Here is a 133,266-nt window from a genome sequence, read left to right on the forward strand (position 1 = left end):
AAAGGGACCCCTGACCCCTGGTCCAGTTGTGACTGACTCTGGGGTTGTGGTGCTCATCTCATTTTATTGGCCGAGGGAGCCAGCGTACAGCTTCCGGGTCATGTGGCCAGCATGACTAAGCCGCTTCTGGCGAACCAGAGCAGCGCATGGAAACACCGTTTACCTTCCCGCTGGGGCGGTACCTATTTATCTACTTGCACTTTGACGTGCTTTCAAACTGCTAGGTTGGCAGGAGCAGGGACCGAGCAACGGGTGCTCACCCCGTCGTGGGGATTCAAACCGCCGACCTTCTGATCGGCAAGTCCTAGGCTCTGTGGTTTAACCCACAGCGCCACCCACGTCGCTATAATATATATATGCCTCCACAATTGCCAAGTTCCTTTCTTTTGTTAGTGATTGACAGTGCTTTGTAATTGGCTCTCTAAATGGCTAGAAAATCCATTTATTGGCTTTAGGGGGTCCTTGAGACAGGTGCAAAAAAACATTTTCCCTTGCCCCAATGCAGTAAAAAATTGTGTGTATGTGTTTATGTGCATTTGGCCAAGGGTTGGGGAGGGGGAATTTGAGGTCCATAGTTTTCATGAGTCTCAAATAGGTTTATGACCCCAAAAAGGTTAAAAGCCAGCACCCTAGACTGAAGATCTTTTGTGATAGCATTGGACATCTGCCGACTCCTGGAGTGTTTAAGTGGTGCCTCTACCTATGATCAGTCAGTATATTTATAAATAAATGCAAATATGAAGTTCTCACAGCTCGGAGAAGTGGGGTGACCGGGACAATAGCATCAGAAAGAGCCAACAAAATGATGAAGGAACCACACCTTATTTATGCCTTCAGTGTAGCGAGTTAAAAGCAGGTAGAATTACTCCATCTGTACTTGAAAAGAAGCTCACTCATTATTCAGAGCAGGAATTTCAGGCATTGGTTCAGCAGATAGTTCCATCTGTGCCGTATTATAATGGAAGGTGTGATGGTTTAAGAAAAATAACTTTGAAGTATTTATCGCACTCAGTTGTAATTTAGAATTGCCATTTTGCATTATAAAAATTCTGTGTGTAAGTAAAACGCACAATGGGCCTGATCCAAGTACACATGCTCATAATACTAAAGGTTGGGTGCTGGGGTTGCCAACACATAAAACAAGTTAATTTAATTTTGTTTGTAGTAGCACTCAGATTATCTGCAAGAACTCCAGTCTTCTGCCACGTTAGCCTCCCCTGGAGGAAATCTGTAACCAACTTACTACATCCATCTCCCACAATTTGTCCACTGTCTTACCCCAATTCAGGCAGGCAAAAACCATATAAAACTACCCATATTTATAAGCAAGACAGATCGCCGGCTAGTTTGATACAAATACTGAAGGAGGACACTCTCATTTTACCTTTTTGATATGGTTTTTTTTTGCATGGTTTTATCTGCCATTGTTGTAAGCTGTTTTATTTTATGTGATAGCAGTATATATTTTAAATAAGAAGTGACCATATGCGTCACTACTAAGAAAAAGAGAAGTCACTTCTTTAAGCAGTAAGAGCCATCTCATGGATTTGTCCACAGCCAGTCTTGGACGCTTCCCATTTTATTTGGAAAGTGGAAGAAGTTACTAGAAGAGTTGAGCCCACCATAAAAAATATCACTTTAATCAATGGAACAAGCCATCATGATATTTGACTGCAGGAAATTTTCTACACAATGAAATGTTATAAACTTCTTTTTTTTAATAGTTACTAGAAGAAAAATCTTTCCAATTTTCACTGCTGAGAATGAATCTCATAACTTAACATTTCCAAATACAGTGGTTCCATGCATTCATGCAGTTCCACATACCTTTAATGTAATGTTTGTTTGCAGGATAATCCCACTTAGCTGGTTTTCTTCAGTTTTATGTACACACATAAGCAGGCTGAATCAAATGATGTTGTGTACCTTGTATTTTGCCTATGGGGTGCTGTGGTGTATTTTTTATTGGAAACCTCTCTGGTAGTGCCCGCTACCAAGTTCCCACTTAGAAACCTCACAGGAACTTTACCAAATAACAACATAAATGCAAGGTTTGAGCCTAACAAGTTCACATACTGAGGCTGGGCAATGACATGACAATAAATCGTACGAAATAAACAGCACTGAGTCAACATGACTGTGCAATCAAATGACTGTAACGCAAAGCAGTGGCTTCCATATGTGAAACAGACATCACAAATGGACAAATATGCAGCAGAGTCTTTGAGCACTGATCGACACATTATGTGTATCTTGTGGGAACCATTGCAGGGGGCTGGACTAGATGGCACTTGGGGTCCCTTCCGACGCTACAATTCTAGTACAGTACCTTGGTACTCAAACACCTTCATTCCCAAATGCCAAAAACCTGGAAGCAATTGTTCTGGTTTGTGAACGTTTTTCGGAAGCCGAAAGTCTGATGCTTTCCTGGGCACCTGCACCAATCAGAAGCTGCACTTTGGTTTTTTAACATTTTGGAAGTCAAATGGATTTCCAGAATGGATAAAGTTTGGCGCTTTTGTTTTTGCTCTTTATTTTGCGTTTTTGTTTTTGAGGCTTTTTCGGTTCATTTGTTTTTGTGGCTGTGTGGAACCCAGTTCAGCTACTGATTGATTGTGCGACTGTGGAAATGGATAAAAGCCCCCCATCCATACAATGACTAGCATCAGTGCGGATAAGAAAAAATAATTTTTATTTTTATCATCTACAATACTGTCTTATTTATTTTATAGTACAGTACATTGATTAGTGCATTTATTTTATGGATCACTGGTCTCGTTAGATAGTAAAATTCATGTTAAATTTAGGGGTTGTACTTAAAAGTCTGGAACGGATTAATCCATTTTGCATTACTTTCTATGGGAAAGTGTGAATTGGTTTTGGAACACTTTGGTTTTGGAACGGACTTCCGGAACAGATTAAGTTTAAGAACCAAGGTACCACTGTAGTCTATGAATCTAGAAGTAGCACATTGGGGAGCACCTCAGGTGGATTACGTAAGTTCTCATCATCATGCCAACAAGGGGGCTAAGCCCTGGCATGGAGATGCCACTGCATGATGACAAAGTGTGCAGTGGAGCTTAATTGACTACTACATGTTGCAGCACCAGAGGTAGAAGCCGTTGACCCATCTCATTAAATGAGGTTGCAAAAGGGTAGTGGCAGCTATGTGTCTTCTCCTTACCCTCTAAAAATACTCCAAGCCTCCTTTGCCACAGATTTAGTGCAGGAGGTGCTTCTGTGACTAAGGGCACTGAGAGTCTTGATTCTGAGCTCTATATACAAGCTTCAGGATCCCGCACAGCACATTTTAATGGGGTGTGATTGCATCTCGCCTCATGCAGAAAAATGGCCAGGGTTCTGAAAATTAAAGTTGTTGCAGATCTTTAATGAGCTTTCTCCTCCAAAATCCAAACTTGACAGTGCTGCCACAATGAATGAAAAAACAGAAACTGACTTCCTCAGTAACTGTACTATGTACTGTCAAGTACTATGATAAGATATGAAGGGCACATGGCTATTAAGTGACAAGCAGTTGCTTTTAATGCATTTGTAAAAAAAAAAAAATCTCCCAAAAACAAGTAGTGCTGTTATCAAAATGGAGATACTGTCAATCCCCCTTCATGATATAAATACACGCACAAACACTTGAAAAATGTGAGGCATGTATCATATAATTGACTCTTTTAAAAATTATTTTTCTTAACTCTGTTTACTATATTTCTTAACTCATTCCTGGATTGCTGGGAAATTTAGGGAGGCCAATTCTCCTAGTAATGTGACAAGTCCCATGGCACCATATGTCATAGTTTCAACTAATGTTGGGCAGCACTGTATCACGGAGTTTTCCCCATCTTGTGAGTTGGTATTAATGGGTTCATTAGTGCATTCAGTTTACTTTAAACCATGGGTAGGCAAACTAAGGCCCAGGGGGCCGGATCTGGCCCAATCGCCTTCTAAATCCGGCCCGCGGACGGTCCAGGAATCAGCGTGTTTTTACATGATTAGAATGTGTCCTTTTATTTAAAATGCATCTCTGGGTTATTTGCGGGGCATATATTTAAAATGCATCTCTGGGTTATTTGTGGGGCATAGGAATTCATTCCCCCCCCCAAAAAAAATATAGTCCGGCCCCCCACAAGGTCTGAGGGACAGTGGACTGGCCCCCTGCTGAAAAAGTTTGCTGAACCCTGCTTTAAACCCTCCAGGGCACATTATGGTAATTCCACATTGAGGAGCATTGTTAAAATACAGATTCTTTTCTTGCATGACCCACCTGCATATGGTTTAACACCATAGGTATAAATTGGCAGTGCAGAGAGTTGCCCATTTCCTTGTGCCTTCAAACTGCAACATGAACCAAGCTGATCTGGAGGAAATCATAGCTTCCTTACCTTCTGTTACTCCAGTTGATTGGCAGGACACGTTAAATTTTGCTGCTTGAAGTGGACAAGATGGCACCTCTCCCCATTCCACAAACAGAAGATGACTAAATAGTCAACTGAATCTTACTCCACCAGATGTGAACCAGCAGGCTACTTTTGAGGCATATCAGCAAAGCAGAACCACTAGAATATCAGTTGATTTTATCCCTTTAATCAATCGCATTTCTTAAATGCCAGTTATTTTGAATTCTTTGTCTTGTGTCTCTGGTGCTGCAACATTCCATCCATCCATCCATCCATCCATCCATCCATCCATCCATCCACCCACCCACCCACCCACCCACCCACTCACTCACTCACTCATTCATTCATTCATTCATTCATTCATTCATTCATTTATTTATTTATTTATTTATTTATTTATTTATTTGAAGTTCCCCTAAAATCTGCCGAATTTTAGGTAACATGGAACAATTCAAGCAGCAGTGTTAATAAGTGAGTTTGATTTACGCTGCCGTCATTCATACAGAAAACAACTTCCATAATAGAATGTGGATTCCTTCCTTCCTTCCTTTCCAATACCAGTTTCGTAAAAATCAACAGGATTTAACTTTAAACAACTATTTAGGGGGGAAATTCACAGCAGAAACAACAGAATGGACTGGATTCACTGGCAGGGTTTGAATAAATGTTCACAATTTCATTTGAGTAACAGATATTTTAGAGAAATGATAAGGGATTTTATTTTTGTGTAGGAAAAGCAGGATACAATAAATAAAACTAACTAACTCAGCAGAGGGGGAGTTGAGGGAAGTCCAGAGGAGGGGAGGGAGGATTATTGTATATAACATGATGAATGAGATTTGTATCACTATTTGTTATAAAATTCAATAAATATTCATATATTTATATAGGGGGGGGGGGAATGCACCAAACCATACCGCTTCAGGTTGTTTCCTTCCATGCATGCATTTAACTTGCATTACCTGGGCTTGGAGCCAAAGATGTCCTTAAACTAGCAGAAGACCGCTGTTGGAGAAAAGTGATCCCAACCCCAGAGAGGTTTACCTGTTTGTGCAATGCTTCATGCAAGCTCTCTCTCAAGACCTTTCTAAGGCCCACTTTACAGGCCCGCAATACACTTACCTGTGAATCAGCCAATTTTACTGTGTGGGGCTTCCTTTTCCTCTCTATTCAGTATATACTATAGGCTGGCCTTAATATAGCAAAACCAGGCATTGGGCAGTTTCCCTCGCATTCTCAAAATGTGTAGGCTTGAGCATAGTTCCCTGGGCCCGCAGTGACCAAGACCACAAGAGGAGAGTCAGATCAGAGTCATCAGACTCTGTACTTCTTTTGCTGCAGGCAGAGCCTAACCGTAAAACTGCTTTTGCTGTTTCATGCTTACATTTTGTTACTGCATTATTATTTTAGCAGTGGCGTTTTATAACATAGGAACATAAGAATGATGCATGACACTGAGTCAGCGTATTGGTCCATCTGCTGGGATGCGGGTGGTGCTTGCCAATCAGAAGGTTGGCGGTTCGAATCCGCACAACGGGGTGAGCTCTTGTTGCTCTGTCCCAGCTCCTGCCTACCTAGTAGTTTGAAAGCACATCAAAGGGCAAGTAGATAAATAGGTACCGCTGCGGCAGGAAGGTAAACAGTGTTTCCGTGCACTCTGGTTTCTGTCACAGTATTCTATTGTGCCAGAAGCGGTTTAGTCATGCTGGCCACATGACCCAGAAAGCTGTCTGTGGACAAATGCCGGCTCCCACGGCCTGAAAGCAAGATGAGCGCCACACCCCATAGTAGCCTTTGACTGGACTTAACAGTCCAGGGGTCCTTTACCTTTTTTAAAAACCTTTATTGGTTCATGTAGCTCAGCATTGTCAACATTGTCTTGGGGCAGCTCTCCAGGGTTTCAGATGAAGGACCTTCTCAGTTTGACCTACCTGGAGATGTCAGGGATTGAACCTAGAACCTTCTGAACCCAAAGCAAATGCTCTACAACTCAGTTATCACCTATGCCCTAAATTATTCTTGTTATTGGAATATTTATGTTTCTGTATACTGCTTCAAGTGCATTTCATAGAGACAGAAATGATGAAAAAATAAAAGGGTTTTGACTGTGTCGTCCCACTCATTTAATGGCCCATAGGTGCCTAGTCAAAAAGTACATCAGCTTGAATGGTTCTATGAACGCTACAATCAGTTTCCAATAGTGAAGTAATGAGGTAGGTTTTCCAAAGGCAAAAATGGCCCAAACTACCCAATGCACAGACTACTTATGCCAGCAAGATAGGATTTAACCCAAGGCAGTCCCAATGACTTGTGTCATAATTGGTTTGTACCGAATAGCCACTGAGAGGCTTTACAATAAATCAAGTTGCCTTATCCTCAAGTGAAGGTGATGCAGCTGTAGTGAATGGGGGGCTTTTGCTGAAGCACCAAGGTCACCCTCCACAAAGCTGTTAAAAAGCTCAAAGGGATGCATTCAACTAATCAGAAGCCCATGGAAGAACATCCAGTAACAAAGTGGGGATTCCCTCCGCTCCTGTCCCCATAGCGCTACATTGAATTCCGTCTCAAGTGCTTGGTTTTCAACCAATTTTATTTTGATTAGATATTAGAATTACTCTATCTCAATGTTGGGGGTCATGGGAGAGAGGGAAGAAGCCCCATTGCACAAGAGTAATCCTTGCACAGGGCTTCCGCTGACGGGACTCAGAGTCCTGCCCAATGTCACTTTAAGGTTCATTAAGAAGTAGCCCATAAGGACACCAGGTGGTTTTTACAAGTTGTTGTTTTTTATAAGTCGGCATTGCAGGTCAAAGCTTTAATACTGTACTAGTCCTAAAAACACAGAAACACAGGGCAAGGAAGAAATATAGGAGGAACAGGTACTTAAAATACTACCTCCAACTTTAATTTCAGAGTGTGTATTTTATTCTATTTAACTGGTGTTGCCACGCTTCCTGTTTCATTGTCATCTGAAAACTGGCATACCTAAAAGTTGCAATCCTATGCATGCATACCCAGAAGCAAGCCCCACTGAGCACAAAACTTTATTTTGAGTAAATATGCATAGAATGGCTGCACATCACTGCTGCAACACTCCCAAGGGGCTCGGAGTTGTGCTCTGCATTGCAGAAAACTGGGAAATTACTTGAAAGCGCTGTGTATACATTAGATCTGGTGAGTCTTTGATCAGTACAGTGCTTAGGCTCCCAGGCCCAGTGTGTGGGTTAGGAGATAATTGGGGGGAGAGGGGAATCAAATTACTGAGTTCATTTTAGCAAAATCAGGAACTATATTATTGCTATATAGCCCGTAACAACTATCTAGTTTGCCTGTATTAAAGGATATTGCACATTATGAAATAGGAACAGAGTTACTTATGTGACGTACCCCTATTGTGTGAAGTTTCTTCTATGTTGTGTGAATGCCTGGATGCTTTTGAAAATTTTAAACCTGGATGATTTCCGTTGATTTTTCGTTTTCTTTTTAAAGGTTTCTAACTTTTACAATCAAACTGAAGACTGCTTCTCTTGCTATTCCATTTTAACATTTTTGTTTTCAAGCATGATACCTTTAGATAAGAGTGTTAATGTTTCACTGAAACTATTATTCATTACGTGTGAATAATATGACGTTCATAAAAGAGGTATAGTATTTGAAAATCTACGTATTTCAAATGCTTTCTTTACAGCATTGGAGGGTTTTGTTTTGTTTTAACAGCATATACATCTACAGATATATCTATATATATATAGGACAAAGTTTATTTAACATTTCTGGGATCTCCTGGGCCAATGCAACACTGGCTAATGAAAACATTTATACAAAAAAAGTGCACAAAATGTGAGTTCTGAAACCATGGGAATGAAAATGTCCATTAGTTGGAGGAGTTCCGACACCAACACAAAGATGGTTCCGGATCTTCTTCATTCTCTTGTCATTCGGAGACCACTTCTTAAAAAATAAAAATAACAGCCAAGTCAAGAGCAATGCAACCCAACGGGACCAAGGAAACAATATACCTCTAGGTCCACTGAGTCATGCTAGAGGAAAAGGTGCAATCATAAACAAGTCCATGTGCATTCATAGCCATAGCTATAGGCTGAAGAACCCTTGATCTTTGTTGCTTTGGTATTAAATAACAATTATAAAAGCTTTTTAGAAATAAAGCAATACATGGTGGGGTGGGAGGCTAGGATGCTAGCAGGCCCGGGTTCCTTGTCCATGGAAATCAGTCTCATTCCTAGTCATAAATAAATAATCTCTTTCCTGGTTTCACTTCCACGCCAGGATCAATATCTCTTAACATCTTACTTATTTTATTACTGCTCTTGGTTTTCTGGGACTGATTGAAAGTTGCTCAGAGGAAATCTTTGGTTTTGCTTAAGTGTCCGTGACATTTAATCATGACTTTCCTTGCAGTTTAATTCCAACCAGTCAATCAGTTAATCCACTTCAATTGATTCTGTGCTCTCTGTTATTGGCTTGCACTCATTGGGCATCCTCTGGTGTCGACTCAGCTGGGTGGCTTGTGTGAAGCTCCTCTCACACCTCTCGCACCTGGAGAAGGCAAGAGAGAAAATTGAGAGTGGGGAGCTGCTCTGGGGGAAGGGGGAGCAGGCGGCGGGCTTTGTCTTATCCTGCCTAATCAGAACAGACACTCAAAAGTGGCTTCAGATTTTACTGGCTCAAGAGGTTTAATTGGTGGCTACTTCCAAGGCCTTGATGCCTATGATGGGACAAGGCCTGTCTGATTCAGAACAGAGGAATCTGTCAATAGACAGGGGGAAGGTGATTTCTCCAGAGAGGCCTGTTCTGCTGCAGCTCTGATCACTGTCAGTTCAAATAGATAAAGAACAAAAAGAGATTTTTAGGAGTGAGCCATCAAAGAAGCAGCTTGTCTGCAGTTTTCTGCTCTGTAATCCCTCGGAGAAATTGATGACAAATAGAATTTCACCTCCTGCTAATTTAAAATCAGGAGTCCTACCTACTGGAGCAATTGTGAAGCCATGGAACAATGATCACTTTGTTTTGCAGCAATAGAATAAATCCCCATACTTGCCTGAGATCACTAAGCAGTTGAGTTAAGGAGGCTGTAGTTACTACTCGTAATAGTTTTAAGCATTTTTTTTTAAATGTTACCCAGGATTTGATATTGAGTAGAAATGGCTGATTGGAAAAGTCAAACACTCGCCAGTGCATTTTCATTGTCATATAAAGGCTTCTCTCTACCCCTCCTTCCCTCCATTGATTTAAATGACATGGCAAGATAATGAATGCATTAAGATGTAGGGCTTCTGCAGGGACTGACACAGGGCGTGTGTAGTTCAGAGAGTGTAATCTGCACCTATTCCAGATAAGAATGTACTCTACCAAATTCTAGTGCTTTAACAGAAGGTGACTTCTTCTTCATAATCATTTTGAACGCGTGACACTGATGCCTGACAAGTTTATAGGATATAAGTCAGCCAGGGAAGTGACAGGAAATATGCCCTGGATAGGGTCCACTGAAATGAGTAAAAGCTGAACAAGAGTACCCCACCCTCATCTTGCAAAGAAGAGTCTTGTAGGCTATGCAGAGCTTTAATGTAATGCTCATAGGAATAATCTGGATTTTAAATGGTGCTGTGTAATGCCTACTAACATCTGAGAAGATCCCTATGAAAAAAAGTATGCCTATGAAAAATAAGAAGCCCAAACCCTCTCTGTACCCCTGCTTCTTCAATTGTAATCACTGCATTGGAAAGGAACCACCTTTCACAAACATGCATACACAATTACAGAATGTTATAAAGTGCCTGTTAATTATTTTTAAAGGAAATTATGGTTTGAGGAACCTCTGACCTGAATGTTACATACTCATTCATCTCACCTCTAGTTCTTGCCTAGGATGTCAACATCTTTAAGTTGTGCTTCTTTGATCGTCTCTCTTGGAATATTTTAGCAGCCTGCTCTACTGTTAAAAACTGCACTGTGATCTTGACAAATGTAAAATGTCAGCTCTAATGTATCAGACCTATCAGCTCAATGAAAATAACTCAGAAGTATTGATCACCTAATGATTTTTGGTGTATTCATTAACGTCTATGTGCAGATCTTCCTCTCTCCAGAGTTCCTGAAATGCTGATGACACATTAGTGTATTGCTGATTGTTTATTAGAAAACTGATTAGTTACTGGATTAGTGTGTCAAAATATACTACCTTTCATTGCTTGACAAACTTGCAAATTATGATTTTTTTTTATCATGAAGGCCTTGAAATCAATTCAATTCTTGGATTAGCTTATACAATATAAGGCACTGAGCTATCCTTGGAGTTGAAATTTCCTTTCCCTACATATATAGCTAAAGATGTCCAATACATTCCATTTGTGCATCCTAAACATATATTTCAAATCCAAAAAGTACCTAACCATCACTGCCTTAACAGACAGAGTAGTATTATGACTTAATCTGTTTACATCATAGGGACCCCTGAGCCGCCAAAAAAATGGATAGTAATGAGAAAGGGCTTGTCTATGAGTTATAACAAAAGTGTTTCAAGAAGCTTCCATTAAATACTTGTAACATACAGATCAGAGTTAAGGGGATGCCCATAAAAGAGCTTCCTCTATTGCTAGTCAGACATTTCAGAACTTATTGAAGAAGTGGTACCCAGGGAAATAGGTTACAATGATACACGGACCATATAAGTGCCCATGCTGCCCTTCTGGTCTGCCCTATAGTCTTGCAATAGAAACATTCCGTTTTTCTTTCATGTGTAGGGAAACACAAATGTCACTGCATATATCTTGGGTTGGTGTCACTTTGGAGAAGGGATAGTAATGGGCTGTTGTGATTATATTGAAGCTAAGATTGGGATAAGATGAGTTGTGGAGGCCCCCACTGTGACTGCAAAAGACACCACTGGCAGAGTCCGCCCAGACAGTGACCAGAATAACCCCTGCAAACAGTATATGCTCCAATGCCAGCCCACTGCCAGGTGAGGGGCCTAATTTGGGCCCCCATGCCTCACTATTCTGAAGCTACTCAAAGTAACTGCATGCCCTTCTGTGCCCTGGCTGCCATAAGCCGCATGACTTCAAAGGTAGTGGTGACTCTGCCACTCTGATCTGCTGCTGCTCCCCAGTAGAGAGTCAGGATTGTTCTGTAACACAGTGTATGATCTTATGAAATATACACTCCTATCGATGCATGGTTCACACCTGTATTAAAACAAATCCCACATTTCTCATAAAACAAATTCACTGTTCACTGGTTTACTCGAAATCTTTGTCTCACTATTCTAAATTCCCTATTATAACTATAGTTTATATTTCAATCCTTCGCAGTTGCTTCTTACAGTGGTACCTTGGTTTAAGAACAGCTTAGTTTATGAACAACTTGCTGCAAACCCGGAAGTAGGTGCTTTGGTTTGTGAACTTTGCCTTGGAATCAGAACATGTTCCGCTTCCTGCTGAGTGTGTTCCATTTGTAAATTGAGTCCCCCGCTGCTATGGGAAAGCACGCCTTTGTTTAAGAACTCTTTGGTTTAAGAATGGACTTAAGTTTGTAAACCAAGGTACCACTGTATTTGCACAAGCTACAATACAGACATTAGGTATCGGACAATTCTATGCTATACGTAATAATCCTATATATTCAGTGAATGTGTATAGATCACACCAAAATCAATTTGATTCATATGCAGCTAACATGCCAACCATTTGATATAGCTCTATTTTCTGAATGGAATTGTGTTGAAACTACACTAGACGTTTTGGAACAAGAGAGAAAAGAAGAAAGAAAAAGAACAATACAAAAAACAGGGGGGAGTAGCAATGCCTCTAAATGGGGCAAACTGCAGCTTTATTGGAAACACGACAAAAACAGAATGTTAAGGGGGGAATGTAAGTGGAGTCAACAAGGTTACACATAAGTAACACCTTAACATTAAAAGAAATCTATTTTCCATTTTGACCCGGAAACCTCCACAATTAATTACTAAAATCTATTTACACAGCAACTACATAAAATCAATCTGATTGCTGGCACTGGTTTTGGCTCTGCTTTCCATTGGCTCTATTAATCCAACATAATGGCTCCGTGGGCACCATTAGTGGACACAGTAGAACTGTATCATTTCAGGCAGTCCCTATTTGAATTCTGACTGTGCTGGTCTTTGCAAAATTTGGGCTCTTTCTCCCCGCCTCCATGCCTTATCTTACAAGCATGGTGCCCAGACACATCTTGAATGGAGGCTATGCAACCATTGTGGTTATCTCTAGCATAAACAGCTCATTCATAAGGTCTCTGATAGTTCACAGTGACAAATATCCTCTTACATTAGCCAAATATAAAATGCCTGGTAAATAATATCAAGTTCAGTAAGAAGTTGATGATTGTTATGGAACACACCATTTTTAATGGCCTTTTCCTGTGCCCCAACCACAGCAGAGAAATAAGTACATTTTTTTAAAGCTCAAATTAGCTTTACTTAAATGAAAAACATTTTGCATAGGATTGGGGTGCATATGAAGTGTTTAAGGTTAGACTTTTATCTTTTTTAAACATGGGACAGAGTTTGACAGCTGCCAGACATTTATATTCTTATAATCTGCAACTGTTATTACTGGATTTATGGTGTTTTGTTCTTCGGGTAGTGATAAAGCGGGATATCAAATCCAAACTCTTCTTCTTCTTCTTCTTCTTCTTCTGCAACCTTGTGTGTATGTGTCTACAGGGGGTAATACCATTAGTATTTTATAGACTGGGACTTGAGCACCACAGATAATTTTTTACTCAAAGCCATACAGCATGCCCATTCTAGAAGTGGGGTCTGAAGCCAGATTCTGAACCTGACTTCTACTACAAAATAAGGGCTTTGAAGTGATCTGATGCTATTATCTAACATAAACCTGTTTAAGTGACTTCTTTGCTCTACACCCCCCCCCCCAATAGGAACAGAATATGATACTAACTTGTGGTCATGGGTTTAGAAAACTGGTGATCTTTTAAAATTACCTGATTTACATGAATTAGTTTAAAATATAGGTAACAAACTGCCTTGTTTACATCCTCATATTAGCCTGAGAAGTGCATTAAAGATTCCATCACCAAATCTTGCAAGGCAACTATAATGTTAAACCACTTATAATTTAGTATGGAATTCCACATTGCCCACTAAGACTGTGCAGTAGAAAATGGGATTTAAGGATCAAGTGTAGAGGTCTAGACTTTGAAGGTGGGATAGGTTCACTTTATTTTTTCTGTTGGTCTTGACTTCTCTGCAGAGACTTACTAATACCTGGCCATTAGTTTCTTGCCCAGGATTTATGAACAACCACAGAAGGAAGGGGCTGAACCAAAGTCCCAATGATTAAATTGAATCTTTATGTTTATTTATTTAAAACATTCACTTACTGCCCTTTGTCCTATTTAGGATTCCAGGGCAGTGTACAGCCAATTATATCACAGCACAAATACATTAATTAAAAAATAATAATTAAAATTAACTATAGATTGAAATGCCTGGGTGAATAAGAATATTTTCACCTGGTGCCTAAAGAACTGCAATGTAGGCGCTAGGAGAGCATCTTTAAGGCAGGCACTCCATAGCTATTGCCAAGAAAGCCCTTTCTTTTGCTGTTAATTAACTTGATTCTGATAGAGAAGGCATGGCCAAACTTGACCCTCCAGCTGTTTTTGGACTACAATTCCCATCACCCCTGACTACTGGTCCTGTTAGCTAGGGATGATGGGAGTTGTAGTCCCAAAACAGCTGGAGAGCCAAGTTTGGCCATGCCTGTGATGGAGGGTCACTGCAAGAAGATCTTACAGTATGGACAGATGGTTATGGGAAAGGCACTCCTTTAGGTATTTGGGTTCCAAGCCATTTAGGGTTTTAAAGGTAAATATCAGCAACTTAAATTAGGCATGGAAGCAAATAGGAAGCCATTGCAGTCCTTATAAAATTGGCAGGATGTGCCTACAACAGGCCATAATCAAGAATTCTGAGGCTGCCTTCCACATCAATTCAAACTTCTAAGTCATCTTCAAGAGCAGCAGCACATATAACACATTGCAATAATCTAATGAGGTCACCAGAGCATAGATTACCATGGCCAGACTATCCCCTTGTCCATTGGTGAATGAAGCAAAGCTGATAAAAGGCATTTCATTCCATTGAGGCCACCTGGTTTCTAGAGACAATATAAGCATCTAGAAACTGCACATGTGCTCTTTTAGAAAGAACACAACCCTGCCTAAAACATGCACTTCCTACATCCAAGAACCATCCATCCCCGGTGCCACAATCTTGTTATGATCCAATTTCAGGTCCTTATCCAGCACTCACAAATTTTGTTTATTACAACAATGTAAAATGATGGCTTTTTGCCCACGCCACATCTTCTCTATCAGAAATATTTCTCTTTGTAATCAGCACATGCACTACAATTGTTGTCTTGGCTTCTCCCTACTTTTGATGTTCAACAATCTGGACGTCCTACGCTTGAAATTTCAGATAAAGCCATCCTTTGATACTTTCAGATAAAATCACTGGAAGGGCTGCTATTGAAAACTGCTTTCCCATTAACAAGTGAACTGCTTACAGATATTTGACATACATGAGCATGATCTTATGATTTTAAGGAGACATTTACTGGGTTGGTTGCAACCAACGAAGATCTGATTCTGCACAAATGCTATTGAAACGACTTGGTCTTGCTCAAGAGCAGTGCCTGGAGGACTGTGGGGGTATTCTGAACTTCAATTCCAAACAGACCTATTCCAAGGGCTAGGATATTTACTGATTCTTGTCTAAATTCCCTTCCTGTTCCTCTGGTCCTTTGATTACTTACTTAAAGGGCTTCTCCCCTGTATGTGTCCGGATATGATTGTTGAGTGTAGTAGCACCAGCAAAGGCACGACCGCAATAGCCACACTTGAAAGGTCTGTCACTGGAATGGGTGACTACGTGGTTCCGTAGCTCTGAAGGTTGGGAGAAGGATTGGGAGCAGTGTCCACACTGATAGGGCCTGCAGAAAATAGAAACACCCAATGTGATCACTACTTATTTTTACTGAAGCAAATGGAAAATAATTTGGGTGGTGCAGCTGAGCTTTGGAATGCTAATTTTTGCAAGGGAATATAGTAGTGGGCTTTCTTAAGTCGTTTTGTTTCTCTAGTCTTTTGAAAAAAATAATAATAGTAAAAATGAACATATAAAAATGCCATACTATATTCTGTAAAGTCCCATCCTTGAAAATAAATATATCATAAAGGGCTCTTTTGGAGAACACTCCCCACTCCCTCATACACTAGCAGCTTATTAAGATAAAAGATAACAGAGTCAAATTATAACCATCTCCAAATCTCCAGCATATCCTGTTTTACAGATTACAGGTCAGCAAGACCAGTTGGGGAGGTCTTTGCTAAAATGAGCGACATGAGCATCGCTGTCTTTAATTCTTCTCAGGATGTGCAGAACAACTGCTGCATGTACCCAAAAGAATCCAAGATGGCGCACTCAGTGTTTCCTCTTTTGTTTTGAGTACCCAAGGCAGCTCATTCCAGATAAATCGGGGTTTGGGAGTAGGCCTCATTTGTGCTTTTCTGCTGAGTTTTGTCAACGCCTAAAATACAATATCCTTTCTATACTGAAAAGGAGAACTTCAGATGGAATGCAGATTTAGATTAACAGTTCTGAATTCTATTATTCACTAATTTAAGAGCACTCTTGGGATAACCTGGGGCATGTATTTAACATGTTATGAGCTGTGGTGGTTTTTTATTGTTATGTGATGTGCGTGTGAGTGCCTGCTTGAGCTCCTCTTTCAGTGATGCGTTGCCTTTCAGCATGGTAAGGACTCAGGGTCTCAGTAAGCATATTAACAAGATTTTAAGAATTAAATACCAGAGGGTGGGATAATTGCTCCCATAATTCCCAGCTACAATATATGTAACCTCCCCCCCCCCCAGCAATAGGAGCTTGTTTTCTAATGCTAATTGCTCTCTCTCTCTCTCTCTCTCTGTGTGTGTGTGTGTGATTTCAGAGAAGTTGTGGCTAGGGTATGAAGGCTTAACCCTCCCCTTCCTATGCACTGTGATCTTATAACAATCCTACACCCTTGCACGTTATTTAAAATTTAAAAACACACATTAATTTAATGTAATTAGGCCCTCAGACACACAAATGCATGGCTGATACCAAACCACACACACAAACACTGTTTTGTATGTAGTTAAAGACTGCTACTAGATAATGCTTTTATTTTTCCACCCACATCAAATAAATGCTTTCTATAACTATCAGCAAAGAAAGAGCTTGATATACAAGGTTAAGTCTAGTGAGCTTTGGCCTTCTAGCGAGCTTTTGTCTTTCATGTGATTATTGGATAATCATTTGTATGCTATGTGTCCACCAGTTCAACAGTGTCTTGCATAAACTGAGACTAGTCAAGGTCTTCAATGGTCCATTCCAGACTACAGACTCCCTAATATATGTCCTATGCTTGGCAGAACAGGAAGGTTATCTACTTATGAGGAACCCAATGTGTAGGTGTTAATATTTAAAATAAAGGGTACACATACAAAATCCAATATCACAAGACTAATATCTCAAACCAAATTCAGTCCAAATCAGGCCATAATTAAAATACGAAGACAACACAGCTATTTGCAGAAGGCCTAATCGTATCTACTTCTGAAATGTGATGTTCATCCTCTCAGTTCTCATGGAGATGTATTCTCAGTGGGACTAGTTTTTATATGAACGGAAACCAAATTCCACCTGTAACTTTCCCAAGCACTCTCAGTTAGTTTGCATAAAAAAGACACTGGTGACATAGCAAAGCCAGGACAAAAATGACCAACTCTTTGCAATATATTTTTTTGCAAAGAAGATCATTTTAAACATAAGATACTTAACTATGCTTGCTTACTTTCCATTAGTGACACTATCCCTAAGTGGTCTAATTCTAAAATCCTACACCACAGGCGCTGTGGGTTAAGACACAGAGCCTAGGACTTGTCAATCAGAAGGTCGGCGGTTCGAATCCCACGATGGGGTGAGCTCCCGTTGCTTGGTCCATGCTCCTGCCAACCTAGCAGTTCGAAAGCATGTCAAAGTGCAAGTAGATAAATAAGTACCGCTCCGGCGGGAAGGTGAATGGCGTTTACGTGCCTGCTCTGGTTCGCCAGAAGCGGCTTAGTCATGCTGGCCACATGACCTGAAGCTGTACGCCAGCTCCCTTGGCCAATAAAGCAAGATGAGCCCCGCAAACCCCAGAGTCGGTCACGACTGGACCTAATGGTCAGGGGTCCCTTTACCTTTACCTTTTACCGTTTGTTAGAAACAGCTCATAATGTTGCAAGCCCCAACAACAAATGTAATGTGTGAGCATTAAAATGAAGGGGAGGAAAACACAAAAGACACTAGGCTAATTAAATTTTGAAAAAGGGATAGAATGGAAAAGCATAAAAATGTATTCAAGAAGAGAAATCTTCTGTTTATTTTATCTATTTGTTAAGTATGGTAAGCTAATGCAAAGAGCAGGACTGTTCCCACTACCAGGCCCCCACTGTAAGCACAGTGATTACAGCTGCAAGACAGCAACTCTGTTTGGGACACCCAAATATATTGGGCTAAACTACTATGGAACGAATCAGAACATTTACTGCTGTTGCCTAAAGCTCTTGTCAGATATTATGCAAAAAAAGAAAGAAAAAGACGTTACCTCCTAGCCCTGACCCAAACATATGCTTGTCGATCACAGACTTATGCTTAGAGGTTTATGATGATAGACTTCCACCCTTGTATGTTTCAGATTTTCCGCATACAGTGTTAAGCTTTGCAGATGGCTGCAATTTTATACCCGCTTTCCTGGAAGCAACTCCTATTGAACTCAATGGGACTTATTTATGAGTAGACATGAGCAGGATTGCACTACAAATATTCTAAGGCGCTTGAGCCTCTTCACCCATCTGGCTCTTTTTAATGTAGGGAGATGCATTTTTAGTTTCCTATTAGTGTTTCAAGAAAATTAAGATTGTATCTTTAGGCATATTAATGATTTTAATAGCGAGGAGCAGCCCAAGGCACAGCTCACGTTGTCTGCATTTTTAGAGCCGATACGACAGTCATAATTGCCTTCTCCCTTTTACAAATGTGCACCTCTAAATAGCTAGAATCCAAAGCTCTAAAGGAAAGGAGACAATGGTGACCAAGCATGTACAGCAATTCAATTAAGCATAAAATAAAGTGTACTCCCTCATTCGTCAACTGAACTGCTTAATTGTGACTACTTGCATCGCTGATCACCAATACTATTATTTCACAGTGCTTCAGAGCAATGATCGTAGAATTTTTTAGCTTGACTAATGGCCTAGCGTTGGTCAATAGTTCAATATTATATTATTTTAATTACTCACATTATAAAATATTTGATGAGTGTTTCCCAACAAGTTTCAAAGAAAAAGTTCTAAAGCTGCAATATGCCACTGCAACGGAGCCCTTTATGGAGCCTTGATTAAGCCCCAGGCATTAGCCATGGACCTCGAATTTTCATAAGAACGTAAGAGCTTGCTGGATCAGGCCAATGGCCCATCTGGGCCAACATCCTATTACCACAAGATACCTGCAGGAAACACACAAGAAAGGAACTAAGCGCAACCACTCTCTCCCCTCCTGCAATTTTCAGTAACTAGTATTCAGAAGCATGCTGCAACCTACAGTGTAGGCAGAACAGAGACGACATGGTTAGTAACCATTTATAGCCTTATTCTACCTGAATTTGTCTAATCCCCCAAATTCCTAGTGAGCTCCAACCACCACCATCTGCATGTAAAATGAGAGTCACTGTGACATCCCTGAAAGGACTATGGTGAAGGTGATTGGTAAGATTATTAAGGCTGGTAAAATGGACAATTAAGCCACTGACCATCTGTGAGTTTGTTCAGTAGTGTGATATTAAAGTTTTATTGCAATCACTGGATTGCACTGTTTTAGTATTGATGACTTAGCTGCCTTAAGTATCTGAAGATGTAGATTAGACAGTTCAAAACAAATGAGTGAAAGTTCTCATCTTCCTGTAACGTAGGATTCCCCCTCTAGTTCTCCTGTGCTGACTTGCTTTCCCCCTGGCCCATGTGAATTACTGCTTACACTGGTATATGAAAAAACAAAAAAAATTCCTTCCAGTAGCACCTTAAAGACCAACTAAGTCAGTTCTTGGTATGAGCTTTCGTGTGCATGCACACTTCTTCAGATACACTGGTATATGAGTTCGTAAGACCTTGGATCTGTATTGATAACTGTGGAGTATCTATACAGATCTGAAGATCCCGAGAGCTTTGTCGTTCTCCTCCTGAGGAGGAGCATATGCTAAACTTATATCTGCAATGTACATCCATAGCATTATTTTTTTTTAAAAAAAGACTGGATTGCTTGCACAGTAGAAGTATTGTGTATATATATTTAATAATAAATAAAAACACTGTGTTCTCCATTTGATCTTTCACCCTATTCAAGCAGATGTGGGAAACCTGCCATATACAGCTGCAGACGAAGCATTGCCCTGTGAACCAAAAATATTCTACCAGACTCACAATGGGGATTCTTCATTGCACACGTAGAGCATGTTCCAAGGCCTTGAATGAATTGGGGGAACCTCAGTTTAACACAGAGCTCAAAGCATGCAGAGTTTGGGACCACATAGTTCCCATACAATGTGAGCACATGTGAAATCCTGTACCTCAAAGGCACACACTAATAATTACTCTATAACTACTGTCATTACTGTGGGACAAGAGGGATATGCTTTTCAGCTTTATTCTTTGTTCAAAGAAATTGTTCACTTAAGCAGAAATCATTCATCAAACTGACATGAAAATTCTGGCAATGATAAAACAAAGATGAATAAGGATAGTTTCTTCTCAAAATATTCTTAAGAATTAAATTATTTTAGTCAAAAACAATACACTGAGATGTGCTGTAATCATGACCAATTGATTTTCTAAGAGTGAGTGGGATCATTAACATTTATTAGCCCCTGGTTATCTATTTTAACAGCTCACACAACAAACAAATAAGACACTAAATAAAACCAATTAATCTCTTTAAAAAAAAAAAAAAGACAGGTCAACATGATTAATTTTTTATTCGGCAAAATCATGCTGTTCTTTGTTTGCAAATAGTTACCAAACTGAAATACGTGGAACAAAATACGAACAAATAATTAAAAACTACAATGAAAATGGCAAATGCAACCCTTTCCAATGCATCATTTTTAAAGTAGAAGAAATGCACAGTTGCCTTTTCCTGCAGTAGTACTTATGTTGTGGTAATAATTGTGATGATAATAATAAAAGTAGTATTTTCTTATCATTCAAACTGTAATTCGTTTTGGTAAAAATATGCATGTCATTTATAGTTTGCAGTGGTCTGCGGAATGCTGTTGCATGAATGTCATGGGCATCTACTTCCAAGAGCTTGTTACATTAGGGGTGGTGAGCATGCAGTCCCACCATCTTCAAATTGGACAAAATAAAATAGTACAGGCGGCGACCATTTTCCTTGTGTCCAATTGATGTGTGAGTCCTTTGGGGCCTGAAAGAGGGCCTGACGAAGCAGGAGTGTAACAAGGTGGGCTTATGCATGCTCTGCCGACACGCAGGGGGGTCAGGAATGGAACCCCTGTGCAAAATGTTTACTACCTGTAATTATAAAGAGTAATTTCACCTCTTCCCATTGTTAGGAACAGCCTGATTCTAGGATTTCATCTCAAAATAATGTTCAAACTTGTAGAAGCCTCCAGGACGGAGGGCGGGGGGAATGACTAACCAAGGTCCTGGATTTGTGTCCCCACATGGGGACACAAAGCGAGCAGAGGCTTTTGGAGCATGCATCATCACAACTATAGCACTTTGCAGGCTGTGCATAGGGAATGGAGCCAATAGGAGGCTGTTGTTGGTTCTCTAGGAGGTGGTGGACCAGACACATTAGAGGCTTCAGCCTGCTCCATTCCCAGGGCTTAAACATGGACTACCCCTTGACCACCTCATCTGTTCAGTGGTTTCTTCAGGCAGCTCAATGGAAGGTCTTGCCCTAACCAAACTTAAGCTCTGCAACCAAATAAAATTGCGGCCTTTGTGTAAAGCTGTATCAGACTGAGCCACTATTGCTCCTGGACCTAATGGCATCACTGCGAGTGAGCCCACAGACGCGGACATGAAGCAATCATACTTAAGGATGCAGAAATATTGCGGAATGATCTGACGTTTGAGGACAACATAGGAAATTTCTTAAAATTGGGAGAGCTTTGACCACAGTAGTTCAGGCACTGGTGACCCCAAGAATGGATTACTGCAATATATTCCAGGTGGGGCTTCCTTGCACTTGTCCCGGAAGCTGCCGTTGGGGCAGAATGATGTAGCATGGTTGCTAACAGGAGTAACACCTCTGCGCAGAGGTCTGCACTGGTTTACTACCGGGCCAAGTTCAAGTTGTTATTATTAGTATATAAATTATACTAATAATATAGTATAATCAAACAGCTTGGAACCAGTTTAGTAGCAAGACTGCATTACCCCATATGTGCCCACGCAACCGCTTCAATCTGTGGAACATGTGCCACATAACACTCATTTTGCATTTGCAAGAGATCAGTGTGGCAGTACCTACACTATGGGACTCTGCTATCGACATTAGGAAGGCACTCTTTTCAGAACCTGCATAAAACATTTCTGTTCAGGGAAGCCTATTCAGACGTAAAAGTTCCACGTGTTTTGTTTCTTTCTAGCGACACTTGATTTTAACTGTCCTTTGAATATTTTTGAGTGTTTTATCAATAATTGTAATGTTTTGTCTTGAATTTTTGTAAACCACTTAGAGGTGTGTTTTTTTTGTTTTGTTTTTTTACAAACAAGCAGTTTATACATTTTGCTCAATAAAAGTAATGAATAAATAAGTATACTTTTCTACACAGGGCTAGTAGATACAATGGGGCTAAATCTCAGGTACATGGGCATAAAACACAACAAGCTTGAAGTCTTTTCTTGGTGCCCATAAAGCATCTGAGCACTCGCCCTCCTTGGTCATGACATGGTGAGGGTAATTACCTTTTTCTCTCTAGAAAAATACATAGAGCTGAAGAAGAAAATACGAAGTGTGACACTTTCCCCCATTTTGTCTCCCACCTCTGTGTGCTTTTTCTAAGGCTCAGATCAGTTTCATGGGATGACATTTATCCAGATCTCTTGGAAAAATGAAGTTTGTGCATGTGCACTTTTTCTCTACTCCTGTTCTGTGTGTGTATCAATTGAAAGAGCTGGTGGTGCCTGCAGCATTTATTCAAAAATTCAAATTATGCTTACGAGCCTAAAGTAATTGGCAACCCCCTCCACTGATGTGTAATGATGATGCAAATTGCCTTTATGGCATCAGAAAAAGGAATGCCTGTTGCAGGTCTTTTGTGAGTTGGTACCTTATAGGGTTTATGCATGGCAGTTGTTCCCAATTAGCAGGGGTTTTTTTTATTAAAGTTTTTTTCTGTTAAAATAAAAACAGTTAAACAGGGAAAGGTACATATATCTGTTGTCTCCACTTCCAGTTCATATTCTTTTTCGGTTTGACTGCATTTAAAAAGGTAAAGGGACCCCTGTCCAGTTGTGGCCGACTCTGGGGTTGTGGCGCTCATCTCGCTTTATTGGCCGAGGGAGCCGGCGTACAGCTTCCGGGTCATGTGGCCAGCATAACTAAGGCGCTTCTGGCGAACCAGAGCAGCGCACGGAAACACCGTTTACCTTCCCGCCGGAGCGGTACCTATTTATCTACTTGCACCTGAGTGGGGTTTGTGTCAGCATCCTGTGGGTAGGTCATGTATGTATTTATTTCTTTATATTGATGAAGCGAGAGGTTAGGGGATCCTGCGCTTGGTTGGTTGCATTCTGTTGATTGCCGTGTGGCTTGTTTGTTTGGGGGGGGGTAGATTGTTGGGTCAGGTATGGGGGGATAGGTCATTGTCTTGTTGTGCTGTGTATGTGATAAAGGGGAACCGTACTGGGGTGAAGGTGTCCTCGTGCTAGTTTGAGTTTGTTGGTTAACTTCTCTAGTAGTGCGGTTTCCCATACATTTTGGTACCAGTGGTCTATGTTCATTCCTGATAGGTCCTTCCACTGTCTAGTTACGATATTTCTAGCTGCTGCAAGTAAGTGACTCATGAGTTCTTTGTCGTGTGTGTGTGTGTTTTATCCTGGAAGATATTTAATAGGGCTAGTCTGAAACCTAATTACTACAGGGAAGCTGGAGTCAAAACCAGACTGCTAGAACACAGTGAGTAGAGATTGGAGAAGAAGACACAGAACATAGCAAATGTTTCAAGAAGTGCCACTAAGCAGATGCATGAGCAAGCAAGAGGCATGTAAACATTTCTTGTAATAGCTGGAGACAATCTGAGGAAGTATATAGAGCTCAAAAATCCTAAAGTACAAGACATAGTGTTGATTCCAAGGCCTAACATGACTCACATAAAAACCGTCCCTTGTAGAAATTGTGTCAAGTGCTAAATATGTGGCAGATGTTTTCTTTCTGCTTCTGTCTGTCTTGTCTCTCACACACCCCACACCAACCATCATACAATATGCCGGGGCGGGCAGAAAATAGATGGGGATTCAGTGGTAGATCTCTGGGTGATTTGAAGTAGACGGGCAGGGATTTCTGGCTCTCAGTTTTTAAACAATGTCATCAATTATGCCACTTCATCTAAATTATACTGTTGAAATGAAGTGAGGGAGAGGGCTCCCCAGAAGTAGATTTTTGTGTGGAAGGAACGTGAACTTAATTTCGTTCTGGTACTCAGAACAAATTTCTGGGCTCAAAACTGTTTAATTCCAAGTGCATGACATCTTTTGTAACCTGAATCCAGTTGGTGGATATCCGCAAACTTGAAATCTGCCAGTTTTCACAATTATGTTGGTATAATTGCGTTGTGACAGTAAATTATTATTGGAGGCCTCATGCAACCATATGAAGAAGAACAGAGGTCGAAACACATGGGAATCAGTAACAAATATATATTGTACACCTCAGGATACCCTACTTCCTTTCCCCTGCAATTAGTGCCTTCCTACTTTTTCTTTCCTGTACAATCAGTACAATTCAGAGAAAGATAAGAGTGCCTAATGCTTTTCAATTCCTACTTAGTTAATCACTTAAATCCCATGAAGCTTGATCTTCTTTCTCTGGTTTGTGCCCAAGTGGGTTAATTTAAGGTCAACAGATGAAGGAATGGCCATGAAACAGATTTCTGTGGTGGCACATGGCGGAATTTAAGGTGTTGGACATTTAACATTAATTCATTCAGAATTGGAGCCGGTTGTCTGAAACGAGGATTGTACCGGGATGTTGGTTGAACATGTATAATAAGTACTTATATAGCACTTTTTGAATGTTCTAAATATTGGAACATTTAAAGTACATCATATATACTGGCATAGTAAGGTAACTTCATTTTATTAACCCTCTACTGCAGATGGGACCACCTAGTGAGTCCATGGCAGAGATAAGATTTAAGGCAGGGACCTTATTCACTCACAGCTACATTAGCTGTAATCTATCCTACGCTCCATTGAACCCAATGCAATTAATGCAGCCTACACATCATTTAGATATAGAACACAGATGTTGTATTTACTTAAATGATTTTGTAGGTCTCTTAAGCTTAGTCACTCATGCTAGTATCACAACAGAAATGTAAGCATCTGTAAATACTGCTAAAAGATACAAACACTGCAAAATCGCATGAGTCTTGAAGACACCATTTTAAAACTACTTGATTTATGATGAGTAGCAAATTGAACTACAAAACAATCTGCAAACTACTGAAAATTTTTATGCAATAATAATTTGTTGCATACAGCTTGCTGTTTTGATTTGGTTTCAATATTCCAGAGTTAATATATAAACAGAGAGAAACAAATCTCAATACAATACTTCCCTAAAAGCTATTTTTTGGTATGTTGTGTGATGTGAATATTTATGATTAAATGTCTGCAGGTTATAAATTAGATCGAGGAAGATTGAAGTGTTTTAAGAAAAGCAGAGATTTAAGAAAGCCAATATACCAATAAAAAGTCCCATACTACTAAATAACTGCTTAAACTGCACATCAAATCACTATTTCTACATCTATATATAGCATGGAAATAGAAAGATTAAGCACTGATTAACATATATTCTGGGTATGCTCTCATGTGCTGTGTCTACCACCTCACAACATCTTATGCACATGACTATTTATAACTAAGCTAAAAATGAAAAAAAAAAACCCTGCATATGAAACTGTCAGGGGAAATATTCATGAAACCCAAAACACATACTATTTATTAAACATTGCATACTGCACATGACATTTAAGGAAAGAAAGAAAAATAAATGTAAACAAATTGTCCTTTATGAGAATTGGCTTTGAGTTAAAAAATAATGAAATAGTTTTTTAAATGCTTCACTGTGATTGAAGGCTTCCGCTTACCCCTTTCTGGAGCCCCCCAAATGGGATTGTTGGGAATTTCTGCAGCAGAAAAACAGAAGAGAAAAGGGATTTCTGACTCCTGGATCAAGGAATAGTGGGTCAATTTGTAAATGGCTGGGCAAAAAACAAGCAAACAAAAAAAATCTTGGAACATCCTTTGGCCAATTAATTTTGGATGAGTTATAGTCATCCTTTGATTGTTTCCAGGAGGAACATGAAATGATTTAACAAACAAAAAAATCACATTGAAGGGTAAGAGGAAACGTAACCTAAATGGTCAAAAGTGTTTTTTAAAAACCCTAATTAATTTCAAATTCAAACAAAATGTGCATACAAACCTGGATGTACTCAATTCCTAATCCAGGTGGATTAATATCTAATATTAGTGTCACTGGCTGACTCTTTTATATTGTATTAAATATTACTGCCATGGCTTTAATTAAAATACTAAACATTATTACCCTGAAAAAACCTAATGCTATGCAACTCTTGGATACACTGCTGTACATATTTCAAATTATGAAATAATGAACAAGCACTTTTGACCATGCTCTGCTGTTGTATAATCACCATTTCATGCAATCAAATTTATGCAGGGACTTCACAGTTTATTGCACACAACAGATTATATGTGTTGCTTCAGCATAGTGGATTGCACTCTATGATTGTGTACAATTCTCTCCTTGGTCTTCAAAAGGCAAAGTAATCTTAGATAATTTCTTAAAAGACATTTCAAAGAAGGGGAAACCACTGGGGTGATATCAGTTAGTTATAACCACTTAAATAAAGGAACTTTATGACCAATATTGCATATCATCCTTGGGCAATAGATTAATAAGATTTATAAACAAAATAGAGGCCTTTTAGGTTAAATGGGATCCAAAATAGTTGTATAAAGTATAAGTTTTAAAAGGGGAACGGTTCTTTTTGTACGTTGCATCTATCTGTGCACTTTTGAATACAGAAAATAGGCAATAGTCAGTGGAGGATTTCTATGATTATAGATCCTTGCTTCTTGAGTGAGTGCCAAACATCTGCAAACCCAATTCCCAAAATTTTGCACTGGGTGAACTGTCTACGTACAGGGTGAGTCTTTTAAAAGAGACCCCGTGGAACATGTGTACTTTGTATCCACGGGGCCTGTATAATGTTAATACAAGCCCTGGATGCTTTCATAAAGGCACAAGTAGGAATGGGCAAATCTGTCAATTTTGGTTTCAATCAGTTTGTAATTTTTCAAATCTTTGGTTCAGTTTTCCACAATTCTGCACCAGTGTCCTTTTTTAAAAAGTCTTAATGAAAATGAATCAGTATTTTACTGATATACACATTGCTTAATACACATATTTATACAAACAATTCTCCCTAATATAATGCATATTCGTTATTTTCACTAATATGTGCCTTTATGCATACTTACCCTTAGTGTATGCATTTTTGTAAACATTATTTAGTTGAAGAATGCATCAAAAATTGGAGAAGAGTGAATTCTGAAAGATGGCTGTGTTCCTATTTGCACAGTGTTTGGGGAAATGTGAATTAGGTAGAGATGCCTTTAAAAGCTAACTAAATCAAATTTCTCTTCCATCTCCCCAAGTCACTCAAATTGATTCTTTATTCAACTCTAGATGCAGTAGTCACTTACAATATTCTTAAGTCAGTGCAACTAAGTGAATTGCATAGACAAAAGCAACCAAGGCTTGTACTAATAGGGATCAGATACCTTTGCCCATGAATCTTCACTACTGCTACCACAATAGAAGAGGAAAAGACACAACCTGTTCTTTCTCTGTAATAAGTCATGGCAGTAGTGATGCTGGTGAATAGGAATTACTGGGCACTGGGTAGGGGGTCAAGACTTTATATTGATTATAAATCTATGCTAGTGTTTAAGACTCTGCCTAAGGCTATTGATAATGGGATGCCATTTTTGTTGTCAGAGAAGTCACCAAGAGCCACATTTAACTCCCGAGTAGTAGAGATAGCAGCCATGTTTCTCTGGGCTTTGGCAACGGTCTCATAGTGCCACTGAGAGTTGATCACATCATTGGTATACACCATGTCTATATGAACATGGATCATTCCACAGGTGTTGACTCAGGCCTTGTGACCTACCATAGAGGAGAAACTGTCAAACCGCTCCAAAATCTAGTTTCAGTTCCATGGCTCCAGAAGCCCCAAATTTAGAACAGAAGCAGCAGCCCTATTAAAAATCTACTACATGTCCTTCGCCATAAGAGACTTCACATAAAAAGCAAAGATCTTCCTGGTAATTCAGGAAAGATGCTTTATTTATGTGCTCAAGACTAACTCAATCAAAAAAAAAAAAATTCCTTCCAGTAGCACCTTATAGACCAACTAAGTTAGTTCTAGGTATGAGCTTTCGTGTGCATGCACACTTCTTCAGATACCTTTCGTGCATGCACACGAAAGCTCATACCTAGAACTAACTTAGTTGGTCTATAAGGTGCTACTGGAAGGAATTTTTTTGTTTTGACTATGGCAGACCAACACGGCTACCTATCTGTAACTCAATCAAAAAATGCATACAGTACAGTGTATAGTCATGAACTTATGAACATGACATATCACGAAAGGGAGGTGGCTAAGATCCTGTTTTTTCCCCAAGCAGCATGAGAGAAAAATACTACCTATATTCCTTTTTTCTATGTAGAAGAAGTATGGGACCTATGACTCAGCTACATCCTACTTGTTCCCTTTTCCCAAGAGACCAGCATTGTGATAATTACAAAGGCAATGGTAATGAGGCACTTAGAAAGAGAGGAGTTCAAGGTTTTGTTTCCAGATACAACACAGTATGCTGTTTTACCAAGTCAGACTACTGGATTATCTAGATCAATACTATCTACACTCAGCTGTTCTCTTAATGACATCAGGTGGGCACAGCAAGAAACACACGTGCATGAGGAACACTGATCTGGAAGCACCCCCAAAAAAACATTCCTAGCACCAATATGTTGGGGGGCGGAGGCATCTAACTGAAAGAAGGCACAACCTCTCTACAACAGATAGCGTAGCCCTATTTAAGGCTAAGGGAAATTTTGCAGGGCACATCCTTCCACTTGATCACAGATGATACACACTATCATGACCCTGAAAAATGCAGAGTTGTGAGTGTGACATAACTACCTGCTGCTAATAATTCTGCTTTCTTATAATGTTCACACAATTCAGATTTTTCAGACGCTCCATTTCCCTACCTACTATATGTTCCATTTTATTTTTGGCAAATGGAAGGACTCTGAACTTTCATTTGAAACCTCGCCCACATACCTAGAGCACCAGCCAGTGCTTCAAAATGGCATCTACATTGGAGGGGTCAGAAATAGAATATAAATAGCTGTGCCAGATTGCAGCTAATGCCAGTGAACTATGAGAGTCACAGAGTTTCCTCATTCCTTCCTATGAATGAGAGCAGGAGGGTAAGATGTTCAGTATGTGTGGAGTTCCCCATGTACACAAACAAAATTGTTCCTCCACAGAAGAGGAACTTTTGTACATGTGTCACTTCAGATTATGCCCAACACAATGATTAATCTGTGCTATGTCAAGGCTAGATAATTTGGTTCGAAATGTTTTTTTTTTAATTAAGTAGATCTTTCTAATTCAGATTAAGTCAGAAAACCAAGCCTTGTTTTTCACCCTCAGGCTTTTGTTTATTGTTGCCTGAATGCCCAGGTTCATGAGTCACAGCACTAATGGGGCTCTTGTGATTAAGATCCTATAAATGTTTGGAGAACTTTGAGAGCTTGCATTTTATTGGCACATTTATCGGTGAGAATGCTGTTACAAGTTTTTGCCATGAAAAAATAGGAAGCACTTTTGTACATTTTAAATTCTAGTATGAGAGCAGTAAACAACAAAGGGACCTGCTAGCTACCAACATTAACCCCAAAGGATGAGAAATACATATGACATCATTTCATCTTTTAAAACCTTACTATCTTTCATCTTTGGAAATTTTGTGGATTCCTTTAGATGTGTTCTAGCATTTTGAATCTTTCAGTGCAGTGAGATTGCATCCAACTTGTAGTGTGCTGTCAAAGTTAATAATGCTTAGAGCCACTGAAATCAGTTGACTTAAGTTAGCCATTACTAATCTGTCACATAGATTTCAATGGGTCTACTCTGCAACCCCATTCATTTCAACTAATCTTATACAGCAGGGATGAACAAAAAGTAGTTTGGGATCTACTCGTGGATCTCTGGGTGATCTGCAAGGGTTTCTAACTCCTATCTGTAAAGCTTCTCCCCTGCCCCGTGCTAAAACAATAAGAGACTGGGGGTGGGGAGAGATGCTTGGCAGAAAAACATTTTCATGCAAAAATCTAGTCCTGGTTAAGAGCTTAGTTCTGATGCTGATTACTGATATGAATTACCAGTTCTGGTAGTGGTTACCAAACCTAGAGCCGAGCATGTGTTCAGAAGCGCCCCAGTCCTTAATTTTTAGTGTAAGTCTGCATGGCTCAACCACTATTTTCCACCAGGCCTTGGCTGAAGGAGCTCGGGGTTTTAGTAAAAAATGAAATAGACCTGCAAATCTAAAATCTGCCCCACCACTGTGATACAAGACCAACATGAAATTTGCATTGAAATGTACTGAGGATGCAGAGTGATGAAAGTGGGTTACATGTTTTCCACAGTTCCCGAAATGTTGTAGTAGAGCTCTGAGTTTATCTGTGAACATGAATGAAGAGTTTTGGCACAACTCTTATGTCTTCCAGAGCTCCATTCTAGTCCATTAATGTCCGCTTTCATCACTGAGATCCTGCAGCAGCAATACTTTGTGGATTGCAGCCTGAATGATTATTCCGGGAGTGTTAGTTGTTTTATTAAAGCATCTCTTTGCTGCTAAAGGAAAAGACAAAAACAGAAGCAGTCTTTTTATTGAATTAATCTGATTTTCGTCTTTTGTGCTGCCAGCTATCAAGATTGTCAAATAAACCAGATTTGATTTATAAATAATAGTTCCATTATCTCTACTGGGGCACTGGTCAGAGTACCTGAAATTTTAATTCACTTGTTCAGCTAAATTTCATCCTCAGTTCATGGCCATAAAATTCTGTATTGACAAACTTTCAAACCAACTTTGACTCTGAGGTATCTAGTCAACATTTTTCTTCTGTGTGGATATTAGTTTATTGAATAAGTGGCATCTGTTTTCCTCCACATCACTGGTGGGGTAGGTATTTCCTTTTGACAGCTTTGCACGATTTATGGCTTTGCATGCTCCGAAGAAAAATAGTACTAAGCAAAAAATTCCAATTCATTACCTCTTAGTACTTAATTAAGTTCATACACATTGCACACTATAGGTGAACCCTGAGATGACTATGACAGCTGCTGAGCAGCAAGTTATATTATCTTTCAGAGACAGAATGACTTTTAATTATCTTGACCTCTTTTTTCCATCTGTGATATCCATACATTTCCCTTCTACTTTGTTCCCCCTAACAGATGTACCAAGCCAAGATTATATTCTTGGTCATTTTCTCTTATCTCTGTGTTTAGGTACCCCGTGTTTTTTTCCAAATAATAAAGCCAAGCTATGTTCACCATTATCTATGTGTTTTGTACAGCAGCAGATGAATTGCATTGTGCAGGTTCCTCCTAATAATGCTCTGGTGGTGGAAAGGGTAACAGCCTGATAAAGCAAAAAGAAATGGATCTTACTATCAGAAGATAAAGAAATAAAGAGTGCCCATGTTTTACCTGTCAGGGTTCTGTGTGCACACATGCATCTGTAAGAGGATCCGTTGGGTGAAAGTCTTAAAGCATTGCCCACATTTCCAAAGATGCCAGTCACTGAACTCTGAATTTAGTTGGCTTGTTGATGTAGGGCTCGCAAGGACTCGCTGGTTTTTTACACTGATCTGGTTAAATCCTGATTCGATAGAGCCTGATTTATCCAGAAGAGAGAAATTCCTGTTACACGGAGTCTGTGGAAATACAATGGACCGCTGTGGAGTGGCAGAGGGTAGTTTGCTACTTTTGTTAAATGGCTGCACGGTATCTTGTCTTGACATGGCTTCCATTACAGTTGAAGGGACATTCACTAAGAGAAGAGGGTGGGGGAAGAGAAAGTTTTTCTTACAACAAAGTATTCAGAGATAGGGAAAAAACCAAAACAATTTGAGTTAACATTAAAGAAATATGCCATCTGCCTTCCGCCTACTGACTAGAGCAAGTGTTTATTACTAAAGATGCACATTAAATGGGCCAACCTAGTACAGTGGTACCTTGGTTCTCAAACTTAATCCGTTCCGGAAGTCTGTTCCAAAACCAAAGTGTTCCGAAACCAAGGCACGCTTTCCATAGAAAGTAATGCAAAATGGATTAATCTGTTCCAGACTTTTAAAAACAACCCCTAAAACAGCAATTTAACATGAATTTTACTATCTAACGAGACTATTGATCCATAAAATGAAAGCAATAAACAATGTACTGCAATCACACAATCAATCAAACAGTAGCTGGACTGGGTTCCACAAACAAAAAAACCACAAAAATGCAAAATAAATAGCAAAAACAGACAGACCTCAGTGTAACACTCAAAACGGAGCATGTCCGGCTTCCGAAAAACGTTCGCAAGCCAGAACACTTATTTCCAGGTTTGCAGTGTTTGGGTTCCAAGTTGTTTGAGTACCAAGGTGTTTGAGATCCAAGGTATCACTGTAATGATCTCAGGCCTGGTCTACTCATGCAGCTGAATGAGGTGACATAATTCTAAGGTGTAGAATGTGCTGTACTTCCTGACAGCAGACGGGAGATTCAATTTTGCATTGCTAGAAAAAGAAGCAAGTAGTAGGTACATGAGGGTGTTTCAGACTGGGACCACAAGCAGGGGCAAAGGGTTAAAGGTCCCTCCATTTCGTAGGAGTCCCAGTCCAGATCAGGTTATTTCATGACTGCTGTTAAAGAAATATTCACTCAGGTAACAATTGTGTAAATAATGTGATGCCCAGTTTGGCCCTAAGATCATTAAAATTTGGCTTAAAGCAAAAGTTACTTTGAAGGGGGAAACCCCCTTACATCCTTCATTATTTCTTCTTTTGCAATTTTATATTCTCTATAATTTATCCCATACAAAATGTTATTGCACTTAGTTTCACATCTGAGCAATGTACTAAATAAGGAATAGAGAACAGTGAATAGCATCAATGATTTCTCAAGAGTCAGAGATAGTCTCCAGTTTGCTGCTGTTTGCTGATGTTCTTAGAGTTGTTATTTTTTAATTGCCATATATTAGGGGTGCGCAACCACTTTTTGCTATGGTATGGTCAAATAATAATTTGGGGTAATTTTACTATTCCCTGAACCACAGTGTCAATAAATCCTGTCAAATTGGATCATAGACACCACAAAGCCTTGTGTTGCTCTGTCACTGTTTTTTCTGTGTGTCTCTATGTTTCTCTATTCCAGGCTTTGCAAGAAGTGAGGCTACTTGCAGCTCACTGAAGAGCTCTGGTTTAATAATAATAATAATAATAATAATAATAATAATAATTTGTTAGAGCAAAGCAGGGAAGGGTTTCTTTTCCAAAAATTAAAACACTTATTTGTTTTTAAAAATTGTCCACTGCTCTGCCTGGAAGTGGGGGGCGGGTGGGCGGGAATCTTCAGCACTTCTCAGGCAGCATTAAGGACAGCCTCATTTGGTCATGCCTATCTGGATGATATCACCTGCCAGCATAACAAGGCCAGTGTGAAGCTGCAAATATTTAAAGAAAATGTACAAGCAAGAACACACATTGACTATGTCTTAATTATTTTAATTATTTAGGAAAGGAAGAACAGGAGACAAAACCCCTGCTTCTCCCCTGCTTCAAAATATGAAATTAACATGGATTTTGGAGTTTTAGTTGGCCTGATGAAGGTAACAATGGATTCTGGAGGTAAATTAATTTCTTTTAGTTCCCCCACAAAACCCTGTTTGTCAACAATTTGGCAGGCTTAATCTGCTCTGTGCCTTCAAATGTAATCTGTCAAAAGGGGGGTAGTGATATAAAATCAGTTCCTGTAAAATAGTATCAATGTTCTTTTCACACTTCCTTAGCCAGAACATAGGTGGCAACCTGTCCTATATGTACATAGAGCTGTGTATACATGAAGGAGCGTCTCCACCCCCATGGTTCAGCTCCAAGGGCCTTCTGGCGGTTCTCTCCTTCTGAGAAGTGAAGTTACAGGGAACCAGGCAGAGGGCCTTCTTGGAAGTTGCACCCACACTGTGGAACACCCTCCCTTCAGATGTCAAAGAGTGAAACCATTATATGATCTTTCGTAGACAGCTGAAGCCAAGACAGTTTCAGGAAGCTTTTATTATTTGATGTTCTGTTTTGTCCCCTTATATTTTGTTGGAAGCTGCACAGAGTGGCTGGGGCAACCCAGTCATATGGGCAAGGAACAAGAAATAAGTTGTTGTTGTTGTTTTGTTATAGCTTGCCCTTCCATTAAGAATACATCGCTGCATTGCATGTTTCAGTTGCTTGTGCTCAGGCTTAGTTAAGGGCTGAGTTACAGCAGGGCATGGCTACTAATAATCTTAAGAGTTATGCATGGAAGCCTGATCCAACAGCAGGGGGCTAGCCCTGACACAGGGAGCTTAGAGCTTCAGCTCCTGGACACAAATATATTTGGATCAGGTCTTAAACTTTGAATCAATTTACAAGTCATATCCAAAACATCCATGAGCTGAATAGGAAGGCAATTTTTGGTGATTCCCCTTGCCACCTGTAGTCCTCCATTTCCCCCTTAATTCTGCTCCAGAGTGTCACCCAATCCTTCAGAGCAATTTGGGGCAGGGGAGCTATAGGAGGCAGAAGGAATAATTGAAAATTGGTATTGTCCCTGGTCTAGTTATGGATGCTATGGATGCTACTGTCAGCAGACAGACACCACCCAATATGCCACACAATGGCCACTTACCTAGTCAGAAGGTGGGCAGCAATGCCAGCCCTCCCCCCAGAGGGCAAAATGACTTCACCATGGTGGCCAGCCACAATCCCGAAGTTCAAATTTGTCCTATCAGGGGCAAGCTGAGGGGTGGAGCCTGAGAGAATCCACAGGGCATCCTTATCGCATAGGTGCAGCCACATCAGCCTTTGAATGGGGTCTCAGGCCAGAACTTACAAAGGCATTAGGCAGGTGGCACTCAGAATCATACAAAGGGTACATTTGCCCTGGATAACCCTCACTTAATCTTTCCATGTAACTCCTCTCTTTCAGGTACCCCTTCCAAGAATGCCTGGATTTGTGGGCACTGAGCAAAAGTCTACGCAAGGGCAATGACTTGGGGTGCACAGCTGGGTCTCCAGGCCAGGGCCAAGGTGACATGCGTGGGCCAGTGTGGCATGTGCTGGGATGCTCTCATCCCTAAGCTAGAGCATGAAATAGCAAGATGCAGCTCCCCTGATGTGTTGGTCCTGCAGTGGGGTAAAATGATCCGACCACCTGGAAGAGTGTCAACATTATCCTAGACTTTGACGTAAAGAGACTACACAAAAAGTCTCCAATAATCACCATCATTGTAGGTCAGAGCTCCTAAAACGTGAGCAGTGGCTATATGTGTGGAAGGACCAGCCTGCGTTAATCATGTCCTCTGGAAGATAAGCGTTGTGAAGCAATGGAACACCATGGTGACCATGTTATCCTACACCCAGCAATGAAGTTTTTGACAGTATGGACTTTTAGAGGCCTGATGTGGCAGAGGATTGGTTGCAGCTGTAGGTGTGTTTGGTGGCAAGATGGCAAAAACTGGTGAACAGATTAAGGCATTGGTTGAAATTCTTAGTCCAATTCTGGATGCGGTGAAGTGGTCTATCACCCCAGCTTCAAGCAGGTGTGTTCACAGAAGGGCTGGGCGGTACTCTGATTTATTGTCTAAAACCAGTATGGCATTCACATTGCAATACTAGTTTCATACTTTTTGAGGTAGCAGTACATCATGGCTCCTCAGCTGCCGCGATGTATCAGCAGCTCAAATTGCCTTTGCCTGAGCGGGTGGGCTGCAACTTTCCTCTTGGGGCAGTTGGTTGCTCCAGGAGGAAACACACAGCCTGCCCACCTTTGAGGTAGAGCTGGGCAATGTTGGGTTTTCAACACTGTGGTTTAGAATCATAGAATCATAGAGTTGGAAGAGACCACAAGGGCCATCGAGTCCAACCCCCTGCCAAGCAGGAAACACCATCAGAGCACTCCTGACATATGGTTGTCAAGCCTCTGCTTAAAGACCTCCAAAGAAGGAGACTCCACCACACTCCTTGGCAGCAAATTCCACTGTCAAACAGCTCTTACTGTCAGGAAGTTCTTCCTAATGTTTAGGTGGAATCTTTTTTCTTGTAGTTTGGAACCATTGCTCCGTGTCCGCTTCTCTGGAGCAGCAGAAAACAACCTTTCTCCCTCCTCTATGTGACATCCTTTTATATATTTGAACATGGCTATCATATCACCCCTTAACCTCCTCTTCTCCAGGCTAAACATGCCCAGCTCCCTTAGCCGTTCCTCATAAGGCATCGTTTCCAGGCCTTTGACCATTTTGGTTGCCCTCCTCTGGACACGTTCCAGTTTGTCAGTGTCCTTCTTGAACTGTGGTTTGGTGATAAACCATGATGTTGAAAGAACTGCATTGGCCCCAACCGGCAAGGCACAGTGAAACTGCCTCAGCTCTCATGACAGGAGCTGAGGCGCATTCACCCCAGCGCATCATGGGCTGCGGCCAATGCAGCTGCCCCCAGCCTGCTGCTCAGCTGGGGGACAGAAAGGCTCCTTCCCCCAGCTAAGCGAGTCCTAAGGTCCCTGCGGCTCACAAATTCAGGAGCCTGTGACAAGGCTATGCTGGGAGCAGGAGGGCTCTGCTCCCCCCTCCCAGCGGCGCCTGCCCTGGTGTCCTTGCCGCCGGCATGGGAGGCTGGTGAGCTACCTTACCTGCTTCCTCCCCACTCCCCAAAGATGGACCAGGCAGCAGTAGCCAAGTACACAGAGCCTCTCGGACTCCTGCATTGACTGCCTTAACCTGTGTGGGCACGTTGCAAAGCCACCCTATCTGTGCCTTGCAGAGAGGGGCTGCTGACGAGCGTTGAGTCCCAGCTGCCTTCCACCGGGAGAGTCGGCTCCTAAGCCAGCCCACCCTCCCAAACAAAGGCAGCCAGGCAGTAGCCAAGCAAGGCTGCCTTCACCGGAGCCCACGCCTCGCAGCTGGCTCATGGGAGCTCCTTTGAACTTCTCCATTGAGGGGCGTGCATCTGTGCCCCCTCAATGGAGAAGTGTAACAGAACCCGCACCTCCCTGCTGAGCAGTCCCGTTCCCACTCCTGATCCTACTTCTGTGTAAGCAGGAGTGGGGTCAGGGCTCACTCAACTGGGGAGGGGAGCACTTTAACAGAACCCCCACCCTCACCACTGGTGGGTCGGGGGCTCCATAAACTGCTTGGCTGAGGCAAGGGCAGCAGCATGCAATATGAGGGCAGAGTGAGATGGCGGTCTCATCAGTGGTATATCACAGGTGAAACTGCCCCCACTCCCCAGCTTGTTTCGCCCTCAACCTGCTGGGCACTGGAGGTAGAGGGACTCAAGCAGTGGGAGTTTCACCGGCGATGTACCGCTGAGTGAAACGGTCATCATGGTCTGCCCCTCATACCGCTGCTGGGTGATACATTGATCTATCACCCAGCCTACTTTGAGGGCACCTCAATGCCTCATCAGAGCCTCCTTGAACCGCTCCGCTGGGGTGGAGTCCCTTCCCCGCAGCTGAGCACAAGCCATTGGGGCTCGCACACTTCCTCCACTAAGGCAGGGAGGAAGAAATAGCCAAGATACATTCCAAACATCATAATATATCAGCATATTGTGGTATTTAGATGCTGATATATTGCCCAGCCGTAGGGTCTAAGTAGATGTCTCTGTCCAGAAGCCAAGCATGGGGCAGATGGGCAGCCTAGTGAGGACCACCTTAGTAGACCTGCATCTTGAATGGTGCTCCATCTCACGCATGACCATCAGCCCATCTGGAGGCTGAAAATGGATATATACCCAATGCGTGAGTCAAAGCCAACCTGTATCTGAAAGCAATAAAAGTTGTAGCCAATTTTAATCCCACAACATTGTGCTGTCTGTTTTGTTTTGCACCTGTTGCTGCCTGGGTTTCACCCTCTGAGGGGCAGCGGCACTACAGGTGGGTCCATAAACAGTTTCAAAATTTTAAAAAAATTCTCTATGAATTACCTAATCATATGGTGGAGGTTTAAAGATGCTGACAGTGATAACTCTACATGAAATACAGGGGGGAAGTAATATATTTTAATGTTATATGGAGGGTGAAGTATGTGTCATACTGCAGTTAGCATGCTTTGGACCAAGACATAAATTCTACACGCTCTGCTGATCACTGCTCTCAACAAAGGCATGGAAAACTGGTGACGGTTAACAACCTTCATTGTGCTCTGGACTCAAGGACTCTGCTTGATGTGCATTATCCCTCATAACATGGTTCCAAAAGATTTTCATAAAACATTTTTCTGTAGCCACTTTAATTGTTTTGTCTGTTATTTCAATCTACAGACTACTTTTCCATGTTTCAGTTTTCAGAGCAGTGCCATTTTGAGTAACAGCCCAAGCTTCATTCCTGGATTCTATGTTTAGTTCAATTCTGTCCCTACCAAGTCAAGAGTTTTTTCTTAGTGTCTTAAAATGGATCTCTAAATTGGAAAAATTCACAATAATTTAATGGAAACGGAGTGTTCACGGATTTAAATCTGAACATATTTTAAGGAGAACAAAGAACTAATTGTAGTAACTAACTGTGAAACCAACGTATACAGAGATGAAGTAAGATACTTACAGTTCTCATCTTGTGCAATGCACTGTAACGGGATTCCAAAGAAAGATGTGTAGCTGTCATTATACCAGACCAACAACTCTGTGCCCCTGGGAATGTCCATGCAAGCTCTGTAGAATATATTTGACCTGGTCATAACAAGCAAAGGGAGAAAGAATGAATGGTTGGGCAATAATTCTTCAGGAGCATCCACTCATCAGTGAAAGAGAGAGAAAAGCCTAGTGAAAGCTGCCCTCCATAGAGATCCTAGTGGTTCTAGCAGAGCTGGCCCCTTCTATACCCCACTTACTATCTCAAGATTGCTTAAGGAAGAACTAACTTGTCCTGAGGGGAAGAAGAGAAAAGGCACAAGCCGTTTTAACTGTAGCTAGGAGTATGAAAAGAGCTGGTATAAGCAGCTAGCCTGTGACAAGCGTGGAAGGTAGCTACTATAAATCATTTTTTAAAAACCCTAATATATACGTATTAATGGTATTTGTATTTATTTTTACATAGACAGAGGTTGCCCTGGTTTGTTTTTGTCAGAAGACAATGCACAAATACAATGAATAAATGGACAGATGGATGAAAGTATTCTAAGTGGCGCCCATGTAAAGCAGAATAACAAAGTACATTGTATTTCAAAGCAAAAGTCATCTGAACTCTGAATATATAGATGAATACAAATATATAATTTTGGCATAGCATCCTTAAAATATGCTTGCAGAGAAAATGATTGCCATGACGGAAAAATATTTCAAATTTCCATGAAATGTTTAAATGCATGGGGGACTTTGGGGTTATGGTACTAAAACCAACACCAACACCCCTAAAAAACAACCCCAAATCTAAAGTAGATCCCACAAGCCTGAAGTCTACTTCTGGCATAGACAAGCTAGTTTTCTTTGTTCCTAACACAGTAAACAAATGATTTAGATCTAAAATAAAAATGTTACTAATAACCTTGACATTTCTTTACACTGCTTTTATCCTAGAACAGAAATACATTTCTCAAAGCTTTAGCTAACCTCTGCTGAATATGAACGTACATTTCTATAGAAAATGGAAGTCCACTCTAGGAATGTTTCCTCAAAGCAAGCTCCAAAGTGGAGCTTACTTCAATAACTTTCTTTTCTGTAAGTATGCATAGGATTGCATCCTTTGTGATATTTGTGGTTACTGTGAATTTTTACGAAATTTTAAGTTTGAAAGGTGGTATATAACTTTAATAAATTAATATGCAGATACACTGGGTCAGGCCTTCTCCTTGGTGACGCCCCAGCTTTGGAGTTCCTTCTGCCCCAAAATTCAACAGGCATCTATGTTGACGTTATTTTTAGATAAGTGTTTGGAAACTGTGACTGATTTTATTACGGCTGACTGTTTTACTGCTGGTTGATATACCCTGTTTTTTTATTGGCATTTATTGTTCTTTATTGAAGATTTACTGTCCCATGCCCTAAGATCTTTGGATGAAAGGTGGTATAGAAATATTGTAAATAAAAGAATGAAAGAACATATCTCTCCCCACCCAACCCCCCGAGTATGAATAAGGGAAGCATTGCTATTTCATAAGAATCACAAATATTAGATGAACATAAATGACAACCAACTAAGTCCAAAGAAGAATTTTGCTTTTGATACACCTTCATGAAAAAGAATAGACACGATGCAAGTACATGCAGTACAATACTATCTATATTTACTAAGAAGAAATTCCCACTGATTTCAGTGAGGCTTACTCCTGGGTATATTTCCTTAGCGTTACCACCTAATGTCTGTACTTGGCTTAGGCATGGCTCACCACTAAACCCATGGTTGTAGTAACAGTTACCTATTCACCTATTCACCAGTAAATCCATATTTCTGTTTAGCTAACATCTTAAAATGGAGCTGAGATTCAAAATTTGTTTAAGCAGATACATAAAAATCAGTTAACAATTATATGAAACCCCACATGCTGGTAAAACCAATGTGAGACCAGGCTTTTAGGAGACAAAATAATAAAAATAAAAATAACTGTGGAGTGGCTGTCGCTGAAGCCAGTTATAGTAAAGTAAAACATGCTTATATGAGATGGATAGTAATTCAATAAATACAAGACAAGCTTTCCATTCTGGCTGAAATATTGCCTACCAGAATTATATAGTCATTGTAGTAAGAAATGACAATTTTTTACATTATCTTGTGTAAAGTGTGGAGACATAAATGGACTTTTAAAAAAGTTGAATCTCCACTGGTTTCTGCAATGAAGAATTGCTACAAATATTAGCCTGAAGTTTGAGATAAAAGTGTGCAGGGTTGGTAGGCCTTAAATTTAGCCTCTCTATAAAGAATTGGCTGTAGCAGTGCAATTTGTTTCTTGTATAACACTGCCGACATAAGGAGAATCCTTAACCACATTTTTCATGGCAGTGAGATATGCACTTGTCAACATATTTTGTCACCGCAAAGTGGCTCTTGGCAACAGGATCATAAAGATCAATAAAAAAGTGCAGATTCTCAATATTTTACAAGCAGCTGCAAAAATTTCATTTATCTTGTTATTTTCCTCGCTTACTGCCACCCTGTCTCAGGAGGGCACTGCTGGCTAAGCATAATGCTTTTTCCCAACATTCTATGAATATCTGACAAAAACTCCTGCCTCCGTCTCTTTCCTGCCCTCTCTCCCTACCCCGCCATCTATTTCCACCCAAGCTGTACATTTTATTAATTCTTTCCACCATTACATAAAAATCAAAATCAGGACAGTGCTATAAATCACCCGCATCTCCTGACTTAAAATAAAAATAAAAATGAGTCTACTTTGTACTTCACCCTTGTAACTTTTCATCTCTCTGTTTGGCTTCACCTAACATAAACATAGCAGCCCAGCAAATGAATGTGCTAAAACCCAATGACACACTTTGCCGCTGAAAGAGCTGAACTGTTTTCAAGCAATGGGTGGTCTCTAAGGCTTGGAGTAGGCCAAAAAAAAGGGGGGGGGAGTGTAAGCATACACGATTCCTTACAAGCATATAGAGCTTCCAAAACTTGCAGAAATCTCTGCATGCTGAAGTACATCAAAGGGATTTTTCCTCTTTCGGATAATATTTCCTTTGCTGACATGTATTTAGTATTGTGGTTGGATGACTCATAAAGATAGCTTTGTGGCGTCCCAACGCAGTTGAAGCAGAACACATGCCAACAAACATTATTGTCAGCTTCAAAATAAAAACAAAACGTTCAGCTAAGGGTCAATCAATCAAGAGTGCTTTGAAGAAAATTCCATTTAGATATTACAAATCATAACAGAATGAATTTGAAACAGCTGACTTTCAGTGAGGAAGACGTCCATGCACAATAAAAAAATTAAGACGGTTTTTCAGTGACCAACTTTTCTATTTTCTTACACTTGGACGTGGTCCCTGGTGATAGATGCCAATTGTTTTTTTAATTCTGTTTTTGTAGTTCATTTTTAAAAGATCTAAAGTAATCGAAAACAGATCAACAGAGGGAACTCTAAGGAACAGCTCCATCATGAAAGGAGAATTGTAAAATCCACTTAATATTGACAGATGTGTAATGACTTTCTCATGGTCTCATTTTGCTTGAGATTTTAATCTGCATGTATGCAAATATGCACACACATAGTGATCCAGTGATTTGCTGCAGACATAGTGGTGTAAATGGATGTAAATACCTCCCTTGTCCTCAAGGGCTGTCTGTGGTTCCTTCAATGGAAAGGACAACTTTACACATGCATCCTTTTTGGTAGCAGAAGTGTCACATGGATGAGCATATACAGGCCTCATGGATAAACATATACAGGCCTTCAAATCTGCATCAGGGCAAAATCTAAGTATGAATACTTTACATAAATGCTCATGACATAAAAAAAACCCACTGACTACTAGTCAAAGTGTTCTTTATGATCTCAGAAACAATTCTTTGATTTACCAATTTAATACTGTTTTGCTGACATTCAGAACAATTGTTGTTGACTTCTTTTAAAAATATGTCTCTGTTGTTGCACTTGGATTAGTGACACAAATTGACAAGTGTCCCCCCCCCCACCTTTGAACTGCTTTTGTCTATTTTGATGGTTAACCCAAAGAAATAGAATTTGATGATTATCTAGTTATGAAAATGGGGGTATAATACAAAAACTACGTTTCCCCCTTTTTTATATATGTGATTTTTAAAATAAAAAATAACACAAAAAAGATAAAAATAACCTCAAGCTTTATAAAAGAATAAGCTAATGTAGTAGTTTCCAAGTTGGCCATTCCTTCATACTGCTAAGAAGTCCAGTAGGGCCAAACAGTTATTTATCATTGAGAGCCCCTATATATATGCAGCACATTTAATAAGCAGCTTTGACTGTAAATGTGAGCTCATAGTCACCTTATATATCCCAAATCAACTTCTCATGTTGGTTCCTTAGCTGACTATAGACTCTGGTCTTCTTTGCAGGCAGGTGCTATCCCACAAAATATCTGATTATCTGTGGATAAAGTTGACTGCTCCAATACTTTCAGACCAAAGTGGTAGTAACATTTGAAAGATGAATAAGCAGCATGCACTGTTTTTGGAAAACTGTGCTTTTGGCTTACCTTTTCAAGGTAAACATTGGCAGCCGGGTGAGTGGTACTATGCCTTTAAAAGCTGTACAGAAGGGACATATATTGCAGGTATCAGTCCTCCAACATCCACAGCACTCAGGAGTGGATGTCAGTTTGCAATAAGACAGCTCAGCAACACATGTGTCTCAGAAGTCACATGTGTTGTTTTCTTGCCACTTCACTATATTCGGAAAAGCATATTATGTGAAGCCAGTTAGCTGATGGCAAGGAGTCTTACAAAGGACTATAAAAGGGAATGAGACACATTTTGGAGGTACAAATAGTTTAGTAAGGATTAGCCATGATAGCTAAATGCTAGCTCCAGTTTCTGAGAGAGTTAGTGAGGAGCAAATCAGTTGCCTTCAGGCTTATGAGCTTCCTAGAAATATATGGTGGGCCACAGTGGGAAACAGGAAGTTAGATTAAATGAACTTTAGGTCATTTTATGTTGTTATGCTCGTGGCTTAAATGTGAATTCCTCTGTCTAAATAAGACCAGGCCAGACCTTTTTATGTAAAGCGGACAATGGACATATGCCAGAGGTATACCAAAAGAAGAAATTTATTGCAGGGGTACTGTTCTGCAAAATGGAACCAGCAGAAGACTTTGCACAACTTAGCAGAAGTACCCATTTTGAAATGCTGTACAAACCCTTGTGGTTGTAGATATTGTAATGTGTTCTACAAACAGAAGCGCATCACTGGGATTCAGTTGCCTATTCTCACAAAACCATCTTGTGCTACATCAGATAAAGCCCTCCCATTTTCAAAAGGCACATTTAGATCCAGCCCAGTAAGTTCAGCTCCTTACAGTTTTCTAAAACACATTTCTTTGGCAATGTTTTTATCACAGCAAAATAAACAGATATTCGGAGAATAAACTGAAACACACTTTACCTGTACTGGACTACGGTTAAGTTCTGCTCCCCACAGTGCCTTGCACATCGAATATACCTCATCCAGCTTGACTTACTGGGTTCCCCACCATCAATAAAGTGCTGTAGTGTCCCATCTTGGTCATATATCTGTAAAAGAGGTCAGAAGGTCAAGTAGTTAGAATGAATCATCAGCAATCATTTTCACTGCTTTGCCAGTGTTTCTGTGCGCCTGTTCCAGAAATTTATAGCAATGAGATTTCACAGCTTATTGATGCTTTTAGAAACTCAAACGGAACAAAGAACAAAATATTTTTAGTGATGGAAGTTTATCATGTCTCTCTTATCAGGCCAATCTTTCCTATATTTAACAGACTGTTGGTATATCAAAGAGGTAACCATGTTTCCCAAAGAATATTTAACCTACTTTGACAGACCAGCCTTAAATAATGAACTGTGAGATAAACAAACATCAAGAAATCTGGATGCAAGAACTGCAGTGGAACGGCTGGACAAGCATCAACATTCTCTAAGCAAGTATTCTTCTGTTGTTGTTGCACCAAAACCTCTCACTGACCAAATATTTCCCAAAAAAGTTATTTGCATAATGTTAATGGGAAAAGAATGTAAGGAACAACCATGCTGGGAGAAATGTTTGCCATTTTGTACAGAATTGCAAACCTAATTGAACATGTAAATAAAACGGACAACTTAAAAATTGAATGTCAATCTGTGCAGGAAATGCTGAATACTATACTATACTGGGTTTTCAGCCCGTCTATCTGGTGGCAAAGATACTCATCCAAGGATCATTCTGTAGAAATGAACTTGACAAAAGGAGTGCTCACTGGAAGGACAGATCGTGAAGCTGAGGCTCCAATACTTTGGCCACCTCATGAGAAGAGAAGACTCCCTGGAAAAGACCCTGATGCTGGGAAAGATGGAGGGCACAAGGAGAAGGGGACGGCAGAGGACGAGATGGTTGGACAGTGTTCTCGAAGCTACCAGCATGAGTTTGACCAAACTGCGGGAGGCAGTGGAAGACAGAGGTGCCTGGCGTGCTCTGGTCCATGGGGTCACGAAGAGTCGGACACGACTAAACGACTAAACAACAACATACCTCTGTGATGGAGTAAGCATTACTAACATAGGAAGTTGTCTTATACCAAACCAGTCCATTAGTCTATCTACACATCAACCGGCATCAGCTTTCCAGAGTTTCAGGCAAAAGTCTTTTTTACTTCTATCTAGAGAACCCAGAGATTAAAGCTGGGATTTTCTGCATGCAAAACATGTGATATTACACTGAAACCATGTTCCCAAGATTGTGGTGTGTGGGGAGCAAATCCATACTTCTAAGTTAATTATAATGAATGAAAAACAACTATTTTTAGATCCTTCATCTGTACAGGGGTTTCTTTATTTTTTTCAAATGAAGAATGAAAGGTCTATTTAACAGTAAGTGTACTTTTTAAAATATGACATTCTTTATGGGGATAAGAGAACCACAGTTTAAAGGTTACTATATTTTTAACTAACACCTTTTCTTTTGAGCCTTGCTCTTTTACCAAGGTCAAAGAATCAAATCTTTATGCGGGTTGTGAATGTTTAATACTTTCTTTTTGTGACTCTCATGATTATTTCATGTGCTTTTGGTTCTCTAGGGAATTAGAAACAGAAGAGCTAAACAAAAAAACAAAACCAAAGTATTCTTTAGGGCTCATTGTTCCAGTTTGGAAAAAGCTGAAAATGCACTTATCCCTTAAATCAGAGAAAGTAAAGCTCCCCAACCTGTTCAGAACTGACCACACCATGCCTGTTCATTGAAAAGCTACTTGTGGTGCCTTTGGGTCAAAAGTTAACTCAAAAAGCAATGGTGAAGCCCCCTGATAGTCAGTTGAAAAATATCTAGAGCATTCAACAAAATGAAACTACAAAGCTCTCAGTTATTCTCTTCTGTTATTTTCCTGATATAAAATACTTTAATATTATCGTGTCATCAGTAAGCAAACTTAACTTCATACTCATATGAAGCAGGGATGAGGAGCCTGTGGCCTCCACGTTTTTGGACTAACATTAGCCCCAGCTGGCCAGCTTAGCCAAAGGGCAGGATGGCAGGAGTTTTAGTCCAGCAATATGAGACAAAGAGATGTGAAGGCCCAGGGGTGGGGGCAAACTGGAAGAGGACCCAGTATTTCCACAAGGACTCCCCTGCCCCATTTTTTCCAGTGGAAAAACTCAAAATTTTGGGAAATACTGAAAAAAAACCCTCTTGTGAATTATTTTGGTCTTTTGGAATGAAAGAAATACTTTTTACTCTCTCATAATGTGTGCTATGCTTATTATGTAAGGGGAAGAAAAGAAATATATGCAATATTTAATTTCTTATCAAACCTAAAGTTATCTAACTTTAACACCATAAAATGTATGAGATATCTCATAGTTGTTTCAGTGTTCCTGTCTGGGTCGTCGTCCCCCCCCCCCCCCATCTCAGGGTAAGATCTTATTTCTCAGGAAATGGGGTGTTCTTTAAATATACCAATTAACCATGCCAAATAGTATAAAGTTTGGGATGTATTTCAATTCTCCCCAAAAATTCCATTTATCTCCAAAACCCCGGGATAGGGAAAAGGCAGAATTTCCTTCCCCACCCCCGCCCATGGCTTCAAAATTTCCAGAAATTATAAATCTTTAGGCAAACCACACATGACATGGTAGATCCATCAACAGATCTATCAACTTTTGATCAAAGCACTGGTAAATCAGGAAACTCGTACAGGGAGGAAAAAATTGAATATCACTTTAATCAGTGCCATTGCTTTGACTGCATCGAAGACCCCAATGCCTGTTTTGGAGTATTTTTTTAAAAAGATATCCAGTTATGGAACTTCTACATCACATGTGAATTGGACCACAGCTTATCTACAGAAAATGCTCCTTTCATTTCTGTAGAGAATCTAGTGCTAGTATAATTGTTTTAATCAGATCATGCATAAATATTGAAGGACTAACAATAAAAGCAAACACCAAACTGTAATTGGTTGACAGATGTAATTTAAATGCTTAGTCTTAAATTCTGTCTCCAATTACATGTGCTTATAACCCTTTTAAATTAACTGTGCGCAACTGAATACAGACCTGGTGCTTTCATGAGTACTGGACTACTTAATTTCAACACTTTTAAGGTTTAATGCTTTTTGAATAAATATTGTGGGTTCCAACTATATTAAAAGTTTTGCTACGCTGCTAAGTAAAACTTGTTGTTAATAGTGTACTTCAAATATTTCCAAACATTTAAAAAAATATGTTTAAAATATTTTAAATTACTATTTTATGTAAACATGACAGGCCACAATGACTGAAATCATGAGGACTGTGGGAATGAAGAAGCCTTTTATACTGAATAATCCTTTAATGTTTCTTAGAGCACATCAGATGCTATTCCACTTGAAAATTTAGAGAACTCAGTTTTATAATAGGAAATCACTTGTAACTAGGGATAGAACAGAAATTCAGTTCAATTCGGATTTTAGTGCAAACCTACATAATTACTGTTTGAAAAATATAAATGAACTAAAACACAGCTATTCTTCAAAAACCACGCTGATGAATTTAATGCTGTTCTCCATCCAAGCAATAAACACAAAAATGCTTGTACTGGAAGTGTGCGCAAAAATGTATATACAGTGGTACCTCAGGTTACATATGCTTCAGGTTACAGTCTCCGCTAACCCAGAAATAGTGCTTCAGGTTAAGAACTTTGCTTCAGGACAAGAACAGAAATCGTGCTCCAGTGGGGCAGCGGCAGCAGGAGGCCCCATTAGCTAAAGTGGTGCTTCAGGTTAAGTACGGACCTCTGGAACGAATTAAGTACTTAACCCGAGGTACCACTGTATTAGCGAAAAAAACTGTTAAAATCATGGTTAGGGGAAACTGTATTCCCAAAATGTGTCTATATTAGAAAAAAACCATACTAAAATGATAATTTTATAAGGGCTTTTTGTTTTTGGAAAATGCAAAGGGTCTTTGAAACTGAGGGGGGGGGGTTTGTTACATGTTATGTGTTTTTGCATTTTTATATTGTAAACCACCCTGAGATCATCAGATGTAGGGCAGTATAGAATTTTAATAAATAGAAAACTATGTTATTATAATTCTGCATGCAATTGCACTCTTAATTTCTTACCTTTTGTGCTAGAAAATAAATTGCAATGGATTTTGTTATCATCTAGAAATCATAAATGAATTTGATTGTGTAAGCTGACCGATCCATTACAGTTCAAAGAGCTGCAGGTTGTCAGCTGAACTGGAACAAATGGGGCAACAGTTTCAGAGTATATATCAGAACCTCCCCAACCAAAACAAATTGCTAACCACTACAAATATTTGTTTTTCAGAAATGTTTTGTTTTTAATTTACAGTGAGTTCACACAACCATTCTTTCCAGTATGGAGATCAAAACAGATCATATTAGATCTCTCCACATCTTTTTCTTTACTTTGAACAGCTTTATGGAGCTTTTAGTTTGCTCAGTAGAGCAACTATGGAGAAGGAGGTTTTTAATTCTCCCACCCCTGTGTCGTCTTCTATCTGATATAAACCAAGCAGGTTCCTGGATTTCCCCTCCTAATGGGGCTGATAACAGAACGGGGGGGGGGGGGGAGTTGACAGGGAAATGGCACACAAGGAAAGAAGTATCAGTCTCCTGAATCATCCCTGTTTGGGCATTAAGTTGACTTTTTCAGTTGAAGACTAACTGTGAAATCCTATATTGGGGTGTGTGTGCATGCATGATCTGGCAATTCCACAGCCCTGCTGGGTTACACCAAGATTTAGGGGTGTGTCTTTCCTTCATCTTGGAAGTTTTTGTTTTCCCTCTCATCTGCTTTAATGTGGAGACAATTAACTATATCAGCTCCAGGCTGGTATACCTAACAGAGCTGATTCTAGGATCTATCAAAGAAATGGAGGGATTTGGGCCTCACAGATACTAGGCCTCCTCTGATCCACCCTACTCTCACTCAAAACAACTTCTCTGGGGGCTTACTACCAAGAAAAACACCTGGCGGTGAGGGATTTACAGAATTTTCCAACCTGCTCAAGCCATAGGATCTGTTGGTAGGAATTGCTTTTGTCTTTAGTTAATGGCTAACAAATGCAAGGTTGTTGCATCTGCATGTTTTCCTTTTTCCATAGGTTTAACAGGCTTTGTGGTTCACTGACTCAGTAATTCCAATCTCTGAGCAGTGAAAGATGCTCCTAGTTTAGTTTATTTATTTGAAGATGGTAATGTAGCCTACATACCAGTCACAAGAGCACTTGGATGGAGTATGATGAGGCAGTTACATCCTTGTGGAAGCTGTTTCCCACTTTCATTTATCTAAACCACTGCACACTGCAAATATTAAGCTACACTAAATGAGAATATAAATACAGCTATTCTGGGTCAAACTAATGACCATCTCGCCCAGTATTCTGTCTCCACTAATGGCCAGATGCAGATGCTTCAGAAAGTTTTAACCACATCGGCTGTTAATAGAGTCCCTGTAGTATGTTACAAGTCACTTTGTTTAAAGTATTATAGTATTAGGAGCACCTTAAGTATTACGATGGATGCCCTTAGCATCTTGTGCAATAGCTGTTGATATTCTTTCAGTCGTCTAAGAAATTTTCTAGCACTTTTTTGAATTCCATTAAGCAATTGGCAATTGCTACTGCTGTTGAAGAGAGTTCTAGAGGTTAACTGTGCACGACATAGAAAAAAATATAAATTAAGTTCACCGTCTCTAGGGGAATTGAATATACTAAAATAGGATGATACAAAGTAGATGAACTATCCAGTAACACTACCAAGAGAAGCCTGGTAGAAGAGCCAGGTTCCAGAATATATCAAGAATGTTGCACACCAAATCCTACCAGAAAATGTATTTCAAAAGTTCTTATTCTAATATGTAGCCAACCTTCTGAGGGACACTTTCCAGTGGTGGACAGGCCTAGAAGCAAAAATAAGCAGAGCCAACTAATGTGAATTTTAGCTTTAGAATCACAGAATTGTAGAGTTAGAAGGGACCCTGAGTGTCATCTAGCCCAACCCCCTGCAATGCAGGAATATGCAGCTGTCCCATACAGCGATCGAACCTGAAACATTTTTACTCCCCTTTGTAAGCTAGTTTCTACACACACTCACATATCCGTCTAAATACTCTATCTAGGCAAGCAAGAGCCATTATCAGAGTTCAAACACACATTCCAGCCAGGCAAAAACACACCAGCACAGCAGGGGTAGTGGAGGGTATGGCCTGGGGAAAGAGGTGTGGCTGGAGCCAGACAGAGAGGCCTGGAGGGCCACATTTGCTCTAGGGCTCTAAGGCTTCCCCACCCTGGCCTACATAACGCAGACTGGAGACTCTGAGATCATGGCAGCAGAATAGCGCATGTTTGTACAACATTTGCATGCAATATATAGGGTTTGCTCTGAGTTAGCAGGAACCTGAAAAAGCAGGGCTCCTAACTGCTTGCAGATAGCCTGTTCACATCATCCACTGAATAAAAGATTAGGAAGAGCAAGAGCATGCACGAATCCATTCCCTTCCCTCCACATACAGTATTTAGCAAATGTGTGAAGAGGGCTAACAACTGGATGGTTCAGAGATTCTAAAATAAGTAGAATCACAACAGGAAGACAAATAGGCCAAAGTCAGCTCCCTAACTTTTAAAAACAACAACACATGCATATTTTTATAAGCACGGCCCTTGCATCAGGAAATGATTTAAGACCCAGTTTCTGTCTTTACTGAAAATTTTCCATCTTTCTCTATTTCAGTATAGTCATGCATCTGATAATTAGCTACTCTCTACTGACACAAATAAGTTATACTATATCAATTCATTATACATTCATTCATTCATTCATTCATTAGAAACACAACTGATTTCAGACTTGACTTCAACTAAGTCTTTTTTAAAAAGGGGAACTACAGCAGACTTTTGCTGCGCATCTCTTAAAGAGCAGGACAGAGGTTATTTAACAGCTTCTTACTGAGTAATCCTTCTCTGATAGTCTTACAAATATTCTCACTAGTGATTGATGCCAAAGGCAATAGCAAGGAAGTTCAGAAATCCCATAACTACTTAAATCTGATTTTTTCAAATAATATATCTCAAGTAATTCCCAATGACAAGGACTTCCAGCAGAGAGACATAATAATCTGATTTTTTTCCCTCCAATCTGTACATATTTTGGTTTAATTAGGACACATTTATATGTCTGGGCCCCTTCTCTACCTGTCCTTCAACTGCTATACTACATGTGAAGATGCTACCTACAAACACCATTTAAAATCTATTGATGTCAGGAAGAAACTGCATGTTCAGATGTGGACATGCAGGGTTACAAACCAGAGATCAGGAAGAGTAAGACTGATCCACTGTCAAAATGCCCATCCCTACCCCCCCCCCCACAAAAATATTTGCAAACCCACTAAAGTCTGAGATGTACAGAAAACGTCATGGCCTCAGAGCCTGCCTATTTAAGAATTTCCATTTTCCTGTCAGATGCCCTGTTTGCTCCAGTCTTCCTTCTTGCCTTAAGCATGTACACAATACAGGCAGACTTTCCTCCCCATACAGAGACAGAAACCTCCCTCCCAATTGATCTGTAAACCAGAAGGAAAACAAAGCAACATTTAATTCCCACCTTCTTTGATACTTGGAAGGTGACAACTGATAATTTTCCATATGTAAAGGGTATATAAGTGCAGAACAGATTCAACAACAGGTGTCAAAACTGTGCCCCCTAAGGTAGTGCCACCAGCCAGACTATGGAAAGATTCCCTTCTCCTGGACAGTAAGCTCTTTCGTGCTTCTTCCTTCCAAATTTGTAGCTCATCACTCTGCCCCTTCCAAATTCAAGATTTCAAGACTCTGAGAAACAATTGTTTTTTGAAGTGGCCCATGCATTCTCTGCATGTAAGGATGAAATATATAGCTGACTGCATAGACACCATACATTTAAAGCAGATGGATTCCCAAAAGAATCCTGGGAACTCAAAAGTGAGACACTGCTTTGTGTCTTCAGGTAGAAGTGAGGAGAGGGAGAGGACCCTTGAAGACTACATGAGCACTGCTTTTATTTTACTTTTACACAGCAGGGGAGTGCTTGACAGCCCAAGGGTTGTTGGCTCCACATGAGGAATACTTAAACAAAGGCCAAGGAAGAGGAGCCAGGACAAGGTTCACCTATGGTGAAGAAGGAATTCCAGCCCTCAATTGCTTCCACCTTGGCCCAAAGATAACTTGTATTTCCTGAGGCATCTCCTGTCTAAGACGTTTCAATACAAAGAAGGTAGCAGTTGTAAACCTCCTGAGGAAAATATACAACTTCTGACACAGTTGTGAGCTAGCTGTGGTCAACACTGATTCTGATCCATTGCACATGTGACATGTTTGTGCCTCCATCTTGCCCTTCCGCTGCTAGGGAATATGCTTCTCCTATGACTACTACAAACCTCATCTGACTGGAGGAGGACAGAGTTAATCAGAGCATTCTCACCCATGCTTGGTCCCTTTATCAGTTCACCAGTTTTGTTCAGCCTCAAAGGAAGCCTTCCTTGAAGCCCAACTCATCCCCTAGTGCCATTTTAGGAGTACATGGAGACTGAGTGGCTCAGCTTCCCTTTGCCACCAACCTATCACTGGGAAAGGTGGGCCTTTAACTTGATCAGAAGTTTGCATTATTGCTACTATAATCGTAATACTCAAGATTTACATAGTGCTCAAAATGCATTAAAACAGTTAAACAATAAAATAATAACACAGTTAACAATAAAGTTAAGCCAACAGTATCTATCACTGTGGTGCAGTAGGTGGACTAAGATGAAAGAAGCTTGCCTGTGACATCCCAGAAATTTGAGACTTGAGAACTTTCCATCCAATAGCTCATGTTTATAAGCACTACAATGCAATACACTGGTGTGTACTGACCCTTTCATTTGGAGCCTATATTGTTGTAGAGCTTATTCAAGCTGGGATCATCATGCAAATTTCAGAAGCTCATACACAGTCTGCATACAGAGGTACCAGATCACACAAATGGATCTCTATTTGAGCACAGCTTAGGGTTCACACACAAGTCCAAAGCACTCAAATGGGGACTACTGTCAACTATGAGCAGCCTGCAGATTTTCTGAACAGACTTTCTGAACTCTTTCAGAACACACTACATCGTGAAATAATTTAATCTGAAATCTTAAATGATATTATTTGGCTTGTAAATTTTGCTACGGAGTAAATTATATGAAGTATTCAGCCTAGTGAAGCCTAGATTTCTTTTGCTTTACTCTAATAATTCATGGGTGACATCCAATGGACTAAGTCCACTGTTTTCAATGGGTCTACTCTAACTGACAGACAGGCCATGTATCCACAGCTGTGACCAGAGGAGAAATGACTGCTGGGAGAAGCTCAGAGAGAAGAAACAGCACGGTGCATCTGTAGCAGCAAAATTGGACACCTTCATCTGACCCAGCTGCAATCAAACACGTCTCTTCTGTATTGGGCACCACAGCCACAGCAGGCGCTGTAACTTTCCAACAGATTGACTTTATCCCCCACTGGGGCACTCTTCCATTTTCTCTCAAGACAGATAGATGCCCCCAACTCTAACAAACATTGGATATCACTCAATATTTTAAGCCTCTTTTAGGCAATAATTTTGAAGGGAGTATTCATATTTCTAGTCATCCAAGCAGTATTCCATCAAGGCAGAACTTTGGGAGAGGAGTCCAGAATGAGTTGGAGGGCCTCCAAACAGAACAGTTGGCTTACCACACTTTGAATTTAGAAGTTCAAGAAGCTAAAATTACCTAATTGTATCACTGCATCAACAGCTAAGTCATCAACGAATTGAATTATATTTCTTTCTTTATGCAAGTGTTCCAAAATGAAACACATAAAAAAAACCATTTTGAGTATTTTGAAATGGGTGAAATGCCAAGTTCCCCAGTTGATGATTAAAAGTTCAAGTAATAAAGTGTATGACAAACTATGCTTGAGATTCTCCATAAAACAAATGAGTAATGATTGTAAAAGCTAGAGCCATGTTTTCTTACTGATAAATGGCCATAGTGTTTCAACAGTTCACATTCATTAGATTTTAGGACTAGAAAATCAGCATGCTAATGTTTCCATATACAGCTAACCCTTAAATATGCTTCCTGGGGTTTTTTAGAACTAAAGTTGTCATTAAAAAAGAAGTCTATATTCCCTTAATGATGTTTACCTATGAAAGAATTTCCCACCCTCCATCCCTTATCAATATATATTTAGGTTACATATTGCTAAGCATCATGCAAAGTTTATAAAGACTGGTGATTTTGTTTTGTTCTGAAGAATGTTAGATTAGTCCATGCTCAAACTGCAGGACTCCTCAAACTGCAGGAGTTTTTCAACAATTGGCCTATCTAATCTCTAAAAGTGGCAGAGGGCATCAATACAATGTAAACCATCAATCAATCCAGAGTCTTCTTCAGACATCAGAGTAAGACTTTGGGAGATTCACTTTCCATTTTTAGAATTTGGTCTGTGATTAGAATAAGTCACTGAACATTTTACTTTTTACTTGGCCAAAGTGTATACACCAGGAAAAAAGGTCTGACAGTTCATTCATTTTGCTCCATCCTGGAACCAGATGATGTTTGACTGGTGAGACCCACCCTCTTTGATCTTGTAGTCTTTTGAGAGTGCCCTACTGTGAAAAAAATGTTATCCGTCCAAATTAAAGAGAAATATTTCTGCATCCAGCTGTTAAAATGTGACATGTTTGCCATTTTTCAGTATCCTGGCTAAGTGCCACCTTTCAGGCTGTGTTTCAAATCTATCTTTTTCCCTTCTTCTCAGCAATGATGCCCACAATGTGTCCAACATCACTATATAACATCAACACGAAAAGGAAAATACAAGTAATACTTTTTATATCCATGGACTGTACTACAAATATTTACACATGTTCGTCTTGTGTGAATGCGTGTGTTAGGCTGTTAGAAAATATCTAAACCAGAAACTGTTTTGAACATTTCATGTTACATGAAATGAAATATAAGGAGTTTTTAAAAAAATCTACCTAAGAAAAATGAACTACACTTTAGTTCTGATTACAGTATCCTAACCACAAAGTGAAGCCTGTGCAGACTTCGTTTACAAATGAAACGCGTTTGGATGTTATTAAGACTGTTTCATGTGCACTTGAGTCCACATCAAAAAATGGCTCTAGTTCAGCAGGACCCAGTTCTGTTTAAATTAAGATGAACTTCTCATGAAAGCTTGAGTAAACATTTAGGTTTAAGTAATCAAGAAAACCTGTATCTTCTCATATTTATTAAGTGCAATTTTTAGAGTTATAAAAACTCCTGTCACAAGTTGTGTATACTGTAAATTAAGGATAGGCCACATCATTACAGTGTTTTCCCATCTATTGAGGTGAAGAAGACACAACAGGTTCCAATTTCTTTTTCAGCTTTATTTGTCTCTCTTCCCTCTTGCTTTGAGGTTTACTCATATTGATCACTGCTACATAGGCCATGAGATATTCACTTTATTTCTGTCCTGTAATTTATCTTAAGAGTAATGAGAACAATTCGGAAGAAATTCTCTCGTACTCATTCTTCTAATACAATGCAAAAAACCAAAATGGAATCAGGGGTGGCCTGGATATTTGACAACTGGTATTTGGAGCTATACCATCTCTGATGCTGGAGTTAGTATAACCATCATGATTGGTAGTCACTGGTCGGTTTATCCTCCATGAATTTTATACAACTGTAGAATTGGAAGGTACCCCAAGACTTATCGAGTTCAACCCCCTGTATGCAGGAATAATTTGTCTGATTCTCTTTAAAACTAAGCTGGTGGTGGCCATCTTCAAGAACAAATTTCAGTCACCCTGTGTGGATAAGTGCTTCTTTTTATCTGCTAAAAGACTCCCACAATTCAGAGCCCCACCTCTGCCTTATACTTAAGTTTGTGGTCTTGGATAAATGACTGGTTCCAATTTAGTCTAGAACTCTGTTTCCAGCTGTGATCAACCAAATATCTCTGGAAAGCATGAAGGTACCTTTTATCACCTATGGTGGACCTGCCCGAAGGTGAAAGCATTCTGGGAAATGATCTATAATGAAATTAAGAAAGTCCTTAAATGGACATTTACTAAGAAACCAGAGGCTTTTCTCCTGGGCATGGTTGGCCAATTGGTGCCAAAGAAGGATAGGACTTTCTTTATGTATGCTACTACTGCAGCAAGAATTCTTCTGGCAAAGTATTGGAAGATGCAAGAACTACCTACTCTTGAAGAATGGCAGACAAAGGTGATTGACTACATGGGACTGGCAGAGATGACCGGCAGAATTCGTGACCAGGGGAAAGAGGCAGTGGAAGAAGATTGGAAGAAATTTAAAATATATCTTAAAAACTGTTGTAAAATTGAGGAGTGTTAAGATGTCAAGGGGTAAGAAGCAGAGAACTACAGCTGTAATTAACAAATTTATGGGAATTTAATGAAGGGAACTAAATGGATAAATTGACTAAAGGGTTGCTAAAAAATTTTAAAATAAGGATGCAGCGAAAGGGAGGTAAGGGGAAGTCGATTGAAAGAAGTTACAAGAAAATAAGATTATGAATTTATTTATGTTTGAGTTGCTTATGTTTGTATTTTGTGATGTTTTTGTTTTTTAATTATGTGTTTTAAAATTTGAATAAAAATTATTATAAAAAAAACAACAAATATCTCTGGAAAGCGTAAAGAAGGGCAGGAGGAAAGCACTGTTCTTCAGTTTGTCAGAAGCATTTGCGACTGGGAGATAAACACTGGCATTTAAATCATGACTGATATGAGATGATTCCATGGGCAGAGCTGGGGTGAAGAAAATCCAGCAACTTTAGACAGAACTAAGGAAAGGTGTGGCAGCAAGAGTAGGACTTGCTACACATACTTTTAGAAGCATCAGCCATCACTAATGAATGGTTTGAGCAGTTGAAAAAACAGCATTGACCTGTTTCTATAGCTGTATTATTATTTCTACTCTTCTTTTATGTTTAACACAAATAAAGGTTTAAACAAACAGTTTAATTCAGAAATTCAATTCAGTTTGCATTTACTTTCCAAAACAATGAGAACCAAAACACAGCCAACCTTCAAAATGCTCACTTATTTAAACCTTGTGATGAGGTTTTCCAGAATGCATATATTACAGGAAAACATGCATTTTAGTGAAAGTAACATACAAAAATGTGTGTTATTAGGAGAAACTGCTTCAAAAGTGTACATTAGTCAAAAGTACATACAAAATGTGTTTATTGGGATAAATTTGCAGGAAAATGTTGAAGAATTTTAATGAGGGTTTTTTTTTAAAAGTCACAAATTGCTGCAGAAATGTAGAGAACTGAACTTAAATATGCAAAAATGAGAAGCTGAGAGAAAAATGGACAGATCCTTTCATCCCTAGCTATGGATATTTTTAATCTGTTTTTATGTGTGCTAGACACAACACAGTAGGGGGCTCACTTGCAACAACTAGAAATACAAACTGTATTTACATTCCTTTTGAATTTTAGTTTCAAATAACTTCTCATTCATGCTGAATGTGAGTCTGTACCAGATTTGTGTACCAAAGCTGTTTAAATATACATATATTTTAAAAATTAGAAATGTAAAAATTTCATTAAATGTATGTTGACCAATCAGCATTTGACTTGTTTTCTCATCTGTGTCAACCATGCAATACAGGCTAGATGACTGGCTTTAATCATTTCCATGAATTTATGTTCCAAAATTATTCTCATCAATAATAATATAAAGACATCACTCAGACCTTTTTTCAAGACCACTGAATAGATATGAGACCCATCCTTTCAAATCAGATTCCTAAACAAATATGGAAGACGGTCCCCTTTTACAAGTTTACTGCTCTCGCTCTCTCCCTCCATCTCTTTTTTTCAAAGACCAACAAAACAGAAATCATTCTGGTCATAAATAATGTGCCACCTCTAGTTCTTAAGTAACATTTTTATAGCTTCAAAAAGGGGGGAGGAAGCCTAGAGAAATGTCCTGGAACTTTTTTCAATAAGGAGTTGTTTAAAAAATGGGGGGAAACCCACACCACCACACATTAAACATTTGCCCTAATGAAGTAATGGTTTTCAAGGGTCTTACTTCTTTTCTGTACTGCCTACAGTTTTATTTCGTTGTTGAAATGTGTCACTTTTAAAATTATGATGTTTTCCTAAGTCTACTACATTCTCTTTCTAACCCCCTACAAAGCACATTTGGTTGTATCTGGGGCAAACTGACCTCCATTAGGTTATGAATAGCATAAATTTAACATTTGAAAGTTATTCTAGAAACACTTGTAAACTTTATTTTTGGTAGCCTTTTCAGTTTACTCCATCCAGCAAGAATAAACTAAACCTAAAGACAGCTGTCAGGATCTCAAGAGAAGGTGAGAGGATACTATGAAGAAGTCCCAGTCCCAGGGAGTTCCTGATTATTACAAGAGTCACAGCCAGCTTAGATAAGATACTGTTGAGACAGTAGCCCACTGCAACAGTTCTGCTACCCCCCAGTCTATCATTTTGGACAGCTAAAATTTGTTTAACCACAATCTAAGAGACTTGGGTGCTAATGAACAAATAGTAGATTAACATGTCATGGTTTGCCCTATTTGGAGTAGAGATGACTTCATTTCACAATAGAAATCACTTTGTTCCTTTACTAGAAAGTTTTATCATTGCTTGAATAATAATGCATCAAATTAATGTATCACAATATCTGTAGTATACTGTATAGCTGAATACAGTCTTACCTTTGATCCCGAATGCCTTGGTACTCAGGCGTTTTGGCTCCCGAACGCCGCAAACCCAGTAGTGAGTGTTCCTGTTTGCGAACGTTCTTTAGAACCCAAACGTCCAACTGCGCTTCTGCGGCTTCCAATTGGCTGCAGGAGCTTCCTGCAGCCAATCAGAAGCCGCACTTTGGTTTCCAAATGTTTTGGAAGTCGAACAGACTTCCAGAACGGATTCCATTTGACTTCCATAGTGTACGACTGTATTATGTAAGCAAGTGATCTTGTAGCAATACATCTTTCCTTATCTTCAATTTTATATAAAGTATTGTAATACATTAGGGATGCGGGTGGCGCTATGGGTTAAACCAGAGCCTAGGACTTGCTGATCAGAAGGTCAGCGGTTGGAATCCCCATGACGGGGTGAGCTCCCGTTGCTTGGTCCCAGCTTGTGACAACCTAGCAGTTTGAAAGCACTTCAAAGTGCAAGTAGATAAATAGGTACCACTCCAGCGGGAAGGTAAACGGTGTTTCCGTGCGCTGCTCTGGTTCACCAGAAGTGGCTTAGTCATACCAGCTGCATGACCCGGAATCTGTACACTGGCTCCCTCGGCCAATAAAGCACAATGAGCGCTACAACCCCAGAGTCGGTCATGACTGGACCTAATGGTCAGGGGTCCCTTTACCTTTTAATCCTCTTCCCTTGTTTTATGCATTGATCAAATGGCAACAAAATGACGTAAAAGAGGATGCATAGTGGTACGCTGTAAATTATTTTGCCAAAACAACTGACCATACAATAACACATAGATGCAAGGAGTTTTAATGTTGCTAAATAAATATCAGGAATTTGTTTTGTATCTCTCTCCCCCCCCCCCATACAATTATCCAAAATAAGTTTTTTTAGAGGAAACTTAAAATTACTACACAGATAGTATCTCACTCCTTTGCAATTATCAAAAATGCTTTCTTCTATGTAACCTAATTGTTGGAAGAGCTGCAATAAAATTTGTACATAATAACATTTAAGATAGGAATGTCAATTGGTGCAATTTGATAGAAATAAGAAATATTACAAAAGAAAATTAATGTTACTGAATATTTTTGATGATACCAATGTAAATATATCGTCAAAAGAACTGGTCTTCTATATGATCTTGGCAGCCCCAATAGTAATTGCAACTCAATGGAAAACAGCCCAAAATCTAACACTGTGGGTGCTTATTATGACTCACCCTGGAATCTTCTAGAACAGAGAAAATGACACAAAATTTGAGATTTCAACAAGGACTAGAACCTCCAGACACTTTTTATATCATTTTGAATTATGTGACATACACAGTAAAACCACTATTTTCAAGACAACCCTCATCAGAAGCTCGGCAATCTGAAACTGTACTTGATCTGAGAATGTTCATAGTCTTTACTTGGATTCTTAACTCATGTGCAACTACTCATTCTGCATGCCTATTTTATTAGATCCTTTTTTCATCTTTTGCTGTTTGTCTGTCGTTATAATTGCCCCTCTATTTCATGTAAATTATAAAATGAAATAATAATAATTAAACCTTTGCAAAATAATCGTATTGATTTGTGGAACAAACAGGAGGAAAGCAAGAACCCCTAAAAGATGATTCCAACAGTTAACATCTTGCCTAACATCTCAAAAACTTGCCATGATTTTGAGAGAATTTGTATAATTCCAATAAAGGTATTTCTCAGCTGTGAACTCTGGATCTTTTTCTTATGGACTAACATAGCTACATTTGCTTTTCATAATATTTACATTATTGATTACTTTTCCCCACAACCTTATTTTATCTATCTTACATTTCATGACAAAAATACAATGACTCATTTTTCATTTCTGTAGAGGGAGGACACAAATAAGGAACTCTCTTCCCCGTCCCCACAAAAAAGAAACTTCTGAAATTCAGCATCCTGTAATCCACATGCTATAGTCAGTCACCATCAGCTTAGATCCCAACCATGTATAATATACGTGAGGATTTTTTTCACAGTGTATATCACTATATAGTTACTTACACTGAACCACATTTACCATGTTATTTTCCATTCATTTTGTGCAGATCCTTTTGGAGCCCCTTCACTATTTGTTTTCATCATTCTAAATAATTCCCTGCTGCCACTAAACTTGGCCACCCCTGCTCACCCCTGATTCTAGGCCATTTATGAACAAGCTAAGAAGCTCTAGCCCTTGGAGGATCCCACTTCTCATACAGCATGGTGGTACACACTGCTTTGTGAGAACACTCCATCTATTCCTACTTTTTCAGTTTAAAAAGTCAACTAAATATGTGCTGGTACATCAAATGAAAATCTACAACTACTTTGGGTTGGATCCAGCATAATGTGAGGAGCGAAAGCTTCCTTCTTTGCTCTTTATTTCCATGGAAAAATACTCCCCCAATACTCCACTGAATGACACAGGATTTCATTTTACAATTTGTGTGTTAAAGAAAGTGTACATAGTAGGGCTGGTACAAGTTGACTTTCCTACTTCTACTTTCCCATATCAGTCCTCTGCAAAAACTCTACCAAGGGTCAGGGGACCCCCCTGAATGGAGTAGGTGTGGTATTTGGCGTTGAGGGAGAACACACAAAAATCAGTAGCAGCATCTTCAATAAGTGAAGCTGGAAGTTGCCTCTACCCAATTTACAGGGGTCTCCCCTTATCTCCCCCCCCCTTGCCATACCACAGCCCACTCCATTCAGCAGAGTTCCTGACCTTTGGAGGAATGTTTGTAGGGGACTGATATGAAAATTCAACTTGTGCCAACCCCATATGCACACTTAAATCAGGATCTAGCCCATGACTTGTAAAATGGAAATCAAAGTTCAAGCATTCTGTAGCTGCCTTAAGAATTCTAATAATAATAAAAATTGCTACAGGCAAAAAGAGTTTAGTGTGTCTTTCCTATATTATTGGCGAGATCGCTTTTCCAAATAGACAGATATACTCCATCATGTCATTTTGAACTTTTTCTGACCTTATTGCATAAAAAAGGCTAAAATTGGGAACAAATGTTTTGTAAGGAAAATATTTGTGACTTCAGATTTGTAAAACAGAGACTGTTTAAATTATACAAATTTATTCTAGTGGACATGTTGTATGCATCATCAAAGGTAGATATCAGACCTCATTCTACTCTTGCATATGCTGCTGTAAAACCAACTTTAATAGTTACTTTACATTAATACTCTTTATTTATACCAGTACAAACTGACGGGAGCGTGTGGCTCACATCAACGATAGCACTGCAATCTCAGAAAACATAAAATGCTATTTGTATCTTAGTTTAAATCTGAATAACCACAGGCCATCACTTCAAATTTAGAAAGCAGCAAGATTCAGAGACTGTGGTAGCCATTTTGCTATATTTGCTGATGATTCTGATACAACAGAAATACTCATTTCAAAACCTTGCTTGTCCAGCACTTTCGAAGTAACAAAACACAACTGTTAATACAAAGAGCTGTGTAGTTTATGCAAGTATCTGCCCTCCTCCACCCTCACCCCATATTATCTCCAATCTGATTCTAACATCTTATGTATTTGCGTTGGATTTTAACTGGCGGATGTCAGTATCATCTAGCTGAGACACTGTTTACCCCAGAGCTTTCAAAGCTGTGTGTCGCGACACGTTAGAGTGTCAGCTGCAGTGTGTAGGTGTGTCATGCTAACGCTCTCCACGCTCCTCCTGGGGCTGGAAATGGGTTAGTTTAACCTCTGGTTTGCTAGTAAAACTGAATTACTGTGTTGCAAAATGATGCATGTCTAAAACGTGTGTCACCAACATGAAAAGTTTGGAAAGCTCTGGTTTACCCCATTTATCACTGGAGTTGATTCGGCAGATGGGCGTAGGAAGATGCGCCGCCCCCCCTGCTTCCCCACCCCATTTGCATCCCTCATGAAACTGTCTGCTCAATGAAGGAGGATGGCACTGGAGACAGAAGGGGGTACTGTTCTTTGGTCAAACTATATGATAGCTAGAACCTTCAAACAAGCTCATGGAATTTTTACTGGTAGAACCTCAGTCAATTTTGGCTGAAAAGCAGGATATAAATATGATTACATACAAAATTTTCATTTTATTGATCTGTTTTTGTGACAGTGTTATATTTATTTGTGAAACACTTTTGTACGCCTTTTCCAAATGAAAGCATATAAATTATTTTAATAAAATACACATATATACTAGACTGAGACATCTCCCAGGAATTCATTGCCCGTACAAACTTAAAAGGATCCTGTGTCACATTTTTAAAAATGTAGCTGAGGTCTGCCACCTTAAGCCACAATTTATGTGTTAGTCAAAGTGCCGAAGTGATGTTTTTGCTTCAATAAGCCAACACAGACTCCAGCAGTGTAATCTCAAATAACACAAACATACACTTCACAAGAGCATATGTGCTGGAAAAAATATTCATTAGCCATGTGCTTTTATTTAAACCACAAATAAAACCTAAAATGTATACTATGTATATTTTAATTTCAGTTATAAGACCCTTCAAGTGAGATACTGACACTATTTAGAACTTGTTGACAATTGTTCAACCAATACTAAAAATGTTAAAGTTACAAAAAGGGATCTGCATTTCTAAGTACTCTTGTCTTGGAAGTAAGTTCCTCTCAAAGTTGTCAAACTTACTTCCAAGTACTTGTGGTTATAACTGATCCATCACACACCAGTCCTAAATACGTTTAACTGAAAGTTGGTTGCATCCGTCTGTCTCAGGAGACAATGGAAGAGGTGCACCTTCAGTTGGAGAGGTTAAGTGCCTGCTTTGGTTATAGAAAATGATATGGGAGATCTTTTGGCAGGCAACCCCGTCCTGCAGCGCAGCCAGCTGACAAGATTTTCAATGGCCATCTGAGCCTGTGTGCTCCAGCTCCTGGCGATGGCAACCGATCGCGGGAGGCCTCAACTGCCACCCACTCGGGAAAGGGGGAAACAGCCATTATCCAGTAATGGTTTGAACTTAATATTCTAACCTAGTCTTGATGGTCAGGGAAAGCTACAGCGGAAGGGAGAAACATGGAGAAGATAGCCCACACCTTGCATGAGGATAAGTGCCCTGCCACTACTGCAAAGCACCTTTGCATCCAAACTTTTATGTAAGAAGCTTGAATTTTTTTTCATTTAAGTTACTTTTTAAACAACAGATCAAATTCATGTATTCTCTTCTTTCAGAGCTGTAAAGTTCTGTACAATGCACTGCCCCTGCCAAAAAATACATTCAAAGCCTTGCTCACGGTATCATATTATAATAATTTATTACCAAACCACAAAATACAAAGTCCAAGAAACAGTCAAAGTATGAGAAACTCATGGGAGAAATTGTTAAGTAAGGAGTGAAATCTGGTATGTGAACTCAGTTTACTGACATTATAGCAGGATTGGAACAATATTTTCCATTTAAATAAGGTAATGGAGATCTCCTGTCATGCTTCACTCCAAAACTCCACTTTGAATTTTCTGGATCTATGAGATTCACAGTATTCACTACAAGTTCATTTATGAAGTGCTGTGATTCTACCATGAGACTGGACCCAGAATAAAGTTTTAGGAACATAATACCCTGACTTGCAACTAAGGATGAATGCATCTGTCAAGTTTGATTCTTTCATTCTCATTTCTTCAGTCTTAAATTGAGTTCTCCACATTTCCACTGCAACAGTTTCTTTTTTTTAAAAAAAAAAAGGAATCCTCATGAAAATTCCACATTTTAGTGTGAATTTTTCCTAATATACACATTTTTAATACAGTTTTGTACTGTAAATACAGTATTTACACATTTTCCTTAATATTGGGCAGCTTTTGTTATTTTCACTAATATACACATTCTTATGCACACTTTACCCTAATATTTCTGTATACAATTATTGGTTAAGAAACTGCATCAAAATATTAGGAAAAGTGCAAATTTTAAAGGGTATTGGTTTCTAGTTTGCGTATTTGTTTGGAGAGTGTAGATTTCATAGTTTCACCTTTAAATGCAAAGAAATTTCTCCCTTATCCCTGCCCACAACACATCTTCTTGCCCAGAGTCCAGAAAACATTTATAAACATTGTTTCTCACTTTGTTTGTATCCCCTGTCCAATTCTTATTCAGGATAATGAGATTAGCTTCTAAAGTAAAACAGCAAAATTAGGCACAGATAACATGAGATTTTCCACACCACCTTCTTCCCCTTTGATAAAAACTTTTATGGAACTTAGGTTTTTTCTAAAATTAGTTTTCTGTTTGGTTTATACATGAAATGTTTTTTTCTCTTGAGTAAAATCATATTACTAGATTGATTAAATATCAATTTTTCAAAATATATGACTAGTGCTTTGTTGCCATTCAAAATGCATTATCTAAGTGTTCTTCATTTAATTTAAAAAGCATATACAGTTGGACAAGGTTAACACCCACTATACTAGTCCTGCTGCCTTGTTGTTTTCTTCTAACCATGTGCTATTCCCTAAGAATTTGGTGCCAACAAGGACATTTTACTTAAAATGTGCTCTTTCTTCTGTGGTGTATATACTTCAGTTATAAATCCTACAGAACTTTATAGGCAATTAAGACTCTTAACTGATTGTTAACTAGTTGGTGCATTAACGTATAAATCTCACAGCTTTGCTCCTCTTTTAAAGGAAACTAAAACCAAACACACACACAAATGGATAAGATATATATAAATACATTTTATTTATTATTTATTTTATTTATTAGATTTGTACACTGCCCTTCATCCAAAGACCACAGGGCTGTTCAGAACATAAAAATACAAAATGAGAACTCAAAATACATAATAAAACGAAAACAAACCAATAAACCCCCACTACAAACACATTTAAAAGGCCATGGCGTGTTTATCAGCCAAAAGCCTGGTCATTTTCACCTGGCGCCTAAAATTATGTAATGAAGGTACTAGGCAAGCCTCCTTGAGGAGAGCATTCCACAAACGGTGAGCTACCACAGAAAAGGCCCTTTCTTGTGTTGCCGCCTTCTGGACCTCTAGTGGAGGAAGAAGGGCCTCAGATGATGATCGCATGGTCCAGGTTGGTTCATATGAGGAGAGGCAGTCCTTGAGGTATTACAGTCCTTAACCATTTAAGGATTTACAGTGGTACCTCGGGTTACATACGCCTCAGGTTACATACGCTTCAGGTTACAGGCCTGAAATAGTACCTCGGGTTAAGAACTTTGCTTCAGGATGAGAACAGAAATCGTGCTCCAGCGGCGCGGCGGCAGCAGGAGGCCCCATTAGCTAAAGTGGTGCTTCAGGTTAAGAACAGTTTCAGGTTAAGAACGGACCTCTGGAACGAATTAAGTACTTAACCCGAGGTACCATTGTATAGGTCAAAACCAGCTCTTTGAATTGGGCCTGGAAACCAACTGGCAGTCAGTGCAGTTGGGCCAGGATTCATGTAAAATGCTCAAACCATCTAGCCCCCAAAAGCAGCCTGTCCACTGAATTCTGCACCAGCTGAAGTTTCCAAGCTGTCTTCAGAGGCAGCTCTACGTATAACACATTGCAGTAATTTAACCCAGAGTTTACCAGAATACAGACAACAGAAGCTAGGCTACACCCATGTCCCTGTCCAAATAGGGACACAGCTGGGCCACCAGCTGAAACGGATGAAAGACACTGCAGCACTGAGGCCACCAAATCCTCAAGTGACAGCAAAGGATACAGAAGTACTCCTACGTACCCGCCCCTTCTGAGTGAGGGTAAGCTCATCAAGAGCACACAACCACCCATCCAATTTTATAATGATGATAATAATAATAATAATAATTTTTTATTTATACCCCGCCCTCCCCAGCCAAGGCCGGGCTCAGAGCGGCTTACAAGCAATAATAAAAACAAGATGAATGATTACAACTTAAAAACAAAAATAAAATACAACATTAAAATAATGGAACATTAAAATATTAAAATGAAGCCTCATCGCAGGAGAAGGAAAAGAAAAAAAAAGAGAGGGAGGGAATCAAATTGGCTCCAAGCCAAAGGCCAGGCGGAACAACTCTGTCTTACAGGCCCTGCAGAAAGAAATCAGATCCTGCAGGGCCCTGGTCTCATGAGGCAGAGCATTCCACCGGGCCAGAGCCAGAGTTGAAAAGGCCCTGGCTCTGGTTGAAGCGAATCTAACTTCCTTAGGGCCAGAGACCACTAGGGTGTTGTTATTTATGGACCTTGAGGCTCTCCGTGGGGCATACCAGGAGAGGCGGTCCCGTAGGTACGAGGGTCCTAGGCCGTGAAGGGTTTTAAAGGTCAAAAGCAGCACTTTAAATCTGACCCTGTACTCCACCGGGAGCCAGTGCAGCTTGAAAAGCACTGGGTGAATATGCTCCCATGGCAGAGACCCTGTGAGGAGCCTCACTGCAGCATTCTGTACCCGCTGGAGTTTCTGGGACAGCTTCAAGGGCAGCAGATAGACTGGCTCTGAATTAGATGCTGCTATTGCAAACTAATCTCAAACTTGTGTAGCTGACAAGCCTAGTTGAAAAGGGAAAGTGTAAAGTGCAGGGCATTTATGTTAGCCAGGATGAACGTTTTCCCATCAGCTTTTGTTAAGGGCAGATAGTTAAACATCCCTAGAAATGTTAGACATTGCAGATGTTATTTGAATGTGCCAGACACATGTGCCAGACAAATTCTTTTCTACTGCCCACTGTACAGCCAGCTAAGTAAACATGTGTTATCCCCCTTTTATGGGTATAGTTTAACATCATGGCAGGACGTGGTGGCGCTGTGGTCTAAACCACAGAGCCTAGGGCTTGCCGATCAGAAGGTCGGCAGTTCAAATCCCCACGACGGGGTGAGCTTGGTCCTTGTTCCTGCCAACCTAGCAGTTCGAAAGCATGTCAAAGTGCAAGTAGATAAATAGGTACCACCCCGGCAGGAAGGTAAACGGTGTTTCTGTGTGCTGATCTGGTTCGCCAGAAGCGACTCAGTCATGCTGGCCACATGACCCGGAAGCTGTCTGCGGACAAACGCCGGCTCCCTTGGCCAGTGAAGCGAGATGAGCACCGCAACCCCAGAGTCGTCCACGACTGGACTTAACAGTCAGGGGTCCCTTGACCTTTACCTTTAACATCATGGCACAATGAAAATATCAGATTCTACCTGTCTGACATTACCCCGGAGGTAGCTGCAAGGGTGGCTGAGTTCCTGTTAATATTATCTCTTACAGTGGTGAATGGCACGGTTTAGCAGGAAGACACTCCGATGAAATTTTCTGTTACTATATATCTTATATGGCTGTTTCTTTGTATATGTTTTACACTTTTTGTATATGGGTGTTTTAAGATGGTCTATATCTGTAATGCCTAATAAAGGTTTGGTGAAAGAAAGATAAGGGAAGGTATGCAAGTGACAAGGAAGAATGGAAAGTTCTTTGTGGTCCTTGGGAAACCACCCAAGTAGTTAAATCAATAACCTTCTGTTTAATATTGCTGTTTATTTTCTCTATCTGAAATGCCAATTGCCAAACATATTATAGAAATATTTTGATTGATAACTATCACAGGTTTTTGCGTCAGATCCACAGAGGTGTTTTGTTTTCTAAATAAGTATTCGGTAGGTTGCCATTCAACTGTTTTCTGAGCAGCTATTCTCCACAAATTATTTAAATGCTCTTTATTTTAAAAGCTGCCTTGACAAGTACACCATAACAATTCACCTCACCCTTGACCTGCAGTGTGTACATCATCTTGTCAACATATAAACAAACACATGATGGGTCATATTTTAATAGATTTTGTAAATATCAGGATCCAATTTATCAAGTGGTTCACCAAAGTGACAGCTGTGGCAGCTGCTGAATAATAGCTGCACAGTTCATTCACACTGTTATTTCAATGGAAATATAGTAATAAAAAGAACAATTTACTACTGCTCTAAAAATGCATTGCAATTTTTTTATTCTGATACCGGTACCGAAGGGTCAACTATTACTAGCCAAATATGTATTTACACACAACATTAACAAGGAACTTAATTCTAGGTAGAAACCTTTGGACTTGAACTGATCAATTAATTTATCCCCGCCCCTATCCAAATGTGATGTTACATAAAGGAATTTGTAAGTACAGAAATACAAGATCCACCCCTCAAAATTTCTTCAAGCTGATTTGTTACCATTTGGGTTGCGCTGGTAGAATTTTGGAGAATTTACTTTTTAACATTTTAATTGCAATATTATTGATTTTAATATACATCTATTTTGCCATATTGACTTATGGATCCCAGAATTCCTCTCCCTATTAAAAACAGTTATGTATTTAATATGGAACCTATATTATTGCCATGTAACACAACTTAAATATGTTCTAAAGGGTACATATGTATTATCCATAGAGACTGATACCAAAATCATGGACCTTTATCACTTAACCTAAGGAGTAATCCCTTTAGCAGATAGCTGCAGAACTATCTTATCTTTCCTCTAGGCCATTAAGAGAGTTATACACATTTAAATTTACAACTCTACCATTATTTATATACTATTCCCTGTTTTAAAGTTTGGTGAGATTAGAATGTTATTTATATATAATGAGACATGGAGTGGTGGAATGTTATATATTATTGCATCAACTAGTCTTTAAAATAATGTGATAAAACGAAATCAAATTACATGTTCTTTACCATAAGGAGGCAATTAGAACAGGATAGAATTCTTAAGTGGATAAATAAATAAATTCTAGTTGATTTAAGCATTTTATCCAGGTTGTTAGATACATGCTGTGAATTCTATTACAGAGCTACAAATACCTGAAGATTGGATAAGAAAGATCTGCACAGACTTGTTTATAAAATATTTTTTGCTATACTCTAACTGATTCCACATTCTAAAATATTTCACATTTTTCATTTAAATCGTGATCAAAAGTGAGCTTTCAATTATCAAAAGCAATAGTGACATTCCAATGCATTAATTGTTCTTAAAGCATGATCAACAAAAAACAGTCAACAACAAACTTCAAGAAATGTAATCAAGTCATTTTTTATTATGATTACTACCCTACAGTAAAGCTCTTCATAAAACTGTAAGCTCCTCCTCAGTAAAATACAATTAGGATACTGGGAAACTGACACAGTTAAGTCAAAACAAAACTGAAGCCAAAACAGGCTTCCAAGTCTTGTCTTCCTTTCTCAGTGCTCTGCCAAGTAAACCACAAGTGAGTCATTATTCAGATTTGTACATAATACAGTGAGTTGTTCACATATCAAAATATGTTGCCTCTGTTTTGAAGGAGCTAAGAATAAAATAGTATTTTTCCTAATTAGCTGCTGTAAATTACTAGTATCAAATGCAACATAAATGTGTGGATGGGCATGTTATTTTTTGAATAAAGTCTTAGAAAATTACAAAAAAAAAAAAATTAACAGGCCACACCACATTTACGTGTGCCAGGTACCTGGAAATGGGGAACACCTGGTCAACCAAGTCCTTCTGTTCCTCTGGTTCGCAAGAGCCGGAGGGGAGGCGGAGATGGAACAGTTGACGAATGTGCTCTTGCATAGCTGAGCACTGCATAGCAGTTTCCCCAGATTTTAGGCAGGCATCTCTCTCAGCCCTATTTGGTCATGCCAGGGATTGAACCTGGAGTCTTCTGCATGCAAAGTAGATGTTCTACTACTGAGCCATGGCCCTTCCCCACTTAACAGCACAAGCCTATACATGCCTACTCAGAAGTAAGACCCAGTGAATTCAATGGTGCTTACTCACAGGGAAGTGGGTACAGAATGGCAGCCTATGCAGACCTTGCATAGTTTTTGGTTTTATTGTTTCCCAATATATGCACTGTTCAATGCAATGCACTTCTGCTTTTCAGTGGTAATATAAAGCTCTGTGAGAATCTGAATTAATATCTAAATCTTAAGAACTGCACAATGTATGTAAGTTACTATGAAGTGCCTAGCAGAAGTCAATGGAAATAGCTAAAGGCTCAGCACAAGGAAAGGGGCACTGGTTCTATATAAGATCAGGCCATATCCATATACTATTTATATCTTTCATGTGCAGCGGAGAAAGATAATCCTATTGATCAGAAGCTGGTACTGCCATTGATTGTTTTAAACAGTGTGGTTACTAGGACTTTGGGAATCAATTTCTTGACACAGTATCCAATTTCCAACATTCATTAATCATATGGATTTATCAAATTTAAATGGCAACTTGACCATATGTGGGTGAGTTCAGGCATATGTGCACACGGGTCACTGCCATCTATTGGACAAAATACAAAACTGTGTTGCGTATTGGATAACCATGAATTCTCTTATGGTTATTGAATAAGTCAATCACCTGCTGTATACTAAAACTCCCACTGACTTTGGTGGATCTGCCATGCAGCAAATGTAATTCCACCTGGCCTGGTGCCATAATTAGTCTTATAGCTATACCTGCATGGCTGAAAAAGAAGCAGACACTTTAATGACTGCATGTGCAAATGTTAAAAGACTTCAAGTATTCCTAGCACCACTCAAACTACTAAATTGCAACCCAATTTACAGCTACAACAGTAGAATTAACATAATAGGGGCATCATTGCTTGCTTTAAAAGCAATGGTAGGAAAATAAAGTGGTACAAAATGGAAAGCAAAAATTAAAAGAGGATCATTAAAAATTCAGCAGAGGTGTACCCCCAGGTCTGTACTGTGTTATTTGAAGCAAATCTCATTGGTTTCAGCTGAACTGTTCCCAATTTTCAGGAAATAGAATAGAAAGACTGAAGAACAGGGGAGGGGGACTCTATATTGGTGAGCAATGTGTTTGAGAGGTGCATTATGTATGCCAATAAATCCCAGTTTAAAAAAAGTTTTACCCCTAAACTTTGTGTTAAAAGAAGATCAAATTTAATGGCAGGAACAATCTATGCTCAAATATACTCAACAAACTGCAACATGAAATCTCTATCCCAAATGTAATTATCTCCACGGTCTGCAAATGATTCATATGAGAAGGAGTTACAGATAGGTAGCCGTGTTGGTCTGCCATGGTCAAAACAAAATAAAAAAATTCCTTCCAGTAGCACCTTAAAGACCAACTGAGTTAGTTCTAGGTATGAGCTTTCGTGTGCATGCACACTTCTTCAGATACACCACGTGTATCTGAAGAAGTGTGCATGCACACGAAAGCTCATACCTAGAACTAACTCAGTTGGTCTTTAAGGTGCTACTGGAAGGAATTTTTTTATTTTGTTTTGACCATATGAGAAGGAGTAAGACAAACTTTAGGACAGCTCCTTTGGTCACAACAGCTTCTCCATTCACTCTAATGGAGGAAGAATGTGCACATGGAATTGCTCTTAGAATGAACAAGGTGCATGAAAGCCACAGAAGTATATATACTACAGGACCATATATTCAGAAAAACACGCACTATCTCTGGATCAGGTTTGGACAATACATTTAATACTGGAAAGCAAGAAAGCAATAGTGTCAACCCTTATCTGATAACAGAACTTAAGTTACTCAATTTCTATCTGATATGACAATGTATATCTTTTTGTGACACTCATGTGGATGGCACTTACAGAGAGAGAGTCACGGGTACAAAAGCACACAGAGAGTTATGATGCTTCCAGAAGCTGAAGCTTCACAGCCTGATTCTAAACACCAGAGTCAGAGACTTCTGTGCATGACCTCCCTAAAGAATGTAAACCTGGATCTGTTTCTCCATTAACATCTGATGGGGTTATTCCATGTGAACACAGAAGCTTCACCTGTATGAAATATTCAGGACTGAGAAAACCAAGTGGAACTTCTTTGATCAGAAGTTATGTACTCAGATCAGAATTGCCTCTTTCGTATGTTATTTCTGTTTTCAAAAAAGAAGAAGCTGAAATACAAATTAATGTTCTTTATTGTGCAGTAATTTTTAATTACCATTTACACATAGCTGGAGCATTTTATATGCATTTCCATCTTTTTAAAAAAACCACTTCAGGGGGCCCAATATCTTAGCAAACATTCTAAGTGGCTAATTAAATATCATCTGCTATTCTGAACCTGGTTTGTTGGAGATGAACACAAGATGTGGCCAAGATATAAAACAACCTTCCTGTTATGAAAACTTTTCAACATTATCAAAACCATGTTTAGAGAATTAGCTCTCATCCATCATTCTTTAAAATACAAATTTGATAATACCTGCATGAGTCATTCTTCTGAAGGTGACATAATTCAAATCGAATTAACTGCTAAAATGATGAACTTTTTTAAAAAATTGAGGCCTTATGTTATGTGCTGTCATGGCATTGGTTAAAGATTTCATCAGCATCAGGGAGAGAAGGGGGATGTTTAAAAGTAACATTGGGGCAAAATAATGTGTTTCCTTTGAAACGCACTATTTGCATCCACAAACTTTAGTGAAACATTTTTTGCAATATATTTAAGCCGCCTTAGATACAGTGTTTTCAAGAGCAATACACTAAGCAATGTGAAACTTGTAAAAAGATAGAGAATACTAAAGCTCAATGCTCTACCAATTTCACCAGCAAGTAACAGATTTTGAAAATTAAGCACATGAGAAGTGTCAAGAGAACAAGCTAAGGTGGCTCAAGCAGTGCAGAAAAATTCATCTCCATAACCTGAAAGGATCTCTCTCTAGATCAAGACTGGGGAACCTGTGACCCGATATTGACTGACTACAACTCCCACCAGCCACAGCTAAGCAGGGCCAATGGTCCAGCACAATGGGAGTCAGGAGTTCAGGAACATCTCAAGGGATTAGGGGACCTCCTCAGGACATGGGTCTGCCTCGGTGGCCCCCTAAAGCCACTGCCAGAAATTCTATGGCCTGTCGGCCCTCACACTTTGCTTCTGGACAGAGTCTTCCTAATAGATCCCTCTAATGGGGTACCTTGTGATCGTACCTGTTTGAGTTAGGGGTGATGAACCATTTCATCCTGACCTGTTATTAGTTTGGGTGCAGCTGTCCTTTATAGCCAGGCCCTCTAGCCACTTGATTACCCAGTTTGCAATCAAGCAGATAGTGAGCTATCCCACCCTCCCTTGTGGCCAGCTGGGGAGATTCCCCAAATGCTGGTCACCTGATGGGAAGGTCTTTTGCTCTGTGGAGCCGAGGAACTGCTACAACGGGCCACAACTGCCGCTCACCTGGAGACTGGGTAAGCACCCATTCCAGATTGTAGCATCATCCTGTACAAGAATTTTGCCTAAACCACAGCTGCAACAGTGGTCCATATCATGACCATAAGGTGATTGGAATCTGGCTCATATTTATTTACTGCCTACCACATGTGTCTGAAAATAATATTTTTTTTCAGAAAAAAGTCTGACTTTATGTTTGATATTTTAAAACTGTTTCCCCCCGAAAATATTATTATGCACACATCTGCTTTTTCATATTTGAAGGAAAATTGTGGTTTTGTGGTTAATGCCTATGCAGTTAGATGATTTATTTTACTGGTTCTGAAATAGGGAACTTAACTCAAGAACATATTCACTTTGTGACATAACATCCTTATTATGTCTTCTCGGGGAAAATTGACTGAGATCAAGTTACCATACAGTATATCTATTGGTTAATTAGAACTTTAGGAAGAAACAAATAAAACACTTTATTGACTTTTATATCTTTAATCAAATAAATATTTACTACTGCAATTTACAAAAATTATTTACCTCTCAATAACAGGCTGCAAAGAGAATATTCAGTACAGATGGTATCGAATGTCTAAGACTGTAAGCAAGCAAATTAAGGGTGAAAGAAAAAAAGCTATCTAGCTATCTTGACTAGTCTATAAATAGCATGTGAGCCTTCTTTAAAGATGTGTGATCTCTTACATTAAGAGACTTATTTCAGTGCGTGATTGACCTTGAGATGGAGAGAAGTGCAATAGTAGAGAGGCATCCTATTTTAGTGAACAATGAATATAGATATTCAAGTACATGCCTCTTGTCAATGATCATTGTTGGAATCTGCCTATGCCACACTGGGACAATCAATTTTGTAAATGGTTGCAATAATCAAGGAAATTGCCTAATTTATAAATCCTTGCATACAGCATTTTAATGGATTCTTACATTTTAATGCTGATGCCATCAAAGCTAAATGAATTGTTGTCCAAGCTGTCATTGCACAAAATGATAAAAACATTCAGTCTTGTTAGTTACTACATCTCATGGATATTCAAGCCCTCAGAATGTAATCACTCATTAGTGACTTTCATGATAGTCTTCCATTACAGAATAGCAGGATGAAGAGTCACAGTTTCCTTCCAAATGAAGCTTAGACCAAATCAGTGAATCAAATTACAGGCTTTGAGTGTATCACTTAATAGATGAAAATTATTAAGCTTTACTGATGCAAGATAAAAACCATCATATATTTTCTCTGGCAGTGCTGTATCTGTTTTCCTTCACTCTTCTTCAGCCATGTACTAAATTAGGAGGAGAAGAAAAAGTGGAAGGAGTACAGGGAGGAAATATAACAGCCAAGCTATGAACAGCCAAGCCCCATCACAAACAGGTGATGGTGCTATTATAAAAGCTCAGTGCAGTAAACAGGGTTTCTTGATAAAAATACAAAAATCTAAGAGGCACCGCGGAGCTACACTATGGCATTTGTCCTACGGATCTGATATATTCTGGCACACACATTTTATGTTCTGCAAAGCGGCAATACCATGGAATGAGAAGATTTCCCTTGAAATAAGAGAAATACTTTAATGTAGGTTACAGCTGGTGGTACCCTTTGTGTTGCCAATATGTAAATCTGCTGTGGAACTCTCACTACATATTTAGACATGGTTATACGTAGATTGCTATTCTCAGTTAAATCTTAAGCAATTGATTTCAGCCAATGGTGGGCTGTCAGTACTTTACTTACTGCTCAATCTCACTAACCTGACATTTATGGTGTACTGATTGGCCTCTGTCAGTGGTGGTGGTTGTAAATTCACTTTGAAAAGCTTTGTGTTAACAGCCTTCAACCAGGCTCTGAGAAGGGTATGAGCAGGCAGGCTGACAATTGCTCGACCTTCTGCCCCTATTACAGTGAGTAAATCAGGCTTTGAGCTATTAAGCTGGAGCCTGAGGCCTACACAAAAAGGATTGACATGACTAAAGGTCAACCTCTGTCACACATGTGTAACAATTTGGATAATGGAATTCTGTAACTTATCGGGGGGATGGGAGGTGGCATTGGCTCAGAAGCAAAGCAAATATTGGACTATATTTCTGTGTGTGCACACATGTGTGTGTGTGTGTGTGTGTGTGTGTGTGTGTGTGTAAGTTGTTCTGCAAGAGCATATGCATTCAAATTCACCACGCAAGGAATATCTGCAGGCCATAAAATCCCACGATGTAAAAGTGGATAACAAATGAGCAAGGAAACTCTCTGAAATGTTTCCAGCATGGCAGGTTTTATATGGCATTTCAGCACAATAATCAGGTTTTTATCAGCATATTGCATCAATATCATACTGACATCAGATGTGCACTCTATTTTAGGCATTAATACATCTTATTAAAGTGCCGCCTTTAGTCTTTCAGATGAAATCAAAATAATTCAATGAGGTATTTGGGGGGTGGGGGATAATTCTAAGCTTTTGAAGACAGGTTTTATTCAGTATCAAGACTCATATTTATGGGCAATAATATATTGCAGAACAACATTGTTTCAAGACTTTAAAAGAGATATGCCAAAAAGAGAATCGTATATAAATGAGAGGAGTCATGGGATGCTGAAATACTGGTTATAATTTTGGGATGACAGTTCACCTATACAGTGGTACCTCGAGTTACAGACTCTTCAGGTTACAGACTCCACTAGCCCAGAAATAGTACCTCGGGTTAAGAACCTTGCTTCAGGGTGAGAGCAGAAATCGTGCTCTGGCGGCGCGGCAGCAGCGGGAGGCCCCATTAGCTAAAGTGGTACCTCAGGTTAAGAACAGTTTCAGGTTAAGAACGGACCTCCAGAACGAATTAAGTTCTTAACCCGAGGTACCACTGTATAACATACAGAATTGTATATTAGCATTGCAGTACCCATATAAGTAAAACATACTTGTTCGAAAATGGGATTTCAATGAAGAAATAAATTATTTATTTTGAAAATAGATTTTAGGGGGACTCAATCTTGCTTGTTTACACGACTGATGCAAGATCACTCATTTGTTAGAATGAAAACTGAAAAAGATCCACAGTTGTATTATATATTTCAACTGTTAAAAGAGTGCAATTAGATGTTTGATAGAGATGAAACTGAAGTAAAAATAAAGTGAATATAAATTAGTACTGTCTCTTTCAGATACAGAGACAGTGCATTATCTCTGAAAATAACTTTACTTATTTCAAATAAATCACATTAATATCTGATTAAAACACAAATATAAATTTATGTATCAGTGTTTTCTTTTTCATTTAAGTTCAACATTAAGCTTAATTAAATAGAATTCTCTTATACACATATTTTATCCAAACAAAGGTGGTGCATATGTTGCAGCAAACTGGACTGGACCCTGCACATGGAGTACTGAGCATATGGCTGGTGTAGTAAACTTTCTCAAAGCTGATCTCTGGTAACAGGAGTGGGCAGGTCCATTTCTCTGAAATGAGTGACCACTGTTGGTACAGTTGACAGTGTCAAGCATCTTTTAAGTAACTGGGTGTGTGCAAATGTATGCACAAAGTGATGTGCTGTTCATGGATACACGTATATTTCTGGACTACAACCAGAAATATGGTTAACTCAAATTGCATGCTAACAACAAACAAACATAAACAAGTGAAGCAGGCATTCCTTTACATGCCTACTTGGGAACTGCAAGTCCCATTCAACACATTGGGCTTGCAGTCTAGCTTTCCCTAAACAAATTGAACCATTTACATAGATGGAGCAGGACCTTCCCTCTCCCCTCTGCAGTCCCTTGTGCCTCGAAGAAACTGCTCCTTGGTGATACAGATCAATGAAAAATGATGTGGAATGTGGGACAGGACTGACAATGGAGGCTTGTTAAGAGGCTTTGTGATGAGAAAGGGTATTGCAAAGAGAAAATGAGATGTAAAGATATTATAAACTGGCAATATATCATAAAGGAAATGCGGAATAAATATTAAAACATGAGGATTGTGGGGGGAGCCGGTGGAAGTCAAAAAATTTGTAAATTGGTGAATATGGTTGTGTTTGAACAAATTTGTAAAAGAAAATTTCTTTAAAAATTAATAAATTAAAAAAAGACAATGGAGGCTTGTTGGTAAAAATCACATCCTCCTTTACATGAACCAAGCAGCAACTTAGGATCCAAGCCAGTAAGAGTTACTTCTGAGTAAACATGCATAAAATTGCACTATTAATAAGATAGGGTTTATTTAGTAGCAGATAAGCAAGAGAACTACAATATTCATGGTAGCTAGTCAACAGAATTCCAACAATTCCTAAAATGGTTGTGGAGCAAACCGTGTTACAGAAATTTACTTTTACACTTACTTTCCTGCAGAGACGTTGAACAGGAAATGGTACTTTAGCTGAAATCCTATATGCATTTTCTTGGGAATAAACCCCACTGAATTCTGTGAGACTTACTTCTGAGTAGACAGTGTTAAGACTATAGATTAGACCAAATTTGCATCCCAACTCTAACTAATTTCCCAACAAGTTAGAGAACAGAAATGTTTCTAGCAGAATCAGTTTTACAATCTGCATAAAAGTCCAAAATACTCAGACATTTTAAAAAAAAATGTAATAAAAGAGGAGTCTCGTAAGACTATATTTTCCCACTATATTAGGCATAAAGTATAGCTCTTTTACTCTCCATATTGAGAACTGTAATGATAACATTACCAAGGTTTATTTTCAGGGCAAAATTATTTGAATTTCATGAACATGACATATTTGAAACAGAGCTGACAAGCAGTCTAGAATTCTAGATGATGGATTGCTGAGAAACATAATTTTCATCTTAATAAAGCTATGGTTTGCACATAATTTTATCCCCTTGTGCTTTCCTGCATCAAAAACTTAGACTTAAATGTAGCTTAGGGAATCCTGAGGCAAATCTATCAGTACAACTGGAACTTGCTCCTTACTAGGGGAAAAAGGTAAAGATTGTAGCTCTTTTTTGTATCCATGAGAGATGTACCCTCAAATTTCCCATAAGCAGATTCAAAATGTCTCGTGTAAATGGACCCTTGGCCATTTTAATTACAGTACAGTCAAATGTGTAAGCTCCCTGGGATTTACATGTCTTTTTATGACCCCTGCCCTCAGCTGATCTTATTTCTATTGTATTCAACTGCTTTCACTCATTAAGGAGCAATGCACCCTGATCAAAATAAGGCACCTTCTCTTAATATTCACATGTATAGAATGTGGATGAAAAAGCTGCTCAGCCATGAAGCTCACTGGGTGACCCTGGGCCCGTCATAAGTCTTTCAGCCTGACCTACCACACAGGGTTGTTGTGAGGATAAAATGGGGAGAAAGAGAAAGGTAGGATATTAATGTAATACATAAAAAATAAAATATGTATATATTTTAAGTATAGTGGAGATGATGAGAACACAAATTTGTGTTCATGCTACTACTGATATGCTTAAAATGTTCTCTGTGTCTCTCCCCCCCCCCCCATAGTTGTTGGATAGGACTACAATTGTATTTAAGTGCCTTTGAAATTGAAAAGATTTGTTAGTTGTGAAAACTAGCTTCCCGGATTTCAGCAGGGATTAAGCACAACAAATTGTCTCCGAAATAACGAGAGCTCCCTCTGAATCTTAGATTCCAACTGCCAGGTTAAGATCTTAAACACAATTCCATTGATTTAACTTCCATTCAGTTGGACCCAGAGATGGACAAGCCATTCGGTTGGACCCAGAGACAGCCATGTAAAGGCATCTTTACTTTTTTTAGGTGACAAAACATACTATATAATCTTTTTAAAGAACATATCAGAAAATAAACTCTTCCAACATTCCAGATTATTGCTGCTGTTGTTATAATTACTAAAACTACTACTACTATAACAAATTTCCTGGGAGCTGTACAAAGACTAAATATAACATAAATCTTGATTGCAAACTTGCAATCTAATAAAGTGCCACACATTACAAGAGATTCTTAAATATCTCACAGAGAGGGAAAGCGTTTAACTCATTTCTGGTGCACAAAGACTTAGGTGAACAATTTATGACCATAAAAATTAAGAGTCAATAGAATCTTATGCTTCCATAGATCTGTCAATGGAACTTCAGCAAACATTTTCATCTCTGTGCTCTAAACAGTTACAATTCCCTACCTCAATGTTGGGGGGGGGGACCCAAATTGCCGTCCACAGCTTTCCAGACCTTTATTTTACTAAAACCTTAAAGTCTGAAAAACTTCAATAACAAGAACATTCAAGCCTTTAAAATGTCTGCATTATATTCCAATGGAATTTAAAGTGTGGCCTCTATGCATTCCTTAAGTCTAGTCTTATTACAATTTGATGTTAAACAGAAAGTGGAAACCTTACGCAACTAGATTAATTTTTCTCCTGGGAATAAAGACACATTAATAACTGAGATAATCTTTTCATATATGTTGGAAGCGAGTGCAGTTTCACTTCTTTATTAGAAAACACATTAAGAGAAAATTATCTCATTCTCATCAATAAGCCCCAATTTCTTTTTTAAAAGGGTTGCGTTCTTTGCAACAAGGTTAGGAAAGAATTGTTTTCATTAACTCGGAATGAACAAACTCTAGAAATATTATTGAATTCGGATGGAATCAATTTATGTCTTAGAAAGAACAGTGTTTACTTGCTAAACCCAGAAATATTTTTTTGCTTTAAATAAATCAGTGTTTATTGTATTTTCATAACACACAAGCAAATTCTGCATTGGTTAAAAAAATGGCCAAAAGGAAAAATTAAAGGAGTCACAAGTAAAATGATTCATATTTTTGGCTTTCAAAAGAGATGATCTTTTCTGTAAGCTATAAAAAGGACTTGGCTGATTGATAAAGAACTGTATAATTTCCCAATGAACACCCATAGGTGTCAGGCCATGTCGTGAGGTAATGGAATGGTGTTTAATTTACTTCAAACTGCTGTACATTGAACTGTATGGATTACATACAAAGCAAACACTGAATGTGTGGCAGGAGCTCTAACACAGGCATGCCAAAAAATATGTCCAAAGTGTCCAACTATACATCAAATGCAATAATCCAGATGTTTGCCAAAAGCAAAGCAAATAAAAGAGTACCACATCTGGACTGGTGTTTAATTGTCTTTGCAATGGTCTTTCAATGTTTTTTATTCATGCTGGAAACTACTATGGGACCATTCAGAATCAGCATTTTCAGAGTGCATGAACAGCACTATGATTAGGAAGCTGGATGCTCCTTTAATGCGCCAATTATGTTGAACATCCTCATTCTGAGAATCTTAACGGATTTTGCTACAGAGTGGTTTGTATAGCATAAATACAACTGGGCTGCCATTTTCTCCCCTCTGGTCTCTTCTGTACTGTACTGCAACAATGACCCTCATTTTTAAAATATAGCCTTTGACCTACTATTCTGTCTCTCCATATACTCTAGAATTTCACTCCTACCATTTGCCTCCAAACCACTGCCACAAACTCCGACTGCTTCCCCTGTATTTTCTCAAAATCCTCTTTAGACCCACTACAAGCTGGCTTCCATCATCTGCACTGCACTGAAACTATATTCATCATTCTTGACTACCTTCGGCTGCTTCTATCCTGGTTAACTCCCTTTATACCTTGGTGTCCACGATTCTGTTCTCATCAACTGCTTTTCCAACATCACTCATTCAGTATTTCAACCCAGGGCACCTTTTCCCTCTGCCTTCCTCTTCTCTGTTGTGGCGCTTAAGGGACCTATTCTTGGCTCTTTGCTATTCTCTCTACACACAAAAATCTTGTGCTTTATGCTGATGGTATCTAGTTCCATTTCTCTGACTGAGGACATTCTCTTTCCATCCAATACATCAACTGCCTGCCTAATATTTCTTGCATTGGCATCTCAAACTTAGTACATTTAAGAACAAACTCTTCATTTCTCTTCCCCATTCTTCCTCTCTTCCCTTGCTCTCTACATTCATTGGCCCTCTTCAAAATCCATCTTGTAAATCAGGCACAAAGCTTTGAATTTATCTTTGGTTTTCTCCTCTTCTTTGCTACATACAGTCCATTTTGAAGTCATGTGATTCTTTCTATACCACATTGTGAAAATACAGCTGTTCCTCTTATACCCCCTCACCCTTGGTAAACTGCCTGGCCTTTAGTACTGCAATTGTCTCTCTAATTTTGTTGTCACACCTCAGCCTTCTCCGTTTTAAAAATTCAACTCTTTTCATTCAGATCACGAGGCTCTCCACTTTTAATCGCTACAATGGCTTCCTATTTGCTTCCCTATTTGCTTCTGTACTTAGCAGTTCGTGGGATGTGACACATGTGAAGACAACTATAATCAGGAGTGTTCCCTGTGCATGGGTCTTTACCCCTACACCAGTGGTTCCCAACCTTTTTTTGGCCATGCTCCACCTAAGCATCTCTAAAATCCTGATCCACCCCACCCCACCCCGTGGCATATAATTCTTACTATTCAAAAAGTGAACTCCTATTCGTGTGGAGGAAGCCTAAAAGGCTTAAGTGTTAATAACTCATTCTCGAATTGCCCCCTTAAAAATCAAATAGCCCCCCCTGTGGGGGGTGCCCCCACGTTGGGAACCATGGCCCTACACTTTCTGTCATTTCATGAGCACCTGAGATAACCTTTCAGATCAGCTACAGCAGAAGTGGGGAACTCGATTTAGATGGCTCATCAGATCCCTCCCCACTCCTTGTGAGTCAACTTAACATATGGTCAGATCACTGACCTGTCAATCAACAGATGGGATAATAACATCAGGTATTTGTCTGACACCAGTCAAAGTTCATAGGCAGTGGCTGTAACAGCCAACCAGCTGATCAATGGTTACAGCAACTTTCTTTGAAGACATGCTTTCTGCACCAGTCAACTGAATAGGGTGCTAGGTGTGTGCTTTCCAAGAGGCTCTTTAAACCACGGTTCTCCATTTCAAAAGTAATGGGGGATCTGTGGTTTCATGTTGGTTTACTAATCAGGAAAAAAACATGGTTTAAGATCCTGTGCTGCTTAATAAACCAACATTAATACACAGTTATCTGTTTGGAATGAAGCAGGAAACTGTGGTTTTAAAAGCCCAGGAATCCAGCACCATAATCAGCATATTAGAGAGGTGGGGAAGAAAGAGTTGGCCTGATTTGCAGCTTTATAGTTTACAAAGCTAGAAATGTTACATTTTTAAAAGGCCCTGTAAAACCCTTTGTTATTTAAAACAGGCTTATAAACTAAGCTGACTTTTCTTTCATCGAACAACAGAGGATTAGTACCTGCTTTGGCAGCTAATACAGAAGCTAATAGAAAGATTGCTCTCTTTTTTCACTTTCTGAATTAGCTGCAGATGGTTCACACTATGTCAGAAGAGAAAGTAAAAAGCAGCCCAATAACAAAATAATTTGCAAAACTCTACAAAAATTAGGACTTTTAGGATTTAATGGATTGGAGTCCTACTAATTTCAGCTAAACTTACTTCCAGTTGCTTTGCAGAACTAAAAACAATATTATTGTACATCTTTCTTAACATCTGTAAGAATCTGTTTTATTAAATATATATATATATATATATATATATATATATATATATATACACACATACATACATACACTGGAATTTGCAGCTTCTTGCTACTAATGACATATCCAAACAGAAAAGATGTGAGGAACATTTATATGCCTGCATTGCTATATATACAGCATATATTTTCAAATCTATAGCAGGAACTTTTTGATCATAGCTGTCAACTTACAGATTTGAAAATAAGGGACCAGCAGCCTTGGAAATATGGGACCAGCAGCCAAAATAAGGGACCTGCAGCCTCACCTGTTCCAGGCACTCCAGTCTTCCTGCCCTCCTGCAGTCTGGTCAAACTCATGCTGGTAGCTCCAAGAACACTGTCCAACCAACTTTGGTTACAAAGGTTCAACTGAATAGAATCTGAATCACATGCACCACAAGGCCTATGCAGCCTCAACTTAAGATGGCTCCCCGTCCTGGCTTTGTACTGCAAAGTTTGCAGCAGCACGTGCAACAAAATGGCGCCCAGCTTTCAAAAAAACCCTCAGCTTGCATTAACTAGCCACACACAAGGCATGCAAGCTCCACCCCCCCAGTCATTCTTAGACTTCTTATTGGGTGAGCAACACAGCCAAGCAACACAGTTGGAGCCTCCCTGGCCGGCAGGGAGGGAGGGAGAGGAGCTGCTTCCTTTGAAATTTAAGGGACATCATTTAAGGGACATTTAAGGGATATCCATCAATAAGGGACAGCAGCGGGACATGGCGCTGGAATAAGGGACTGTCCCTTCAAATAAGGGACACTTGACAGCTATGTTTTTGATAGTGGAAAAAAGCTCTTTTGAAAATCTCATGAAACAAATATTGAATGCTTTATCAAACATTAAAAACCAAAATGCTTTGAACTGTGACTTACTTCCCAGAGGTGTTGGGTGTTCCTGGTTGCTCCTGCTTGCACCTTTTCTGGCAGAAGGAGAACTCCCTGGAAAGGCCCGATCCAGGTGCCCTGCTGAATCCTTTGAGCAGCACAGATGCCATAGGCCAAACCAGGCACAGTGCTGGTGCACAGACACACTTCCCGGGGCAGATCCCGAAGCCACTCAGGAATCTCAGGTGGAGGGGCGGCGGCGGCGGCACTACTAGTGCCCACCAAACGGCGTAAAGAGTGCAAAGGGCCATGCATGGGGCACTCTCCATTACGATTATCTGCACACATGTCACATCCTACAGAGCAAAGACAAAAAACAAAAAGGAATTAGCTTGTCACAGCTAGGCTACTGCCATCAGATCTCATGGTCGAGATATGTGGATTAATCCACGATTTTTTAAAATAGGAACATATAAACATACTCTTGTTGTGTGCTCATCTTTCATATCTCAACCACCGTTATAATACATATATACATAAGCAGCAGCATGTTCCCAAGGTAAACCTATTTGGGGCATTAGAAGGTGTACAGAAGGTTCATTCAAGTGAAGCCTGAACACATTCACATGCATTCATAGGCTTTTAAAGCTATTATTTTTAAGAGTTGGCTTAGGGTCACATTCTGGCCACTTTAAGGTACTTTTCTGTTCTGTTCAGTTGCTCACAATGACCAAGACTTCAATCTACACAGGGCCAGCCCTGCCATTAGGCAAAAGGATGAGTCAGGCCATGGATACTGAGTTGAAGCATCCTCTGGCCCCCTCCAGCAGTCGTTCCTCCTGATCTTCCCTCCCACTGCCATTCTCATACCAGAGGACTGGCTCTCTGGTAATGGCAATATTTTGTGCTACTTTTTACTAGTATTGTTTAAAGCACCCTATTTTACTTTGCTTCATCACTGCTTCCATATCTAACATACATATTCTATTTCCCTTTATCCGCATAAACTGCATTATCCTGAAGTCACTGGGCTGTCCTTCAGCTTGGCAATTTCTAGCTACATTTTCTACAGATGTATTCGATGACATAAGCATTGCGTTTTTCATAGGCTATGTATTCATCCATTTATGTTTGAAACTTTATTTTTATCCTTTAAAAAAAATTAACGCATTACCAGTTAAAATTAGTTAATAATATTTAAATGCATTATTTTTACACATTGTCAAACATTTGTGAAGGTTTGCTATGTTTTGTTGTCTTATGTTTTGTTATCAGTTCATGGACAGAGCAATCCTAACTGGGGCAAACAGTAGACCCACCACCACATTCAAACGTATGCTGGACCACGCCAACAAAAGCAGAAGGTTGGAGGACATTTGTTTATTTTCTTCATATTTTGCTACACCAGCTCCAGGCTGGTGTACCTGAGGGTGCTGAGGACCCAGCCTCTTGAGGGATCTCAATGACTTTGGATCCAGCAGATCTAAATGCACTGGTGCCCTGCTACTACACTGAAACGTGTCATTTTAGGGTTTTCTACTGGCTACTGCCATTGAGGAAACCACACATTGTAGCTTTCACCTGAATAGGCCCTGCTGGTGCCTCTACCACTCCAACTGGTGCCAATCCTGCCACCAATGAAGGCTTGTGAGAAAGCAACTACATGCCATTCAACACATCCCCTCAGCAATCCATATTGTGGGGGTGTTGGATTACACTGCATCCTTTCGCATAAATATTTAAATATATTGTTGATATGGGAAGTGTTATTGCATTTGTTAATATGTTTGATATGTTGCTGCTATACTCTTAATATGCCAAGTTATATTTTACCATCTGCTTCTGTTTTCATTATTTGTTTGCTTCTTATGTATTCTAAGTAAGATCCTGTATTTTTCTGTCTATAAGACACCCCCATGTATAAGACGCCCCCTATTTTTGGGGACTCTGGTTTAAGAAAATGGGAGGAGATCTATCCGTGTATAAGACGCCGCCAAATTTTGGACATTATTTTTTAGGGGAAAAACCTAGTCTTATACACGAAAAAATATGGTATTTTGGGCACAGTCTTCTGTGGGAAAAGTTGCGCACAAAGTAAACAAATGATGACTAATTGAAATTATCATGAAAATAAGATGTGTAGTGACTGTGGTAGGGTACAGAAATACTAATCTCCCAAGTTTTCGCTAGCCATGATTTCACTTAAGGCTTTTAGTCAAATAATTTTCACACAATTATTTCTGAAGAAATGTTTACTCATTTCCACAGCAAAATGTAAATGCATGTTATGTTTATGCCAACTTTATGAATGGAAAGCTATTCATGAAACTACACCTTTGGCCCTTCATATTTCAGGGTGGGAGTCTACTAAGCTGTGTGAATCGAATGAGACCTGCTCGTGCAATGGGAGTTTCTTCCTGCATCCCTAAATCTGCCCTGGAGGACTCGGGGAACCCCTATAACAGGTTTCAGGGGCACACATAGGAAGGAGAGTGAGGAACAAGTCTTGTAGTATAAGCAGATCTCGTTCCCCATGTGCATGCCCCACTTATCAGCCCCTTCAATTTTAGTTCAGTATTATAATAAGTTTCTAATCTTTACTGACACCAGAAAATGTTATGTACATACAGTAACTAATGCACAGCATCCTTATGATACATTAAAATTTTACTATTTTTTCCCCCTTATATGAATAAAAAGGACTTCAGTAGTTTTCATTTTATTCTGTTTCATGTTAATGGTTTCCATATTCTTTACATGAAGGTTCTGGACTTTCAAGAGAACAGTGCATGCTCAGAAATATGTTTTGCAACTAAAATAAAAATGAATCCCTTTGAATCAATTACAGTTCCTGGCACATTTTGTACATTGTAACACAATTAAAGGTTTCAGACAACTCTTTTCCAGAAATATTTTCAAAAAGTAGTACTTGTTCTACAGTATTTACACAGCAATTACTTCCCCCCTGATAATTCTGCATCATACACATCCAGCAGCTAAAAATAAAACAAAAATATTCACCAGTTGGTTAGGGATTTGGTGGTCGAAACCACAAATCTGGAATAAGTAAGCAGCCTAAAACCACAGGTTATAAACCCAGCAGGACTGTCACGGCTTTCTTGCCTCCTATGTTAGATAAACTTCAATACAGTATACTGTGTAAGAATCTTTCAGAGAAGTACAAAAAGTTTCTACCTATTCAATGTGATTATGAGTCACATAACTAAAATGCAGCCTCTTATTTCTGCAGTTGATAACTTACACACGTATATTATGGCACCTAGGTGCAATTTATCACTGCTCAAGTTAATTTATCACTGTTCAAAGGCTCATAATTAATTACCGTATATACTCGAGTATAAGCCAACTTTTTCAGCACCTTTTTTATGCTGAAAAAGCCCCCCTCGGCTGATACTCGAGTGAGGGTCCCACTTACTGTTTGCTGCCACCACTCGTGCCACCGCCGCTCTGCCCTGTGCCTGCCCTTGCGAGCGGCAGATGCTGTTGTTGGCGGAGGAGGAGGAACGAGCAGCCCAAAAGCCCTCCTCCACCTTTGCCACTGTCGGCATTTCCCACCCTAGGTTTATACTCAAGTCAATAAGTTTTCCCAGTTTTTTGTGGTAAAATTAGGTGCCTCGGCTTATATTCAGGTTGGCTTATACTCGAGTATATACGGTACATGCTTTTTTTTTTTACAACCATCTGGATGAACAGTAAATCAGAATATATATATTAAAATATAATGAATTTGAAGATTCCTTTAAAAATGCAAGGCTGTAAGGAATACTGTACCGCATTAAGCAGCAAAGTAAAACAGTTATCCTCCAGCTGTTAAGCACCTTTGCCAAAAAACTAATTGAAGTGCACTTCAGCGTACAAAATGGGATTTTTGACTTTTTCTTTGAACAGCCGATCTCTATACATATTACTTTTTTAAGGTCCTAGAATTCAACAGCAGTTTGCCATGAAACACTGGATGCTAGTGTTTGAGACACGTGAACCCGAAGCTGGGACAGCTCAGCTAGTAGAGCACAAGACTCTTAATCTCAGGGTTGTGGGTTTGAGCCCCACGTTGGGCAAAGGATTCCTGAATTGCAAGGGATACACTAGATCACCCTTGTGTTCCCTTCCAACTCTACAATTCTAGGGCACAAACAACTAGTTACCTCCCAATTCTAAGATTCTATGACATAGTTATTTAGATTCAGGAAAATCACTTGGTACTCTATTAGGTCCACTTGGAGTGGTACATACTTACAAGTGAGTATGTTAGGGATTCCAGCTAAAAGCCAGGTTCAGGTGTAATATTGCTGACCCAACAAACTATGGTCAGTTGAAGAAGGAATGAGTGATGAGCTCAAGTGCTCCCTCCTTCCTTTTCATGTCCAGCTGAGGAGACTTTCTGGTTTGCGAAACAATCATTTCCCCAAGGCATCCAAACTGACAAACTCTAGTTTAAGCACTGCCTGCAACTAAAACTGTTCTGCAATCTTGGATTGCAGGCAGCACTTAAACACAATTTCTGGTCAAGACACCCTGAGCGAACTATGATTTAACAAATCATGAAGTCACTTCTGCAGCCAGGTGTATGAAAGTGGAAGATAAAAAGAGCGTTCAGACTCATTGCTTTCCGCCTACTCTAACAAACTATAATCTGTTGGACTAGAATCATTATGTATGAACCAACCAACCCACAGAGATACAGGACATTTGGCTGTGGTCAAAAGGATTATAAATCCTATATACAATCCTATCCCATCCTCAGATGAAATACTTGAAATCACTTTAATTCTGTTGGCTTCAGTGCAATTTAAGCTTACTTAAATCCTTTTATTTGTACCCAGAAATTATTTTGGATCAGGATGATAATTCCTGTTAATACAGGCAGATATATTCCCTAGTGCTGTAGAAAACTACAGAAGCTAATGCTGATAAAAGTGGCATTAAGGCTCCATGCATTTCTTTAATGTTTTGTGAAGAAAAGATAGGCTGTTGTCTACACTTACTTTCTTCCTATTTCCCTCATAACCTTTTCCTTTCATTTCATAGGGTAGATATGGTCTTACAGGTGTAAAACTAAAATTTCTCACTACTGAATATTCGCATACACGTTCAAACTATGGACCATTACTTTTAGTTTGGAAGCCTATTATATAGGATGTGGTTTGGAAAATATCATATAAACACTACATATATGCATTGCTTTTGTTAAACCCTGTTTAAGGTATGACACAAATATACCGTATTTGAAAAAGCACACTGACATGGAAATGTTCCAAGCAGTGCCGGTGCCAGGCTATTTTGCACCCTAGGCAAGGCTTACATCACCAAAAAAATATTGCTAACTTCAGTTTTCAAAAACTGATGTCATGTAGAAATGATAACATTATTCAAAATATAAATTTCTGATATTTTATTTTTATATTTTGAATAATTTTATCATTTTTACAAGCCATGTGTTTCTGAAAATTGAAGTTAGCCTTTTTTTGTTATCTAACAAAAAATAATCTGTATAAAACTGTGTCCGCAAGGTCAGTACTGCACTCCTCTGAGGTCTGTACTCTACTCAGCTGCCTAGTTTGCCTAATGATATCACCCGCCCTGGTTCCAAGGACAATTGTTTGCTAGTGGTATCATTACTACATGCCAGACCACAATCCTGAAATCAATTAAACCAGGATCCTTGAACCCTGGTTTAGTTCCATTACCTTCTATAAATTATACCACTTAGTTACGTCAATCTTTATACCTCTGAAAGCAATACAATTTGCTTTTGAGTAAGTATGTGTAAGACAGAGGAGCATATGCAAAAAAATAAGTGTTTTGTGGACTGCACTGTAATTGAAATGTGAGATGAGAAAGATGCAGCCTAGAGTGGACACCATCCTAGATAGGAAAATAGGTCAACAACATGTTTCCCACTACAAAGGGGTGGAAATTCAAGGAAGCCTACTCCATGGGGGGGGGGGGATGCAATTTTACAGTATTTGTTTGAAACCATTTATGAACCACTGAATATTTTTTTAAATCTCTAATCAGTGTACAACTTAAGATCAATAAACAATATCATTAAAACAAAAATATAACATAAAACCAGTAAAAGAACATAAAAGAACCAGTAAAAGCACATAAACAGAGTTTCAGGGAATTCAAACAAATAAAAACAGAGCCTGGTTTCATGGGTCAAGGAAAGCTTGGCACTATCATTTGATTTATACTAATCTTCTTTAAGCAAAATCAATAATAAACCCAATTGATTGTTCCTTATAAAGAATGAGCACATGCTGGCTAGCCCCAAAACTAAACTTGCAACCATTCTCTCCTCCCCACCCAAAAAACCCCCCTCCCTCTAACCTTTCATTATAGCCTCTTTAAGATTTCTTTTACTGTATGAATCGGGGGGGGGGTCTTGTTGGAAAGTCTTAAGATTTAGGAAACGACTGATCAAGATTTCAGTTACTTTTCAGAGCAGACCCTTGATTCTGGAATAATTTGTTCCCTGCTGACAATCTTTTAGATGTGTAACCTCCTCCCAGCTTCCTGATTATTAATGGCTCTCTTGGAGACACCATGTCTACTGAACAGCTTCAATTAAATGAAGCCAAAGCATCTTTTTTACTCCAGCCAGGCAGCTTTAAGCTCAAACTTCTGCACTCTGCCACTAGATATGTAACATCATTCACTTTTACACATACATGAGGGTTTTAGAACCTCTGATAAAACATAAAAATATGAGATAGGCATACGTGCTGGAATCAATAGCTTTTGGGGGGGGGCACTCTTTGCTCCTTTCCTGGAAAAGAAATAAAAACGAGTACTGTACTACAAAAAATTAGGGGGGTGGGATGTAGACTACATAAATGCCAATTGTTTCCCTGCTCTACGAGTAGATTCCACCTGTGGAAACTATGCTAATAGACAAATAAACAAGTGATCTGCTTGACTTATGTAAAGAATGTGCTTGCTTTATGCATTTTCCTTATTTATACTGAAACTGCATATCCAGAAAGACTGACAACAGTTTCTGTAGCCAGAATTGCTAGCATATATAGTCATAAAATTATTATAAATGTCTTGGCTATTTACTCTGAACACTATCTAAGCTACAAGCATTATTCATGATGTAATATAAACCCAACTTCACAATTTGCTGAATTCTACTATATTCCAGAAGGCATTCCAAGATTATCTGAGTACATAAATATATGTTTGCCTTGATTTCAGAGTAGGTCTGTAAAACTGAATTTTACAGTATTTTTATTGTGTCCCCAGTATTTATAATGCTATTTAAACGCTGACCACAATGTTCCATTTTTTAAAAAAGCATACCATTCAAATCCTAAACTCATTATTTGGAAGTAACTGAAATAGTTCTGCTCAAGTATTTAGGAGTCAAGCATACCTCTAAATGAGTTTATACATAAATTTCATTCAGATTAATTGAAAACTAAATGTAAGGTAGCCCAGTCCCATTCAGTGTAAAGAAGTAGCTCCTATTGGCTTCAGCAGAATTTGCATCATACAATTCATAACATGGATACAAATTGTATTAATTTTAGTTAACACTACTTCTAAGCAGCGTGCACTTAGAAACTATACAGATGTACATCTAAATCCAATGCACCACTGTATAAGTCTGTTCCACTGAAATCAGTCTGCTTACCTGACGTATAAAGACTGCTTTTCGCAATGTGAATATTTGTTTCTAAATAATAATAATAAATTGGTAAAGTGTAAATGGTGCAATTAGCCTTTTAGCTACAGCTATACAGATCAGAAAGATGTGCAATTTATCTGCTCCCTGGTCCATTTACAAGAAACTGGAATTTACACATGTGATACACTGGTCAGGACAGATATTAGTATTTCCCTTTTTTAAAAAAGAAAGAAAGGGAGAAACCACTCATTTCCAAGGAAATAGAAATGGGGGAACCTACATTTCAAAGCAAACAAAGTGATACAAAGGAAGAGATCAGCAATCTGTATGAATAATTAGTTATAAAGAGAAAACTGCAACATAGGCCACATTCTGATTTACTGCATTTATCAAGAGAAAATTCTAATACCGTAGTCCAAATTTGCTGTTAGATGTAGAGAAATCCAAGAATCTTGAAACCAGGAGATTTTAATTGAAGTTCCTTATGGTGCATGTGAAACTACTACTGTGACTTTGACATAAGCAACAGTACAAGTCTGATATTTTCAGAAGATCTGTCATGAAGGGCAACAAAGAGTCGGAGACATGAGGAACTGCTTCTTCCCTACATTTTTTACCACAGAATTAACTCTTGAAACTAGAAGGAGCTGTTCTGTTTACTTCAGTAGGCTTTTTGAACAGGCTCCTAATCAGCAAGAGGAAAAGGTAGAAGATTGTCACAATATATTGGATAGACAATAAAATAGTGGCAACTTTTATTGCAGGGGAAATTTATTCTGTAAATTAAGAAATAAGTTGCAGTAAAAGCATTTGAATGGGGTTCATGGTGCATTTTAAGGCTGCGATCCAATACACACACTTTCCTAGGGATGAGTTCCCATTACACTGAATGAGACTCACTTTTGAATAGACATGTACAGAACTGCACTGCAAAAGTCTCATGCAAGAGTTTACACTTACAGCACAGTTCTATTCATATCTACTCAAAAGTAAGTCCCACTGAGGTCAATGGAGCTTACTCCCAAGTAAGTGTGTACAGAATTGCAGGCTTGACTAAAGCCATGAGCCACTATATATTTAATTCAAGAATAATTTTGTTGGTGTGAATTGGCATTACTGACATAAACAAATGGGGATTTTGATTGAAGATTACTTGGTGGTGGTGCGGAGTATCCAAAAATGTTCAAAAGGAATTCACATTATTCTTCCTTAAATCCCCACATTGTGTCAATAGGAGAATGAAAAAAAGAGAGAAAATTTATCATTTCCTGGGGGAACTGTTAACAAAGGTTTCTTACATGATCCTCTTAGGAAGAATCAGTTGTAAACAAAAAAAAACCCCAAATACATTAGGGTTGTCAGTGAATTAGAGGTTTTTAGTCGATTAACTGTCGTGTGTTTTTTTAACCAATTAATCAATTAATTAACTGGATGCAGTAAACATTACACTTCCTCAACAGAGATCATAGCAGTTGATGACAATAACATTTTTTCTTGATACGCACAATGATTCCGAGCATGATTACTCAGAAGTAAATCCCATGGAGTTCAGCAGGCTTTACTTCCAAGAAAGTGTGCTTAGGACTGCTGCAATCCACCGAACCCAAGCCTCACTGAACTCGGTGGAAGTTACTTCTGAGTAAACATACAAACTTTTGTGCCACATATAACATACTTTACTGCTTGGGAAAGCATCATAACAACTATGCCAGAATAAAAAGCAATAGGTGCATTGGACCCCACATAATATGAGTCAGACCCATTGGTCCATCTAGCTCAGTGCTGTTTGCACCAACTGCCAGTTGCTCTCCAGGGCTTCAGGCAGGGTTCTCTTCCAGCCTTACCTAGAGATACTGGGAATTGAATTTGAGACCTTCTGCACGCAAGGCAGATGCTCTCCACTGAGCTTCCCATCTGCAAGTTTTTACAATAATATATATATCACGCCATCAACACTGTAGAAGTCATTATCGTTGGCCAGTGCTTTTTATAAATAAAAAAACCCAACAACACTAGAAATCACTGAATTGGCTACTAATAAAATATGTTAACTTCTCTTTTCCATTAATAGTTTAATCCCTTCCGTCTTAAAATGTGCATGGTTATCTCTACCATCCCAATTTTACAAACAAGGAATGCCTTCTGTTATCTGCTATTTAACTGTTCAAACATACCTGCACAAATAAATAGCAGTATAATAGTCTCAAATCCAAAAGTTAATTTTCAACAGTACATAAACACCACCATCATACAATAAAAATAAAAACACCTAATGAAAATACAGGGGCAGACTTTGGTCTTAATTTTCATCAGCTCCCTGTGCGAGGCCAAAATTAGGCACCCTCCCCTCCCACCTCTCGCCTTCTGTCTGCATGTGCACGACATCATAGTTGTGATGCCCTGCAGTCACCCCTCAGTTCAGTGTGGGGAAACCAGCACCCAATCTGCCTTTGGAAAATACTTGTGATACTGTTATGCAACGAGCCGACCATTCACTAAATCTTAAAGAGTTTGGCATCTAAGGATGCACCATACTAAAGTCAGCTAATCTATGGCAACATACACAATCAAGCATTTTCACATACTACACAAAAATTTCAAAAAAAAGGCATTTTTGAGTTTCTTTCATACTATGTGTCCCATGTTTGAATGCTGCCAGTGTAAGAAAGCAAGCAAAATCAAACACACATTTCTACTCAGTGTGTATTTTATATTTACCATACTTTTCCATGTGTAATACTAGGGTTTTTTACTTTAAAATAAGGTTAAAAATCTGGAGGCGTCTTATACACGGATAGTGCATGTGCCCATTTTTAAAATTCAGGGTCCCCAAAAGTAGGGTGCATCTTATACATGGGGGCGTCTTATACACAGGAAAATACGGTATATTACGTATTAATTTAAGCAAATACAATTTAGTCCCATCTACGAAGTTTAAGTGAATTTTTGGGGAAATATCTACCTTTTTAATAGACACTGGCACAGTTAGTATAACTGCTCGACACTAAAGGGTTGGTTGAAATCTATATATTTACTTCATTTCTAACTCACACAAACCTTGAGCAAAAGATGGTCAAGCTTTTTCATCATAAAAAAGCCAGGAGTTCTTAAAATTACATAAAACATGAAGCTAAAACTACACGAGATATACAAATAATACAATGTCACATCTTGGGATACGAACATTCCTACTTTTAATAAAACTGGGTACACAACTACTTTTTGGAAACATTCAGGGTCAGACGTCTGAGGCAAGAGGGCTTCTGAAACAAAATGAAACCTTCCATCATGCCTCCCAAAACAACCTTGCTATTTTTATATAAGGCATCAATAGGATCAGATAATCAGCCATTCCTCCTTTAGTTTTCACAAGTATGCATTTTTGTAAGACAAAACTGCATGGGAACCGTGTTAGGCAAGAAGTGTCTGTTCTTGACATAGCTATAGAGCAGGCATACGCAAACTTGGCCCTCCAGATGTTTTGGGACAACAATTCCCATCATCCCTGACCACTGGTCCTGTTAGCTAGGGATGATGGGAGTTGTAGTCCCAAAACATCTGGAGGGCCGAGTTTGCCTATGCCTGCTATAGAGTAAGGATGGAGAACCTCCCCCCAGATAGTACTGGATTTATACTCCAATCACCATTGGCCATCCTGGCCGGGCTGCTGCAAGTTGGAGTTCAACAGTATCTGGAGGGCTCATAGGTTCCCCATGCCAGATTTAGACCTTCTCACTTGAGCTGTTTCTTTCTTGGTGACCTGTCTTCCTACAGTTTTTCAGCTGATCTGCCCCTGTGTCTATTCTTTCTTTTTCAAAACAAGCTAACAAAAAAACCAAGATATGAAATGCAAACCACACGTTTCAAGTATCATCTAGCTTTGCCCGAATTGGGCAATCAGATTTTCACTAGCTGAACTTTAACACGATACTAAACATAAATACAATACTAAAAGGTGAAAGCAAAGAAGTGAAAGCCATAAAAAGTGAAAACAAGAAAAGTGTTCCAGTTTCCTCTTGATAATGTGTCATGTTATGTTGCTCAAAAGAAATTTGAATACGTCTTTAAAAAGTAAGAAATGCATAGGTAGCCTTAGGTCCAGGATACTGTAAAACTTTGACCTACGGTCACTAATGTATTCTTTTGTGCATTTTCCCCTTGTTGATAGCATGCATATTCCTTTAGCCTGGATAATTTTGCTAAAATGTGTTGATGAAGAAGTTGCCATTCACTAGTCAGAAAGCAAATACCTAGCACTTCACATTCATGAAACATACAACTTGTTAATTGAGAATATGTTCTGACTTGTTTGCAGGGCAGTTGACTGATGTTGCAATCAAAAAGTGTTACTCCAGTGCATTTTCTTGCCATAGAATTGTAGAGTTGGAAGGGATCCTGAGCATCATCTAGTCTGACCCCCTGCAATGCAGGAATATGCAGCTGTCCCACACGAGGATCGAACCTGTAACCTTGGTGTCAATTTCCTTATTCTTAAAGTTGGATCTTTTGGGGAAGCAGGTTTGTTGCTAAGACTAGAACCATCAACTATAACTTCACAACCTGAATGTGACTGAACCCCACCCAAAAATAGCAGCCAAAGTGTCATCATGAGGTTGTTGTTTTTTTAATGAATTGTACTCAGCACTCCCCAACTTCGAACACATACTCCTGATTGTAGGTACGACTCCTCTGAACAGCCAAGTTGACAATAATTTGCCACAAACTGTCCAATTCTTAAACCAAACTTCCCCCTCTCCCAAAGTCCTGCCCTATATAAGAGGTATACTTTGAGGCTATTTTGATTTATTAATAAATAACATAGTTTTCTGTACTAGCTGTTTTAACTCAAAATTATCTCCAGAAAAGTGTCTCGTAGTCAAAAACGGCAAGATAATTATAGGGATTTAATTTGCAATTCATACCTCTGGGGTATTTTTCACTTGCTAATATTTGGTTGAAAAACCATGACTCCAAAAATCACAATGAATCACTTGTAAATGAAAAAAAAAAAAATAACAAGCCATCAAGGAAGCTTCTTCTTTAAATTATTATTTCTCAAACAGGAGTCCCCACCCTGAATATCATTATCACCAACCAACTTCTGAAACTGAGGAAGTTTCAAAAGTATTTCATGATCCAGCATGAGTCCCCCCTTTTTTTCCCTATACATGGCTTGACTAATAACTACATACAACAACAACGAACAATAGGAACACACCAAAATTTTGTTTTTAGCAGTTACAAACCACCCAAAGTTTTCAGATACCGTCAGACGGCAATGCAATAATGCATTGCAAGCTAATAACTACAGGAACCCAACATGTTTCTTGTTCTTTGATATTTTGCACTAGGGGTGGGGTTTGATATTTATTTATAATTCGATATTGAAGTTACGCCCCACTCTGAAGGGGCCCAAGGTTGGCCAACATCCCCTGAACGTCTAAAAAAAAAAAAGGAATTATCGTACACAAACCTTAGAACAGGTCTATTCCAAAGAAAATGTACCTGTGGTTTAAAAAGTCTTCTCCATTTTGCGCCTGGTGCTGTTGTACTGAGGTGAAAAAAGAGGGCGAGGAGAATTAAAAATAAATAAAAAGATGGGGGGGGAGCAAAGAGGCACCCCAGCGTGTGGCCCCACATAGCCGGGACAGGTTGGTCCGTCTGGGGAACCTGAGGAGAAGCCCCATTACCTGAAACGGAGGCAGGAAAGCGAGTGACTAGGCCTCTTCCGAGGCCCAAAGGCAAGCGAGGCCCGCGTTTTCGAGGGAAACAGGCCTCTCTCGGGCTCCTCATGGGGACGCCCTTGTGGCCTCGGCCCGAAGAAACGCCCTCAGAGGGGAAACTCTGCCGCCCGGCTCAGCGGCCTGTGGGCGAATAAGCGACCCTGGGAGGCGGCTCGGCGTCTCCCTCAGACCCCGCGCGCAGCAGGTGATCCTCTTGGTCAAGATGCTCTCGGCCCCCTGAGCCCCAGGTGCTTCCGCGGAAGCAGCGCGCAGGCAGGGGAGGGGAAGAGCGCAGGAGGGGGAGATCTAATCCTAAAGCGATCCCTAAATCTCGAGGGCGATGCAAAACTCAAATGATCCCGGGAAAGGAGGAAGAGATCCATCCATAGGAGGCCCCCCATGAAATATGTGAGCCTTCCCCCCCCCCCCAGAAAAATATGTTGATTCAAATAGTGTGCCTCTTGTGATCGATTATGCGGAGCGATTATCACGACCACCCCATATTTGATTATGTGATTATTACCAGACCCAGACCCCAAATCTTTTATTCAAGTTAGCATCCCTGAGCTGAAGAGATCCGGTTATATACCGGGAAGTTATCTGCCCTCCGAGGACTTGTTTTATTCTGAGCCTTCTCCGCCGGACAGATTTGCGCGCTGCTTGGAGAGCCCGCACAGGATCGGGCTGCCCATCTCGAGTTCTCGCAGCCAGGATCCGTACATGCACACCGGTTAATCCGGGGCATCGGGGTCTGAGCAGATGCGGGGATTAGACGGGTTCTCTCCAAATCCGTGCAGCTCACTCAGGAGAAGTTTTGGTGGGCACTGTTATGCACATCAAAATAAATGTTGATGGTTTGCAATGTAGAGGAGCCATTTTAACATAGCTAAGCCTTTCCATTTCAGGAAATTAAATCATTATGCTTAACGGGGGTGGGGGTGTCCATTGCACGCTTGCCACGCCACTGCCTCCGTTTAAGTGTGTGCATATATACGGAACCATCTGGTGACTTTCTTACCTTAGTTGTTTTATGGGGGGGGGAGGGCAGGGAAATGAATGAGAAGAGGAGAGACTACGAATTAAGTGCGAAGCCATGTGATATGCTGGGAAAATGCGTGTGGATAGAGCGCGTGTGTATTTTGTGTGTGTGTGTGAGTGTATCTCGCCTCCTTCGATCGCGCGTATGAATGAATTAAATTTCGGTGTCAGGTATCAGAAGGTTAGGAGAATATTGTGTGTAGATAAACCTTGCCACCCCCTTGGCCCTGGGGGAGCCCCATATACAATGTGCGGATGATGAATGGGCTTTGGGAGAGGAGATCGAAGCGAGGGCCGCATTGCCTCCACTCTCTCCTACAAAACTATAGGGCAATTAATTGTGCCTTGTCCCCTCATCCTTCATCTCCTTGTGGCACATATCGATGGAGATTACTGCTGATGGACCATTTTATCACCTTAAATAAACAGTCACCACCTTTTCTAACCTCAATCTAATATATGGGCCGCGAGCTGCTCTCTTTAAGGGTGCTGCTGCTGCTGCCGCCGGCGAAACGGATGATGGAAAGTAGCTAAATCAGAGGCGTTAGTAGCAATTGGGGAAAATGCGGATTTAAAACGTAAAAGGCAGGGGACGGTCCATATTTCGCAGAGCGCTGCTGCGGGCAAACGCTCCTGTCGTTCGATCCAGGAGGACGGACAATGCAACTGCTCTCTTGCATTAGTTTGACACGATTCAGAGCAGCTGGGGTCAGAAAGATCCCTTTCTTTGTTGTCGGCGTTTCAATGCAAGGGAGGAAGAAGAGCCGCGCCACCTCCAGTTCCGAAAGCTGCAGCGCAAGGACATAAAATACATGGATCTCTGTTGCGATCCTAAAGACCATGTCGCCTCAAACCCCAAATCACTGTCTTCCATTCGGGATTAATTAATGCGGAGTAGGTTTTTAATCCTTTCTTCGGCACGTCACGATAATTAAAAATGAATTAAAAGCCCCGTCTCTTCCATAGGTAAGAATCGAAACATCAAAACATTTACCCCCCCTAAAGTGAGTAGGACCGAGGACATTTCAAAGACTTTGACGTCAAATCCCAACTGGAGTTATTTGATTTGAATGTCAGCCTTCAGTAAAAAAAAATTCTGGCATATCACACATGGCCAGAAAAAGCCTTTTGAGCCTCTTTTTGCGCGTCGTGTGAAGTTTGTTCATACAAGATAGAAGCTTAAAAAGAGGTTTCAAGTGGAAGGCGCTTTCTGGCCAAGACAGATTTATTTAGCAGTCGCCTTTAAGACCAATACAAGCTTCAGGCGTGAAAACGCCCTAAGTTGCTCAGGATCATGGGCGTGAATCTAGACATTAAAATGCACAACTGCCGCTTTATTTAAGCAAAATCCCATTTGATTTCCAATCGTAATGAGTCAGACTGTGACAATTTATTAGCTAGAAATGTCTCCACTTGAAACAATAACATAAATCACTTTTCCTTTTTTTTCTCTTAAAAAAATACCCTCAAACAGATCCTCTTTGAAAATTGACTCCTGGCTAGTACCTATTGAATAGTCTCTCAAATAATCTATATCTGTGATTGAGGAGCCCTAAATTAGTTAAAACCTACTCCCATTTACCTGGGAGTAAGTTCTACCGAACTCCGTGGAACTTACTTCTGAGTATGCATGATGGCGCTCTAACGAGGCAATACTTTGCACGTCTACTCAGAAGTAAGCCCCATTCAGTTCAATGTTGTTTGGTCCCTCCAGCATTGTTAAACCTCATCTACCCAAACAGAACACACAGTGGAAAAAGTAGAATATTTTGCTTTACATTTAGGCACGATTTCAATTGAGAAAAATTAGCCATTCGTGGTACATATCTGAATGTCCACAGGTATTCTCACACTGGGATCCTCATCATCTCTAGTTTATGACTTTTAAAACAGTACTGTACAATAAAAGATATTCAGGTGAAACTAAGAGTCTTCTGCATTATTCCATTTGCAATTAGCATATGTCGATATTAATCATAATCATAGTCAAAGGTTGACGGAATCTGGTTATGTGAGATACAATGCAGCAAGCTTTATTTCCCCGACACAAACCTCTTTATCCTTTAAAATTATGGTACATATTCGGACCACAGGGCATCTGGACTGAACAAGGTTTACCAGCATCGTGTTAGGTGTCCCAGTTAAGCCAAACGACTTGGACTCAATGAGGCTGAGTCTGCTATCCTTACTTGAAACCTTCAGTGGACAAGAGACCCATCGAAATGTGTAAATGTGCTTCAGATAAGAGTGCAAAATCCAATAACCTGCCGTAGTTCGATTACAAGGGCAAACTCTGCATTTTTAATTTACTGGACTCTCCACTTTTTAAAGAATGTAAGAGAGTTTCTGGTCAATCAACATGAAATTAATGGGAGGCGAGGTCGGATAAATAGAGCTAAAATCAACTCCAACAGGTCATCGTGTTCCGTACGATGACCGCCCACACTTGCAGATCTGCTATATATTTCTGGCACAGAACTTCAGAATTTAGGGAACCCGTTCCAAAAACCAGCGCGCTTTCACAAGATGAGGGCTGAGAGCTCGCTTTAGTGTGGAATGCGTCACTTGTGCATGCTGTTACGGCGGGCACGTCGCGTGTACAGCTAGCCAATGGGCACATTCAAAACGGGAGGCGCGCGAAATTGCAAAGCAAAACCAACTCTCCACAACCAGCAGCCTGTGAAAAGAACTCCAAAGGCGCGTTAATGTGGGCTGGACTACCGTTCTGTGATTCCTCTTAGCCTCTGCTGCAGTCACCCCTGGCCCAACAACTGCTTCCATAGCCCAGCGATCCCCGCTGCAAATCAAAACTAGTCTCAAACCAAAGACAGTCCACCACTCTCTGGCCAAGGATCTCCATCTTCCCGTGCCGAAAATCCCTTTATCTTTTGACCGTCCCTATATCCTCTGAAAAGGATCCTCCTCTCCTTATTCGTGAACCCTGCAAAGGCACCACTTCTGATCTCCGACAGAAACGAGAGATACCAGACCACGAGGCGCGTGGGAAGAGGGTTTTGTGGCACATTCGGGGGGTGGGGGAGAGAGGAGAAACAGTCGGGCTCACTAACAACGGGCTCGATCCACCACCCCTCGACACAGCCCCGAGATGGTCTGGCCAAACCCTGAGGTTGTGCGTTTGAAACTAGGAAGGATCTCAGTTCGGAGTTGCTTCCAAAGAAATCAGAACGGGCTCATAGTTAAGGATGAGTAAGGAGGGATCAGCGCATTGGGATTTGGATTAGGGAGCGGATTGTGGAGCAGATTGGGAGCCCAGCCTAGAACTAGGCGCGCTCCAGTTCCCTGGCACGCCCAGGGCTTAAACCCGCGCGGAGCTGCGTTCGCCAGCAAATCCGACGGTTCCTCGCAGCGTCGCGATCCAGCGTGGACCACGTGGAGTATTTTACATCAAGTAGCACTGGCCTTTACAAAGCTCTTTCTCTAAGTGCTGGCGAAGGAAGCTCGAATTGGCCTTTCTGAGGTCACCCTTTGTTTTACCTTCCCTGCTCTCTTGCAAGCCCTTTATCTTCTAGATTTACAGAGCTCTGTCTCTGAAAAGTAAGCCGCGTACTGTAGGTCATTAAAAGCGCGTTTCAGAGCCCATTAATTTATGAGTCTGTAATTTATGGGAGCAGATTTTCTCTCTCTTTCCGCCCGAGAAAACACGGGCTGCGTCGCCTCTGGAGGCAAACGATGCGCTGAAATGCTCAGGTTTCCCCCAGCCCATGATCGGGATCGCGAAACCTTTGCGTTTTGCGACACCGGCGCGAACCGAAAACCCACTTTGCGGTGAAAACGTCACATTTAATGTGCAAAGTTCCGGCTGCAATCCTAAACACGCTTGCAACTGGAGGGTAAGCCCCATTGAACCCCATGGGACTCACATGTGGGGAAACATGCATATAGGATTGCGCTGTAAGGCTGCAATCCTGTACCCGCTAGATCTTGGTAGCACCGTTTATGGTTCCTGGGGCCGAGTAAGCAGGAGGATATTGATGCAGGTCTCTGGTCCTATGAATACTTACCTGGGCTTAATCTGCACTGAAACCAGTGGGGCTTACTTCCGAGTAAAAGTGCATAGGATCGGACGGATCCTCGCCAGATTCAAAAATACATTGAAGTAAATTCAGTGCGGCTTATTGCTAAGGAACTGTGTGTTTCGTGACATTGTTTCAATTAAAAAGAACCACCCGCGTTACCGTTAGCACTGGGAAGTTTCCTCAACTCGTTGGAAAAAATATATGTACAAACTTTCTAAGTTACATTGAAATTGCGTTTTTCCTGCTCCATGCACTGACCAGTGAAACCGGACTGTTTATGTTTAAACCGATTTCCATCCCATTTACGTCCAGCAAGGTTTAGAATGCAATTACTTCTGCTTAAACAAGTTGCGGGCTTCTTTCCCCCAGTCCTTGCAAAGTCTCTGAGCTTGCCTCTTTCAGCCCAGAGCCCATTTACTCCAAATCTCCTCGTTTTGATAGCATTTGTTGTCATACAAATATTGTGAGGATCGGTTGTAAATTCATCCAAGTGCAAATATTGTTTAACCGTAGTTCGTGAAACTAGAAAAATACTTTAAAAAAACCAAACCCTTATTTCAACAGGAGAAATAGTGTTTAAAAGCTACGCATGTGTCATTGATAAGGTTGATTGCTCCTAACTATGCCAATAATAATGCATAATATTATTTAAGACAGCTGAAAAGATTTTAAGCAATTCCAAAGGCGTACAAGTAAAGGAACATGCTGTAATTGAGAAAAGGGTATTTGGTCAAATCCACACTTCAAAAAAGAAACGTAACAGGGCAATCCTAGGTGTGTCTACTCAAAAGTAAGCCCTACTCCGTTTAAACTTACAGCAGGGTAAGTGTAGATGGGGTTGCAGCCTAAATCTCACGAGGGGGGCTTTTCGACTCCCCGGTTTTGTTTTGTTTTAAGGTCAATGTGGTGGTCTCAGTAATTCTGAAATCCCCCATAGCATATTGGTTTTGACACCCAATTAGGCTTTTGACATTTATACTTTTGAAAACAAACTTCCTATGGAACGAACGTGCCTCGCCTTTGACGCTGAGAAGGCAAACCCAGCTGCGTTGTGCTACTGGCATGAACAAGGGCCGAAGGGAAAAGGATACAGTATTTTTAAAGGGACAAAAAAAAAGTAGTTCCCTTATAAAAAGCAAAACTTTTGTTTGTTTGTTCTCAGTGTAGAAAAAACATCTTCCACACATTTTAGCTTTCCATACAATATTTAAATAAAACATATTCATTTTTTAAAACAACAACAACCACCCTATTTTCAGCAAAGTTCTAGAAAACATTTGGTATGCAGCCGGTCACTCTCTAGTCCTGCTATAGCGCTAAGTGCTTCAGACGACCACAAAGTCCTGCCTTGCCAATGCCCCGTTGTTGGGAGTGGGACTTATTTCGGAGTATGTGCTCTTGAGACTTTGGGGGAAGTTACAAAGTTTCCCAGCGATCATCTGGGGGACATTCTGCAACGAGGAGGCGTCTAAAGGCCGCATCTTGAAGTGTTTTATTTACTTCCAAGTAGTAATTCTAGGGGAGTCTGCGTGTGCTGGGTGACCAATTCTGCTTGGGGTGCCCTTAATTTAGGCTGCAATCTCACGCACGCAAAATCTCTGGGACTAAGCCCCACTGCAGGGTTTAGTTTTGAGTCAAGGGCTTAATTATTTTATTATTATTATTCGTACCACGCCCATCTGACTGGGTTGCCCCAGCCACTCTGGGCGGCTTCCAGCACATATAAAAACATAATAAAACATTGCACATTAAAAACTTCCCTATAGGGCTGCCTTCTAAAGGTTATATGGTTACTCATCTCCTTGACGTAAGTTCCTTCTTCCATAAGCTCTCTTGAGTTTAGTGGCTCTCTCACTTTTGAGAGCGGGTCCTTCTTTCTCTCCCCCCCCCAATATTAAACATTTGCACCCCAAACTTTAGCCAAAGTGGCTGTGCCCTGCCGCGCGTCGAGAAGGTTGGGTGGGGAGTACATACGGTTGTTGGGGTCCCCGGTGTGCTGGTTGAGTGGAATGATCTCCATGCGCTGCTGCCCATACAGGTAATAGTCCAACTCCTCGGCGGTGCAGCGAAAGCGGGCCGGCGCCCTCTCGCCGCCCTTGGCCACCCCGCTGCCTCCGCCCAGGTCCTTGGTCTGCAGGAGGGCGACCGGGGCTCCCGTCGGGGACTCGGAGCTCTGAATCGGTCCAAAGACGGGGATCTGCGCCACCGGCAGCGCAGTCAAGCTGGCCAGGGAGGCGACGGCGCACGAAGACGGGGCGGACGACGGGGTGGAGGAGGAGGAGGAGGAGGAGGAAGACGACGAAGAAGAGGACAAGGAAGAGGACGAGGACGCCGCCGACGAGAGAGAGGCCGGCAGCGGGCGGAGGCTGTCAGCCTGGGGCTCGACGGCTCTTTCGGGCGCCTGGAGGTGACCCAGCAGCCCGGCGCCGCCTTTGAGCTGCTGGCTGCTGTGCGGGAACAGCTGCTGCCAGTGCTGGAGGTACGCGGGATCCACCTTGAGGAAAGCCGATCCGCCGGGATCGCCGGGCTTCAGCATCTCTGCGAGCCTGGAGGAGAGGGAGGAGGAGAGGGAGAGGGGAGAGAAAGAGCCGTGAGAAGCGCCGTCGGGACTTTGCGTTCCGCAAGGCGTCCGGCGGTGAGGGGCTCAGAGTCTGAAGGATGCTACTCCCGACTTTGACCCTCTCAGCAGCCGCTCCGCGAGGGAGAGGAGGCGCATTTGGTGCCCGCCAACGGCTCAACGTCTGCCGCGATCCTGAGTTTCAGGGGGGGGATGGGGAGGAAAGCGACCCCGGGGCACCCATTCTTGCCAAGGATCTGGCCTCCCCACCCCCAAATTGCTTCCAGGCGAGTAACATTCCGGATCGCGTTTGAACTACCCACCTCCTGCCGCCGCCCCACCCCGGACCGTCCCATCCTGCCAAGTTCTGGGGCGAGGGAAGTCCCCACGGACTTCTAGGGACCGAAGATCGCAAAGCGAAAGGGGAAGCGCGCAGCCAGCCAAACGCGCCAGGCCACTTTTCTCCCCAGCGTCCCGGAGAGAAGTTGGCGCGCGGCGAGGCAACTTGAGCAGAAGGCGAAGGATCCCGCCAGATCTCTCACCCTGATCCCCCAGCTATCCATCCTCCCGCCCGCCTCTCTTTTACCTGGATCTCTTTGTGGGCTACCCGGATCTGAAGGCGCGCAGGGCTCTTCTCTCCCCGAGGAGATCCAGGGTCGCGGAGGGGAAGGAAAGGGGGGACGGTGGGGAAGGGGGGCTGGAGAGATGATGTTCCCGAAAAGCTCCGCTCAAGCAGCGGGAGAGGCGCCCGAGCGGGGTTCGGACGGCAGGGACGTGGGAAGGCTGTCCCGCGTGGAGATCTCCAGCGTCTTCCTCGCTAGCTCTCGCCGCGGCGCTCTACGGCAGGAGCGGCGGGGCTCCGCTGCGCTCGGCGCTCTGGCAGCCTCCGGGCGAGACACGTGGGTTTTACGACAGCATTAAACACAAGCGTGTGAGGGAGGCAGGAGGGAGAGGGAGGAGAGGGAGGGGGAAAGAGCGGCGGATCGGAGCGCTGCTTAAACTCGCAACACAACCCCCACCCTCCCCGCCGCGCGCAACCTCGCGTAGGTTAAGTTCAGAGCAGCCTGGTTCTTGAACAGGGCGAGAAGGCTGCTGCTGTTGCTTCCGTCGTTTGCCAGACGGCTGGAGGGAAGGGAGGGAATCTGCCTTAGGGGCAGGGTTGGGGGTCATTGGTAGACTTCTGGGTTCCGGAAGAGGGTGAAGCGTCCCCAGGAGCCAACTGCTAGGGGTCGAGGTCCCTTCGCCCCCCAATAAATATTTGAGGGGGTGGTCCGTCCGTCCCCCCAGTGGATGGCCAGTGTCCATTCAAATGGTGTGCCGTGTCTTGTGATCGATTATGTGGGGCGCGACTTACTTGCCCCTCCCTCCGTATTCGATTCAAGTTGGCACCCCTGAAAGTCTGCCAAGGCGAGCCCCTTCCCAGAGCCCAGGCTCCACCGAGCAAAACTTCGGAGTCCCCACCTCCCACCCCACAGATCAGCCTTGCTGGTCTCTGGATGTCCCGTCGGCTCAGAGGTATTCCAGTGCTTGGCTTTCGACTCTCTCCCCCCACGCCCCGTCCCACCTTTCCCCATCTTCCACACCACCCCCCACCCCCCAGGTCTTAGCTGCCGAATAAAACCATTGGTTCATAACTTCCCCCTTGTTGGAAACAGGGAATTAAACACGGTCCTCTTTCAAAGCCAAACCGCTTTGTAGCCCCTTTTTTGCGATTCACAAGCCACTTGGGTCGGTGCCAGGAGAACGTACACCGAGCCGCTTCAAGACCTAAGGAAGCGCCTTGTGGACTCCGTCATTATGTTGACGTTGCAGGGGGTTGGACTAGATGATCCTTAGGGTCCCTTTCAGCTCTGCAATTCTATTATTCTATCCCTTGGCCAAGAGCAGCTCCAAATGGAAGGTGCTAATCTATTCATCCATTTATCCATTCCTCCTGTCCTCAGGATGAAACAGTTTTTACAGAATAACTCGTGCAGCAACGTGCTGAGCATTTGAGGCGCAGTCGCCGGGCCTTTGCTCAAAACGACACATAAACGCCTAGCAGTTAGGAACTGGCAGTCGTGTGCACCGACGAACGCGCTTCTGCCCCCTTAAAGTCTTATTGGCTAAGTTAAACACGATGGGATTTCCGGCGAGGTCAACGTTTGAACCATTTTCCTGTACCCCAACCACCCCACGCTTTCCTTGGGTTGTTCATAATTCGGAGCATGAGCACACTGCGTGTAGCGTGTAAACCTAACCCAGGGGGAAAAAAAGAATACGTACATATGACAAACTTCCCCCCCCAACCAACTTCTGCTGTGCTTCCTTTGCAAGGCGGATAGATTGCGCGGGGCATTGATCTGCTTTAGCGCGCACAGCCTGTCAAAAAGCGCTTTCTGCTCAGACAGAAATGAATGGTTCCGCTTCTAGACCCGCTTCCCTGCGCCACGCGTGTCCGAGGATGCATGTTCCACGCTCCTCGTTTAGTAATGAATAATAGCCCACGCAGGCAAGTGTTTGCGGAGCCCGTGTCTCCTCCTGCCCCCCACCCCTTCCCGCACTGCTCCACACTCCTTGCTTTTTTTAGAGAGCCTGGGAAACGCCGGTGCTGTTTAGTTTTCGTCTGCGTCCAAGGCAAGACACTTTCACACAAATCTGATCAGAACTGCTAGGACAAAAGGCGGCGGCGGGGCAGAGCGAGAGAATGTTTTGACTGGCGTCACTGTGACAAGGTCATTCGTCATTTTTCGGAACAGATTGATAACACCTAAGCTAAAGGCAAACACGCAACTAAAGGGGGGCGGACGGAGGGAGGGACGGAGAAGGAACCAGCGCCTCTGATTTCTGAAATTTAAAGCTGGCTGATTGTCAAAGTCCTTTCGCTGCCCTTGATCAATTCGATCGCCTCGAATATTACGAATTTCCACTCCTACCACCCTTCTAAGTCGTCATTTTCTAAAAAGAAAAAGTTCTGTTGCTCTTTTAAGCACGCGGGTGGAGGAAAGGGAGAGGGGACCCGCGAAAACAAGTTTTCTAAAACTCTTGAGTGTAAGACGGTCGATGATGCGCTACAAAACCAGGAATAATTCGAAGAGCTCCTGCAAAATTACTGCGTTGATCTAAACTCTGTCGCCGCTTTTAGGCTACGATCCTAGACACAGGGACTGAAGAAGCAGGATGGGACTTCTTGCGCAAGTTTGAACTCTCAGCAACTTTTATTTTGCCTGAATTTCCTTTGTAACTGTATCGCTTTCAATCACTTATAATTTAACGCGTTAAGAATGACGACAGGCCCTTAGGTGGTCTCTAGGTCCGGGTCCAGTTCTCTGATTCCAACTATTGGCCTTCTCCTTCCATAAATACACTTTTTTTTTTGCTAATAACCCTTCAGATGCGAAGGGAAAAAAGTGGGAGGAGGGAGGGGAAAACAAACCTCCAACTAGGATTGTTCATCTCCCTTCCTTGCGCTTAAATGCATTGTCAATAGCTGCATTTGTCTTACAGGCTGTTTGCAGGAGGGAGAGAGGCAATCTGCGAGAACGAATCAAACGGATCCTTTCCGGATGCAATCCGCTCTCCTAGCCGGAGATCAGGGTTCCCTCGGAGATCCCGCACCATTAAACCCGAACTTTAAATAGGGGTTTATGCCGGATTAGTGCAAACCCACCCTTCGCTCCTCCTCCCAATTTCCTTATGAATTAAGGCCTCGGACGTTGCGGAACCGACGGCGCTTACTATTATTTGTGTAGGTCTTTCCGCTCTCTCTCGCGAAAGTTTGCGGCGGCTTTGGATCTGTCCTGCACCGGCCACGTGTGTCCCTTCCAGCACCCCGATGACGTCTCTCGGTTCCCGAGCCAACCTTCCCTACTTTCCCGCTGTCATTCATGCAGCGAGGGACAAGGAGATCGATTCCCCTTTACCCAGGAGATTGCTTTTCCTCTTTCTTTGCACAGAGAGCTACATAATTCAATCGGTGTGGTGATCCACGTTTCTTAAAAGTGGGCAAGGAATAGCCATGAAATATAATGGCCCAAATAAGAATTCCCACCCCAAGAATTGGGGAGACAAGGTGAAACACATACACACTGCTGTTTAGGATTGTTAGGGTCAGCGCAGAAGCGAGAGTGCCTAGCGGTGCACGCGCATTTTAACAGGAGGCCGGTTCTGCGTCCGGATGCTCAGCGACAGGCGCGCGAGCAAAGAGCTCGACCCTTTCTCTCTGCGCTTGCCTCGCCAGACTGTTTGGTGCGCGCCAGCCCGCGTTGCGCCTCGCTTTCCTCTTCTTGATTTCCTTTAAATGTGCCTCTTCTCAGCGCGTGCTCTTACTTTCTCGCTAGTTCCTGCGTTTAAAGAGGCAGCAAAAGCTTATATCCTATGAACACACGCCCACAACACGCACACGAACGCACACACCTGGCCTCCTCGCGCTGTCTTCCTCATCTGATTTTCCCCCCCTAAAAGAAAGAAAAAAGATTATTATTTATAGGACGAACGCTGGAAACAAATCAAATCGATCGGTTTCGCGAGCGGTCAAACTTTGATAAAAATCCATCGCCCCCTCCACCGGATCGATCCGCGAATATTTGTTAGGAATCCATTCCCAGAGAAATAAATAAGGAATGGGAAAGTGTTTATATTACATGCAAAAAGGTGAGACGCGGTGGTGTGTTTTTCTTCATTGATTAATGACCTCTAAAATAAAACAAGCGGGAAGAGGAGCCAGGATCGATAAATTATCTACCCCAAAATCCATCATTTTCCCCCTCCTTGGGAATATTACATACATACCGCCCCCGCCGCCCCCAACATCACCCTTTTGCTTCTTAGACTTTCTCCTTGTGAAAGAAAGGGGGGGGGGAATAAGCTGGAAGAACCGAAGACCCTAAAGAATATATATTGAATCTGGGAGGGGCGGAGACCCTATCTGATTTCGTTTGACACACAATTAAAAAAGTTTCCTTTCATATTAATTAATTCTCGCGATCTGAGAGGGAAGACAAATGGTCGGGCGCCTCTGACAGGAGACCGATAAAGGCTCCAGCAGCTTTCCTTTCTTGCCCTGGGCACCTCTTCATCCCACTTTTAAGGTCAGGAGAGCCGAGCTAATAATTCATTAATAGAGACGTTTATTCAGAAGCGATTCACGCCCCACTCCGCGCGCCCCTGCGCAGCGTTGCCGAGAGGTAGTTTTCTTCGACGGAAGGGGCGAGGAGGTGGCTGTTAGGGGAGAGAAACTCTTCTTGCGCTCCCAGGATCTGGAGAGAGCGTGTATGTGGGGAGATGAGACCTCCCCCCCCCAACCGATGCCAGGTCCTTCTCCGCACCCCATACAGACGTGACCGTCTATCCAGCTTCAAAGCCAGCCCCGCTTCCTCTCCCGCCGCACGTCTAGGATCCCCTGCCTCATTCCCTCGCAGGCACCGTACTTTAAATGGCCACGGAGAGGTCGATCTTCCCTTGTCTTCAGCTGCTGGTTTAGGAGGACCCACTAATATGGCACGTCCTGATCACAGAATGGAAGGGATCTTGATGATCTAGTCCACCCCCCTGCAGTGCAGGAATATGTAGCTGCCACATACTGGGGATCCTATATGAGGATCGAACCTGCAACCTTGGCGTTATCAGCCCCTCGCTGTAGCCAGCCGAGCTATCCAGGCATATAAGTCATCTGGTAACAGTGGGGTCACCACCATGGATGAAATAGTGCACAATTCTGCAACAGGAAAAGATTACACAGAGAAAAGGAGGGTAACCCCAAAATGGAGTTAAGGAAAAGAGGGAAATTCTGCTGCTTCATGTTCATCCAACTGCACACTCCAAAAATCTCCTATTTGACACAGCTATTCAGGAACACTCTTCCCCTTTTCCTTCCATTCTCACTCTTCTAAAAAGGAATGGAAACCTTACTAGGGTGTATCTTGTATTGTAAATTAGGATTATGGGAATGTCCTCCTTGGTCCAAACCAGACTGCCAATCTGCTCCATTCCTTTGTGGGATCTAATTCAAAGGTCAACCTGTAGACTGGTTCCAGAGTTCAAAACTCCCACTATTCTAGGCGCATTTTGCAACAGGGAATTTAAACAGCATGATAAGTTTCTGAGCTCTGGGCGCAGTATTGAGCCTAAGATTTCAGATTAAAATTGCAGAGTGGAAGGAAAGGGGGACCTTTTTCTGCCTCCCCACTTCCAGCTACTCTGAAGACTGCAGAAGAGACCCTCTTAAGAATATTAGGGGGGTGGGCAGGGGAAGGACTTGACCATGTAAAAAATGAACATAACATTTTAGCTGCAGTTTATTCATTTTCAGCTTTGTATTCTTGTTATAAAAAAACGCACCTGGACATTCCATTGTTGCACCCATAACCTCGGTTTAAGGAGCCATCTAGCTCCTAGCTTTCATATCTCTGTTTCTAACACTGACTGGTTCACACATGCATATAAATATGCATTGCTTGATTATTGGACACGTGATGACTGACAGCTGAATGTGGCAGCCTACTCTGTTAAACAGCTCTGCATTTGAGGTGTTGATGTCACCTCATATGAAACTTCCATCAGTGGTGAAACAAATGCAGCTTCTTGTGCTATATCTGTGACAGTCCAGTTATCACTTGATGTTGTCATCAAGGGATGAGCAAGCAGCGTGAGCCTGGCCCTCACCATCTTGATTATCTGTGAGCCTCAACGCAGTGGAGACTAGTCCTTTAAGGCTACAGGGGCGCTGTCCCACCAACTTGTCTGCTTTCAAATACAGTACATGGCTGCTTATGCAGTGAGGCTTGGACAAATTCAGTTTGTTATTCTCAGGGTTAACAACAATCATAGCAACAGCCGGGTTGTCTTTGCAGACTTAAGGGCACAGGGTAACCGAATAAAGTTTCTCATGTGGTAGCAGCAAGCTGGTAATACCAACAACAGAGGCTGATTTAGGGTAGCGTGACCAGTGGGGTCACACTGGGCACTGTGCTGCAGGGGGCGCAAAACACACACATGAGTGGAGCATGAGAGGCTGGGGGGGGGGAGGGCATGCGAATTTTAGATAGATGGCATCCCTGATTCCAAAGTGTTTGTCATGACCAGAAGTTAAGGACAACTTATCACCGCTTTACTACTGTTTTCATTACTGTTGCTCACAACCGCTGGCTTTTCTTTTTCTTTTGCTGCTACAACAACGACATATCAGGCATCAATTTAGATGCTTTACAGAACACAGAAATTGTTACACGTAAGACTTCTTACCCAGAGAGTATTTTGCATGGACCGCTCCTATCGCAGTTGACAGTATCGTCAGCTAAGCAGCAACAATCACGACAACATTGGCTTGGAACAAATGAGAAAATACAGTTTGAATGCCTTGTTCTGAATAAGTTGTATATTATACTTAATAACAAGGTTTGATTTGGTTACCTTGGATATATAACACTTTTCAAATACACATATGGCCCAAAGAGCAAGAAAAAAAACCTTTAAAAGCGACATTACAATTAATTTTTTCAGACATTATGCTAAGTTCTTATAAGCTTTTCTCATGACATCATCTGTATTATTATGTGGAATGAAGACTTTTAAAACCTATCTATGAATTCTACCATATCTATATTATTTATTTATTTGGATAATTTATATACCAATTACTTACAATAATCTTTAAATGGTGTTTGACTGTCTCTAAGCAGAGTGTTTTACATTTGTGTTAAAAATCCCATTTAATGTCACGTGAAAAAGCAACTTTTAACAAGTCCTTTCCTCATAAGGTTAACAAGGTCTGCCAACCTAGCAGTTTGAAAGCATACCAGTGCAAGTAGAAAAATAGGTACTGCTGTGACGGGAATATAAACAGCATTTCCGTGCGCTCTGGTACTTGTCACAGTGTCCCATTGTGCCAGAAGCAGTTTAGCCATGATAAAGCTGTCTGCGGACAAATGCCAGCTCTCTCGGACTGAAAAGCGAGATGAGCGCCAAACCCCATAGTCACCTTTGACTGGACTTAACCATCAAGGGTCCTTTACCTTTACCCTTTTACCTAACGAGGTCTACAAATAAATGAACAAAGGATTCTGTACACACCTGAAAGTAAATCCCACTGAACTCAGTGGGACTTGTTTCTGAGTAGACATGTAGAGGACTGCACCGCTAGTCTGTGGTGCTGTCCATTTTTCTAGGAAGCAAGTTCTTTGAAAACACTGGTACTTATTTCTGAGTAAACATGCTAAGATTTGTGCTAGAATACAGCAGTTCAGGGGATATATGCACGGTCACAGTACATACTGGTAATTCTTGGTGCTGTCCTCATGATCACTAGCACAGATTAGATTGCAGGTTTGATCCCCATATTCCTGCAATGCATATTCCTGCAATGCAGAGGGTTGGACTAGATGATCCTCAAGATTTAGGGGAGCATGACTAGTTTGCCCAAGAGAGCATTGCAGGGGTGCCACAATGATTTAAAATGGAAGGTGAGAGGCGAGAGGGCACCAACTTTGGGCATTGTACAGGGCACCACTGAAATTTGAAAGCCCAAAGTTCACCGTTGCTGGGCCAGATTTGACAGGTGGGCAGAGCCATCCACCTGCTGATCACCTGATGTCCAATTGCACCAGGTGATGCAATCACGTGGTTGTCGAGACTTCAAAGTACCACACAAGGCACTTTGCAAGGAGAGGTAAACTTGCCTCTTTTAAAGCACACTTTAATCATTCTGCTCTAATGAAAATCTGGTTACTGTTTGCTAGCTGAGAAGTGTGTTAAATGATCTGGAAAATGCATTTCCAGACACATTTATGGATCCAGCATTCTGTCTCTAGGTCAGGTACATAGCAACAACTGAATTGGGAGGAGAAAGCATGCAGTAGGATTTATTTTCATATATTTGAATTTTGTTCCTTACAATAATGGCACAAGCTAGCCTCATGGAGCTTGTCTTTTTAATGTTGGGTATTTGGTTCCAGTTTTGGAAGCAGTCTTTCATTTTTCTTCCATATCCTTTCTAATGATGCGTGACCAGATAATGAGCTCCGCCTAGATTGTCTGCTAATAGAGGTACAGCTGCCCAACTCTTTACATGACTGATGCATAGTCCTTGGAATTAAACATTAGAGAGCACGCAACATTTCTTAAGAAATCTGCACAGATATCAGATTTTGCAGAATTCACATTTGGAAGCCAAACAATATCTGTTGGGTGTGCATCTAACTCCAGGGTTCCTCATCCCAACTCATACCAAAAGGAAAGATTCCACATCAGACCACAGGATTTATCTTTCTCATGTCTTAGTGTAATTCTCACTAAGTGGTATAGTCAAGTAACAGGCTTATCAAGTACAATACTGTTTGTGAGAACCAGGCAACAGTAGTTTAGCTGCTTTATAGTAATGAAGAGGCAATCCAATCTCATACAAACAATCACGAAATGATTGTGTTGTGTATCTTCTCAGCATAAATGTGTCACTCCTTGTAACAAGGGGTTAGCAAAGCAAGGACTCTGAAGTTTTGCAAAGAGTTGCAGGATGCCTTGTACAGCCTCTATGTGAAGAGCACCTGTTCACTTGGTACTGGTCTGAATCTGTCAATTGATTCCACAAAGGCCACCAAACAGATGCCAGTCAAGTAATGACTTTCTGCCACTATTGACCTAATACGGATGTGATCCAGTGACCCAAGGGGTGAAAGGTCATGTATCTTATTACCAAGTCCCTTGGCCACCACTTACCAGATTCAAATATTGGTGTTTTATCATTACAATAAATTTAATAATCTGACTCATGGATCCCAACAAGGAAAACTATCATCTTATATCTAAGTGATGAATACAATTAATATACAGTAAAATGTTAAGCCATCTAATCTGATAACCCCTGCAATGCTTAAAACAATATTCAGTATTTGAGGGTTTTTGTTTTTTAAAGACACAGGAACTTTATCCAATGAGTTTTTGGCAATCAAAATTATTTCGGATTTGAAGCACTGACTTCCAATATTTCATTCCAGCATTCTCCAGTATTCTTTTCCCCAAAGTAAAGTTACTCACTTCAAACTATAATTTAAAGAAGATTTATTGGCATAAACAGGGATGCACTGAAAGTCACCTCTGAGAGTGAGAGCAAAAGCAAGCTTTAAGTGCTGTGCAAATCAAACATAATGGCAAACCTTGTATCTTTTGGTAAAAATCACCATGTTCTATTAGTTACATAATAAATAGCATGTGGTTGTCATCTGCTGGGGTGGCAGATATGCCCTGCATATCACACAGTATGATCTGTGCAGACAGAAGAGGCATGTTTCTTCTGACTGCCATTTGCTTAGCTGCTTCCGTTTCATAGCTGGGTGTGGGCAATCAAGTGTCAGGAAGCTGAACACTTATAGAAACTTGAGAGATCTTAGGAGACAGGGGGTAATATTGTCTCCCAAATAGTGTGTGGTGCCTCCAACCAATCAGCCTCCATGTTTCCTGAAAGGAAGGTTAGTATGCAACTTGATAAAGTGGGAAAACAAGGAGGAATTAATTTAACTAGGAAAGGAAGAAGCAAGAGGAGCATTTCAGATAAATGTGGCCTTTAAGAAAAGTTTTTAAATGCAACAAAATTAGAAGTGGGGAAAAAATCAAATAGGGTTTTGTTTTTTTTTGCCGGGGGGGGGGGTTTGCAAGTGACCAATTAGCTGTCTGCTGTGACACAGTGTGGGACAGGAATGCACCTTTGGGCCTCTGTCACTCTCTGGCTGTGGAGCTGTTGCAGGATGAATGCTCTGCGAGGGCAGAAGGCTACTGCTGTTGCAATCTCTTCCAGTGGCTCTTCTTCTTTCCCTAATAATCAGTTCTCCTTGTTTGAATTTTCTCACGGAGTCTGTCTTCCAGAATCTCCTCACAAATCTTCATGTGAAAACAACCCCAACAGTAGCAAAAAAGGGAGAAATATTCTGTTCCAGGCTTCCCTCAGGGGATTTGCATTTCAAAATATTGCACTTAAATTAGACAGGGCAAGTAACACGAATGCAAGATTTCTCTCTGGAGAGACTCTGGGCTGCAAAATATCCAGGAATACCATGGACGGTTCTGGCACAGTATAATGTCCGGCAAACATTTTAACCCTGTCCCCGATATTCTGTGCGTGCATGTCAAAAGGATTGCTAGCATCTCTTTAAGCACCAGAGAGGGAGAGCATATGTACATGCTCAGAGAGCACCACCTTTAAAATGAAGGCCAGAGAATATTCAAAAAGCCATGCAAAAGGAATTTTACTGACAGTAGCAGGAGGTATCTGGTGTCCCTCTGTTAAGTACATCTTGAAGAATTTGGAAAGGGTTACTTAAAAAAAAATAAGGTTGACTGAGTTCAAACGAGAAGAGCAGTTTTTGGGGGTGTTTATCTATTAATATTCTTTGTGGAGACTGGATTCTGTCATGTTATAGTTCTTGATTCTGTGACAGTGCATCAAATATTGTTTTAATTCTGAAATGGCTGGTTTTATGTGATAACGGAGCAGCCAGTAACAGGAAATTGATGACTGCTATAACTAGGGCATCTCCTTCAATGATAAAATAATAGAACTAATCTTTTGTATATTGTTCCACATTCATAACTGTATTTCCACCCCTTTAGAAACCACTTGCTGGTCTGGAAGGGAGAGGTATCAGAGGAAGCTGATGTCAGGAAGGAAAAGTAACGGAACTTTGTGGAAATATTCAGTGCTTTATCTGGAAAAAGTAGATTCATTCCTTTCCTCTGTCCAGACCTATCTGGATTACTAGAAAATCTATCTAACTGACAAGAAGGGGTAACTTGTGCCCTAGTGGCTTGGAAGGGGCCCTCACCTGCTTGACCTGACTGTGCTGCAATTCACAGCTCTCCTGGTCAGGAACATCCCAGATCCTGATATTTCAAGCTCCAAACCTAAGACCTAGGAGCAGGCCCCGGCAATGTCATGGGTAGGCTCTGGTGATGTCATTAAACATGACACATTAGGCATTAACCACAGTACAGCACCTGAAAAGGAAGAACAGAGAACCTTGCACTTTTTCTTAAACACACTTCTGCCCAGTTACAGATAGGTAGCCGTGTTGGTCTGCCATGGTCAAAACAAAATAAAAAAATTCCTTCCAGTAGCACCTTAAAGACCAACTGAGTTAGTTCTAGGTATGAGCTTTCGTGTGCATGCACACTTCTTCAGATACACACTGATGTACACACTGTGTGTATCTGAAGAAGTGTGCATGCACACGAAAGCTCATACCTAGAACTAACTCAGTTGGTCTTTAAGGTGCTACTGGAAGGAATTTTTTTATTTTGTTTTGACACTTCTGCCCGTCTATCATTTCAATTTTTCCCCATATCCAAAATTATTCCTTATGCCCATACCTAGGGTTTACAACTGGATTATTTTAGGGTGGAACAGGTGGGTACCTGGAAGTAAAAGGGGAAAAAATGCTAGTATGGGATTGGGAACTGGCAACCTTTGCCTTTGCCAACCTAGCGCCCTCCATATTTTTTTAACCATAACGCTCATCAGCCTTGGAGTTGTTGTCCACAGCATCTAGCCTGGCAAAGACTGATCCAATATCTTTGTTCAGTTAGCACTGCACGCCCCCACTGTCACTCCAAGAGCCAATTGCTGTGTAATTGTCTCTCCTTTTTCCTGCACGATGCACTTTATTATAGTTCTCTCTTGACTAACAGCACATATATTGATGCCTGGTTTTGATCCTGTCCAACGCCTGCCAAAGCAACATATTGCTGATCCTGCCCAGTATTCATGAAGACAATAAAAAAATAAAAATAAAAGCCCTGCCTTCTTAATAGGTTAACGAAGCATATATTTCCCTCTCTTTTTGTCATTAACTGGGAATCACAAGAGAACTGTAGACTCGAAAAGCACGTATCAGACAGTTAAACACAAGCACCGTGAAATCATTTTAATAGAGACTTAAGTCATGCCTGGGGACTAGTGTAATTCCCTAAAATAGCAATTTAATAGGAGGGAAATGGCTCCTTAGCTGAAACAAAATGGCCTAAAGAAATGACAGAATCATCATTACTTTTTTTCCTACAGCTTTTCCCCATAGTATAATTGCCCACAAAAGAGGAATAGCAACCACGCTCTGATAACACATTTTGTTTTATTTTGATTCACAGAAGGGGAAAAAAGTATTTCACCATTCTCTAGGTTTACTGGCCTGATGAAAATGTGTTGAATTTGGTCGTCTGGCTCAGTTTCTGTGGAAACCATGAGGGACAGTAGTTGAATTTATAAATAATGGCCAGCATGATGTTCCTAAACATGTAGTTCAAAGAATCAGGACTCTTATAAGGGCTTATTCACACAATGCATGTTCATCACTTGGTAGCTCACTACTCCGTGACACAAACATGAATGTATGAACTGCTTCCACTGCAAAGTATTGAGTTGAAGTACGGTAGGCAATACAAAACCCCTCCTTTTGGTTTAATTCATCTATGATGGCTGTTCCACATGTTTGTAGTCATCAAGAGACAAAAATGGATGTGTGAACCAGGGCTCTAAATTCAGTGAAAACTATCTTCAAATAATTATTTATTTGATTCCAACATTTATATACCGCCATTCTGAGACATAATCAAAATCTAGGATATAAAAAAGCCCACCAATACAACGCATTAAACAAATAGCAGTAAAAAGCACATCGTATAAAAGATGACAACAGATAAAGCAGTCTTAAAAGTGGGCAAAGAGGGGATCAGATATGCCCATCTTAAGGGCATAATCCTTGCAAAAATGCCATTACTGAAAAGGCCTCTCTCTCACTTGTTCTCTTAGTTGCACTTCAGTTGGCAAAGAGACAATGAGAATGAGCAGGGGCTCAGGAAATGAGCAAGTTAATTGCAGGCTCTGGAGTTAAAGGGAACTTGGCCAGAACTAATTGCACTGAGAATCTAATCTACTGCTTAGTCCTCTTGGTATACATTGAGTTCGCTTGCTTAATTTCAGTAACATCTTATGTAAGGCGATTGAGGCTGGCGAGAGATGGTGTGAGATAGAGGTATGAATTGGCCAGTGTGAGAACAGGATGCTGAACTCGATGGGCCATTAGCCTGATCTAGCAGTCTCTTCTGATGTTCACTGTTGCTTGTAGCATATACATGCACTCATTTCTCTTTCTGTCCCATAACCATCCCTGATCAAACAGGTTTTCCACGTTCCTGCAGCACTTGAAAGAAAAGCCAGCTGTTCAACCAGAGCTTATGGCATGGCAAAAGAAATCAGAGTGTGTGCACCATGAGCAATGTAGGCTCTATTGGACCACCTTAATTCTTTGGGAAATGGTGTGTCTCCAAATTCGGAGACACACATCTCGTTATGCAGCTCTCCAGTGGCAATCCATTTTTTAAAAAGGTTACGACGATATATCAGGTGTGAAGTGTTTCACTGACATAACTGACTTGCATGGGGGGAGAAGGCCAAAAGACTTGCACAGAACAATTCTACGCATGTTTACTTCGGTGTTAAGCCCCTGGGACTTTGGCTGTGCACACATTCTCATTTAATTTGCATTTAGTGCACTCCCACCACTGGTTTGGGAAGAGGTGTACACACAATGTTAGCTATAATCCCTATCTATCCTGTATCTAACCTGCGGGTTCTCATGAAATGCAGTGGCTGTGTACACATTAATGGCTTAAAACCCAGCTAGGGGTTGTTTTGGATTGATGCTGGATTGGGGAAAACCATATCAAAACACAGTATTTCCCAAGCAAAAACAGGATGGATGGATTGAGTGTATATTGCTTCCAAAACCAGTAATGGGAATGTACTGGATGCAGAGTAAGCAGGCGTGTCTACATAGTTTTGATGTGTTTTCCCCAAACCAGTTTCAATCCAAGCTGAGAAAAAGAATGATCAGTTTCAAGCCACTAATGTGTACACAGCCTTTGTCACCTGTTCACATGTTCATTGGGGGTTAATCCCACTACTGGACATGGTGGGACTTAGTTCTGAGTATAGGTATAGGTTTCCAGAGATGCAGGTGGCACTGTGGTCTAAACCACTGAGCCTCTTGGGCTTGCCAATCGGAAGGTTGCCGGTTCGAATGGGGTGAGCTTCTATTGCTCTGCCCCAGCTTTTGCCAACCTAGTAGTTCGAAAGCACACCAGTGCAAGTAGATACCTAGGTACCATTGTGGCGGGAAGGTATTTGGTGTTTCTGTGCACCCTGACTTCCATCACGATGTCCCGTTGCACCAGAAGCAGTTTAGAAATCCTGGGAACATGACCCGGAAAGCTGTCTGTGGACAAATGCCAGCTTCCTCAGCCTGAAAAGCAAGATGAGCACTGCACCCCATAGTCACCTTTGACTGGAGTTAGCTGTCCAGGGGTCCTTTACCTTTTACCTTATAGGCTTGTCACCTCTTCCCATTTCTGTACTCTCTCTTTTTTTTATATAAATAATATTTATTACTTTTAAACACTACAAAAAAGAAAAGAAAAAAGAAAAAAGACAAAGAAAAAAAAGACAATACAATACAATATAAAAACATTACACAACACTAACACAATAAGCTAAACAAAACAAAACAAAAACAATTTAACACACATCATACAATTTCAATGTCATATCTTTCATTTACTTGTTTCAACGACCTCCTCACACCTCCCTTTTTGTATTCCACTTCTGTTAATTGTTTCAGCAATTCCTTTCCATCTCTCTCTGTTTTCTGTCCTATATTTATCTTAACATATTCTAACCTTATTTTTCCCTAATACTCTAATAATCTATCTATACTTAATTCCTTATAACATTTCTACTAAAGCCATATAACTTCATTCCAACATTTTTCCAACATTCGTCAATTTTACAATATTTCTATAAATAGTCTTTAAACTTTTTCCAATCATCTTCCACCGTCTCTTCTCCCTGGTCTCGGATTCTGCCAGTCATTTCCGCCAATTCCATATAGTTCATCAACCTGGTAATCTTCTGTCCGATGCTCTTAACTCTTTTCCAAGTCCCTTCTGCAAGTCTTCTTCATATTTATACATGCACTTTACTTTGTCTTCTACTGATCTTATTTTTATTTTCCTTCCTTTGAGGCTGAAGAGTAGATCTCGAGGAAACTCCCACCTAGAGATGATTTTATTCCTTCTCAACAGGGCAACCAAATCTCCGTAGTTAAACCCAAAATCCAAAAGATATTTCAGGACGTCTTTCAAAATTTCCACTATTGACTGTTGTTCTTCTAGGTTCTTCTGGTAGTTCCAACAGTCTCTTATTTTCTTCTTCTCTTTTTTCCCTCCTCTTCCAAGTCTGAAGGCCCTCACAATTTTAATCTCTTCTTGACCCAAGTCCAGGTCCCAAAAATCAGCAAATTCCTGCGTGATGAAATCCATCAAACTCTCCTTCTCCAGTTCAAGTAGGGCTCTAATCCTCAAAATCTGATTTTCTTTAAATTCAGTCGTAGAAGGCATCGACTTATGGTTATCAAATTGCATCTGTAAGGCTGGGACTCTCTCTCTCTCCAACTGTGTTACTTTAGGTTCAACGGCAACAACTTTCTCCCTAGCCTTCTCCGCAGTTTGCCATGTCAAAGTAGATTCCTGTATCAATTTCTGAATAGTTTCTGTATTGATGTTCACTTTTTGTCCCAAATTATCAATTTTGGTAGTTACCACATAGACCTTCTTGTTAAGCTGTTCCAGTGAGTTACTTATCCTACTTAATGCAACCGCTAAGGCCTCTTGTATCGACATTCTTAACCGATTCAAGGTCAGTCCCAGAGTCTCACAGCTTTTTATCTTGCAGCTGGAAATTCCCCCAGATCAACTCTTGTAACAGTTTCAAAAGCTTCCTCTAGAGGGAAACAGTTTCTATTTGTATTAGTCCTTTTAGGCAGAGTTCAAACAATAAAGTTAGTTTCAATTTTCAGTTACTTTTACTCCTTTTTAAACGTAGACGGAGACATTGGAAACAATGTATTTCTCTTATTTAACTGTCAGTGAACGCTCTAGTCACGGTCAATGAGCATTCCAAAAGACGTCAGTCTTACTAGCAGCCCGTTTCCAGGTTCGGAGCGGTGGTATTTTAACTTCCTTCACTCTCTCCTGCAAACATATACAATCCAAAACTTCCCCCCTCTTCTCCTGCTTCCAAGGGGGATTTAATATTTTTTACTGATGGAAATTTAGTCCTTTACAGTAGGCTTTCCAAGACTTTAGCTTGCAGCCTCTTTGCTTCAGTCTATTTACAAAAGGGGAAGGCGGACTTCCTGTTTTGAACCTCCCCGTTTCGGTGCCAAATTAAGATGTTTAAAAATCCAATTCTTCACTCTACTCATGGGTAGTTGCTTTAAGATCAAATTGTCCACAGGAAAAAGTCAGCGCTCTCCGGCAACAGCTATGCGGCTTCACTCCGTGGAAAAAGCAATCAATTCAAAGCACCGCGCCGCTCACCCCACGTCGCTCCGGATCCCCGAAACCGGGTTTCCCCGCGAGTAGGGGAGGTGCAAAAGGTGCCAGCCGAATCCCACGTTCACAGGCTTCACCCGCCTGTGATTTTTGGTGGGTCTCTGCCTTCGCCGTGGCGGCCAGACCCGGATTTCCATGAAGCAAATTCCTCCCGATCAGAGGAATTCCGCCATTACCAGAGGCGCTAACCCGGAAGTCCCCCATTTCTGTACTCTCATGGCAATCCTGATACTTCAATACTATATTGAAATAAGGGCTGTCAGCTATGCACTGTTGCCAAATACAGGTTTATCTTTGCTTGGTAAAGCCACAAATTGTGATGTTCTGCTGTCAAAGCCGTTGCTGCCCCCAATCCTGCACACATTTGCTTGTGTGAAGCAGTGGACACAGTTAAAAGAAAAAGAAAAAAGGAGAATCAAATACTGAAACACAAGTGCTTCGAAGAACAAGAACATCAATTCAGCAAACTCTAAAACAATAAAAACATCCATACAGACTCTAAAAACAGTAAAACCATTTCATCAGATATAAAATTGATCTTCCATAAATGACTGGGTTGCACCTCAAGGAAAGCCTTCCTAAACGAAGTAGGCACCTGAACATCATTGCGCTAGGCACCTGTCCAATTTCAGCTGGTGATTTATTGCAGATAACTGGAGCTGCAACACTAAAAGTCTGGTTTCTAGTGCAGGCTAAGTGCACCTCTGGGGCATATGGTACTCTCATCCGTGCTCAATCCGAGAAGAGCAGTTGCCGGGCAGGGATATAGTGTACAAGGTGGTCCCTTAGATATCCTGGTTCCAAGTCATTTAAGGCTTCAAATGCTAAAAGCAGGGCCTTGAACTGTGCCGTTGGTAGCCAGTTCAGTTCCTTCATGTTATATGGTGTGATGGGCTACCCCAGTCAACAATCTCACTGCTGCATTCTGCACCAATTGCACCTTCCAGGTTAAGCCCAATGGAAGCCATAAATAGAGCACTTAGTAGTAATCCAATGTTGAGGTTATCCACATCAAAAATATAGTGGCTGAACTCTTTTGGTCCAGGAATGGCTGTAGTTGTCTTTCCAACTTAAGCTGGTAAAAGGGACTACTAGCCACCGATACTACCTGTGCCTCAAGCAGGGCTGCCAGCTCCTGGGGGCTGAGCCCTTTTGGCCCCCCCCCAATATTTTTTGAGGGGGCGGGCCCCCCATGTCCCAAAAGACCAGGGGGAGGAGGAAGAGGCCAAATGCGGAGCTGAGTGCGGCACAGCTTCAGTGGCCAGCTCCTCCTGCTGCTGCGGCGGAGGGGGTCAAAGTAGTCTCCCACTTTTGGAGGCACCACCAGGAAAGCTCTGTGAGCCTCAGCCCCTCCATGCACCTGCTGGCAAAACATGAAATATTAGTTTAATATCCCACAAAACAGTGGTCCGTCGCTGCTGATTGTGAGAGTAACCATGCTGGAGCGGACCCCTTTAACGAAATGATTGCTGAAAGATCGCATGTTAGTGCAGCCTTCACCAATGGTGCCCTCCAGCTACTTTCAACTATACACCCTATCAGCTGATGGCAGCTGTAATCCAAAACACCAAATCACCAGATTGGGGAAGGCTGTGCCAGTATGTTACAATATAGAAGCAGCCTGTGAAGCATTTCTCTATTCAGATTCCCAGTATCCAGTCAGAGGCTATCATGGTTTTTTCCTACTAGTTATAGCCACTTTTGTAGAAAGAGAGCATTCGCCTGGAGTTCAGGTATGTCTGGGCCTTGCCAGGGCTCACTTGTGAGAACTAGATAGTCAGGAAGTGGCCCGTGCATCAGGGACATGTGTAGATCGTGCCCTTACTGAACTAACCCTGATAATCTGGGAAGCCCCATAGACAGCCTTTCCAGATGATCATTGGTCAGAGAAATGTAGTCAGAACCACTATTGAAATTCTATGAGCAGCAGGATTTTAAATTAACTCACCTATCAGTTTGCTTGTGGGAGGGGATCTATTAAAATCCATTGTTTTGTACTTTTCCTCCACAATTGTGCCTGTTTAACATTATCTATCACTAAAATGTGGTTAATGTATAGGAAAATTGTTCTGCTAAAAGGTCTGTTTCCAGCAACTCCGTTTTCCCATCTCAGATTTCTGTTTTCTTGTTTTTTTATTATATGTTCCGAGATATTTTGGTGCTTACAAGTAAGAAAACATTCAAAAACCAATGTTTTAGATTAGGATTAATAATACACATCTGCTTTGCTTCTTCTTCTTCTTTTTCCTAAAACCACAGAATCATGTCAATTAGCTCAATAACGTTTTAAAGGGCAGGCGCATTAAATTCAGACTGGAAAATATGGCACTGCAGTTAAATTTATCTGCCTTGATGCAGATAATGCCAGCATAATGTCATCTTTGGGAAGTTGTGCATCTATCATAAACTTATTAATAATATACCTAAGTACTTCTGAAGTGGTGTCACAAGGACTGGGTTATTAGTGGACTGGTACTGCTCCAGAATAAATGATTTTGTAGCCTAAAAGCTTAAAAGGAGAAAATATTTGGACAATATGTACTGTACTTATAAAGAGGCACAACTTGAACACCACAAACATTATTGGGTGTCTGAAGCACTGCAGATTCCCCTTCTTACATCTCATGAACTCATTGGCAGACACCTGTTTCTCTGTGAAGAGCTGATTCTCTGGATTGCGACCATTTAATCTCCTTAAAACTAATGTAATTCTGAATTGAACAGAATATGGTATGAATTAAAGCAGCTGTTTATAGTTAAACTAATGGAGTCATGTAAATATAACCCATTCTTGCATCAGTTGGCAGCTACAGATGTGTGTGCGTGCACATACACACACACATACAGTGAATGTCCAAATTTGATTATTCACATGCAAATGTTCACAGTTCCATGTAAATGTTGTGTGAATATCTGTACATATACTAGAGAGTTCTGAATGTGTGTGTGTGCATACACAGATAGACAACACACACACACACACACACACACACACACACACACACAAACTGCAGCGAATGTCCAATTTTTGGTATATAACATTCACATGCTGACAATCCCAAACAAATGTAACTCTCTGAAAAGTCAGAGATTTATCAGTGATCAGGATCAGTCGCCTAAAAGTCATTGTCAACATTCACTTGATTATATCACAAAACGACGATATATATTCTACTTGATAGTGTCTGACTACAAAGTGGTCTCCCTAGCAAATCATTTCAGACTTCTTCAGTTGGCCCAAGGGGAGATCTGCAAACATTTTCATGTACACGAGGAAGAACAAACAGGATGAATCCTCCAAGTATAAGCACAAAGAACGCATTTTGAAACTAAGTTGATGTTACTAAACATTTATTACATTTTATAGGGGGTGGATACAATACAGGTAAAGGTAAGTTTGAATGAGGAAATTAAGTGGATTTGATCTTAACTTTTCCCATGACTATTACTGGGTTCATTTTTTCAGGATACAGCTTTCTGCACCACACTCACCAGCTCCCTCTTCCCCTCCAAATGCTTGGGTTATGTTGCGGGGCAGGGGATGCAGATGGAGTGGGTGTTTGTGAAATAGGTGCTCTCCTTACATGAAAGGGAGCAATTTAGGATTGAAGCCATTGGCTTCATGGGCATTTAAAATGCAGCTAGATACCATTCTTCAGGACCACCAGCTCCATGTTTTATTACCTCTTTGAAAGTAGAAGGAAAAATGCTACCCTACCAGTTATCACACTGGACTTTACACACAATTTTTCCCATGCAGTGCGGTAACACTGGTGCAGTCCTGCTAATTCTTCGGTCTGCCTTTGGCATGAGCAATGATGCAGAAAGAAATCTGCATGGATGACTTGCATGTATCAGGTTTGCTAAGTCAGTATACCTACCTAAGCAGTTTCCCACTTAGAAGCACCCTTAATCTGATTTAGCTTTCTTTGGATTTTGCTCAGTGCCTAATGAAGGCAGAGTTTAGCTTTCAAATTTCAAGTTTGGGATTGGCTGTGGTGAAAAGGGGTGCAATGAAATTGCCTGTGTAATTTCAGATCTGGCAAATTTGACCTAGAAACACCAACTTTTTTTTTTAAAGAACCACATCACATGTCATTTTTCCAGAATTATTTAGAACCACTTTCCCCCCATTTAATTGCCAATTCTAAAAATCTCTCATGATGTCACTGAAATAATGCTTGATGTCAGTTCCTACACACAACATAAGCAGCTTTTCATCTGGCCACACTTGATTAACTTTGTGTATCCTTTGTGGTATGTATGGGAAAGAATGAAACAACCTGGCTGGAACTGTGATTTGATTAAAAAAAGGAAAAGAAAGGCAAAACCTAAAACCCCGAAGAACACTGAAATGGCTTTGCTTTGGTGACTTCATTTTCAGCTTGATGAAACTCAGATCACTTATGGGAATGTCCCGGACAATTTCAAAATATTGTGGCAAATTGAGGAAGACATAAAGAGGGCTTGACTCTATAAGACATTTAAAATAATCTAATCTACAAAGTGGAATGAATCAGCATTTTGGCAGCTCTTTAAAAAACACACACAGTACAAACTAATTCCAAAAGTTTAGGGTTGGGGGAAGAGAAAATCTAAATCTCTTACCTTTTCAATGTCTGTAGCACAATGATTCCCCCCCCCCCCAAAAAATGCACTCTCTTTTCAGGGTCAATCCAAAATCATCTAGGAAGAATGCAAATAAGGAAATTAGCTTTTAATGGCTGCAATCCTAAACACACTTGCTGGAGAATGTCCCACTGAACTTACTTCTCCATTTATGTATAGGATTGCAATGTATGAGACAGACCTGGATTTTTGCACATTTCCTACCGGTGCAAGAACTCTGGTGTATGCATAACTTCCCCCAGGCCATAAAATGGTTCTTCACATTTATTTCAACTTAGGCATCTGATCCATCAGCAGACAGATTTGCTGCCTCTGTGGATAGGAATGGAAACTCATGTACAATGAAACACACAGTAACATGCAGTTGTGAGAAGATAATAAAGACCTAACCCTAACCCTAATGCAAAATAGATACCCAAGACATCTAGTGAAGGGCCTCTAGTGAAGGTGAATGGAATACACCAAGAGAAAGGATTCATGGGAAGAGAGATGGACTCCTTCAGAACTTCAGCATGAGATGACCTGGCAGTAAGGAACTTGAAAACAAGGCTGAAGAACTTCTAAACACATTTACTACAGAGCAAGCCCCAATGAATACTGTGAAATTCACACCTGAGTAAAGATGTGCAGGACTGCACTGTTGGATGCTTAACAAGGAGAATCCAAAATGCCTCTTTTCTTATTGCACATATAGTTTTATTCCGTGGAGGTTCCCTAAGTGGAAGGGAGAATTTGGGGGCAATATTTGGGCATATATTGAATGGGTGTGCCAGACTGGGTCAATTAGTTTTGCACATCTGTGAAATCTAAAAGCAGAACGCAGGTATGTTAAAGCTCAATATGATATCAGCACAGCTGAAATTGGAGACCTCCAAATATGACCATGTATCTCAAAATGTTACTTTTCAGTGGGATGAATCCCTGGATTTGGGAGTCAAACAAAATCATTGGGGAAGAAACTGAATTACCTTTAGTTCAACATGGCTGTGAGAATCAGTATGAAGTATAGTCTTGACTCCACTGAAATTAATAGTTCATTTTTACAGGCTTCAGAAAGGCGACAATGTGATTTTGCTTCTTGTTCTAATATATGCACCTTTTTGTATTTTGTTTAGCTGCCTGGATATCTACTATAAAATATATGAATTTAAAAATCCACAGCTTGGTGGTTGCCAACAACTCTACACCCTTCTCTTTATCTTTTGCATGCCATTTTGACTTATTCATTTGGCTTTATTTAGTTCTTGCTGATTTATTTTTTCTCATTTCTCTTCAATTATATATTGAATTAACCACTTAGAATATTCCTTATATGACTTGATAATTCTTCTTCCCACTTTGCCTCGGCCCTCATCCCTTTCAAATCCTATGCAGTTATTTTATTGTTACCCTTCTTGCCAACCCACTTTGCACATTATTATTCAACGCCATATTTCAACGTATTTTTTGTCCATGCTTTTCATCCATACACAGTTTTAGACATATTTGTTATATGATCTTTATTGTTTTATTGGTACTGTTGCTGTAGGTCTGTCATGGCCTTTGGCTAGAACAATAAACTTATACTGATTGATTGAACTTATTCGTCCTCTCAACAGGTGTTCCTTTCTATATTTTTCTGAATTTTATATATATATTATTTCTGAACCTTATATATTTTTCTGAACCTATGCTTTTAATTTCTGCTTCTGGGGCTATAAACTTCTTTAAATGGGTCTGGATATTGATGGATAAAATAAGTGGGAGATATTAATGATGGCAATCACTTGGTCTATTAATAGCATGGTAAATGAACCAATGGGATTTGGAGAGCTAAACAGGATTATCAATCTTAAAACGTTTGGGTTCTAAAAGCAATCCTGTAACATCTGATTTATTGTATCTTTACATTTTGTTCACTTCGCTCTCCAAATATTTCACATACCTGTGGGTGGAAATGCAACATTTCATGCCAAACTTCAAGTATACTCACAAACAATTTATTTACTTAAAAGCATTTTTTTCACCTCTGACAAAAAGAGTCCTGGAGTGGTTTTCAAAGTAGACAGTCCCTACCATCAGGCTAACAATCTAAAAGACATGACACAGAAGGAGAAAGGGATTAGGAGAGAAAAAGAAAACAAGCAAATTTAGACACCAGTAGAGCTTTAAGCTCATTTTGTCCTATAGAAGAACTAGTGTATTATTATTATTATTATTATTATTATTATTATTATTATTAGGTGAACCAATTACTTATCTGGGCTGAGCAATCATAGAATCATACAATCGTAAAATTGGAAGCAACTCCCAAGGATCATTTAGTCCAACCCTCTGTAATGGAGGAATCTCACCTAAAGCATCCATGACAGTAGCATATTTTCCTTCTTTTTTTTGCAGGGAGTATAAGAAGAATAGGAAGGCTTTGGGCCTGTGAAATGATACAGGCTGCAACATATAAACTCCAGTGAGTCATAAAAAGGTCTTCAGAAAAGGCTTGTGCAACGTGTTATGCAGGGTATTGTGCAAATGGAACAACTTGTTTGGATTCAGGGTCACTTTTCCACCCAGCGCTCTTCTGCATGGTCAGAAGAAACCATTTCATGAACAGAAGAGCATCTTTGGTTTTTCAAGGGTGTCCTAAAAGAAGCATCTCATGATGTGCCCACATTTTTAAAATTGCAGATGTTTATATAATCATTGTGTACCAGATTTTTTTTTAAAAAAATGCACCAGTGATCTTAATTTTGTCCTAAAAGTAGATGGGAGCAGCTCACACATTTCTGCTAAAAGAGGAAGAGCCAGGTCTGACAGTTTCCCTACATTAAAAAGTTGCAGGAGAGCAGGGCAGTCTGCCCGTTCTGCAATTAAGTTGGAAAAGTAAGCAGATCTGGCTTGTTTCAAATGTGCCTGCACACATTTATATGTCTCAAACCTCTAAATGTACACGAAGTCAAGAAGCCCTCAAAGCGCATTTAACTTATGGTGTATAGCCTTATTTAATGTTCTCCATATATCAAGATTAGAATACAGGAGTAACTGCCAATAAGTGGAGTAATGGGTGAACTTTGATTAGTAGTGAAAAGTCCAACCTATGTTTGCATAATGGGGACTGATCACTATCCTTTCACCAGCTGAGGTCATGTTCCAAAGAAGCTTTGCATTCAGCTTACAGGTTGCTTCGTAACAGGCCCAATCCAGGACCGCAGCAGAATTCCAGAGTACCCAGAATAATTGCAGGCTAGTGTGAGTTGGAAGGAAAGCAAAGAATGGTAGGTCTATGTTTGAATGGAGACGAGATTATCAACTCCACAACCTTTCTCTCTCAGAACCATACACTATCCAACCTGTTCAGTCTCTTATACCCTCCCTATGTCTGAAACAGTAAAATAGTGATATACAGTATGGCATTCAGAGATGAGAAACAGGAGTTAAAATTTAGTTTTTCACTCCTTAGTGAACAGGCACATAATTGGGCTATTCGGATTTTTCTCCATTTTATACTGTAGAAAGTTAATCTAGTCCAGAAATGAATCAATTTCTTTTGACTATGCCCTAAATCTGATAGCAACTTATTCTAGATGTTCATTTTCACTGTGATTATATGGTTGAAACTTCAACTCAGAAGAAATATTTTACGTGACTCTTTCTTTGCTGCCAATGCTGCACAACAAATGTTTACTTTCTTTTGAATTGCCCCCTATGAAACGTAGTGATTTTGGTTGTTGTTTTTTTAAATCTGTTCTCCATCTCTCATCATGCCCCCAGATTCACTAATACCAATGAGAAATGTTTCCCTTGGTGCCAGAAGACATCAGTTGAGGGGCTCTTGGTATCTATCTGCACTTCATGCCATTGACTTTGGCTCACCTTCTCTTTGTTTCAGCAGATGAATTTCCCATTTTAATCTCCTGGGTTTCTATATTTCATTTTAGAAGCCAAATACACAGTATCTCCAAGTTTTCTGTTCTATTGCCAAGATTTTGCATGAGAACTAGAACAGCTTCCACAACCTCTGAGATTTACATCCCAATATGTTTCATGTCCATGTCAAAGGGATTTCTGACAGTTGGGAAACCTAGTTAAGACTCATTGTTTAATATGTCTTTTTTTCCATGATTCCTACCTGTTCCTTCTTCTGAATCACCTCAAAGCTAACAGAAGATACTTATGGCTGAAACTTACTAGTTTATGGAGCTCATAGGCTTTGCAGAAGCCAGGTGTACAAGACCAAGTGAACAAAAAACATCTGCATAAATATCTCCTTTGACTTCCTGGAGTAAGTATAGCAGAACATCAAATGTCTAGAGAGTTTACACCAGATTGTAATACCCTACTGTCATCCAATATGAAAATCATATCTTCCAGGTTTAGGACTGGCTTGTAAAAGAACAAAACATTTTTGTTGGCATTCGTCTGTCTTGGGAGACAATGGAGGAATTTGGGTTGGATTTGGGGTTGAAGTCAAACTGTTGGAAAATTACAGGACTTCCGGGTTGGCGCCATCGCCGAATGGCGGACTCCCTCCGAGCTCCGGAGGGAGCCTGCTCGGCAGGGGCTGGGTTCTACCGCGTCGGTGTCGCGGGGACCCTCAAAAACCATGGGCGCTGAAACCCATGGGCATGGTGACTCGGCGGGCACCGTTTGCGCCCCCGACCCGCGAAGGAGCCTTTTTAAAGGCTACGGAGCGGGTGCCGGGGGGGTGTGGTGCTATGAGTCCTCCGCTTCCCCTACCGAGCGAAGCCGCATGCCATTTGGCGGAGAGCACTGACTTCTTCCATTGAAAATTTGGATTAAAAAGAACAACCCGTGAGTAATTGGAAACTGGATTTAAAAAGGGAAAAAAATTTAAATTCGGAGCGAGCGGGGGAGGTGCAAAAAGGAAGTCAGTCTCCCCCCTGTCGTAGAGGATTTAAAGCAAAGGATTTAACAACTAAGATTGAGTGCTACCTGATTTTGATAAAGTCACAAATTTCACGATGGAAAATTATAAGACTGGGCTGGAGGAGAAAAGTAGAACGTGAGCTAAAATGCAACCCCCCCCCCCGGGAACCGGGAGCGATCCACGAGAGCGCCGGGAGAGGAGAAACAGAGGCTTTGACAGCTGTCAAAGGAGCTGTCAAAGCTGAAGAATAAAAAGAGAACTTTGTTATGAGGACTTTGCCGGTTACATTTGTTACAAATTAGATATAAATTGTTTAAAACAAGGAATAACAAGTTACTTTGACTGTTGGGTGCGATCTGGAAGGAAACTGAGTTACTATAATCCCTCTAGAGGGGCTGTGGGACACTACAAGTATTGCTGGTATGGAATTTGAATTGGACTTTTTATCTCCTGGGAAACTGCAGAAATGGAACACTATTTTGTCTACAGAGGTCTCTACACTAAAGGAGACAATAGATTTATCTATTGAAGAATGGAAGGGACTTGACGTAAAGTTTTGTTCCTGAATAACAAAGCCTCTGTAGGGGATTTAGAAGCTTTTGGAATTGGAACATTTTTGCAGGAGAGCAGGAAAAGAAACTAGAGGAAAGTGAGGAGAGAGAATAATAAGAACAACATGAATAACAAGAATTGGACAAAGCTGGAAGTGGGAACATTTGGGACATCCAGATTTGAAAGGTCTAAAGAAACAAAATTGGAGTTTTTACTCTTAAA

General features: G+C 40.6%; 1 protein-coding gene and 1 long non-coding RNA gene across 8 annotated transcripts; both read right to left on the reverse strand.

Annotated features, from left to right (window-relative positions):
• Positions 1 to 8,148: 8,148 nt before the first annotated feature.
• On the reverse strand, positions 8,149 to 110,026 carry PRDM6 (PR/SET domain 6). 5 transcript variants are annotated; one of them, XM_081880481.1, is made up of 9 exons: positions 106,177 to 110,026; positions 105,008 to 105,579; positions 84,627 to 84,934; positions 44,247 to 44,374; positions 38,771 to 38,895; positions 31,649 to 31,991; positions 25,916 to 25,954; positions 15,248 to 15,424; positions 8,149 to 8,966 (listed from the first exon to the last, which is right to left on the reverse strand). In XM_081880481.1, the coding sequence occupies exons 2-9, from the start codon at positions 105,567 to 105,569 to the stop codon at positions 8,852 to 8,854; spliced, it is 1,797 nt and encodes a 598-aa protein (XP_081736607.1). In that variant the 5' UTR covers positions 105,570 to 105,579; positions 106,177 to 110,026; the 3' UTR covers positions 8,149 to 8,851. The 5 variants fall into 5 exon arrangements, with proteins under 5 accessions (XP_081736607.1, XP_081736608.1, XP_081736610.1 ...); XM_081880482.1 differs by having other exon boundaries at positions 109,986 to 110,007; XM_081880484.1 differs by lacking the exons at positions 15,248 to 15,424; positions 106,177 to 110,026 and having other exon boundaries at positions 105,008 to 106,034.
• Positions 110,027 to 110,879: 853 nt separating this feature from the next.
• On the reverse strand, positions 110,880 to 132,057 carry LOC309352219. Of its 3 annotated transcripts, XR_014161145.1 has the most exons (4): positions 127,608 to 132,057; positions 117,380 to 117,551; positions 112,812 to 112,892; positions 110,880 to 111,285 (listed from the first exon to the last, which is right to left on the reverse strand). It is a non-coding gene; the product is annotated as an uncharacterized lncRNA (long non-coding RNA). The 3 variants fall into 3 exon arrangements; XR_014161146.1 differs by lacking the exons at positions 110,880 to 111,285; positions 112,812 to 112,892 and adding an exon at positions 115,606 to 116,018; XR_014161147.1 differs by lacking the exons at positions 110,880 to 111,285; positions 112,812 to 112,892 and adding an exon at positions 116,039 to 116,438.
• Between the last annotated feature and the right edge of the window lie 1,209 nt (positions 132,058 to 133,266).

The sequence above is a fragment of the Podarcis erhardii genome (assembly GCF_964252035.2).
Source record: "Podarcis erhardii genome assembly, chromosome: 11".
Lineage (NCBI taxonomy): Eukaryota > Metazoa > Chordata > Lepidosauria > Squamata > Lacertidae > Podarcis > Podarcis erhardii.

What these genes read in the sequence shown, in the direction of transcription:
- PRDM6 (XM_081880481.1), bottom strand. Translation starts at nt 105,569, where the DNA reads ATGCTGAAGCCCGGCGATCCCGGCGGATCGGCTTTCCTCAAGGTGGAT. An exon ending in CACCGGGGACCCCAACAACC is followed by an intron (nt 84,935 to 105,007) that starts GTATGTACTCCC and finishes TTTGCTCTGTAG; the next exon opens with GATGTGACATGTGTGCAGAT. An exon ending in ACACCCAACACCTCTGGGAA is followed by an intron (nt 44,375 to 84,626) that starts GTAAGTCACAGT and finishes CCTCTTTTACAG; the next exon opens with ATATATGACCAAGATGGGAC.